This window comes from Numenius arquata, chromosome 14 (genome assembly GCF_964106895.1).
Source record: "Numenius arquata chromosome 14, bNumArq3.hap1.1, whole genome shotgun sequence".
NCBI lineage: Eukaryota > Metazoa > Chordata > Aves > Charadriiformes > Scolopacidae > Numenius > Numenius arquata.
Genome location: NC_133589.1, coordinates 17,488,720 through 17,629,647, shown reverse-complemented (window position 1 = coordinate 17,629,647; position 140,928 = coordinate 17,488,720). Strand labels below are relative to the sequence as shown.

At 49.9% G+C, this 140,928-nt stretch overlaps 5 protein-coding genes across 5 annotated transcripts in view; 2 read left to right on the top strand and 3 right to left on the bottom strand.

Annotated features, from left to right (window-relative positions):
* EEF2KMT (eukaryotic elongation factor 2 lysine methyltransferase) overlaps positions 1-2,889 on the top strand; it is a 7,352-nt gene extending 4,463 nt beyond the window's left edge. The window contains exons 7-8 of the mRNA XM_074158382.1: positions 858-1,007; positions 2,378-2,889. Coding sequence (XP_074014483.1) covers positions 858-1,007; positions 2,378-2,478 — 251 coding nt within the window. The 3' untranslated portion in view covers positions 2,479-2,889. The remainder of the gene's footprint in view (positions 1-857; positions 1,008-2,377) is intronic.
* Positions 2,890-6,383: 3,494 nt separating this feature from the next.
* ALG1 (ALG1 chitobiosyldiphosphodolichol beta-mannosyltransferase) lies at positions 6,384-16,852 on the bottom strand. The gene is made up of 13 exons (XM_074158528.1): positions 16,631-16,852; positions 16,425-16,502; positions 15,840-15,943; positions 15,207-15,355; positions 14,498-14,587; positions 13,019-13,129; positions 11,982-12,103; positions 11,299-11,337; positions 10,651-10,710; positions 9,786-9,896; positions 8,663-8,777; positions 6,926-7,001; positions 6,384-6,609 (listed from the first exon to the last, which is right to left on the bottom strand). The coding sequence occupies exons 1-13, from the start codon at positions 16,839-16,841 to the stop codon at positions 6,475-6,477; spliced, it is 1,401 nt and encodes a 466-aa protein (XP_074014629.1). The 5' UTR covers positions 16,842-16,852; the 3' UTR covers positions 6,384-6,474.
* Positions 16,853-25,480: 8,628 nt separating this feature from the next.
* Positions 25,481-40,263, top strand: NAGPA (N-acetylglucosamine-1-phosphodiester alpha-N-acetylglucosaminidase). Its single transcript, XM_074158763.1, has 12 exons — positions 25,481-25,611; positions 26,701-27,186; positions 31,595-31,734; positions 32,450-32,558; positions 32,899-33,027; positions 34,503-34,711; positions 35,763-35,810; positions 36,119-36,247; positions 37,347-37,478; positions 37,657-37,717; positions 38,778-39,017; positions 39,670-40,263. The coding sequence occupies exons 1-11, from the start codon at positions 25,481-25,483 to the stop codon at positions 39,004-39,006; spliced, it is 1,803 nt and encodes a 600-aa protein (XP_074014864.1). The 3' UTR covers positions 39,007-39,017; positions 39,670-40,263.
* A 4,271-nt stretch (positions 40,264-44,534) lies between these two features.
* On the bottom strand, positions 44,535-82,205 carry SEC14L5 (SEC14 like lipid binding 5). Its single transcript, XM_074158429.1, has 16 exons — positions 82,105-82,205; positions 80,102-80,177; positions 62,824-62,973; positions 62,607-62,738; positions 60,549-60,677; positions 59,652-59,871; positions 57,793-57,905; positions 51,925-52,114; positions 51,502-51,590; positions 50,908-50,978; positions 50,144-50,315; positions 48,967-49,101; positions 48,428-48,565; positions 47,527-47,772; positions 46,934-47,112; positions 44,535-45,599 (listed from the first exon to the last, which is right to left on the bottom strand). Exons 2-16 carry the CDS (start codon positions 80,162-80,164, stop codon positions 45,494-45,496), a joined length of 2,133 nt encoding a protein of 710 aa, XP_074014530.1. The 5' UTR covers positions 80,165-80,177; positions 82,105-82,205; the 3' UTR covers positions 44,535-45,493.
* Positions 82,206-92,808: 10,603 nt separating this feature from the next.
* On the bottom strand, positions 92,809-131,072 carry LOC141471959 (syntaxin-binding protein 4-like). The gene is made up of 22 exons (XM_074158707.1): positions 131,026-131,072; positions 129,314-129,387; positions 123,819-123,914; positions 122,963-123,032; positions 121,439-121,513; positions 114,507-114,592; positions 113,667-113,787; positions 110,857-110,998; positions 110,555-110,661; positions 109,973-110,126; positions 108,180-108,252; positions 104,804-104,901; positions 102,404-102,500; positions 100,588-100,715; positions 99,609-99,701; positions 98,275-98,340; positions 97,990-98,178; positions 97,351-97,467; positions 96,082-96,131; positions 95,090-95,220; positions 93,691-93,748; positions 92,809-92,914 (listed from the first exon to the last, which is right to left on the bottom strand). Exons 1-22 carry the CDS (start codon positions 131,070-131,072, stop codon positions 92,809-92,811), a joined length of 2,178 nt encoding a protein of 725 aa, XP_074014808.1.
* Positions 131,073-140,928: the final 9,856 nt, after the last annotated feature.

Here is a 140,928-nt window from a genome sequence, read left to right as displayed (position 1 = left end):
GTTTTGTTTTTTGCAATAGCAAAATTTCTTAGCTGTAGCTACAGCATTTTACTCCCTGATTTGGGGGGCTTTGCAAAGCAAAAATTACCTAAGGATTCAGGGGGGGGAAAAAAAGACAAAATATACTGCCTTTGTCATCAAAGGTATCACATGATGCATTAAATATGTGAATTCTATAAAATGAAGTCACTGCACGTCACCTAACGCTGATTGTACTGTTCAGAGAACACACAGACCAGCCCAAGCGGGACTCGGGAAGGAAAAGCAATTCAAAACCGAAGGTGATTTATAAATCTCTCTATTATTTGCTGTTCCTCGTTACGGCAGGACACGGCCTTATTGGGTTGCACACCTTGGTGTTTCTGTGGAGTAAACTACCACCTCTTGAGTATCAGTCCTGAACGCAAGCGCTAATTAGTAAGGCTGATTTTGTACCCTTAATGATCAGTTTTACCTTTCATTGCTATTTCTACTCTGCTGCAGTTAAACCAAGTCGTTCGCAAACAGCCCCTAAAATACAGGTTTGGAACAATTTTGTTCTGCCAAGGACAGAGCACCAACGCTCAATATTTTTGCTGCCTCCCTTAGGAGGGGCTTAAACACAATATGTGACTATCTATTTACAAAAAGGAGCGCTGATTTTTAGCGGTTTTGGAGTGATATTAGAGACGAGGGCAACTTCACGTAGCACATCAAATAGAGGCATTTGCTAAGATCTCCTCTTGGGAATTCTTAACCCCAAAATATGAAAATCATGTTCTCCCGCAAGATGAATATTTTATGGTTTTGTTTTGTAGCTTTCATTCTGCTTTTTGCTCAATTCTCAATAAATATTGCATGTTTTCCTTTCTGTGCAGATGTGGTATACGATCCAGAGATCATTTTAGCCCTTATTGGTATGCTACAAAAACTCTCCGCTTGCAGAGCGGACGGAAAACCTCCCGAGGTCTACGTTGCTTCCACCATTCGGAACCCGGACACGTATCACCTCTTCCAGGCTGAACTCGGTATGTGCCTTTTCCATCAACTCTATCAGTAGTTTGGGCCTTTCCCCATGATTTAATCTGTAACAAAGATGAACAGGGTATTTTTGGTGATGGGTATTGTCCAACAGTGAGATTCTTTATCCTAGACCTGGATTTAAGAGTGATCTGCCCGAAAGATTGGCTATCAATCCAGCCTGGGGGATGGGGTATTAGAAAGCAGCCCTGAGGAAAGGGACTTGGGGGTGCTGATGGATGAAAAGCTGGACATGAGCAGGCAATGTGCTCTCGCAGCCCAGAAGGCCAATCCCATCCTGGGCTGCATCAAAAGAAGTGTTGCCAGCAGATCCAGAGAGGTGATTCTGCCACTTTGCTCTGCTCTGGTGAGACCTCACCTGGAGCACTGTGTGCAGGTCTGGAGCCCTCAATATAGAAAGGACATGGACCTGATGGAGCGGGTCCAGAGGAGGGCCACCAAAATGATCAGGGGGCTGGAGCACCTCTGCTACGAGGACAGACTGAGGGAGCTGGGGTTGTTCAGCCTGGAGAAGAGGAGGCTCCGGGGAGACCTCATAGCGGCCTTCCAGTACCTGAGGGGGGCCTACAGGAAGGCTGGGGAGGGTCTGTTTCCAAAGGCCTGCAGTGACAGGGCGAGGGGCAATGGTTTTAAGTTGGAAAAGGGGAGATTTAGATTGGATATTAGGAAAAAATTCTGTACTCTGAGGGTGGTGGAACACTGGAACAGGTTGCCCAGGGAGGTGGTTGAGGCCCCTTCCCTTGAGATATTCAAGGTGAAGCTCGACGAGGCCCTGGGCAACCTGGTCTAGTTGGGGGTGTCCCTGCTGACTGCGGGAAGGTCGGACTAGATGACCTTTGAAGGTCCCTGCCAGCCCAGATGATTCTATGATTCTATAAAAGCAGTACCTTTTCCACATGGATTTGGTCAGGAGACCAATTTAGCCTTTTGCTCCATCAGAGCTCACAACTGTTCGTGCCGAATTGAGATGAATTGACAACACGGTGGCGATGGGAAACTAAAAAAAGGGAGAAGCTTAAAGAAGGAAAACCATCTGTGCAGCGCTGTCACAGCGATAACACCCGAGATGCAGCCTAAAACCTTTATCTTAGCTGTTCTTGGAGGGTTAAAAAAAACAACTAGAGATTAAATAAAACAGGGATTTTGGATTTTTTCTTCATATACTTTTCAGAAGCCTGTCTTGCAGTCTACTAGCTCTACAGCAATTAGTTCATTCACACAATTATGCTGAGTCCATAGCAGAAGCATTACTATTGATTTTTAAAAATACATATGGATAAGCACTTGCCTCTAGCTCCCTTTAACAGCTCTTCCTTTTATTAAGCAGAAACATGATTCCCAGTGTTTCCCTTTACAGAGAAAGCTGGGATCGGATGGCAGATTATTCCAGTCCACAGCAACAGTATTTTTCTCTACGACCTGCAGCCAAACGTAACTATTCTACAGCTATTTATATAGACTTGGGAAACGTGACATAATTAGGATTTTCAGACCAAAAGGAGGCATCTCGTCCTTGCAACAGGATTATCTTGAATCCTAGAAACGTACACGGGAGGCACCGAGGATACACCTATACGCACGGACCGTTGTCAAAGGGAGTTACGTTTCTTCCTGTAACTGTCAGCACATAAAGGAGCTGCTGCCCCCAAAAATATCTGTGAGCCTCAAGCAAGAGGAAAAAAAAAACCCTGATCATACCACACTTGGATTCTGTAGAAGACAACAGAAGTGAAGTGTATTCATTATTTTTTTCAACTGTGTTTTGATTTGTAAATAATGGAGGCACATCCGCAGGATCACAAGGTGAGTATCTCACACTCACAAGGGAGGAAAACAATGTTTCATAGCAATAAATGTTTTTTTAATATTAAAACCAGCTGTAATTGCCTACTCTGTGGGTTTTTTTTTTATACTTGTCTGTATATACTTGCAGTATGGGTTATCTTAAAATTCATAATACCTACAGTGAACGGAGCAGACAGTGTCCCAAGCTTACACGATGCTGTAAGAGGAGGTAATCGCTGTAAATCAGGTTCATCTTTACTCTGCAGCGATGACAAAAATCAGAACCTGATTTCCACTTCTCTCATGCGAGAAGTGTCGCTTTCACAATTAGCTATCAGGAACCCATCCTCTCAGCCTGGCCAGAAAATACAAAAAGAATGGTACTCGGCAGCGACGCTCTACCTGCACTGCAAGGAGGAAGAATTGAGCTCACCTTCTTTGAAACTTCCCGGTAATCATTTTCCTGTTGGACAGTAGCGGGCCTGAAGCAGAAAAATCCAATGTGCTGCTCCTTCTCCTCTTCTGACTTTCCTTTTCTATACCTTGTTTCAAAAGCTCCTTAAAAGAAGGTGAGCAAAGATTTTAGCCCTCTCTTTCTGTAATAATGGAGAGAAAATGGACAATAGGTAACTTGAAATAGAGAATCATCTTATTTGCCAAGCTGAAGGAGGCCGTGACCGCTAGGATTAAGTTGGAAATACAGAAGTAACCCCACCCCAGGTCGTAGCTACCTCACCCCGAGAAGGAGGAACTCAAAGGTTCTATTTATCAAGTGAACGCACGCTAGCAGCCCCGACGGGAGCTCCTTCATCTGCCCTTCACAAAATTCTTCATGTCACTCAGAAGTTCTCCACAGATGACTCATTTTCAATCTAAAAAATTCTATTATAGGAAGATGGAGCCTCTCTACAGCTTTTCGGCATTACTGTTTAATGAGAGAAGTGCCTAATTTAACTCCATGTCACATCAATGGCTAAAGGGGAACGGCCAAACTACCAGACAGGATTTTGCTTCAAAACAGTAGGGAAAAAAAAAAAACAAACAACCCCCAAAACAGCAATTAAATCTTTATGGATCGTTCTTCAGTCAATAAACTAGTGAAATTGCCAAACTCCTGCAGTAAGAAACTTGGACTTTTCTTTTCACTTTCCCACCAGCGGAACCAAATCGCTGTCAACAATCTTTTTTCACAAGAGAGTGTCTCCTGTACGCAGGGCGCAGGAGGGGAGATGACTGTCCACCTTGACAAAAGCGGGCATCAGACAATTCCTCAGTAACTGGGTTTAGAAACGCTGGTGCGGAACCCACTGTCATCATCCACTGCCACTGAAGGAGGAACTCTGAAGAGCAGGAACCACACAATAAAACCAAGCACATATAGTCCTTAAGTGACTGACAGCTATTTTATAATCAAAAAGGTGATGAAAAAAGCATCTTGTAAGCATTAGCTCTGCATACAAATCCTGGTATTAACAATAAAAAGCTGAAGGGTGGACCTGAGTGAGCACTCGGAAAGTGAAGTGCCCTTTTATTAAGTTACACACACTTTAATAATACGTTTTGGTTTTATTTTTCCCTTTTCTATCCAGCTGTTCAAAAAGGGATAAATTTTATGTTCTTTCTCAAGGTAAATGGGCGCATCCGCTTCAGCGTACAAGGATAACGCTCACGGAAAGGCCTGTTTTCCTCTAAGCATTCAATAAAACTGTCACATATCAGCGGCTGCGCCTTCATACAGAATCACAGAATCACAGAATCTTAGTGGTTGGAAGGGACCTTTGAGATCATCGAGTCCAACCACATTAAAAAAAAAAAAAACCAAAAACACACAAACAAACAAACAAACACAACACAAAACCAAACAAACAACAACCCCCCCCCCCAAAAAAAAAAAAAAAAAAAAGCAGCATCCACCAACTAAACCCCACACCCACAACCTCACACACAACACCCCACCACAAACCAACAATCCCGGGCACTAGCGCACGCCCTGAAGAGCCACGTCTACACGTTTCTTAAACACCTCCAGGGATGGTGACTCCACCACCTCCCTGGGCAGGCTGTTCCAGTGCTTGACCACTCTCTCAGTAAAGTAATTCTTCCTGATATCTAATCTAAACCTCCCCTGCCGCAGCTTCATACCATTTCCTCTGGTCCTGTCGTTATTCCCTTGGGAGAAGAGGCCAACCCCCGCCTCTCTACAGTTTCCTTTCAGGGAGTTGTAGAGGGCAATGAGGTCTCCCCTCAGCCTCCTCTTCTCCAAACTAAACATGCCCAGTTCCCTCAGCCTCTCCTCATAGGACTTGTTCTCCAGACCCCTCACCAGCTTGGTGGCTCTCCTCTGGACACGGTCCAGCAGCTCAATGTCTTTCCTGTAGTGAGGGGCCCAGAACTGAACACAGCACTCGAGGTGAGGCCTCACCAGTGCCCAGTACAGAGGCACCATCACTGCCCTACTCCTGCTGGCCACGCTGTTCCTGATACAGGCCAGGATGCCGTTGGCCTTCTTGGCTGCCTGGGCACACTGCTGGCTCATGTTCAGCCGGCTGTCCACTAACACTCCCAGGTCCTTTTCTGCTGGGCAGCTTTCCAGCCACTCTGCCCCAAGCCTGTAGCATTGCTTGGGGTTGTTGTGGCCGAAATGCAGAACCCGGCACTTGGCCTTATTGAACCTCATCCCATCGGTCTTGGCCCATCGATCCAACCTGTCCAGGTCCCTCTGTAGAGCCTTCCGACCCTCAAGCAGATCAACACTCCCACCTAGCTTGGTGTCATCCGCAAACTTACTGAGGGTGCACTCAATCCCCTTATCTAGATCATCAATGAAGATATTGAACAAGACTGGCCCCAAAACTGAGCCCTGAGGGACACCACTGGTGACCGGCCGCCAACCAGATTTTGCTCCATTAATCACAACTCGCTGAGCACGGCCATCCAGCCAGTTTTTTATCCAGCGGAGGGTACACTTGTCTATGCCATGATTCTCCAGTTTCTCCAGGAGAATGCCATGAGGGACGGTGTCGAAGGCCTTACCAAAGTCCAGGTAGACATATTCTCGCACACACCGTAGAAAGGAAAACAACTTTGAAAGCAAATGGTTCTGTCTCACTAAAATCATACAAGAGGGTGTTCAGCGCTCGTTTGGGGAAGACTAGCCAAGAATATTAACTGCTTGAAGAAATAAAAACCCCCACTGTATCCTCAGTTCAAATAAAAGGCATCTCCCACTCACAAGAAAACATACCCAAAGCACCTACTTAAGTACTCAGTGTACAACAGGTAGAGCTGGTAATAGTTTATAGATATATTCAAGTATTTTCACCAAAAAGTGAAGATTTTACTCCTAGGGTGACTAAACCTCCCTCCCACTTTCTGAAGATCCACCCCAAGCGCTAAGGAAGGATGGGCAGCCCAGGCGGCGAGACTCAGGCTCTTCAGCGCAGGACCCACCTCTTCCCTCAGGACTTTCGGTGGCACTCTCAGCACTGTTCTTACTCACACGAGAAGCTCAAATTGTAAAAGAAGAGGTGTGTCCCAACACTCGTTCCAAGAAGGAGTAGTTAAAAACTGCAACTATTGCCAGTAGAAAGTGTTTATTCACTATTTATCAAATCCACGCAGCTCCAGGAATGTATTACATTTTTTGACCCCATCCTTTCCCATAAAAAGTCACTCATTCTGCCCAAGCAAAGGAAGAACGGTCTGGTCCCAACTCTCATCCCAGCGTTGCTGCTTGGACGCATGGAGGTTTTTCCTGAAGCTGTGAAGTTTGCCTTCCAGCGTAGGAAATCCCAGGAAAAGCATCTGTAAGTTGAAAAATGGAAAAACATGGAAAAAATATCATCATATTACATTTTAGGCTCATTCTAGCCTCCCCAATGTTAACCCCCAAGTTCAATGTTGCCGTAAGAGAGCGCTCTGCGGTCTGGCCTTATAACGATGACAATATTTAAAGTGGTCTTGCCAGCTTCAGCTTCACATTCAAACAAAGCGAGGCCAGTAACATTCACCAGGCAAAGCAAAATCTTCTGAGAGTGCAAAACACACAAGATGAAAGGCACACGTGACAGCACCTTTGTGCTTATAGCTATCGGGAAAGAAAAATCAGTCGAGCCTTTACCTTTAGTTGTTCTGCAAGTTCATTCGAGTCCCTGAATATCAGGCCATTTTCATCGTGTTTCACAAGTTCATGTAAACTGTGAACAAGAGTCACAGAAAGTCGTGAGACAAAAAGCAGGGAGTGGGACATACGCATTTAAAAAGTTGCATTGTGACATCCGAAGAGACCATGCTGGGGTCTCTCTAACATTCTGATCCTGGATGTCTTGATATCAGCTTCGTACCTGACGAAATGCAATGAAGGGGATAGTTTTAAAATGTTTGAAGATTGTTTCTCCCTTCTATGTCAGACGATCTAAATCTATCAATACAGTACATATAGGCACTCTGCCTTTGTGCCTGTATTGGGTTTGCATGCCAAGGTTTTGGTAGCCAGGTGGGCTACAGAGGTGGCTTCTGTGAGAAGCTGCAAGAAGCTTCCCCCATGGAGATGGCTGGCGTTGGCTCTGTCAGACAAGTCTGGTCAAGGCTGAGCCCATCAACGACAGTGGTAGTGTCTCTGGGATGACATACTTAAGCGGGAAAACCCCAACTGCACAACAGGAATCGAAGCCAGGGGGAGGAGTAAGAATATAAGAGAGCAACAACCCTGAAGACTCCAATGTCAGTGAAGAAGGGGGAGTGAAGAGATGCTCCAGGTGCCGGAGCGGAGATCCCCCTGTAGCCCGTGGAGGTCCACACCTGAGCGGGGGGATGCCCGAAGGAGACTGTGACCCCACAGAGAGCCTGTGCTGGACCAGGATCCTGGCAGGACCTGTGGCCGCGTGGAGAGAGGAGCCCACACTGGAGCAGTTTTCTGGCAGGACTTGTGACCTTGTGGGGGACCCACACTGGAGCAGTCTGTTCCTGAAGGACTGTGCCCCATGGAAGGGACTCACGTTGGAGAAGTTTGTGGAGAACTGTCTCCCATAGGAGGGACCCCAGGCTGGAGCAGGGGAAGTGTGTGAGGAGTCCTCCCCTTGAGGAGGACAGAGCAGCAGAGACAACATGATGAACTAACCACAGCCCCCATTCCCTGTCCCCCTGCTCCACTTGGTAGGAGGAGGTGGAGAAATTGAGAGTGAAGTTGAGCCCGGGAAGAAGGGAGGGGTGGGGGGAAAGTGTTTTAAGATTTGGTTTTATTTCTCATTATCCTACTCTGATTTGACTGGTAATAGATTAAATTAGTTTTCCCACATCGGGTCTGTTTTGCCCATGACGGTAATTAGTGAATGATCTCTCCCCATCCTTATCTTGACCCACAAGCCTTTTGTTATATTTTCTCTCCCCTGTCCAGCTGAGGGGAGCGATCGAGCGGCTTTGGTGGGCACCTCGTATCCAGCCAGGGTCAACGACTTCAGTGCCAACCACCACAGCACCACACATCTGGACACACTTTAAAAATCAGGGCAATAACCTACTTTAGAACTAACCTTCAAGGAAGATCTGTCCATGATCCAGTTCATGAGATCTTCACAAATAATGTATCTTTATTTATAAAAGCTACTATTTCCCCAAAGGGCTGCAAGTTGTAAGGCTGACTCTGCATTCACTCGCCCCTTCACAGAACACAGACATCTCCATGCGGAAGGAAGCTTTTTTTTTTTTTTACATTAAGTGTATGGAAACAAAGGACTACAGGGTTATGTCATAATACTAGAATCTCAATGGTACATGCAGAAGGTGTTAAACTCTTGCTTTGTAAGAATACAGGTTTATATCACCCACTTAAACCGTATCGGAATAAACGAGCTCTTACCATTCAAAATATATTGCACACACGGGTAAACAACAGCCGAACATATCCACCACCTTCATGGGTAGATCCAAACCACTGGATGATTTATGGAGACACACCCCCAGGTCTGCCGAGCCTGAAAAGCAAACAGAACAGCCAAGAAGCTGAATTCTCTAAAAGCAGCTCTTCTAGTCTTACTGTAAACCTTTCTATTTATGTACTACTTCGGGTAACGCAAGCTAAAAATGAGCCATTTTCAACACCATCCAGACCGACGCAATTTCAAACAGTCAGGGGAAAAAAAAAAAGCAGCACAACGTATTTTGTGACTAAAATTAGTCAGGTTTTAGAAACATATAGTGCATATGAAATTAAAGGGAATTTTAAAGATTCGTGTATCTTAAAACAGCCTTTCTGCCTCTTAATCTGCCAAGAATGCGTTAAGTGCACAGAAAAACTCCACCACAATCCAGGCAGAATGAGCTGCACGGCTCACTAGCGACCTCTTCCAGCTCAAGGGATTTCACAACAGAGAAATTACAGCATGATTTTATAGACATTATATTCATTAGTATAAAAGTACCAAATAAACATGGTGTTTTACATCCATACAAATTGGCAGGCTCTAACCTTGCAGGATGTAGATCAAGTTGAGTACGTATGTCACTACTTTATTAAGCTTACTCACGCTTTATGCTAATATAATGAACGTGCTGAGGGAATGCTATTCCAAGGATGTATTAATTTAGAATTTCAGCAACTCTTGGTCACTCAGCCAAACGCTTCAGGATTTCATTTACTGAAGTGACCCTGAAAGTAAACTGGGACATGCACAGGGGCATTGTACTTCAGAGTAGTTAGAAGAAATGAAACTAAACGAAACAGGCTAAAACAGCAGCGCAGACACTATGCTGACTTCTCTGGGTAACAGTAAAAAAAAACAACCTGTATTTAGGGAAATTTAGCAATTTTGCTGGCACGATCAAAACTATGAAGAGAATACATGTATACCATCATTAACCAGCAACTTCATTCGCTTACTACATTCTACCAGCTCCTCTGCAAAATCTGTATCAGCTCTCTCCAGCTTTAATAAGTTGTTTTTCCACACATTCTCACGCCTATACCATAATCCACTCTTTACCAAGCAAAAGAGGGTAATCCTCAGCTTCAAGCCAGGGTGTACAGATCTGGATATGCTTTAAGTTCAGTTTATTTATCAGGCCATTGTAGTAGTCTTTTAGAGGTCCTTTACCTATTTAAAACAGAAAAAGATATATGTATGATAGTCTTTTTTATCAAGATGACTGAAGATAGTCTGTGCATCCTACTGTACAGCTGACAAACTCCTGTTGCACCAGGAACATCAAAAAGGTTATCACACACAATCCCCAAAAAGACACATCAAAGACAAAGTCCCCTTGAAAGCAGTGTGAACCTAGACTTCTTGTGTACTCAGTATTCAGAAGAAATCGCCATCGATATCCCCTGGTCTTGACCTGTATTTTGTCTACAGCCATAAAATAACCCAATTTCATCAGCACAGCTGGCCCTTCAAAAAAATCACATTAAGTTTTAGTTTGCTCTTAATGAGAGAGTTAGCCAAACCGCACTCGTTCTGTCTACACAACTTTTATGCAAAACCTTCTTTGACAAGTTTTTCCTCTTTTCCAGCACTAAATAAAATCCCTTCCGCTTTAACACTTCAAACATCAGATTTTAAGTTTCCTTTGCTGCAGCATCTCAATGTTGACCTCAAATTCTTTTGAGCGTGGAGTAATGCACAGCTGCGCTAGACGGGCAAGGCGAGAGCTTCTCCTCTTTAAAGATGTGCCATGATTACACGGCTGTAACAGTCCAACTATAAATCACTGCTCTTACAACCAGACATAAAGACAACGGTCCCTCCTCTCTCGTCACCAGCAACAGAAGAGTCACCATAGAACAACAGTGAGAATGAAGTCTTCTTTATCCGCACTGAAAGGATTCCAACGCGAACGAACTCCTACCTGTTATCACACATACTAAAGACGGAAGCCTGGCTCCTTCATTGATAAACCGCTCGTAATCTGGAGAGAGATAAAACACTGTTTAGAGTCGACAAATACACAGACACTTGGTTTAAGAACAGTCACAGTGTATTAATCACTTAGCTTCCTACTTCTTGTAATTTCTTTACAATCATATACCTAGCAATATAGTAGTAAATTTAGCAATGTTAAAATTGACAGACTTCTATAGAAGTAAATTATCATCTGTTAAGAATGCACTATTCGTGCATTTGTTCTACCATATCAGCTGTCTCAATATATCAATGTATCAATTTAGCAGCTGCAAAGTCTACAAAATAAGACAATGCATATTCCCCTCTGCCTTATTATCAGATGTCTATGGAGAGCATATGTAATAGCTCAGAAAACAGAAATGCAGTTTACAAGCTACTTAGAAATATAATTCTTCCTGACAACTACTCTACTTGAATCAAGACGTTGCACTTCTATATTTCAACTACTACACTTAAACAATTGCTAATTAATTGAATACACCTGCACTCTCACTTGAATATGGAAGCACTGTTCTTTAGCAAAACCCTTCATAACTGTCCAGAATACAACCATTCCCCTTTGAATAGGTGAGATTAATTCCTTCATACCTACCTTCTAAAGCTTTTAAAAGGACTGAAAAGTCTTCATCCTCTGAAAGAGAAAGGTTTATTAGGAACAATCCTATTTCTATCACTTATAATGAATTATAGTCTTTCAATAGCAACAATCAAGATCTTCCTCACCTCCACAATTTACGTCTGGACCATGCTTTCCTATTAAAAATCTGCCATAACTATTTTAATAAATAAAAGTCTCTAACCATACACAGTGCTTATTTGCTCCCCTTATTGGGAACACAGCAGACAAACAAGCCACAAATACTGCACATCCCCAAGGCTATCAAGTTAAAAACATCTAGTTTCTCAAGCTACGGAATTAAGTGTCGACATTGCCCTGTTTTACACTGCCCTGTCTGTTTTACACCACCACAGAAGACAGTATGCCTAGAATGAAAGTTAAAAAAAGCAGCAGGGAAGCATTCTTGAAGCTGAGCCTCCAAGACTGTAGCTCTGTAATTAAAATACAATTTTAAAAATCGTTCCTTTTTAATCACCATATCATATACAACTCGTCTTTAAATTCTTCCAGCCAAATGCAGGAAAAAAAAAGTAACTCTACCACTGGTGATGTAAGTCTCTATAGAGCATCAAGCGTGAGGAAGCATAAACAGCCCTTATTTTATCTTTTGTTAAGCAGTGGTTAAATATTAAAAATATAACCATTTGTTTCCAAACCTGTCCAGCTTGTGCTGCTGATTAGAAGAGCCGGCCGTCCTCTGGTTTTTATCACATGTCCAGTTTTTCCATCCATTTCTGTAAAGGCAGAGCTCTCAACGTTCGAACTGAGACACTCTGTACTACGGAAACACAATTTTCTGAGTAGGGACTACACAAACACAGCCAACAACTACAGCAGGAAATACTAGGCTTAACTGGCATGGGTTTCCAAACATTTTGCTTCAGATTTGCTGCTTGACTTCTTTAGACACACAGTCATTACAGTACCGAGCTGCAGAGAAATACCTGATCACAAGAGAGACCATTTTTCATCTTCCTTATTGCTACCAAGAGCCTACTGACGCTACTGCTTTAGGCACGATTCCATCTTCTAACAGTGTTTTCCTGAATAAGTTCAGAAAACAGCCTCTCCTTCCAGCTGTCTCTAACATATAGTAGGAGCAGAGGCCAACAGTACATTTATTCAATTAAACTCAGAACCTATAATTCTACGGTGAACATTTCCAAATAGAAACCGCCATACGCTACTTTTTCAAGCATTACTTGGATAAAGTAACACCCTGTCAAAGCAGTCTCCTGTAGGAGACATCCTGCACACACCCAGAGAGGAACGTTTGACACTCAGACCAATATCCTGACAGCTCTCCACAGTAAGTGAAAGGAAGGGATGCTGTTAATAAAGCTTCCAATCACTGTCATCTAGTTCCAACAGGAACCAGACAACTGCCGAATTCCACCCTGGAGATACTCTATTACAGATCCCCTCACTACTTATGCCAACATTTTTAAAAACAAAACACTTCTACTATTTCACACACCAAGCAATTGTGTTACCCCAGTTCAATGATTTCGCTCATTCTGGCCTCTCCTAGTGACCATGAAACTTTCACAGCACCAGCTGTGGGCTGAGAGCACACAGAGCCCCCCCCCCTGCTGATATTCAGCAGCTTGTGACCACGTGAAAAGGTATTTCTAGTAACTAAGTGCAATAACTTTATGCCATTCAAATAAGTACATGCTTTACCTACACATACCGTGGTTTAAAAGGCTCATAGTCTTTGGCAAGTTTCATGTACAAACAATGTTGAACTTCTAATGGTGTTTCCTTAAAATAAGAAGCTGGCTTGTCATACAGGGTTACTGCCCTGCAATGAAACACATTCACAAGTTAAATAAGAAACAGATGTAACAAAAAGTATATGGTATAGAGTGACAGGCTACAGCAACATCATGCAGAAAGTAATTAAGTAAATCAATATAGCAAAAATTTTTTCCACTCTTAGAATCATAGAATCATCTAGGTTGGAAAAGACCCTTGGGATCATCGAGTCCAACCATCTACCCTACTCTACAAAGTTCTTCCCTACACCGTATCCCCCAACACCACATCTAAGCGACTCTTAAACTCGTCCAAGGATGGTGACTCAACCCCCTCCCTGGGCAGCCCCTTCCAGTGTCTGATCACTCTCACTGTGAAGAATTTCTTCCTGATGTCCAGTCTAAACCCACCCTGTTGCAGCTTGAATCCATTCCCTCTTGTTCTATCACTATTTGCTTGTGAGAAGAGCCCAGCACCAACCTCTCTACAGTGTCCTTTCAAGTAGTTATAGAGTGATGAGGTCTCCCCTCAGCCTCCTCTTCCTCAAACTAAACAGTCACAGCTCCCTCAATCGTTCTTCGTATGATTTATTCTCCAGGCCCTTCACCGGCTTTCGTTGCCCCCCTCTGCACCCGCTCCAGCACCTCGATATCTCTCTTGTATTGAGGTGCCCAAAACTGGACACAATACTCCAGGTGTGGCCCCACCAGTGCTGAGTACAGGGGGACAATCACCTCCCTGCTTCTGCTGGTCACGCTATTTCTAATACAAGCCAGGATGCCACTGGCTTTCTTGGCCACCTGGGCACACTGCCGGCTCATGTTCAGCCGCTTGTCAGTTAGAACCCCCAAGTCCTTTTCCACCAGGCAGCTTTCCAGCCACACTTCCCCAGTCTTACAACTTTCTGTATTCCTAAAGGTTGCTGGAATACCCCGAGGTGGACGTATCAGTCCTGTAACAAAGGACCCCTTTCTCGTGTGCGTATCCAAGGGGTGTAATGCAACTGCAAACACCGCAGACATCATTGTCCTGATTTCTTAGCTTACTTCATAACTGTTCCTGAGCAACTTTGATCTTAAAGCCCTTTGACTGCAAAAGAAAAAACTGCAGGGCAAACTAATTGTTAAAAAACTGCAGCAATGTCTGCCTCATTTCCTTTCCATAGGCAGATTGGCAGCAAACTTTGATAACACCTGGACTGCCACTTTCTAGTCAATGGGGTGTTAATTATGAAGGGTAATGAAGATTCCTGAATGCCCAGGCTCCACTAGCTCATTACAAAACTGAGTTAATGTTTCAGCAGTGATGGATGGGCTCAGGAAAATTGGTTTTCTAAGATTACTCTGAATCCAGAATAATCTCTTTTCATTTTCACACACACTAACATACTAATTGTTAGAAGTATGTGACTTACTTTATGTTGCAATTCACCCATAGATCTTCTTTCATTGCATTAGTGACACACAAGTTATAGTCAGACAGACGCCCAAAAAGCTTTTCATACCTAACAAAAATGAAATCTTAGTTAGAAATCACAGGCAGGCAATCGCATCAGCTAAACAACAACTGCCCACCAGGGCCCATGCTAATTAAAAGCCAAACGAAACCAAATGAAACCCAACTGCCCCCCATAACTGAAATTTAATTATCAATGATTGACTCCTTATGCTGAAGCAATCACTGTATGAGAAGGGACACAGCACGACTCCCTTATCCTCTAAAACCTAAGAACAGCACACTAAAAAGCCTTTAAAAATCTCTACCTACATGTAACCAATTAGATTCAGCAAGAAACAGACCTTTAAAGATGAGCTGGAGTGTAAAGTACGATTAGAGAATAAAAAAAACCCAGCACACAAAAAGTCATTCTAACAACAAGACCAAAAATTGCATATGCACATAAAAGCAACCTGCCTATTTCATCAGTCGCCTTCCTACGTGTTTAACAAAGGCGTTTTACAGAATGTGCTTTCTGAAATAGAAAGGAGTTTAACACTGCAAAATCCAGAAAACCTTCATGGAAACAGCCATTCGCTAATTATATTCTCCGCACTGGTTTCCATTCTTCAGAATTCCGCAAAGGTACATGACTTACAAAGACAAGAAGAAATTACTGTACAAACCATTTTGCAATTTGTACTAGCGGGTGATTTTTGCCATGGTTCAGGCTCATTATAGTGTATCCATAGTTGTGCCAATCGATTATCAGTTTGCTTCTCCAGAAAAGACACGCTACCCAGGCAACAGCTATAGCAGGTAAGCCCGGAGGATTCTGTTTAATAAATAAAACAAATAAAAAATAGCATAAGACTCTGATCAAGTGACAAACACCATCAGCTACCCAAAAAGAAGATCAAACGATTGAAATTACATTGCTTTAAAGGATCTTAATGAACAGAGTCAATTTTGTATCCACCAGCTGCAGAACTGCCAGTTTCTCCTATGAAGACTGGCTGGCACTTCAAATTTTACCACTGGATCAGGATCAAAATTCCCCTCCAATAAACACATAAACATTTCTGTTAAGATTTATTCTTTACTACTGCCCAGGCCAATGACGTTTCAAAGCTCAACAATTAACAGGAAGAACAAAACCCCAAGTTTAGAGCCAAATAAATAGCTTGATATAGGTTTACACCATCGCTTAGGCCAGTTTTAATTCTCAAATAATTAGAACAATGTCTGACACTGCTAAAAATACCCTGTCATGTAGTACTATTTATTTTTATTAATATTAGTCCCAGCACAAAACATACCTGCAGGAGAATATAGGATGGCCGATCTATCGTCAGCATCGTGTACAGTAATTGTACTGCCTGCACAATGACTTTTATGACATACTGGAAAAGCTTCGGACCAACTGGAAAATGACAGAAAAACCTGGTAAGAATGTTACAGCTTCTCCAGCAACGTGCACCTTGTACAGAACAAGCTAGGTCTGCACAGAAAGGTTTAAAATAACGGTACGCTGTAAACACAGAAACCTGGTTTTAGCAAATGTGTCTCAATTCCTACAAATTCCCGTTGTGTGTTTTGCAATAGAAAGAAATGGGGGGAGGTATGGATAAACATACACAGAAGCTAAAAAAAAATAAAATATAAGAATTATATTTTTCAAGGAGTCCCTGTTTCAGCCTGCATCAGAACTATATTTACATGCTCAGATACCACAGAGGGAAGCGTTTAAAACGGGCACCGAGGATGCTGAGCCAGCGCAGCCCCCCGAGCACCCTCCCGCGGCAGGGAGGCCCGAACCCCCTTCGGGTTGTTAATTTTTCCACATAAATCCCGTTTATTTTTCCACATAAATCCCGTTTCCCCTGCCCTCCGCGGGCACCCACCTCGCAGCCCCCGCAGCTCCGCCACGGGCACCAGCCGTATCTCCCCGCTCCGCAGCACGTCGCCGTGCGGCCTGCTCTCTGCCGGAAAGGAGACACCCGTCAGAGGAGCGACCTCCCCGGCCCCGGCCCCAGCCGCCGCCCCGCCGCCGCTCGAACCGGGCCCGCCGTCCCCTGTGAGGGTGGGGAAGGAGCCGCCCCTCACTCACGGAGGTAGCCCAGCAGGTCGACGCCGCGTCCGTGCCGGGCCAGCGAAAGCGCGTGGTACTGCATCCGCGGGCTGCGGCCCAGGTCGCCCAGCACCGCCACGCACACTCGCCCCGCACCGCCCGCCGCCGTGGCCCGCCGCCGCCACAGCACGGCCACCAGGACCGCCGCCAGCGACACCCCCAGCGCCAGGGTCACACCGGCCGCCGCCATCTTGTGGGGCCGGCGGCGGGAAGGGCGCGGGGCCGCCCCCTGGCGGCGCTGTCCTCTGAGGAGACTCGCCGGTGTGGGGGGGCAGCGATGGGCTCCAGGTCAAATATAATTTTAAAAATGGGTTGTGGTGGGGAATAGCGGGCACCGGAGAAGGCTCCGAATCTCTGTATTTTACAATGAGTTTATGGTAGTAGGAAAAATGAACTTTCTTTCTTTCTTTCTGCAGGGTACGTGAAAGAAGCCCGGGAAGAGCAGCCCCTCAGAACACGAGTCGCTTCCTCAGCGTCCCCGAGTTGTCATATCTGACTGACAAAGTGACACATTCTCTAGTGAAGTGACCATCTGTGTTTCCCAAATCTGGGTTTTTTTACCCCTGTGTGCAAAGAGCCGATCCACAACTAATAGATAGAATACCTACCCTCAAAGCTCATGTCTATGCTGTGTGGAAAACTCCGCAAAGCCAGCACACCTTGGCCTATACATCGTAGCTTATATTTACAAAAATTGATTAATTAGCATACTATACTTATCATTGGCAGCTCATGATTTCACAATAAGCTCTTACTGGCTACCTGTGTTCTCGCTTCGAATTAAAGGTGTAGTAGATTTGTAAATTACTACAGATGCTTAGTAAGCAGGGGTCCATCTAGGATGCTATAGCTTAAGATTTGGAGATGTGGTTTTCACATTATAATGAGCTAAGTTCACCTAAAGGACACATACCTTTTATTTTCAACATTTTGTAACAATCATCAAACTTGCAGTTTTAATGGAATGCCCCAAATTTCCTGAGTTAGGTTCCTTGTGTCTTTTTGTTATCTACAGGCTGACAACAGCACATTTGTTTTCCTTGATCGCCCAAGGTCTTTTCTCCCTCAGCAACATCTTATCTGCTTTGCCTTCATCACTAGCACAGAATGACCCCAGATATTTCGAAGGTAGAAAATAACTGGTACCTGTGGTGGTGAAAAACAGTTCTTGTTCATGCTCAAGGTATTTGTATTGCAGTGTTTGGCCTTCGTGTTCTTGACCTATGGAATAAAAAAGGTGCTAAAGTTAACAGAACAGTTTACTTAGAGCGAGGGCAACATAGAATCATAGAATTGTCTGTGTTGGAAGGGACCTTTCAGATCATCGAGTCCAATCATCAACTCAGCACTGACAAAACCCACCACTAACCCGTGTCCCTCAGCACCACGTCTGCCCGGCTTTTAAATACCCCCAGGGATGGTGACTCCACCACTGTCCTGGGCAGCCTCTTCCAATGTTCGATAACCCTTTCTGTGAAGAAATTTTTCCTAATATCCATCCTAAACCTCCCCTGGCACAATTTGAGGCCATTTCCTCTTGTCCCATCACTTGTTACTTGAGAGAATAGACTGACCCCCAGTGTTTTCCTGGCCTTAGTATTTCCTCTTAGTTAAACAAAATCACATGTTCCAGGAATACACAAGTGGCCCTAACGTTTTGAAAGACATGGGGTGAAACAGTGATCGCACTGAAGGCAGTCATTTCACCGACAGAAGCTTCCTTTAAGTTATAAGAAAGCTCATTGCTTTCTGTATGTTATGTTGTGCGGTGTGTCTGGTTTCTCAGATCACTGTGAACTCAGATGGTGGCTGGAGAAGATTGTCACCTGGCAGAAGCCTAAGGAAGGGTGCTTTGGAGCACCCGGTGAGTGAGCCTTACCCCACAGGAGCGAGGTGTTGTGATACCTTGACTAAACATCTAAGATACAGGCTGCAAATCAAAGGGCTATTTTATAGCACTTCAGTCAAGTCTTATCGAAAACTCCAGTTCAAAGGCTGCTCCCGTCTCTCCACTGGAAGAGGAACAATTATTTATGTTTTTCACGTCCAAAATGTTTCACAAACGCTACACAACCTTCAGCACAAAGAATGTGACTGCTCATATAGACTGGCAGAACCTTGGCCCTTTCATAGCAAGTTTCCTCACTCGAAGTCTGTTCCCTCAGCTGTAAGATAAGGCCCTCTCCTCCGCTTCAAGAAAGCAGAAACTTCAGAGAGAGAGGTGTTAACAAGAGTCTTCACTGGGAATGAAACCTCAGCACTGGGGAGCAATCCATTTCCTCGTAATTCTTCTTTTTCTGCTCCTTGTAACGATGTTGAACACAGCTCTGGAGTAGCAGACCAAAAGCAGCTGCTGAGGAGAGCGGAGAGAAGGGAAAAGTTGTTTGCAGATAAAAATAATTGATGCGTTTGAAGGACGGTGTATCTTTTAGAAAACTTTGTTCCAGCTACTGCAGAACAACTGTGCATAAGTCATTCAATAATATAAATCAAGAGAGTTGTTTCCAAGGTAATTCTAACTTCCCTTTCTTACATGTAGGAGCGGCTTTCTTGTCTCCCTAAGAATGTTTACAGAAAAAAGGCATCACAAATGCTTGCATGAATAAGAAAAATGATGCTGATTATCCCAAGATTATTGTCAGGGCGGAATCCTTTTATTAAATGACGGTTTGGGGACAGATCTCACCGCATGAACGCAGAATGAGGACTCCAAGCTGTGCCGGTACCGAATAAGCCACTATAATCAGAAGTCCCGTCGCCAGTGCATTGTTCATCGGACAAAAGCAAGGTAACAAGGCCAAGGCCAAGCCACTAAATCTAAATAATAATTCAGGAAACAGGTACACGTACGACAACAGCTCAGGGAAGAACTGAAGGGCAGGCCTGAGCTTCTAGGTCCGTGGTCAAGGCAGTTAGTTGCAGTGCTGCTGCACTCGGGGCTCTGACGAACCGATACTTCAAAATGCAAAGTCCATTTGCAGACAACCTGTGAGCAACGCTGGTTAAATTTCACATTTGCCACTTCAGCCATATTATCATTTTACCATGTATCAACATAGTTTAAAAAAGAAACAAAAAAAAAAGGTGCTCCTGAAAGACAGGATGGATATGGAATCGCCAAATAAAACACTTGAACAAAGTGCTACATGTTATCTAAGGCAGCCTGTTTAAAGTAGTCCGAGAGCTGACAGTCATTATCATCCATAAAAGGAGTCAAGTATCTCCCTACCTGAACTCTAGAGCAGGATGCCCAGCACTAGAAAATTCAGAAATCTTAATATTCTTACGTTTTCATCTCATGCTCTATCTTGCTGGCCGTGTTTCTGATGTTTGGAACTACCGAAGTCTCTCACATAGAAGTATCAACGGAAGCTATTCATACTCTGATACAAATTCATATCATGAAATAAAATGTTTTTTCTTCAGTGGCTATTGAAGTAAAGCCTCACAATATCCCTGCTAGGTAAAAACCCAGGATTACGCTTATCTCAACAGCTGGGTATGGTAGAGCACAGAGAGTATTTTACCCAAGGTGAAATGCTAAGCCCGGGGTCACACACAAATCACGGGGCAGAGATGGCTGGAGCAGTTCAATTTTACTATTTTACCTCCATGACTAAACCCTGCTGTATCCTTCCAGATGCCTATGGTCTCAAAATCAGTCCAGCGCATCACCCACGCAAGCCGTAATGAGGAGACTTGACCCTTGCAGACTGTCAGCAGGGAATGCCACTCGCACAAAGAGGTCCTTGAGCAATACTAGTGCTCGTTCCAGAGTGAAATAGGATTAGAGCTTTTAACTCACTATCTTGTCTTGCAAAACACGGAGGAGCTCCACCTTGGGAGCTAGTATTTAATTACAGCTCTACTGGACAGTCATCCACAATGTGTGTGCGGGGTTTTATGTATCCCAGGGAGTCAGGGATGATTTCAGTGCAGCCCCATTACCACTGAATGCATACATTTTTCTCTACCTCAAATTCTACTGAATTCTAAAGAGATCTTCAACTTCACTGGATCTGAATTAATAACCTGGATATTTCTGTGATATCTCTTAATTTGCTGTCTCAAGTCCCAATCTTACAGGTACTAGATACCTTCAACATCTGCATTCCACTGCGTTCTATGTATGTAATAAACAATTTTCAGCTGTTTTCTGATGCCTGTTTTCTGGTGGAAATGCAGGTGCCAAGAGCAAACAGAAGCCTCCTGACAGAAACAATTGCCACGTTATCACGCCAAGGCCCTGTGGAAGTAACTGAACCCCACGGTGAGAAATCATTAAGTCCGAGCCTTGTTCAAGAGTTTAAATCTTGGTTCGATGCACTGAGCAGGAGTCAAACGAGATGTGTCACACAGTGCCGACAACACATGGTATTTCTTCATTGCAAATATAGTGTAGAATAAAGACACAAATAAAGGATGCTCTTCTGCAGACCCCAACGGCCACCCAGTCTGAATGGTGTGCTGGTATTCTGGTTACGTTTCTTTTACCCCTATGACAAAACCAGATGTTAGAGATATTACATTTCCACGGTAATTCTCCATATTGCCTACCAGCAAGTATGTGGTAACAATAAAACCATTGTTCCCTCTTAAAGCATATAACTAATTACAAGTGCGGGCAGACTGGTTCAACAAGATAATAAAGCCTGGAATACTTGCTCAAAGATCCTGTTCAGATTGCATCTTTTTCTAACTGGGAAAGAGTCAAAGTCTCTTCAAGGAAAGCCCCTCTGTCGCACACCCGTACCCACTGTCACACATACCGCCCCGGTAGGGGCAGTCACACACTCGCACCAACCTGCAGATCTGTTCTTTCGGGAACCTCTCCTTTCACTCTCACCTGACAGCGACTTGCTGCGTATCCCTTTAATGTGAAATACAAATTGCTTTTCATATTTACTTCCTTGAACAGAGTGCAAATACCACGTCCCGTGGCGGAACGAGCGACTGACTGGTTCCCACAGGGTATCAGGCATAACACCACGAATTCCATATATCCACATTTTCTGGCAGGTTATCAAACTACTTAAAATCACTTACAAGTGCATTAGCTTTATAGATACAGGGACTTGAGTTTATAAAGGTAAAGTCACAATAAATGTGCTTTTGGCCTCTCTAGTCTTCAGAGCGCTTAGTTGGAGAACGATAAATACAGCGCAGTCATCACTTATAAATGAAGTTCTTGAAATAGGAATAGAGGCGAATGCATTTATGAGAAATGTGTTTTGTGAGAAAACTTATTTCTGCTTGTAAAATTTTTCATATTTATTGAATAACAGTTATGTTTTTTCAAAAGGCTTTCCCCCCCCTCTTTTCTTCCTGTGACATTTCAGAAAGTTTAGAAATGCTATTTGTGGTTTATTCTAGAAATGGTCTGCTTAAGCTCAGTGAGTCAAAATTCTAGCCCCGGCACCGGTTTCCTAAGCCTGTTTGGCTGAAATGGCCAATTTGTGTGTATTTGCTCTCAGGAGCAGTGCTGAGTTAGCAGATTTTTTTGTTCCAAGCCACTTTCGTTTTTAATTCCTTTGTCATGGCTGTTAATACCTCTGGGCATTTGCCAAGACAGAATAACCTTAGTCACTGTGTTATTCATTGGGTTACACCGCAGAGCGCTTAAGAACCCCCAGAGTGCTACACGGGGTTTGAGTCAGTCTGTTCCTGTCAGCATCACCAAACGCGTTCTCCCTGACAGATACACACTGTGTACCCGTGTGAGCACTAAGATCCATCCCAAGGCTTCCTCCCCTCAACAGATTGCTGCCAGGGCAATAAATAGAGACACAGAAGCCTCAGTCCTTCCGACGGGTGGAACTTCACTAATCCCAGAAGTCACCAACCCAAATGCCTCACAAAAACCTGCAGCTACCACGGCTACTCTTATTGCCACATAACCCATGTAGGACAAACACTTTTTTTTCCATTTGCACTGGAAAAATACATGTGAAATATCTTAGTAACATGTACTTGCAGCAAACACACCTGCACTGTGGGGGTATGGACTAATGGTAGCCATAAATCCAACGCGACTTCACAGAATCACAGAACGATATGGGGTTGGAAGGGACCTCTGGAGATCATCCAGTCCAACCCCCTGCCAGAGCAGGTCCACCCAGAGCAGGTCCCACAGGAACGTGTCCAGGCGGGGTTTGAATGTCTCCAGAGAAGGAGACTCCACCACCTCTCTGGGCAGCCTCTTCCAGGGCTCTGCCACCCTCACAGGAAAGAAGTTCCTCCTCATGTTGAGATGGAACTTTCTGTGTTCCAGTTTGTGCCCGTTCCCTCTTGTCCTGTCACTGGGCACCACTGAAAAAAGACCAGCCCCATCCTCCTGACACCCACCCTTTAAGTATTTATAGGCGTTGATCAGATCCCCCCTCAGTCTTCTCTTCTCCAGACTAAAAAGACCCAAGTCCCTCAGCCTTTCCTTGTTCAAAGGGTTCAGACCACTGAAGCTGTGCTATATGAGAAATTATTGCCATTTTTAACAGCAAGGTAATTTGCTTCTTGTTTTTGTCTTCCTGTTTGCTCAATTTTTAAAGTGCAGCCCCTGCTACAGTGGCGATGAAAGGAGTCGCTCACAGAATAAGCTCAGTTTGGAAGCAGTTTCTGGGGAGCCTGAAGTGCTACTGCAGGTAGCCCAGCGCTGAGCCCACAGCCACAGCTGCTGCTGCGAATCTCCTCTGCTTTACTCACTGCCCTGAAGATGAAAAGAGTACGGTGTTTCAAAGGTAGGACTCCTTGGCCTCAAGCTAAATGTTCCTCTAAAGACCACCGTGCTCTAAAATACGAAATTAATTTTATTCTGTTTAGTACATACTGTGAACACCCGCCTAACCTCATCTAATGTGAGCCTGCGAACTCCCAGAGTACTCTACTCACTGCTTCACATAGAGCTGGGTTTAGACCATTAAAACCACTCTTAGTCCACCATGGAGTTGAACTGGACGGCCTTGTTTCCAGCTCAAAACACAAGCAGGACAGATGCAGCTCTCCACTGCTGAATGAAAGCGGAGGCATAGTAACCCATTTGCTGAGGTCTTTTAATGCACTGCTTTGTGCTAAGGGAGGTTTTCATTTTATTTCTGACAGAAGAGCACATTTTCCACCTGCAAGGTACCCAAGACAGCAGCACACTTACCTGTACCAGGTGTATTTACCCTGAGAGAGGGGAGGCGTTAGCCCTGTCCTTTGGCACTGGCCATGGAAACACCACCCAGCGCCCCCCATTCACAGGGGGACACCTGCCCTTGTATCACAGCATTTACATCACGCCCGAAAGCAAGGAGCCATATACCTGAGCTCCATCAGCCTCACACAGGCTGCACAGGCACAAACACACATCAGGGACATCTCATGGACTGTTCTAGGGTGAGAACTGGGCTTTCCCAATGCTTCCTCCTGGAATTCCCCTCTCCCCCACTCACGGGGCAGCTCAAGGAAATTGTGTGCAATGCAGCTGAGCAGTAGGCTTGCATTTTTGGCAATAAAAATAGGAAGCTTTTCTATCAAGCTGCATTTGCGCGCAAGGAAAGAAAGGAAAGAGTTTAATTGCATCCCCCATCCTAAGACAGGAGGATCTGCTGCTGGTCCCTCCGCCCTCTGCATTCACAGGTGACAAAGTCTATGCCAGAGCCATGGCTCCAGGGGGAACAGAGACCTGGATTTTAATACTAGCCCCACCAGCCCGGGAGCTGACTGCACGCCTAAAATATGTACTTTTTTCCCAAAATAAACATTTTTAAAATTTCATTTCCAATATGATTTCATACTGGCAGTATTTTCCTCAGTGACAGGTACGGCTCAGAACAGAGCAGGAAAACACTGAAACATCGACCATTTACATCCCCCTTGCAACTACCCTCAAACCCCTGCAAAACCTCTCCAATTAATTTCCTCTGCTATTTAAAGTGCTAGAATTTAGTAGAAAACCGAAGGTTGCCTACTTTTACTGTTGCTCTTTGGGTGGTGTCATGGTTTTGGCTGGACTAATGGCTTTCCAAACTCTCTTTTTCGTCTGGTGGGTGCTAGAGCTGAGACCGAGCTGAGAGCATCCAGAACAAGCTCCGAGGCCAAGAGGGAGGAATGCGGCACCTCACAGCATGGCTTGAGGAGGTGACCGGGCCGAGCACCTGGAAAAGACGAAACACAACCAATAAAGTAGGTGCCCCTTACTCAAAATAGGACTGTGGAGATTAGAAAGAGAAGCATTTCTACTGAAAACGCAGGGTCTGGCATCTGGTTAGAAAAAATAATTACCTTATAGGCAGATAGAGGAATGGAGGGCTCGCCTTTTTTAATCATGTATTTGACTGGGATATTTCTTGAAAGAGAAAATTCCCAGATTTGTAAAGTAAGGCTCTTGGAGCATTTTCACCCTAACTCTTCGCCTGGGCGTACCACAGAACCCAAGCCACTGATGTTACAGCCAGGGAAACCTGGGGCTGACTGAATATATTGTCATCGCTCCCAACTTAGTTATTTTTCCCTTCTGGCAAACGGAGGAAACCCCAACGCCCCGCATGAGGGTTTACCTCGTCGCCTGTGGGAGGTGAGGCGGCCATGGTAGCACGCCAGGCCCTGAAGATGGGACAGCCCATCCTCCCTGAGGCCAGCGCTGACCCAGACACGTCGGCATCGCCCACACAGAGCCGGGCCACAGCTCGTTATCGAAACAACGCGTTTTAAAAGTATTTCTTTCCATCTTTTCTAGTCATAGAGGCCGTCTTGGCTCGCTGCCGCCCTGACAGGAGCCGGCGGGGGCGCTGCGCCGCCGCCGGCCGTCAGGGGGCGCGATGGGCGGCCGCCCGCCGAGCGCCCGCCAAGATGGCGGCCTGCAGGGCGGCGGGGGCCGCGGGCGGGGGCTGCGGGCGGCGGCGGCGGCCGGTGCCGGGGCAGGCGGTGGTGGCCGCAGCGCTGGCGGCGCTGGGCTGGCTGCAGGCGGCGCGGGGCGCCGGGTGAGTGTCCGCGCGGGTGACCGGGGCGGTGACAGCTCTGCCGTCCCCGAACGGGTGGGCCCCGTGGGGGGTCCTTTCCTGGCCGCTCCTCACCGGGGACGGTGGCCGGGTGCCGCCGGGCCGGTGGCCCGAGGTCGGCTGGGTGGTGCGGGGACTGAGCGGGACAGCTCCCCCTTAAGGCGGGGTGGGTTACAGCGGTACCGGGACTCCCCGGGGGCAGGGGGAGACGCGGGGACCCGGGATGCCGGTGAGGCCTCTGCCAGCCCAGGCCCGGTAGGTCTCATCCCACCGCCCAGGTGTCACGGGTGGAGCGATGCACCTCACCTGTAGAGAGAAGCAGTGATACATTTATTGATCTAAACCAGGGATTTAACGAAGTTTGATATGCGACAGTGCTTTAACAAGACTGGGTGGCGGGGGGCACTGGGTTATTTACCGTAGGGAGGACAGGGTCAGACGGAGCTGTCAGGGAGGTGTCCCCAGGAGTCGAGGTTCAGAGAGGACCCCCTGGCTTTCCAAACTCCTTCTCGGAGAGGAGTCTGGTGCAGCTGGATCCAATCCTGGCCCCAGATTTGGTCGATGCTTTATGTCTTATATGCGCAATCAATCCTTCCGATCACTTAGCTCAGATTTCAAAGTTCAGCGTGCTGTTAGTCGCTTACTGAAGGTCTGCTGCAGCAAGGGATCTCTGGATCTCGAGGAGGAACCTTGAGCGGTGTCCCCGCTTAAAGGAAGATCCTGGCGTGCAGCCACTGCCGTGCAGGAGAGCTCCAAGGGCTCTTGGGCTGCTCAGTAATTATGGGGGTGAGATGATTGACCTATAGTCATATTTCATATTTGCATATCGACCACAGTACCAGCATTGCTCAAGTTAGCCCTTGGCTACTGTCTCCCCAAACGCACGTTGAGCTGGATGGAGCCATCATGACCAGATGCACCCATTGTGACCACCACGGGTGGTTATGGCTTGGGCAGGGTTACAGGAGATAAAGGTCAGGTTGGCGCCTGGGGGGGAAGCACAGCGTAACACCGAGCTGCAGACACGCTCTGCCAGGGCAACCTTGGGGCAACCGGATTGTCTCCTTGCAGGAGCCCCTCCAGCGACCCGCTGCTGCAGCCCTATTTCCCCTCCCTGCACGGCCCTCGGCACCACCACAGGCATGTCAGAGACTGTCAGCCCCTCAAGTACGGCAATGTAACACACGAAGCTTGGCCCAGCGACAACAGGACGGGTGGCCCGGTGGCTACCACCAGAACATTTGTTTCTTACATCCCCCCGGATGGCGAGAACCGCAAGGTGGTCTATGGCCACTTCACTTTCGTGAGGAACCCCCTGAGGACCTTCTCTGTGCTAGAGCCAGGGGGCACGGGAGGCTGCCAGGCTCAACGCAGAGCCACCGTGGAAGAGACCGCAAGGCTCAGGAAGTGTCTGGTGGCCCAGAACGGTGGGTACTTCAACATGGAAACTGGAGCGTGCCTTGGGAACGTTGTGAGCGATGGAAAGCTGGTGAGAAACTCTGGAGGCCTGCAAAATGCTCAGTTCGGCATCCGGAAGGATGGCACCATGGTGTTTGGGTAAGAACTGGGAGGTGTTTGGGTAAGAATTGGGGGATGTTTGGAGAGCGCTCTCTTACACAGAATCACAGAATGATATGGGGTTGGAAGGGACCTCTGGAGATCATCCAGTCCAACCCCCTGCCAAAGCAGGTCCACCCAGAGCAGGTTGCCCAGGAATGTGTCCAGGTGGGGTTTGAATGTCTCCAGAGACGGAGATTCCACCACCTCTCTGGGCAGCCTCTTCCAGGGCTTTGCGACCCTTAAAGTAAAAAAGCTCCTCCTCATGTTTAGATGGAATTTTCTATGTTCCAGTTTGTGCCCGTTCCCTCTTGTCCTGTCACTGGGCACCACTGAAAAAGACTGGCCCCATCCTCCTGACACCCTCCCTTTAAGTATTTATAGGCGTTGATCAGATCCCCCCTCAGTCTTTTCTTCTCCAGACTAAAAAGACCCAGCTCCCTCAGCCTCTCCTCAGCAGAGAGATGCTCCAGGCCCCTCATCATCTTTGTAGCCCTCTGCTGTCCCCTCTCCAGCAGTTCCCTGTCCTTCTTGAACTGGGGAACCCAGAACTGGAGACAGTACTCCAGATTCGGTCTCATCAGAGCAGAGGGGCAGGATGACCTCCCTCCACCTGCTGGCCACGGTCTTCTTGATGCATCCCGAAGCTCTCCTCCCCAGAGGAATCTCTGAGGTGGGAAGCACTGCCCAGGCACTGCCTCCTCGGCCTCTCCCGGTTAGGGTAGAACCACTCTTTGAATGCTGAAGTTAGGGATGTCCTGCCTTTACCCCACTGAGCTGTCTCTCTGGGCATTGGCTTTTTTTCCTAGGGTGAAGAGAAGCTGGATAAGTTACTCTGGTCACCTCTGCTTAGGTTCCTGCGTCTCCTCTCCCAACATGCAGCAGGTACACTTGATTATGGTAGAAGGGGGAACAGATCTCTGTCCTCCCCACCGAGGAGAGGCAGAGTGGACTACATAACTGAATGTATAACTACATAACACAGGAACGCTGGGGTTGGAGGGACCTCTGGAGGTGCCTCATCCAAGACCCTGCTCAGCGCAGGGTTAGCCAGAGCAGGATGCTCAGGGACATGTCTAGTTGGGTTTTGAACATCTCTGAGGATGGAGACTCCACAACCTCTCTGGAGAAACCTGTTCCTGTGATTGACAACCCTTTACAGTAAAAAAGTTCGTCTTACGTTCAGTAGAAACCCAGGCATCTCCTGGATTGCCCGTGCTCTGCTGCATTGCCCTTCCAGCAGATGCCAGGATGGTGTCAGTCCCCCGTAAGTGCCAGGGTCTGTGACCATGAGGCTTTTCCCAGTAGCACACACTGTCCTGCCACATCTACCTGATCCCAGTGAGGTTGCAGCCCTGCAGCTGCACAGATCTCCGATTCCCCCCACTTGTGCCTATTCTGCTTGTGCTACTGTACAACTTCCCCTAGGCACCCACTCCCAATTTTCCAGGAGGAGGGCGAGAGCTTCCCCGTAAGTCCTCTCACCACTTCCTTATTTGTGTGCATGTGGCTGAGCTCCCCTTTTGTTTGTATTTTGTTGTTGTTTCAGGTTCTCTTGTCCATGTCACCCTGCAGCCTTCGCTTGCCAGCCTGGCCTGCCACTTCCTCCCTTGCCTGTGGGTGATTATCTCTCTCCTGTGTCATCCCCAGTTTAAAGCTCTCCTCACCAGTTGCCTCTTTGCAGACGTTACTTTTGCCTCACGTGGTTGTGTGGATGCCACCTCTGCCAGTCAGTCCTCAAGGGAGGGTTCTAGCCATATAAAAAACCAATTCTTATTGTCAACATGAGTTGTGCTACTGCGTATTGACCCACAGAATCCATCCACTGCTTCTCAAGCCCTTCCTCCTCACCAGCAGGATGGAGGAGGGGACCACCCAGGCCACCCTTGGCTGTCACCTCCAGGGCTGTGCAGGTGCTCTTGATGCACTTTGGGTTTCCCCTGGCAGTGCTGCTGGTGCCCATGGGGAAGAGCATCAGGGGACAGTAGCCTGGGAGCTGAAGAAGCTTCAGCAGCCTCCCCACAACATCCCAGATCTGAGCCCCCAGACAGGTTAGGAGATGGAGGGCTCTGTCCCCCTGCAGCCGGGAGCTTCCCCCACATCGCTCACCCACCTCCCCTGGGGCTGCTGCAGGGTTCAGGCTCCGCCAGCGCAGAGCTCCTGAACCCAGGTGGAGGAAGATGTCCCTCCTGCTGTCAGAGCTCACAGGCTTCCAGCCTTCATCGCCCCGGTGAGCAGACACCGGGTGCTCCCTCTGGGCGTTGCGGGGCTCAGGGGTTTGTTTCTGCAGGCTGTTAGGGAAGGTCTGTCCACCTCTGTCTCATCCTCCCTGCTGCTGTGTGGCATCCAGACCTGGGGCTCCTTGTCTCGGCAGCATAGCTCCTCAACCAGCACACACTAGGACACCATTTCCGTTGGCTCCAGCTTCAGCAAGAGGCACCAGGGATCCCAGCAGCCCAAATTCTGGAGCTCTGCCTTCTCCCTCCACAGCTCGGGCTGGGTGTAGTTGTAGAAGTAATTGCTGGAGGCTGTCCCCTGTGGTGTGTCACCAGAGTGGACCACAGCCACCACCCTCTGCAGAACTTCTAGCTCCCCACTGCATCTCAGCTGCTGGGATGTGGTCCCAGCCTGGTGGTTATATTGGCCTCTTCCTGGTAGTAGGTGGAGGGGTGTGACACTCCCTAATCAGCTGGAGACAGGAGCTCAAAGCGCCCTTTGATGAGGAATAGCTGAGTGAGGGACCGTTAGGGCTTGCTGGTAGTAAAGGCCCCTGGTAGCTGCCGTTTCCCAGCAGCAGTGGGCAACCTGAAGGTCCTAGAAGGGTTCCCAGAGGTCCTTCTGGTGATCTCAAGATTGAGAAGCCGTTTGGAAGCTGCTTCATGTTGGCTGATGTTCTCCACCCTTCTGTTAGCCTACTCCCATGTGCCTTCAGACCTCAGCAGGGGTCCCCACAAGGCCACACTGACTGTACCAAGCCAGGGCTTTAGTGTGCAGCCCCGATAACCATGGCCTTAATTTCCATGCCGGAGGGGCTGGCGGAGTTGGTGACATCTGCTTTAGTGAGGAGGCCTCCAAGGGGACCAACAGCAACTGCGAGGTCACTGTTGAGTCCTCAATCTCAGCCCTGCCCTGGCAGGACTCCCCGTGTTAAATGCGGGCATGGCACCGTGTGAGTCGATGTCTGCTTGGTGTCTTCGTGGCTTCCAAAACACCACACTAGGAATAGTTTTGCTGTAAATAATTTGGTCTCTGAGGGTGGTGGGAAAGTGGTTCACGATTGTCCCTGTCTCACTGTGTCGTGATCAGCGGGAGGGTGCACCAGGGGCACGTTGTTGCCCCCCACCGAGCAAAGGTGCTGCCTCTGCCACCGAGACCGGGGATGGGTAATTGCAGGCTTTAAAAGTGACAGTTGATTAGTTTATGCGCAAGCTCTTGGCCTATTTGATCCATTTTCAGGAAAGCTGTGTTCCTTTTATCTTTGTGTTCCCTTCCCCTCGGTAAAGGGATTTCTTTTTGTGTGTTTTCAAGTATTTTCTATTGCGCTTCTCTACGAAGCATGAAGCTTCGTTCGGCTGCAGTCGTGGATACCGAAAACCCAAAAGTTGAGCCTCGGGCTCTCACAAGCCCTGACTGGAGCACGTAGAGCAGTGGGTTTTAAACCAGAACCCACAGCTAGAGCTCACAGCGATCGCGCAGCTGCTGAGCCCCGGCCTCTGCTGCTCTCCCCTCCTGGCACCTACAAACATCACTGAGCATCAGGCTCTGGTGTTCCTCTAATTCCCGAGAGAAGAATATCCCTTGGGAAGTACCCCACAGTGGCATTTCCAATCACGGAAATGGTTGTTGAACTGTTCAGTGGAGGGTTTTGCTGTCTGTAAGAGCGGAGGAAGCTCTTGCCCAGCCGGCGGGGAGCAGGTAGCAGCCAGCAGCATCCTCCCCTCCGTGCAGCTGCAGGCAGAGTGGCGGCTGTTGCTGAAGACCCTCTCAAAAGCTGTTTGGTGTCACCGTTTGCAGGATGGAAGTTGACAGACAGCAAGATGTTCCAGCTGCTTCCACAGATCCCTGAGTGTTTGGCCATGGCTCTGCCTTTATGTGCTGCCAGGTGCTTTCTGCCATTGTTTGTCCTGGCTGAGGTGCACTGGCCACACTGTTGGCAGGCGTTGTTTGATGCACAGTGGCCTGGGACCATCGTTAGCAGTGGTTTTGTGCAGATTAGCGGAGAACAGGGCCCACTCTGGCTGCTGAATTGGTGTTTCGCACTGGTTGGCCTCTAGTTTTGGCTGTAGGTAGCCTTCATCCAGCCTCCTCCTCCTCTTCTCCCTGCTTCTGGAGCCTGTTGGCAGCCGGAGAGGCTTTTCCACGCCACTGCTGTGGCTGTGGGTAACCCCTCCTGCTCTCTCTTTCCTAGTTACCTGTCCGAGGAAGATGTCTTGGATCAAGCAAACCCTTTTGTGCAGCTTGTGAGTGGGGTAGTTTGGCTCCTAAGAGACGGAGAAGTGTACGTCAGTCAGAGCCAAGTGGCTGAGTGCGGGGACGTTCAAACCACAGGTAAATATTGCAAAGCCTTGCTGCGGCCTGGGCACAGATCGTCCTTCCGATGGGGCTGTTGGAAGGAGGGGTAGCAGCAGGAACCGGGTTGTCTCATTGCAGATTGCTACTCGCTTAAAAGGTCCAAATTTCTTCTGTGCTGCTTTACCCCGAGTCTGTGGCGAGTGCAGTACAAGAAATAGGCTGCTGTTCAGGACTGTTGGAGACAGAATTTCATAGAATCATAGAATGGTTTGGGTTGGAAGGGACCTTAAAGCCCATCCAGTCCCTCCTCCTGCCCTGGGCAGGGACACCTCCCACCAGACCAGGTTGCTCCAAGCCCCCTCCAACCTGGCCTCGAACCCCTCCAGGGATGGGGCAACCACAGGAAAGAATTTCTTCCCGATATCTAATCTAAATCCTGAAATCTAATCTAATTTGCTGAGGACTTTAAAGTGGTGTTAATCAAACTCAAAGCAGATGCCTCTTACAGGAGTTTAAAACTGAGGGCTTGTGAATCCCCTTCTTTGTCCCTCTGCCAGTCAAAAACTTCCCAAGAATCCTGGAAACGTTATTCCTGGGTGGGTTTGGATGAACAAGAGGAGCCTGGGCTCTTGTTCTCCTTGTGTTTCAGTTCAGATGAGCTCCTCGCTGGGCGCTGTTTTGCGGACAGCTGTGTGTAAATGGCCTTTTCTGTCACCCAGCTGGTGCGTGAATTCTCCCCTCTCCTGCGCAGGAACCTTTGACAAGTTCATCAACGTGATATCGGCCAGGACGGCGGTGGGACACGACAGTCAGGGGCAGCTGGTCCTGGTTCACGTGGACGGACAGACAGAATCCAGAGGGTAAGGCCAGGGCTGCGGGGAGGTCTCGGGGCAGGGACAAGATCGGTCCCTGGAACTGCAGGGACTCTGTGGCTATCGGTGATTTGCTTTAAGGCAGAGACTTGCAGAGCTCAGGAGGTCGGTTGAAGACACTGCTGTTTGGCGTCTTTGTGGCAGAACCAGAAAGGCTAACGCAGCCTCCAGGCAGCGAGTCAGCACAGCTGGGATGGGAGAGGGATGGGAGAGGAAGAGAGGAAGGTCCCTCTCCTCATTCTGCTGAGGAGAGGGACCAAGCTCCCGCTATAGCAGTTTCATTGACATCAAACAGCAGGGATGAGCAATGAACCGTTTGCTTTCGCAGGGTCAACCTCTGGGAAATGGCTGAATTTCTGAAGAAGCAGGGAATCATCAATGCCATCAACCTGGATGGCGGAGGGTCTGCAACGCTGGTCTTAAATGGGACCCTCGCAAGCTACCCATCTGAGCACTGGTAGGTGCTGGTTGCGCCAGTAACCGCGTGACTCCCGTTAGCGCCGGGGCTCCGTCCTACCCCGTGGGGCTCCGTCCTACCCTGCAGGGCTCCGTCCTACCCTGCAGGGCTCTGTCCTACCCCACAGGGCTCCGTTCTACCCCGCAGGGCTCCATCTTACCCCATAGGGCTCCATCCTACCCCACAGGGCTCCGTCCTACCCCACAGGGCTCCGTCCTACCCCACAAGGCTCCGTCCTACCCCACAAGGCTCTGTCCTACCCCACAGGGCTCCGTCCTGCCCCATAGGGCTCCATCCTACCCCACAGGGCTCTGTCCTACCCCACGGGGCTCCGTCCTGCCCTGCAGGGCTCCATCCTACCCCACAGGGCTCCATCCTACCCCACGGGGCTCCGTCCTACCCCACGGGGCTCTGTCCTACCCCACAGGGCTCCGTCCTGCCCCACAGGGCTTCATCCTACCCCACAGGGCTCCGTCCTACCCCACGGGGCTCCGTCCTACCCCGCAGGACGCGGTCCTACCCCGCAGGGCTCCGTCCTGCCCCACAGGGCTTCATCCTACCCCACAGGGCTCCATCCTACCCCACGGGGCTCCGTCCTACCCCGCAGGACTCGGTCCTACCCCGCAGGGCTCCGTCCTACCCCACAGGGCTCCATCCTACCCCACGGGGCTCTGTCCTGCCCCATAGGGCTCCATCCTACCCCTCTGCGCTGCCTCGGAGTCACTCTCCATTGCTGGGAACTCACAGTGTAAAGCCAAGTGACTAGTTTTAAGGGAGAGAGCGACTCTAAAATTTAAAGCGATTTAGTAAACTATGTATTTTTTCCCTTTAGTCATCCGAGATTAAAGTTGAGCTGCTTTCAGACACGCAGCGAAGTGGTTTGACGTGACAGAGGGGCCTGGTGTGGGAATCAGATAAGGAAGCAGCTCTGAGACGGGGAGATTCAGTGCTGCACGTTCCCAGGAATTAGCAGAGATCTGTCAACAGCATATTGGTGTGGAAGTGAAACGCTGACTTGGAGACCCTGCCCTGCCTTACGTAGAATATTTTACTTTAAATTTAACTTTTCAGTCAGAAATGATGAAGGGATTGAACATGAAGAGATTTAAAACGCAGTTTGCAGTCTGACAGCTGAAAGCCAAGCGTTGCTATAACTGCAGTGATGTCACTTACAGCAAAGCAAATAATATTCAAGAAAAGGCGTGTTGAACGCCAAAGTTAGGGAAGCCGGGTCTGCCTAAAGGGGGTAGCTTTCTGTAATTCCGTGTCTGAAGTGACTCCTATCCGATAGGAGTTAACACTTAGTTAAAACATTGACTCCGATCTAGTTTTATAGTTATATTTTGCCATTATTAATGTTCTCCTTTGCCAACGGGAATCAGGATGAAAATTTGTGGGTTGTATCGACCGGTTTCACGTCAGGCTGGAGCAGCACGGTGCTTGCCTGCCTGACGGGGCACGTTTTCTGTCCCCAGCTCCTTTGACAGCATGTGGCGCTGCCCTCGCCGCATCTCGACCGTCCTGTGCGTCCACGAGCCCGCCTGCGAGCCCGCCGACTGCAGCGGCCACGGGGACTGCGTGGCAGGGGCATGCCGCTGCACCGGGGACTTCTGGAGAGGCCCAGCCTGTGACATCTTGGACTGTGGCCCTTCCAACTGCAGCCTGCGCGGGGTCTGCACCGACGGTGAGTCCCTGCGGTGGGCAAAAGGCTTAACACGAGTTGGGTGGGTGCCCATGGGCAGCTGCGGGGCCGTGTATACACGGGGACTGTCACTTACCTGCCTGCAAGGCACCACTGTGCGCAGTCCTGGCCGCTTCACGGGGTCTGTTCCCGCTCTGCTGTGATGAAACGTAGCTCACCTGAACTGGTACCGGCAGCAGCTGCTTCCTTCACTGTGGAAAGGGCTTTGGTGAGGCCTCCCAGCCCTTGGAGCCCCGGTTTTTAGGGCTTTAGCCCTTTAGCCCTCTGGAAGCCAGCTGGTGCTGTGCGCCTCGGCCCTCCTCTTACCTTGTGGCTGCTTATAGGGCTGCTCCCCGCCTTTCCCCAGCAGTGGAGATGGTCAGAACACGCTGACTTTGGGAGGCAGCAGCAGGGCTGGGCTGGGACTCCTGTCTGGAAACGGGACCTGTACTAGGACTTGACTTCATATTCCATGTCTGAGTTTCCCGGGGTTGTGTGCCCAGTTGGTTTGTCAATCCGCTGATGGGAAGGGCTGTGTGACAAAGCAGCTGAGTCCTGTCCCCTCCCCTTATTGCTCCCTGACTCTCCTACTTCACAGTTTTCACAAATGAGCAATTTCTGCTCTTCCGTAAACTCGTTTTGACTCTAGGGACTGCCATAATGTATCCTCTGGTCCGGCTTCTGCTCTTCTCTGCCTGCTCAGTCCCATTTTCCTGTGTCTGTGTCACCTCCCAGATGGGCCCCGCGGCCGAGTTGACACCAGCGGGGTGACTGGGCAGAGCTCAGGGGGTACAGGCGCTGCTAACAGCCAACCCAGAGCTAATCTCGCCAAATCCCGGCGGTGGGACGTTCTGCCGAGTTTGGCAGCTGCAGTGGGTGGGTGTTTGATCCCAACCTGTGCCTGAGTTCAGGATTCCCCTTCTGTGGGTTCCCTGACCGAGGCAGGGACAATTAAAAGGGCACCCCAAGAGGCAGAGGCTCCTCGTTTTCAGTTCCTGCTATTTCTAAGTCTTTCTCCGCTGTTGTTAACGCCCGGTTGTGTGTGTTTGCGCAGCCGGATGCCTCTGTGACGCTGGCTGGACCGGCAGCGACTGCAGCGAAGGTAATGCTGATTCCCGCTCCCCTTCCTTGTAGCCAGAGAAAGGATTGTGCGAGCCGCTGCCTGCGGCGGCGGTGGCTCCCCGAGAGGGAGCCGTGAAGGGCCAGGCTACTCAGCGTGAGTTTAATTGCAGCCTGAGCATCTTAATAGTGGCTGGGGCGAAGCACCGGGAGCCCTTGCTCCAGGCACAGACTCGCCTTCTGTTCTCTGAGCGCTCCCCGTGTCAGTGCCGGCTCCGTGGGTCCGAGGTGGGGTGGGATCTCTGCCTGTGGAAGCAGGGCCCTGAGGAGAGCTCTGCTTGTCTCCCGTAGCTTGTGCCAGCGGTTTCTACGGGGCCGCCTGTGCCCAGAAATGCCTGTGCCGGAACGGTGGCTCCTGTGACCCCGTGCACGGAGCCTGCTCCTGCCCGGCTGGGTACTACGGCACCGGCTGCGAGCAAGGTAAGGGCTGCTCCGAGGAACAGCCTGGGCTGGGGACAGGGGTTTGTGTCACCTTTGAGCCACCCCTTGTAGGCAAAGCGAGCGGGAGTTCTGCCTGAACTTCACAGCTGGAGCGTCACCTCCCAGCTCCCAAGGGCTGGCTGCCCGACCCAAGCTGGCTAAAAAGAGCAGGGAGCAGAGGGGAAAGAGCGTTTTTCTTCATCATTAGGAAACTGTGGAGCCCTGTTTAGTCTCTGCCCCAAAGATCTGCGTTGTTGCTGAAGCTCACGAGCGTAGAACACGTCGACTAGCCCTCGCGTGAGGGGGTTGCACCAGGCCCTGCCCGTAGCCCAGGCTCCGGCTGATCCAAGTCAGCGACTGTGAAATGTCCAAAGAACCATCCGTTCTGGCTGACAGCCTTCCAGCTCCGGCTGTGCCTGTGCCGGTGACAACGGAGCCAACGATGCTGTCGATTGTGTCACCCCTCCAGCTTTTCTGAAGTACTGGAGCCCCCCTGCATCCGACTGAGCAGCCTGCTCTGGTGACAGCACAAGTTAATTACCGTGAGGGTGTAAAACGTCTCATGATGCTTTGTTCTCAGCCGGGGAATGCTCCTCCAGCCCCGTCCCCCTCTGACAACATCTTCTCTGTGAAGTAAACAAAATCACAGCAGTTATCTGCAGTTTGGTGCTTTCGGGCTGGAGGATGGGGGGGGGACGACAGGAAGCTTCGTCAGGCTGCAGGAAACACGGGACCCCGACCTCTCAGCGCAGCCAGAGCCTGGAGCGGGGGGGGGGGAGCTCGTACTCACACACGAGTCCTTGAGTCCGGTTAGGAATGGGCCGCTGATGCCCCCCTCCCTGCTTCCGAGCCAACAGCGGGGCTGTGGCTCAGGTGCGCGGGGAGAGAAACGCACGGGGAGCGAGGCGGGCAGAGATTGTGCAACGGGAACACCCCGTGAGACGTAGGTGAAGGCTGAGCCTCTCCCACAGCTCCGAGGGCGCCCACCCTTCCCGACACTGAGCTGGGGGGGGGCAGGGGAGCTGCGGTGATGGACTGGGTGGTTTCGAAGCAAGTGGAGCTCTAACGGCAACAAACTTCTCTGTGCTGGATTCCCCAGAGTGTCCCATGGGCTGGTACGGGCCGAACTGCCGGGAACAATGTGCGTGTGAACACTCGTGTCCCTGCGACCGGGAGACGGGCAGCTGCAACGTCACCTTCCCGTGGGCAGTGCAGGAGCAGCTGAACAAAGGTACCGCTGGACACGCTGCTCCTGTTTTTAAACAAAAGTGGGAAGAGCAGCTTTGGGGCATAATGTTCCCTTTGCTCAGTTATCACCTCACTTAAACTTGCTCTTTTTCCATGGAATTTTACACCTTCCCCCCCCCACACACACACTGCTTTTCTTCCCTCTTTTCTTTGTTTTCCAGCTGGGCGGTGTTTGGCTTCCCAGAGTAAGGGAAGGAGCCAAGACAAGTTCTCTCTGTCAGAGTAAGTGTGTAATTCTCATCACACGCGTGTGTGCGCACACACCCCGAGCCGCTGCTCTCATTGCTGAGACCGATGAGACGGTCTCACCCCCCTCCTGGCTGCGGGGCAGGGAAGGCTGGGGACCTGCTGCTCCTCCAAAGCATCTGTGGTCTGGTGACCTGGGCTGAGCGACACAGGACTAACTTCCCTTCCAATGCTGGGGAGAATTCCCCTTTTAGAAGACTCTAGTGTCTGAATTCATGAAAATATTCACTTTACAGCCAGCCAGGCTCTGTGGGATTCATAGATTCATAGATTGGTCCAGGCCGGAAGGGACCTCCAAAGGTCATCTAGTCCGACCTTCCCGCAGTCAGCAGGGACACCCCCAACTAGACCAGGTTGCCCAGGGCCTCGTCGAGCTTCACCTTGAATATCTCAAGGGAAGGGGCCTCAACCACCTCCCTGGGCAACCTGTTCCAGTGTTCCACCACCCTCATGGTAAAGAACTTTTTCCTAATATCCAATCTAAATCTCCCCTTCTCCAACTTAAAGCCATTGCCCCTCGTCCTGTCACTGCAGGCCTTTGGAAACAGACCCTCCCCAGCCTTCCTGTAGCCCCCCTCAGGGACTGGAAGGCCGCTATGAGGTCTCCCCGGAGCCTCCTCTTCTCCAGGCTGAACAACCCCAGCTCCCTCAGCCTGTCCTCATAGCAGAGGTGCTCCAGCCCCCTGATCGTTTTGGTGGCCCTCCTCTGGACCTGCTCCATCAGGTCCATGTCCTTTCAAGGTCTCGGTGTTTTCGAGCCTTGCCAGGTGCAGGGATGAGGAGGAGCGAGACCCGGGCACTTGACCCAAGCTGCCGACAGGGTTATTTCATACCATGAACGTCACATTCAGTATAAATTAGGAAGTTTGCTGAGGAGTTCTCTCTCTCTCCCCCTTGATGGCTGCCACCCTGAGAACTCCTTGTCCCGGTGCCGGAGCCCTGAGCCCTCCCCTTCCTCCCAAAGCCACAGCGCTCGCAGGGTCCCACGTTTGCAGGTCGAGAGCTGTTTCTCATGGGGATTTTTCTCATCCGACAGAAAAGCCTGGCTCTCCATGACCTGTGTCTTGGCTCTGCTTCTGGTGATCAGCGCCATGGGAAACGTGGGCCTTCTTCTCAAGGCCAGGTCAGAGAGGCAGCAGGAGAGCGGCGATTATCTCTACCACCCGCTGAGGGAGATGAACGGGGAAGCCGGTCACGCCTCCACCTCCTGCGAGACGGACGATGCTCAGGACCAGAGCCAGGCCCTCCTTCAGAGCCCCGGATGAGGGGAGAGGAGGTATTTCACCCCACACCTCCTGCTGCCCCTCGGGAGTGTGACCCAGGAACAAGATTCCATGGTCCCGGAGACCCCCTGCTTCCGGCCCAGCCCTGCTGAGGACGTGCCCAGCTTCCCTCCCTCCTGCTGCTCCAGCCACGGCAAACAAGGCTGCCTAATTAGTAGCCACGAGAGGACACAGGGCACAAGCCAGAGCGGATGAGGGAATTCCGCAGCAGGAAGGGAAATGGGCTGGTTCCCTCCAGTGGTTGAGAGAAGCAGGTGAGGAACAAAAGCCGTGGGCAGTTGAGAGAGGTCCCCTCTCACCTGAGCAGCCGTAAATATTTTTAAGGGGCAAGACAAATCTCCTGGAGCATAAAGCTGGCTTTAAGGATGGTGTAGTCTTTAACTGTCTGCCCTTCCCTGGTAAGCTCAGACTTTTGGCATAAAACTGAAAAAAAAAAAAGTTGTTTTAAACTGTTGAAGGAGGTGCAGGGCACAGTAAACCACAGCACCCTCCTTCTGGCCCCAGGGTTGGGGCTTCCTTGCACCTGACTTTCCTCACCCGGCCTGTGCCGAGTGGCTTCTACTGAATCCTCAGTCCCAGGAGTGCATTTTTAGTTAAAAAAAAAAAAAAAAGAAATTAATTCTTGCATTCTCTTGTACCCCCCAGGGGCTGGCGTGCCGTGCCCAGCTGCGGGGGCTGCCATAGAGATACCCCCTTCCTGGGCTCCCCCAGGAAAGGGGGATCCGGCAGCAGCCTGGAGAAGGGCAGGGCGAGGAGACCTATGGTGGGACTGGGGTCACTCTGTCCTCAGCCACGGGACGTCCCGTGCAGCCCCCGGAGCTGCCCTTCCTCCTCCTCATCCTCCTCCTCGGGAACCGCTGCCGGCAGCGAGCCGGGCCACCCTCAGTACATCCAACCACCCAACATCCTGAACATCTCGGCTGGCTGGAAATCAGGCATTTTACCGGGATACAGCCTTGGACGTTGCATTTTAAACCCAAACAAAGAGATGTGTTTGAGTTTGCTTCCACGTGAGGGAGAAGGAGCCTTTAATGCTGCAAAGGGACGGGGGGGGGGGGGTTAAAGCCTGTCTGAGCCTCAACATTTTTATGCACTCGGTTTTTAATCTCTCCACATCAAGGATATGTCATTTTTGTGCTGCTGTTGGCATCAAATCAAGCTGTAAATGGAAGATTCTATTTTTCTATTATTTACAGAACGCTATTTGAAACTTGAATAAAGTCTATTGCTAATAACTGCCTCAAACTCCGGTTCTTAACACCCCGTTGCAGAAGGGAGTCCCGGTCCTTTCCCGGTAAATCTCAGCTGGTCCTTCGAACCCTTTCTATTTGAAACAACCGACTACGTTGCAGGATGATGTGTTGCAGCAGCCCACTCTGCGGTATGAAAATTAACGAAAAATGCTGGTTCTACTGGAGAAAAAAATTAACATTTCAGTTAAAAAGTAGAAATAACCGGATCCAAGCCAGACTTACCTCTATTTTTGTGGGCAAAGGGAACACATGCTTAAATTTTCAGTCTACCACAATTTGAACAGTTGCAGGAAACAATCAGACGTGTTCTTTAAAGCTGCTTGTTTTATTTCCAAGACACGGCGACGCACGGCTCCTGCCCATCCCTCCCTGTGTGCCGCCAGGAAGCGCGTCCGCTGTCGAGCGCCAGGGTAGGAAGCCCCCCGCGTCTCCCCAGCGCGCTCTTCAGGAACATCGGGTGGGTTTTTTTTTTTTTTGGCTGAGAAAAATCAAGACTTCGATATCTAAAACTGAAGACGGCTGCAAGGGAGAGAAAGCGAGACCCTGCTTGTTAAAATAAAAATAATGCCCATTTAACTTAACAGGTAACTAAGAGCTTGGAAGTGGACGTTGATGTCATTAAAAGCCAATTAACGCCTGTCACATTCCAATTTAGCCTCCCAAAAGAGAAGTAATTCGATGTAAGAATTGTCACAAACACGTTAGAAGATTATTAAAGCCACCAGCGGGCAGGAATCCTTGACAAATACTTGTCGAGTCCTCGGACCCTAAGAGCTGTGTTTTGGCTCACGGGATAAACACCCCAGGTGTTAAATAATAAAACGTGAGCTGGTAACATCATTTTGAGAGGCAGGACTCTGGCTGGAGCCGCCGCAGGGCTGAGCTGCCGGCAGGGTCACCGCTTCCACCAGGGGCTCCGAGCAGCAGCAGCGAGGGTTACGCGTTTCAGACAACGGCATTATGGCATTTTCACGGAATTCTCAGAGTTGGAAGGGAGCTCTAGAGATCACCCAGTCCAAATCCCCTGGCCAGAGCAGGGCTGCCCAGAGCACGTTACTCAGGGCTGCATCCAGGCGGGGCTTGAAGATCTCCAGAGAAGGGGACTCCACACCCTCCCTGGGCAGCCTGTTCCAGGGCTCTGCCACCCTCACCGGAAAGAAGTTCCTCCTCATATTTGGATGGAACTTCCCATGTTCCAGCTTGTGCCCGTTGCCCCTCGTCCTCTCACTGGGAACCACTGAAAAGAGTCTGGCTCCCTCCTCCTTCAACCCACCCTTCAGATACTTATAAGCATTGATAAGGTCTCCCCTCAGCCTTCTCTTCTCCAGGCTAAAGAGTCCCAGCTCTCTCAGCCTTTCTTCATAAGGGAGATGCTCCAATCCCTGAATCATCCTCGTTGCCCTTCGCTGGACTCTTTCCAGTAGTTCCCTATCCCTCTTGAACTGGGGAGCCCAGAACTGGACGCACTATTCCAGTTGTGGCCTCACCAGTGCAGAGTAGAGGGGGAGAATGACTTCCCTCCACCTACTGGCCACACTCTGTAAGATTTTCAAAATCTTCTGATGAATAAATCAATTGGGATTTAAAATTTGTATTAAAGCTGGGTGCGCGTCCACAGCCCGGCCCCCGGGAGCAGCCAGCGCTGCTGCTCTTGCCCCTTCCTGGGCTACAGCCGCCCCCCGTCCCTCCCCCAGGCCACGCTGTTCCCTCTGCAGCAGAAAAAAAGCCCCTTTCCCAAAAAACAGCAAAATGTTGAGCCAAAACGGGTCCTTGCCGCATCGCAGCTTTGCCCCGAGTCTGGGCTGAGACCCGTCCCCTGGTGATGTGCTGTGTTTGCCTTTCCCAGTGCTACCGGGACAGAAACCAGTGAAGGGGGGTTGGGAGGGTGGGAATGGGGCAAACCCATAGGAACTGCTCAGAATGGAGGTTTCGGGAATGGCCGTATTGAACTAAACAGAGACTTCGTCCCCGCGGCGCTGTGTCCTCTCCCTCCAGGTCCCCTGTCGCGCCCTAAGCGTGGCAGCAGCCGGCCGAGGTAGCGACTGTGCTTTGCATATGGAATATCTGAAATGGGGGGGGGGGGGAAGCCCCAATTTACCAAGGAGATTTTTTTTTTTTTTTCAATTCCCGGCCGGTTTCCTGAGCACCGCCCGAGCTCCAGGACTCTGCCGGGGGGATCCCGGGGGGGAGCAGGGGGAGCCTCACCATCTCAAGCTCAGCCCCAAAACCAGAGTCTCTTTTTTCAACGTTTTTCTGGCTGAGGAGATTTATGAGAGAATCCCAAACTCCCCCCAGTCTCACCTGACAAGAGGCTGCTGTGAAGAAAACAGCATGTTTTATTTTTCTAGAGCAAACTGGGGGCATTTTAGGGGGGGGGGGAGGGGGGGGAGGAGAGGGGGGAAAAGGTGTTTTAGAAGAATTTTCCTTCTCTTTTTTTTCTGCAGTTCACAGAGTCAGGTTTAAGCAGCTCAGCATCAGCCACAACACCCCCGCTGCTGCCCCCTCTCTCTTTAGGGAAAGAAGGGAAAAAAAAAAAAATCCCTATCGGATTATTTAAATTGGTAGCCAAGTAAATTGGCAGGTGGAATAACCTATTTTGTTTAAAATCGACGCAGGAAAGATGGGGAGCTGCTTCCCAAACCGCGGGGGCAGGACTCTCCCGCGGGGCGGAGGAGCAGCCCTTCCTGATCCATTAGAGACCTGCCGGGGGGCCACCACGTTCCAGATGCTCTCACCGACAAGAGTTAAACACCCAAAGCTTCTACAGCAGGAGGAGAACAGCACATTTTAAAATAAAATAATGAAAATAAAAATCCAGTGCAATGGCAGAGATTTCAAACCAAGGGAAACGGAGGAAAGAGGAATTTTAGGGCCGCGGGATGAGACCAACCCACTAAGAATGAAGCCACGAGCAGCTGAAATCCTCAAAATCCCGGCCCAGGCCGGGGACAGGGAACGGGGCTGGGTTCGCTCTCGGTGCCTCGGGAGGCGGTTTGAAACTCTCCTTGTAGCAGCAGAATTAGTTATAGGTAAAGGATCTCACATTAGGGATACACACACGCTCTTTTCATTCCGGAACTCTTGATTTTCCAGAGCAAAGGTAGTACTTTTCCCTCTCTCTCAGATCCCGATTCTGGGAGAACTGATAAATTCCGCAGAACAAGTGAGGAACTCTCTGAAATCGGAGCTTTCTCGGGGTCCCGCGTAACTAAATTACCTGTTCTGCTCTCGCAGCGAGGGGCGCGAGGCGGGAGAGTGATTTCCTTGATCCCAATCCTTTAAAACACCCAAGCAACTTCCACAAACACATCGAGTCCTTCATCTCCCTCTGCTCCAAATATCGGGGCTCTTTTCTCCTTCGTCAAAACCTGGTGCTTCAAACCCACTAATTAGAACAGCAGGGTTAGAAGCAACTACTTCACACATACGTTGTTCTCAGCTGCAGAGATTCCATCAGCCTTAATAAAAATTTGGTGAGGGGGAAAATAAATCCAAGGCTTTGCTGAGAAACACAGATTTTGGGAATAGGGATACGGGGATTGCTGTGCTGGAGGGAGAAACCACCCTCACACCCCCCGCCCTGGGCTCCCCTCGCCCCAGTCCCAGAGCTGTTTGTGCCGCTCCCCAGTTGGGGAACTGGGAACTCATCGTTTCAGAGCACATTGGGCTGGGATCGCCCAAAGGAGGGCAGGGCAGCACCCCCCAGTCCCTCACGCAGCACAGCTGGATCCCAAAGCAAACATCTGTCCCCATCACACCCTGCACATCTGCCAGCGGCAAATACCGCCCTACAGAAGCCAAGGATTTAGTGCCTGGTTTTATTCGGCTGCCACCTGGACAAGAACACGGGTAACTCTGTCCCCGACCTGATCCGTGGGTCACCAACGCCATTGCTGCACGGCTCCTCCCGGGAACAACCACTGGAAATTATACACAAACACGGTATTTTTGGTGCGTGGCAAAGATACATTGTCTTTTTACAACTCCTGAACTCAATCCTCGCTTCTTAAGCCTAAGAGACATCCCTCTGGAGTCCAAACAAATCCATTGGGCGGACCTTTCCTGGCAGGAAGAGACGACACCGAGCCCTTACCCCGAGTGCTACGTCCGATACAGGAACATCCAGCCGTCACAAAGGTTAGAACCAGCAGGAAGGTTTCCTGGAGTTGAAGACAATCAGTTATTCCTTTCTAAAACAAAGTTCATCCCATTAAAAAAGGTGACAGGATTTAATAAATAGGCATTTTTGAAATGATAAGTTAAAAATTAATTTAAAATAAGCTAGTATTTGAATAAATACATCTCAGTAAGTACTTAAATACATACATGCTTTTTTCTTTTTTTTTTTTTTAAAGTTTTCTCTTCAAGTTAGCCCACGTTTTAAAGAAGCGAGTTCTACAATACTGCCAGAAAATGTTGTGCCTTCAGGAAATAAAATATTGCTTTTCTTAGCCCTTTAGAATTTGACTCGGTTCCCACCCACTGTGATGAGACGGGTGGGATCTACTCGTTATTGCTTGTAAACCTGAGGAAAAAGGAGAAATAAATCTATCCTTAAGGAAGATGCTGCTCCCGAGGGACAGGTTCTCTCTGCCCATGCCTTCTAGAAAACCACTTTGGGTTTTTAAAAAAAAAAAAAAAAAATTCCAACACATTTCCTAACAGCATCCTGTCCCATGGGAAGAGGTTTTAGGTTTGACCTGGAACCGGTTTCTGAAACACCGTTATCTGTGTTAAGGTATTTACAGTTTGTTTCAAGTCCCTGCGCCTGAAATGCCCACTTTTTCCCTGGGAACCCGCCAAACGGGATGAGTTTTGCTACACGGGAATAATCTAGTCCTAGAGACCAAGCCGATAAGGCAACATCAGCCCCCCGGAGAAAAAGGACTGATTGGAAAGAGCCCTTTGAATTGAGTAATACACGGAATCATGCAAACCCACATTCATCCAAAATCCACAATCCATGAAAAAAGCTACTGAGAAGTAGGCATCTCATAGAAAATATGTAAATCTGCCATTCAAATTCTAAGGTTTTTTTTTGTTTAAAAGAGTTCCCGGAAGCCTCTCTGTGTCCAAACGGCTGCTCCCTGCGGCCACAGGAACGCGTTGCCTCCAGGCTCAGCCCCTGTTGGCTCTTTGGTTTGGGGCCCAGAGCAGCTCCGGGGTGGCCAGGAAGCCCCGGGCCGTTTTTCCTTGCCAGCGCAGCCCCGGCCCCGCTATCTGGAAAGATGGGAGCTGCTCTGGGACTGGCTGGAAGACGTGGTGGCTCCGCTCAGCTGGGAAAAGCCGCTGTTGCAAGATTCCAGGCTCGACATGGATCCCCTGTGTTGGGACAAAACAGAGATTTTTTTATTTTTTGTTTTTAAGAAGGCATCTCTATCTGGATAACTCCACACATCTGACAGATCAGCTTGTACTTTGTAACGCTTGAAAAAGTATTTTATTATTTTGTCCCATCATTTTTAACTTTGTCTCTGAGGATCTCAGGGTTCCTTTGGGCCACGATAAAAAATTAATTTGTTGTAGACGTCTTTTTTCTTTGCTACAGAAAATATACCCCGTCTCTACAGATATTATACCTACAGATAATACACCTTGTCTCCTGCAGCGGTTCCGGGAGCCCCTGTGGGGCTGCGTTCACTGCCCCTGAGCAACGAGGGAAACTAAAGAGCACTCCAAACGCAGCAGAGCTCAGTGAATGCAACTGCTCACCCAAGACCTCCAGCCCATCCAGCCACGGTCCTCAGCTCCTTCTGCCCAAAGCAGACTGGATTCAGCATAGCTGTGACTGCTAATTTAGTGATTTAGTTCCCCTGAATTTGAAAAGTGATTTGAAAAGTACTTTTAGGCTCAAAGGAGGCCAGACAAATCCTGCCGAGGTTGAGGTAGTCACCTATTCGGAAAACCCTCGCCATGTCACGACTGAGATCCTTCTCGAGCGCCAAACAAAATACGTATCATAGAATCATAGAATAGTTTGGCTTGGAAGGGACCTTAAAGCCCATCCAGTGCCACCCCCTGCCCTGGGCAGGGACACCTCCCACCAGACCAAGTTGCTCCAAGCCCCCTCCAACCTGGCCTTGAACCCCTCCAGGGATGGGGCAGCCACAGCTTCTCTGGGCAACCTGGGCCAGGCTCTCACCACCCTCACAGCAAAGAAGTTCTTCCCCACATCTCATCTCAATCTCCCCTCTTTCAGTGTCAAACCCTTCCCCCTCCTCCTAGGGCTCCCCTCCCTGATCCAGAGTCCCTCCCCAGCTTTCCTGGAGCCCCTTGAGGGACCGGAGGCTATGTATGAAATAGCCCAGCTCTTATTTAAGTTACTCCATACGTAATTTCTCAAAATGTTCCCAATTAAGATAAAAAACTCCTCAGTTGAACACCCTCCCCAACTTCAGGTGGCTGTAAGAAGAACTCAAGCACGAATACCAGCGGTGGACACACAGCCAAGGGGTCCCTTATGACCTATGGCACTACAGGAGATTCTTTGCACAAAATGCCATCAAGATCATGTCCATCTTACTCATTATCAATGAAAACCACACCCTGTGGAGGTCACTGGTAGCCAGATGTTTAATTCACACACAGTTCTCTTATCTTGCTTCTCTATTGCGAGTCGTACAGTAACACCCCCCCCCCCCAAGAAAACCTCCTACCTGAAGTCCTTGGAGGCCAGCACCTCGTAGTAGTAGATAAGCTTGCACTTGTGACTGGAGACTTGCAGAGAGGCGAGAACATCGTCCACCCGGGGGAGGCTGGTGCCGGAGCAGGGCAGGGGGCCATGCATTTTCCACTGCAGAATGTAAAAGCCGGGCCAGCGAGTCACGTGGGAGCCCTGGAGGAGAAAGAAAGTGGCCATCAGGCAACTACCTCCTACGAAACAGATGAATGACTTGGCAAAGTCGAAAGAAACTCTTGAGCCGACTACTCCGGGGAGCAAACATCATTCACTTATTTTACGTGCCTGAGCCACACACCCCTGCAATGCTATTAAAAAAAAAAGTAACAGTTATTTTCAATTAGTTTATCATCATAGATTATGGAATCTCTTTCCAGTGGCTCAGTCTGAATTCGGACAGCAATACCGGCCACTTTCACAGGGAATCCAGAAAACAACAACCACAGCAGCTATTTCCAAGCAATCCATCCTTTCCCACACCAACAACTCCTTCCCCCCGCCCCACCCACCAGACCCCTCTGGAGTTTGCCTGGACTGGAAGATCCACACCAGGACCCAAAGCCCCCTGACCTGGATGCTCTCTCCTTCCCGGCAGACCAGGGGAGATTCCACCCGGCTGTAATCCACCCCCAGGACCCACGTCTTGTCAATCAGCTGCACGTTGTCCCCAGCAGCAGAGGTACTCGGTAACGTGGCTTCTTTATGACTTGTTTCAGGGGCTCGTTTGGAGTGGAAGAGGCTGAAAACCACGTCTCCCTTCAGGATGTCAAAGTCCCAGGTGATGACGGATTCCCCTTCCAAAATCTCCACAACTATCTGAGCAGGGAACAGAACAGGCACATCGTAAAGAGTCAGGTCTTCAGAGGGCAGCCAATGTCTTCCTCCCCGCCCTGAGAACACGCTTTTCTCTGTAATCCTCCAATTAAGCTACTAGTCTTGATTTCTAAGAAGGATATAAATTTTGACATTTAAGTGCTCCTTTTTTGGACATTCTCTTTTCTGATGCCCCCTGTCAGGACATTCCCACCACACGCCTTGTTATGCCCCCACCATTTCCGCCCCAGCTAAGCTGCTGAAAACAGCAGCTGTGCTATCAGAAGGGAAACCGAGGGAGCTTTATTTCCCCAAGAAGGTGGTCCAGAGGATCAGCCCATAGTAGAGACAAGAGACACCGTTTCATGTTCCTGTGGGACCTGCTCTGGGTGGACCTGCTCTGGCAGGGGGTTGGACTGGATGATCTCCAGAGGTCCCTTCCAACCCCATATCATTCTGTGATTCTCAAACTGCAGTTCTTTATTTCCACACTTCTAGCTTGTGTCAGCCTTCCCGAGACAGGCACATTGCCATTGCTGGACCATCTGGTGCTCACACTTCAGGAGCCCTTTGCTGTTCTAGTCAGCCTTAACAAAAGGAACACAGCCCCAGGGCCAGGTCTGCGCTTCCTTCAGCCTCACGCAGTTCTGGTCTGTACCTCGTGTGGAGCTCCTTTGAGGACACTGGCGGAATGATAGATGGTTTCCGTCCACAACCGGATGTGATCCGAGTTCTCCGACTCTTCTTCTGTTTGATAAAGCGACTTGGGAACAAGCCCACCTTCCGGGACAGTGCACTGGAAGAGTCAGAGAAACAAACGTGAGGATTCATGCTCATCCACTGGTAAAGTATCAAGCCACCTGTACCATGAACACTTGCCTGGTGTCAGACAAAGAGCATGACACCCTCAGCTGGCATAAGATTTCACAGTGGGACTAAGTTTACTTTAATTACAACAATTTCTCTAAGCTCCATTTAGAGAGCTGACCTCTAAGCCCTTCTCAGGACACTGTCACCTCTGCAGGGTGAGGTCTCCTGGGCACGAATGAACTGCACCGTGCTCGGAACAGCGTTATCTCAGCCACACCAGGGCTTTAATCGTCTTTCAGAGGGTGTGGGAGGGCAGGGTGGTGAGGAGGGAATCAAGGGAGATGGCACATTGGGGATCCCACCGGTGCAGTGGGCAGGAAAGCTCACCATGCAGTCTCCTCCCAGGAAGTCTGGGATCACGTCCTTGTCCACGTAATCTATCAGCCCCCCCGGGCCCTGGTAGTTATTCCCACTGTAAATGAGGAACTTCTGCCTTGTGTTCTCGTTGATAAAGGGACTGACCTGAAATAAAGAACAGACAGAAGACATCACTGTCACCGAGTGATCTTACATGGACACTTCAGGTGCTAGTCGGGAAGACCCCACCAGCAGGAACACAGAGCTTCACAACTCTGAAGCACTCCCCCAGAGAAAGGGGCAACAAATGGAAAGCGTGCTATATCATCATCCCACAACATTTTGTTTTCGTTTACTCCATTTTAAATAAGTTTGCAGTCACTGCACCACATAGAACCCTCACAAGAACATCTCTCTACTGAGCAAAGGCTGAGGGACTTGGGTCTTCTTAGTCTGGAGAAGAGAAGGCTGAGGGGGGATCTGATCAACACCTATAAATACTTAAAGGGTGGGTGTCAGGAGGATGGGGCCGGTCTTTTTTCAGTGGTGCCCAGTGACAGGACAAGAGGGAACGGGCACAAACTGGAACACAGAAAGTTCCATCTAAACATGGGGAGGAACTTCTTTCCTTTGAGGGTGGCAGAGCCCTGGAAGAGGCTGCCCAGAGAGGTGGTGAAGTCTCTTTCTCTGGAGACATTCAAACCCCACCTGGACACGTTCCTGTGCGACCTGCTCTGGGTGACCCTGCTCTGGCAGGGGGTTGGAGGAGATGATCTCCAGAGGTCCCTTCCAGCCCCATAGCATTCCATGATTCTGTGACTCTTACATTGCCAGAGCAGTCAGTAGTCACCAGGCAGCACCGTATTTATTACTCTTCTATTCAGTGTCCTCCAGCATGAGATTAAAAAAAATAATTTGTCTTTTCCCATCAATATGAAAACCCACCAAGCCTGGGCTGCCCCTGGCTGTGTGAGGGCTTGCAGTTTAGGTCCAACATCCTTGTGGACGACGGCCACTAGAATCAAGCGAGCTTCAGGCATGCTATGGCTCACTCCGCAGCAATTGCTGAAGCCTCTTCAGCTCAGCCACAACTTTTCTGGAAGCTTTTCCCTCCCTAACTCTTCAAATAAACAGAACTCACACTGACCAGATGATTTAGCTATTTGTACATGCACAAGTGCTTATGATCCTGCATGATTTCACCCACCAGAGTCCAGAGGACAGGAAAGACCCTGGGTGCTCGCACTATCAATAGTCTCCCCAGAGTCTCGGGGTAGTTGTCCTCCACCACCTCAATTATCCGAAGCAGGGCCTTAACTCCAGGCCGCCAGAGATGCCGCATATTTAGCCCTTCCAAGTCCACCAGACACGTCCAGGACCTGAAATAAAATAAAAAGACCTGTCAGAACTTCATTGCACGGTGGCTGCTCACTTTATAATCCACAAAATATTTCAGTAACAGCACAGCCTGTAGAAGATCTAGTGAAGGCAAAAAGGGAGACCAGCAGCTCAAAAAGTAGATCAGGCATCAGAGAGCCTGAATCCAGGCTTTCAGGTAAAACAGACACCCAGCCCTGAAGGCAAGAACATACGCTGTCAGTGTGGGAGAAAGTGAAGGCACACAGGCCTATTGCTAAAAATAATTCAAAGATACATTTTAAATGGAAGTGGAAACTGGCAGACAGCTTCCTGTATTAAAAAAGATTATTTCAAGGATCTGGATTAAAATCACCAGGCTGGCAAGATTAAATTCATCTGAAAAAGATGTAAGGAAGGCCCAATACTTGCTTTCATATGAAGCTGTAGAATTTATCTGTATTTAATTCCACTATATGTGGTACCCCAAGCCCAGGAAGAGGACACAGTGCTGTCTGCAGTTTAATCCTAAGGCCATCATCTAAAGCCTTCACCGTTCTCCTCACCGTGTCAGTTCAAACTCTCTCAGGATACAAGGAAAGTAACTCTACTAACGTGATGGGGCGGCCAAGGACGTTGGTGTTTTCCTCACATCTCTTTTGTCCTTCCTCATTAATTGACAGGACCTGAAATCAAAGACAGATTAGGATCAGCCCGAGTATGACTGAGAAACCAGGACAGCCCAGGGATCTTATTTCAAAAATTCCAGAACCAGCCTGAGAACTTGCAGTGTGACAAACAGAGAATAAGAGTCTATCTGGGAAAAAAAAAAAAAGGCTTCTCTACTGAAAAGTTGTGCTGACTGTACAAGGTACAGATGCTGAAAATCTAAGATGAAATATAAGAGTCTCAAGATCCAATGTTATTAGCTGAGCTGCATGAAAGGGCCATGGAAAGCTTACAGCTAAACTGGAAATGAGCAGAAAACATCCTTCTGACCCATTCATACCATTACAAATACTTCATTTCGGTCCCTGCAGGAAGACACAGAAGCTGTGCCAAAGTCACTAAACCAACGTTGAGTCACCAGCCACGAAACACGGGGGTTATTTGTGTCCGGCAGGTGGATTCCTGCTGCGCTATAACACGGCTTCTGGACGCCCCCAGGGAAATAGAGTTCCTCAGGTGAGAAATGAAAGCACGGCTTACGTGTCGCAGCAGTGACTCCTCTCCCAGAGCCTTCACCAAACCCTTTGTGTCCATCTGGCCAAGACGAAGGATGTAGAGCGGTCGCCCATCTTCAAAACAAACATAAGGGTTTAAAGAGGGAAATACTCCAGTCTCCCAGGCTATCACTCTAGTACCTTTTATAAAAGCCGTATTAAATATTGGAAAAGGATAAAAATCATGGCTGAAGGCCATCCCACCAAAGAGATGCTGCTTTGCTCTAGTTTGCCTGATCTGTGCAGAGAAAATAACAAAACTACAGCAAAACAGAGCAACCATTTACAGGCGTTGAACTGCTTTGTTAACTTTTAAAGTGTCAATACACCTTTCTCCAAAAATCCCATACTTATGTGGTCCTACAATGCAAACTGTGGTGTAGTATCAGTGTAAGGGGCAGCTTCTAACCTTTGTCTTGGTAATGCCATCCTCCGGTGTAGTACTCATCCAGGAGGGCTGGGGGCCTCCAGGACTGCAGGATGTAATCCACCTGGTACTGCTTCCGCCACGACAGTGACTGACACAGCATTTCCCGGGCTTTGTCAATGTTGAAGTCGCGAGCGCGCAGAAACCGAAGGATATGTTCATCTTTGGGGATCTGAGAGAATAGAAAGTCAAGGATCAGGACTGGTACCACCTATACCACCACTCCATAGAGCCTGCAGAGCGTGCACCAGTTTTTAATCTCTTAAAATGAAGATAACAAATCATAGAATCATAGAATTGTCTAGGTTGGAAGAGACCTTTAAGATCATTGAGTCCAACCATCTGCCAAACCGCCAAAACCACCACAAAACCATGCTCCTAAGCATCTTTTAAATACCTCTGATTCCACCGCTTCCCTGGGCAGCCTGTTCCAATTACAGAATCTTCGTGGTTGGAAAGGACCTCTGAGATCACCGAGTCCAACCATACACACACAAAAGACCCCCACAATCTCGGGCACTAGCGCACGCCCTGAAGTGCCACATCTACACGCTTCTTAAATACCTCCAGGGATGGCGACTCTACCACCTCCCTGGGCAGGCTGTTCCAGTGCCTGACCACCCTTTCATTAAAGTAGTTCTTCCTAAGATCGAGTCTAAACCTCCCCTGCCACAACTTCAGACCATCTCCTCTGGTCCCGTCATTATTCCCTTGGGAGAAGAGGCCAACACCCACCTCTCTACACCCTCCTTTCAGGTAGTTGTAGAGGGCAATGAGGTCTCCCCTCAGCCTCTTCTTCTCCAAACTAAACATGCCCAGTTCCCTCTTGTTCTCTAGACCCCTCACCAGCTTGGTGGCTCTCCTCTGGACACGCTCCAGCACTTCAGTTCTGGGCCCCTCACTACAAGAAGGACATTGAACACAGCACTCGAGGTGAGGCCTCTCCAGGGCCGAGTACAGAGGCACGATCACTCCCCTACTCCTGCTGGCCACGCTATTCCTGATACAAGCCAGGAAACCTACATCCCTTCTCCAGCCCGTGAGAAGCCTTTCACCAATCCAATAGCCAGAAGCCCCAGCAAACCCTGAGCTGGTTGAAGTTCCCCTCAGCCGCCTGTCAACAAGGACAAACAAAATACTTAATGAAGGTAAGAGAGCTGGAGGCTTCCCCCACATAGGGCTAATTAGCAAAGGATGGAAAGCATCCATAGGTAACACATCAACCAAGTGATTTGGAGGGGGATCATGACTGTACGGTCTTTGAACACACTAGCACCAGTTTCAGCTCAGTGTAGGCCCTTCTGCCTTGCTGTTGACTTCGTTTCCCTGGTGATGTTGGAACAAAAAAGCTTTTGAGTTCTTCTGCTGCCCCGTCACGTCATGCTAGCTCTCACCAAAACAAACAAATCAACCAAAACTAGAATCCCAACACTTGCTATCAGTAATCCTAGCACCACAGGCACAAAAGCCTTCCCAAACCAAGTCTGTAAATGGCTTATTCCAACCTCCTTCCAAATCTCCTATGTTCCCTTTAGCTGAAAATCAAAGAAAAATTGCCACAGCAGGAATCAACAATAACCCTGACAGATTGCACAGATGTGCCAGATTTGACTCAAAGCCTCTGGGTTGCCAAAACAAGTGGATTACAGCTGCATGGGCTGCTGATTTGTCAGTCCCTTCACCCCAGCTCCCCCAAAAGTGTTTGACATCATTTGCTACATTCAATGTCCATTAAAAATTCAAGATCTGTTGAGCAGGAACAGCCTCCCCTAGAGTATCCTGCTGGTCTCTTCGCACAGGTAATTGATGACAGAACAAGAGGGAATGGCTTCAAGCTCCAGCAGGGTAGGTTTAGACTGAACATTAGGAAAGAATTTTTCACAGAAAGAGTGGTCGGGCATTGGAACAGGCTGCCCAGGGAGGGGGTTGAGTCACCATCCCTGGATGTGTTTAAGAGACATTTAGATGTGGTGTTGGGGGATATGATATAGGGGAGAACTTTGTAGAGTAGGGTAGATTGTTGGACTCGATGATCCCAAGGGTCTCTTCCAACCTGGATAATTCTATGATTCTATGATCCGCGCCCTGCTTCACACAATGCAGGCAATCTGAGCCCCACTGTCAGACAAAAAAAAAAAGCACATGTTCAGGAGTCAAAGCTCTTTTGTCTGCTCACTGACACGCTCAGGGAAACAGAGAGCAGGGAAGAACACCAGTCAGGCTGGGAGCAACCTCTCAGTTTCACAAGGTGGTATGAAGCTGCAAGAGATATTAAGAATAGATTCCACGTGAAGAAAGAGTTGAGGCAGCCTAAAGGCAAGCCTAGAAGCACCTGAAGAGGAGATGGGGAATTAATGCTGTTCAGTGTATTCTAACACCGTGCAAATACTGCATTTGTATGTCACAGAAAATCCCAAACAGCATCTCGGATCCATTTAGAAAAATGCCACCAAAATTCTCTGCGTCGTAGCAAGATAAAAATTCTGCTGTCTTTAATTACATTACTTATATTTGCATTTCTGCTGCTCAGAGGAAGCTGTTGTTCAGGAGACAGACAAACCACACGAACACCTACAGCAGCCCCTGGATGATGAGACCCGGGAGAGGGGATGGCTGTTCAATAGTTTTGTTACTTTTCAGGTTTCAAACCCGCACTGCACGGAGCTTCAGGGAAAAGGCAAAGGCAGCGCTTCTGTTCGGACCAAAGGCAGGAAGCTCTGAGGGGACTTATTCCCCAGCGGAATTAATCTCTAATCTTCGTCCAACCAAAGCAGTAACTGCCATATACAAGAAAATGAAATTTTAATTTCAGCCTTTTTTTTTTTTTTTTTCTATTTATTAGTGAAACTACATGCACACTACTACACAGTGCAAAGCTTTAAGTATCTGCAATTTTAACACCATGTGAAGTTTTTTTTAAAGCAATGATAAATCTGAGTAGAAAGAATAATGTCTGGTTTGGAAGGAAGAAGGAACAGAGTGAAATAGTATGAAGAGGACAAATATAAGGCAGGACAGTTTCCAAGAAAGAGGAGATTTACAAATATTTTTTGACAGTGGAATAAGGCCATCCCTGCTCCAAATTAAAAGAACAGGTTGTCACAGCAAGGTAAGAGCCTCTCCAGAGAAAACTTAAGTCATAGAATCACTGAATGGTTTGGCTTGGAAGGGACCTTAAAGGCCACCCAGTGCCACCCCCTGCCCTGGGCAGGGACACCTCCCACCACATCAGGTTGCTCCAAGCCCCCTCCAACCTGGCCTTGAACCCCTCCAGGGATGGGGCAGCCACAGATTCTCGGGGCAACCTGGGCCAGGCTCTCACCACCCTCACAGCAAAGAAGTTCTTCCCCACATCTCATCTCAATCTCCCCTTTTTCAGTGTCAAACCCTTCCCCCTCCTCCTATGGCTCCCCTCCCTGATCCAGAGTCCCTCCCCAGCTTTCCTGGAGCCCCTTGAGGGACTGGAAGGGGCTCTAAGGTCTCCCCGGAGCCTTCTCTTCTCCAGGCTGAACCCCCCCAACTCTGTCAGCCTGTCTTCATAGGAGAGTCAAGTAGAACAAGTTCCTGAATTTGTATTATTCTGGCAGGCAATGAAGAGAAGCAAACAGGTGAGTAGTAAGGGATTTAGCATGAAGTTTCAATAGCCAGCACCTTCCTCCCTGCTTGCTCAAGACTGTGCAGGAGCAGAGCTCACAAAGCCTACCCAGAGGGTCCAGGGCAGCTCCAGCTGACTAGGAAGGAGGAAAAGAAAAACACACCCATGGAACAAACCAGGCAAATGTGCTTCTTCCACCTGAAACCGAGACCCTTGCAGATCACACGGGGATAATTTCACTGCCTTATTCTCAGCTAGGGCTCGTTTTCAGCTGGACACCTAATAGCTGAGATATCTCCTGCCGCACAGGAGTCTACACCATTCTACTGGACACACCACTGTAGACCTGAAAAGCTTCATGTCTTATATTCCAGAGCATAACTACACCTGGGAATTCATTCCTACCCGCTTCGTTCTGTGTCTGCTTCTTGTCAACCCCCTTTTACCTGATGGGAGGTTGAATTGGGGGAAGACATGGACCACAAGGAACATTAAGTAGAGCAAGTTTTATCAGTTTTTCTGTTACTGCTAGCAGGTAACTGCTCTCACAGCTCATTCACACATCCCCACAGTTGCCTGGTTAGTTGAGAGGCCATTCCTGGCTGTTTACTGGGAGGCAGAGCATCGCAGTGACATAACAGCATGCAGGTAGGTGTTCAGATAGTCCTTCAAGAGGCCCTTTGTTCCATTTATATTCCTGTAGTCTCTACCTACATGTAGCAGCCAGCACGCTCTTGGACATGGCCCAAGTTATACAATCTGTTGATGCTACCACATACCAGTGGCCTTGGACAGATTTGGTGCTCTGAATTTATCAGCTCCTGCAGGTTCAAGAGCATTGTCAGTCTCTGGAGCTTCTCAGCTGCTGCTGGACTCTCACAAACTACCTCAAACACAGACTGTTCTTCTCTTCAGTCTGTGGTTTTCTGGTAACTGTTTCTCCATCCACATTTGTAGGTACCACGAGAACCCAACGTGCACACTCACACAGAAGGGGACTTCTTCCTGAGTTCAGTAACAACAGAACCACAGCACTAAGTCTTTGTTACGTTTTATTTCTACATGGGTGATACGTAATAGTTTTTCCAAGAAAAAACACGGTTTTAAAAGTGTTTGAACTCCTTAGATGGGACGTGCTGTCTCTCAGCTCAGAGAGAGACACAGCAAGACATGCCGAAGGTACTGACAAAGCTCCTTGCAAACAGTAGCCTCTTTTGGAAAATCCAGGTAAAAAAAAATAAAAATTAAAATCTTGTAAAGCCCCTGAATGCAGAGTACCTCCTAACCCGTCCTGCATGGCTGACTGTGCAGTCGACTGCTAAGCCAGGAAGCTCTTACTACTGAAACCTCATCTACCCATACCCTGTTCTCACTTGCCCCAACCATCTCTCTCCCGTTTTCCCCCTCTTCATCTACCCAGCCCACCCAATTACTCTGTTGATATCCTTGGTCCTTCCATCCCACCCAAACTCTCTCCATCAGGATAGCTGGAGTTGGATCCCTCTAGAGGCATTCAAGCTGCCCCCGGTCTTTATTTTCTCAGCCACACACCACTTACCCCCTCAGCCTGATGCAGAGACTCCCCTTCAACCAGGAGGAGCCCATGCAGCGGCTGAACTCTACAGCCAAGCAGAGACATCTAGCCCACAGTACCCACGTGGGTTTTCAGATACTAACTGGCCAACTCCAGCTGTACTGCCCCAGTCTAGCACCCTCAGCTCCTCTATTTTGGTGGCTTTCACAATGTATCTCACTCCATAATGCGAGCGTCTCTACTTCCCAAATCCTGTGCGGTTTTGAAAGAGTACATTTTGATAAAGGAGATTAAAACAAGAATTCAGTCAACAGGCTGACACAGCCCGTCCGATGTAAGGCACACAGCAGCTGAGAGCTCAGTGCTACCAACCGCCCCTCCGCCGAGCAGCATCTGCCCAGGGACACGCCACCAGTGCGGCCAACCACTTCTCTCACCCCATCCCACAGCTCCTGGGAGACACAACCCGGCCAGACAGGCCGATCTGGGCCACCAAGCCCCAGGCAACACCTACTCTAAGTACAAAGCCAACACACGATGCTTGGGGACCACTGAGTGGCCTTTTCAGTACTGACGGGACTGAACTGGGCAACGCTGGTGCAGCCTGTGACACTGCTGGATGCTGCTGCGAGGTCACACAGACGATTCTCCGTGCCAAAACAGTCTCGACACACAAATTGTCTGTGACCCCGAGTTTTTTGCTCTTGCCTCACCGACCCACCTTGCCTTTGTGCGTTTCTTGAAGCCACTGGCGAAGGCGGATCAAGCAACTCTCTTGCATGGGGGTCAGCTGGCCCAGGTACCGCTCAATGTAGTCAGCGTCCAATTTGTCAGCTGGAGGGAAAAAAAAAAAAAAGAAAAAAAGAATTCAGAGGAGACTTGGCATAGCCAGAAAGGATGTGCAGTCAGTTCTTTTCGTAAGGTTACTTATGATTCGCTGGAAGAGCGCAGAAGCCCTCATTTTAGCTGCCTGAGCTAAGTGAGTGCTATTCTCACGGTGATCAGGGCACGAGGACACAGACAGCACGTAAGGTATCGCAGCCAGATCATTCCACTTGTCTCTTAGAACACGAGTATTTCATTCAACCCTGAACTGCTCCAGCAGGAGCTTTAAAAAACAAAAAAAAAAAAACCCCAAAAAACCAACCAGGAGCTCTGGCACTCATCTCACTAACCACTCCAAGACCTGGGCACTTAAATGCCCCGGTGTCCTAAGGATCTTACGCACAATTCCACTGACAACAGGTAGCAGACAGCTGAAAACCGAGCTGTTATTCTGCTTGTGGACACCAGAGGGAAAGGGAGAACACCACCGCCATTTCTGACAGCAAGGGAGGTTTTTGGCAGGAGAAGTCCCTGTGCATACCAGCAGCTCAAGGTCCCTCCAGATCAGGACAAGGGGTTGGGGTCTGCCAGCGTTCAGGGACAGCAGCAGATGTGCCACCTGAGGCTCGGATGGGCAGATGCCACCAGGAAGAAGGTGGTACCCAAAGGGGAGCAGCACAGGAGACATGCAGGCACATGAGGAGGAGGACCTCTTAGCTAGCTCTTCATCAGGCAGGAGTTTTTTTTTTTTTTAACCATTAATTACAGAATAAGGGCTGGACACCCACAGGATATGCTGCTACTGACTGATAATGCAGAAATTGTATTTGATAAGCTCTACGCCCCCACCAAATCCCCAGCACTAGCAAGCCGGGGAGCAGCCCCAGGGAAGCTAATCCCTTCCTAAACATGAATATAAGCAGAAAAATAAGAGCTACTCTCCGCTGCTGCTAGATGGGATCTGCCACTCTTGGATTAACCTTAATCTCAAAGCACATGAACATTTCTTAGTCAGCTCCTCTGTGGATTTCAATCCTTTTCCCAGATGGATTCCAATACACAGAAGCTACCAGAGAAGGTCTGGTGAGACCAGGACCATTGATAGGTCCAAATTCCAAGCTTTTTGCCTCGTTACACTCAGCAAAACAAGTGCTGTCTTTCCTTCTAAGGAATCGCAACTCCTATTTCTAATACCACAGCTCTAAATGAAAAGGCCCCTCCTATTTCTGTCACAGAAGAATTTTATTTAGTCTAGAAGACATCATCAGATCAACACACGGGAAGATAAAGGCCAATTCAGGCCGTTTGTGCAAGAAATGCATGAAGCAACATTCTGTGAGTTTGTCTTGGCTTGATACAGGGGCAAAAGACATCCGAACCAATCCCCAAGAATGTTAATTCTTAAACAATCAAAGTATTTAATTCAGTTCAAGCACAGTCAAGATACCTCTAAGTTTCTCCAATTTAAAGTATAAAATACCTTAGAGGTCAGACCAAACCCAAGGTTTTTTTCTAAGCTCAAACAAAACCATACAGCCTGCACAGTTTTTCTTGGCTTTCCAGTTCTTGGGGGGGGAAGTTCCATTGTTTGTGTTTGTGTTTTTCTTGAAGAAAGAAAATAACTTTCCCTCCTCCCCACCCACAATCCAGAAGAAAAACCTCATGCCAAAAAAATAAATAAAAATAAACTCATTAGTCAGTGCTACTGGAGGCATTTAGATGGCCAGCAGCTGCTGCTGCCCCGACATCGCATACCATCAGGAACGGCAGCCTCTGCTGCGGGGCACAAGCTGCCACTTTGCTCTCTGGTACTTCCACGATCCCCAGACTCCGGCGGTTCCTCCTCAGCATCATGTCCAACAGCCGGGGGTCGCTCCTCCTTCTGCCCGCACACCGGAGGAGGCGTCCAGCGGGGGATGAATGTGATCCCTTGGGAGATCAATTCCTTCAGATAGTGTTCAATCACTTCCTTGCCCTGAAGGGGAAAATTCTCATTAGGAAAAAAACCAATCCCATCTGCCCAGAACCAGCAAGGTGCAAAAGAGTTTTCCTCGGGACAGATGACTAATGCTGTTAGAGAAATTATAAAGAAAAAGGGAAATAATTGTCTCCTTCCATCTGCGTGACCCTGTTGGTAAAATTTCAGTATTTCAAAATTTTAGCACCATACAAATGGTGAATTATAACACTGGCCAGGCAAATTCTAATGCTACGGATGCAAGCACCATTATAACACTTTTATCCTGTTCTCCTGCTCCCAAACCATCAATTAGCTGCCCAGTTCCTCTGCAGCCCAGAAGAAAAGGCCACCGAAAGGAAGCGCCTCTGCCCAGGCTACTGCAGAGACAGGCTGCTGGTTTTTACCCAGAACTTTCTCTTCCTGCATGAGAACAGAGTCCCCAGTGTGTGAGGAGCCTGGCACCCACAGCACCCACTGCGATCCCCGCTCCCTCCCCTGCGCACACACGTTCCAGATTGTTTTTTCGCTCACTGCACACTGGCTTTTTCTTCGTTTGCTCTGCTGAGGTATTTCAGAGACATACACAAGGATACAAAACTGTAGCAGGTCTATTTTACAGAAAACAAAATCAAGGCACACCGAGAGCAGGTGTTTGATTTTGCTTTTACAGTACAAAGGGAAGCCCATCTCACCCGCTTGATGTTGGAAGTGTACTGCTTCATGGCAATTTTTTCCACTGTGCTTTCAAAGCCAAAAAATGATTTGATGTCGAGAGACGCAGACTGTTCAAAGCAAGTCCACTCTTCATTCTCAGGGTGAACCTAAGCCCAAAGACACACATGGGGTTGGACAATAGCAGGTAATTCACATTATGGAAGGGCCCTCGCCCCGGCACCAAACTGGCTGTTTCATCTCCAGAGTTACAGAGTGAGGGGGCAGAAGAGGCTTCCTACGAGGCACCCACATTTAAAAGTCAGATGAATTCTCCCAGAGTAATAGAAGCACATCATGAACTGGACATACGGACATTTGCGGTTGACCCAGCATTCTTCACACACACAAGGAAATCAAGGTTAAACCCCATCTCTGTCCCAGCACAACTGAACGGTAATATTCATAGCACAAGTTGCACTAAAATAGTAGTGAGCCTGCCCACTTGAAACCATCATGTTACAGAAAGACAGGGATGGCCTCTCAGAACCTGCAATTAAACCCCTTACATCTGCAGCAAAGGAAGAACAACAGAAAACAGGTTTCTTTTCTAGTTTTGGATAGGAAACTCGGCCACTGAATGTCAATTTTCCCCCCCAAAACACAGGAGATACAGCAGAGCAGGGAGTTTTCCCACTGTGGGTTCAATATCCACCTTTCCTTTCCAGCCATTTCCCCTCAGTTACTTTATATATGGTAAATACCTACAGAATCTTTTCCTCTTTTAAACTTAACACTTTGCTGAGAAGACTCTGCCTTTTATCCGTAGGTGCTGCTCTTCACAAACCACCACAAGAGAAAAAAATTCCAGCCCTCCAAAAAAGATAGGAGCTCTATAAAGGACACAAATTCCCCCGGGGGAGATATTAAGTCACTGCAAGAGCAGGATCATGTTTCTCCAAGTTGCTTCAGAGAGCGCTGCAGAAAAGGAAAGATGAGAATAAACCTGTTTCCGGTGCGCTCTGGCAGGGAAAAGGGAACTGGTAAAAATAGAGCAGGGAAGCATCTTGAGGATGCAGGCAGCCAGCTCCCGCCCTGTTCCAGGAAAAGCGCTCCCCTCCAAGCCCAGCTCCCGACGTTTCCTTCCCAAGGACGTGAGCTGGAGGCAGCCAAAAATCAGCAAGTGCAACAACGGCTGAGCCATTCCAGAGCTGACCCGGCAGCGTTTCAGATCTGTCAGCGCCTTCACAAGGATGGAAGCTTGATTTACTGTAGTTTTTAGGAAGTTCCACGTAGCCACCAAGTGATCTCTGGCTCAGGAAACCCCCTCACCATCCAAAACGTTAATAGCTTTTCAACTCTTTGTCTTGCTTGAAACAGAAGCCATGTCCAGTTTGCTCACTCCCAAGAAGCTGAGCTGTTGTCCAGTTGCCAAAAGGGCAGGTAAGTAACAGGATCCGGGCTTTTGTTCAGGGAACAAAAAGCAATATCTGATTGCTTCCAGAAACAGATGAAGCTATTTAATGGTGACTGAGCCCTAATAGCACAACTACAGCGCAACGGGACACTGTTGCTGAAGATGCAGCCACAAAGGGAGATGTCTGAGGCCACAAATAAGGCTCAAAACCTCTCTTCAAATATTTAGAGGATGAAAATCATGACAACGTGTTAAAACTTTCACTTATTTGTGGGCAAAATTAATCGCCAGACTTTCCTCCGGCCCTCATCATAATCAATACTAAGGTTTTCCTTCTAAATATCCAGATCTAAGTACATGCCCAAGCTCCAGATGCTTTTATGAACTTGAATTTCAACCAAAAAGAAACCTGGGGAACACCAGCAGCTCTGAAGCACCATCTGCTCTCACTCTGGGGCCTAACACCCCAACCAGAGAATCACAATCGACCCAAAAAGGTTTCTCAAGCCCTACAAAAGCACTGGGAAAAGCCCGCACCCTGAGACCCAACAGCTTTTCCAGTCTTAATCATAGATTATTTAATCATGGAATGCTTTGGTCCAGGGTTCAATTTCATTCAGTCTGTATTTAGTGCTTGGCTTTCAAGACTTCCTTCACAGGGAAGAAGGAAGAAGGCACTTACTGAGTAGCTGCACGTCTCGAGGACGACAACGCGGTTGGCAAAAGTCTCGTTGTGGGCTTCGATGCGGAGAGTTCGCTCTTTCCAGTTCACTGTGTTTTTCTGGATGAAGAAAACATACTCTACCCCTGCAATCTGAGGAGGAGGGGAAAGAGGAAACTTTAGGAGACTTCATTAATCTTAGTCAGGCAAAAACCCCATGACTCTGCCTCCCACTTACCTTCTTCAGCAGCCGAGGAGCATCCACGTTCAGTTTGCAGCTCCGCTCGATGATGTGTATGGCTCCGTCGTCACTCCTGGATTCGTGCAGGATTTCACTCCCCAGGAAGACTGGGATCTCTGGACACGTAGGAAAGCGCTTCTCATAGGCCTGGAAGTAAAAAACAAAGCGAGTTCCAGCTTCTGGCTAGGATTAACTTTAACTCCTTCTGAATTAATTAATGCCCTTACAGCGAGAGTCCGACAAAACAGATGCCCTTTACCTCTGGGAAAAGGGGAGCCAACACAGGGGCTGAAGTTAAAACAAAACATTTATGAAGAGAGCTGGCATCCGCTCATGTCAGTCATCAAGTTAAGCATGTCTTCATATAACTCTTCTTTCCACACAAATTAGAAACAAAAGCTTGTTGTTAAAGAGTACCGAGAAGGGACTCCTAATAACTCAGACATCAGGAACCTGATCTTCGGCAAAAGCAAGCACAGCTCTGCTGATTTCTACTGAAGACTTGACCCAGCGATAACACAATACAAGTCAGACATACGGCCTCTATGAAGAAACTATTTAATAATATTTAATATGCCTGTGCCTTAAAAATGTGATGTGTCAAACAGCTGTCTAATTGCCTTAGGCTATCAAGGGTAAACCCACCAATTACTGGCTACTCACTTTGCCTTGATTTATCCATTTCTTAAACAATTCCATCCTGGTTCTGAAGTATTCCTTGTTTTAACTAACCCACATCCCTCTGAAAAGCCTTTTATCAACAACCTTTTTATCAGCTCTAGTGAAAACCCATCTTTCCACGGCACTTGCAGCAAAGTTAACTTGCATAAACGCTACCTACTGTTGCTCCTCTTTCCCAAACTTCTCCATCTCTCATTATGTTGCAAGATCTTTGCAGGATGGAATATTTGCCTCAGATTTCTGAAAAATGCCTCGCATGTTGGAATGCTATCGGAAATATCTAATTGAAGCATCACTGGTGCAAGCTGCACAAGAAGCTCAGGATTCAACCACAGGTGTGACGGGAGGAGAACCCCTGCTCCCTTTTCCACTGCGCTCCGAGACCTTCATCCCTTTGGCCATAAGAATTTTTTGCTGCCATTCCACGGATGAGCCCACCCTCCACAAACTGCTGCCATCTTCTGCAAGACACAACCATTTTATAAAGCACATAAAACCATGAACACTCATGAAAGAATTATCTACCACGAAAGAAAATATTCATGTGATAATGACCAAGATCAGCTCATTGGCAGCACACGCACAGTGCCTCGGGCACGCCGAGGGGTGGCCTCATCCTCTGCTACCCCAGCGGTTCGAAGGCTGGTTGCCCCTGTACGTGTTCGTGAACCCTGGTGCTGTGAATAGTACCTGCTCTTAAAATAGCTCAGGCACTTAAGGACACATTCCATATCTCCTGCTCCTAGACCTCCAAACGGAACAGAAGTTATTTCAGATTATCGTATTGCTCTGGTGTCGGGTGGGAAGCGCAAGCAGACAACCAGCTGGAGTTCTGGCCACAAACAAAACACAGGTCTTCAATTCATCCTCTTCACATCCCTGAGTAATCATCTCCTTGCTTTGTCGTGTTTCTCAGAGAACTTCCTGTATCTGTGAGGCCTCCACCTGAACTCTTTTCTCCTGACCATAAGAAAAGCTAAAACATTTTAGATAAATAAGAAATTTCCCATGGCAAGTGACTGTTTCCAACACCAGCCCGTACAACTCCACACAACAAAAGCAACCTCATTGCTTTAAAAAGCTTTATTTGTTATGATGGGAATCCACAGATGGCCGTCAGGCACCGCCATGGGATGCTCCCAGCTATGCCCTCCTGGAATACCGCCCTCTCCTCAAGGGTCACAGAGCATAAGGGGGTATCCCTTATTACCTGCTCTCTGGTGCCTGCAGTTGCCAGCACATTAATCTTCTCAGGCAAATTTAACACTTTCTACTTGTGCCTCCACCCGTCCTCTCTCAGTCCTCCAGACTCCAACCTACCACCTTGTGTTACCTTAAGGTCAAAGCCTCTACCCTCTTCTCCCTTCCTAGTCCTTTCTATTCTAGCATGGACAGAAAATCATAGAATGGTTTGGGTTGGAAGGGACCTTAAAGGCCATCTAGTTTCACCACCCTGCCATGGGCAGGGACACCTCCCACTAGACCAGGTCTCTCCAGGCCACCCATTCTTGGTTACGAGTCTCAGCGTTCAGGCAGCGAAAGCTGTGGACACCTTTGTAGGCCACTGGAATACCAGAACATTTAAGCAAGTATTTATCAACCGTTTGTCCCATGCCACTCCTTCCGCGTGTCCTTATCACGCTCGCAAGTGTAACCAAAAACCCTGCCCTAGGAGAAGGCTGCCCCAGTTAATCCCATGACTTTGGAAAACAGCAGCTCACACAGAGGCCAGACAACAAAGAATTACAGAATGGTCGGGATTGGAAGGGACCTCTGGAGATCATCCAGTCCAACCCCCTGCCAGAACAGGGTCACCCAGAGCAGGTCCCACAGGAACGTGTCCAGGTGGGGTTTGAATGTCTTCAGAGAAGGAGACTCCACCACCTCTCTGGGCAGCCTGTTCCAGGGCTGTGCCACCCTCCAAGTGAAGAAGTTCCTCCTCATGTTTAGATGGAACTTCCCATGTTCCAGTTTGTGCCCGCTCCCTCTTGTCCTGTCCCTGGGCACCACTGAAAAAAGACCGGCCCCATCCTCCTGACACCCACCCTTTAAGTATTTATAGGCGTTGATCAGATCCCCCCTCAGCCTTCTCTTCTCCAGACTAAAAAGACCCAAGTCCCTCAGCCTTTCCTCATAAGAGATGTTCCAGGTCCCTCATCATCTTTGTAGCCCTCTGCTGTACCCTCTCCAGCAGTTCCCTGTCCTTCTTGAACTGGGGAGCCCAGAACTGGACACAGAGCTCCAGATGGGGCCTCACCAGGGCAGAAGATCAAGTGAGGATGATACCAGGATTTTCCATACGCTTGACAGCAAATCGCAAGTCCACCTAAATACCCCCAAAATCCCACACCTCTGTTCCTCTAAGTGCCAGGCCCTCTTCATCCTCAGCCACACAGCACCGTTCCCTTTGCTGCCTCGACTCAGGCACGTTCTCCATCACTCTGGGCAGGTGGGTAACCCCGTGTGTTCCAGGCCTCCATGTCCAACAAGTAAGGACTAACCATAGGAAGCAAAGGCTGAGCCAATACCATCCATTTCTCTGGGTCAGCATTAGGGCTGACCAAGGATTTCTTGCCCTAAATACTCCTGAGTACCCACAAATTTAAGAAGTGGAAAGCAGCTGGACTGGAAGAGAGTCCTAAGTGTGGTGGTCTCAGCTTCTTGTCCTCCACTCTTTCAGGGGTGCACCTGTGCCAGGAACATTTGAGAGGGAGTTTGCAGAGAACCGTGAGCTGTTATTCCACTGACAGCAAACCAAGCTCAGATACCTTCCAGAGTCCTCACTTCTACAGCTTCACCAGTACCACCAAGCTGGAAGTGCCTCCTCACCACTGAGGGACCACAACAGCCAATCTGGAGACTCACACACCCCCACTGAATCCAGACACCTCTGGCTCCCATTTGAAGATAAAATCACTAGACCTCAGCACACGGCTCTTTCTCCACTACATATGCACTTGACCCACCTGGAGATGGGCTTCTGAATGAACTCTCATTAAATCTAGCAAAACCAAGACCAGAACAACTACTAACAGAGTGCAGTCACTATTTCAGCTCAGGAAGGACACGGAGCTGTTGGAGTGGAGCCAGAGGAGGCCACAGAGATGCTGGGAGGGCTGGAGCCCCTCTGCTGGGAGGACAGGCTGAGAGAGTTGGGGGGGTTCAGCCTGGAGAAGAGAAGGCTCTGGAGAGACCTCGGAGCCCCTTCCAGTCCCTCAAGGGGCTCCAGGAAAGCTGGGGAGGGACTCTGGATGAGGGAGGGAAGCCCTAGGAGGAGGGGGAAGGGTTTGACACTGAAAGAGGGGAGATGGAGATGAGATGTGGGGAAGAACTTCTTTGGTGTGAGGGTGGTGAGAGCCTGGCCCAGGTTGCCCAGAGAAGCTGTGGCTGCCCCATCCCTGGAGGGGTTCAAGGCCAGGTTGGAGGGGGCTTGGAACAACCTGGTGTGGTGGGAGGTGTCCCTGCCCAGGGCAGGGGGTGGCACTGTCTTTAAGGTCCCCTTCCAACCCAAACCATTCTATTATTCAGACAGCTAAACAGCATCTGGAGAATGAAGAAAGGTCAGGGCAGAGAAGCCCATGTCTACACACAGCCCTGGTGACATAATTAAGATGATAGGCCAAACCCATCAGCTACAAAGGTGGAACATTTCCATATTTGAGAAAATATCAGTGTGCGAAAGGGATTCTAAGTCCTTTGCTAATCTTCTTTGCACAATAACTCTAAAAATACAGCAGCCGAAGGTGCCCGGGATCATATGAAGGACAGCTGAAGCACCAGCCACAGTGAAGTTGTGCCGTTAACATGCCTGATCCTTCATCGCTGATGGGATGGAGCTATCAGGAGAGAAATCCAGCTTTTCCACCCAGCGTCCTCTTATCAAAATCAGTATCTATACACAGCAGTACCTTTTGCTCCAATAGAGGAACTGAGGGAAATCAAAGACAGAAATATTTTAATTCTTTTTTTTTTTTCAAGCCATTGCCAGACCTAGTTGTTCTCTTCTTTCCTGTGATTCTGCAGAGTACAAGGTGAACAACAGAACATCCCAGGCAAATGAAAGGCATGGAGTACTTAACATTAGCTTGTTTTAATACTTGAGCTGCTAATCTGCCTGCGTCTGCTCCTCCATCTCCTTGCCGCAGGGACGGCACTGACCGGTATTTAGGAGCCACGTTTTGTCTCTCCTTTCTCTGCCCCTTTGTCCCCAGAAGGAATTGTCCCCACAACTGCATTGTGCCACTGCTTTCTCTGCAGTGCGTACCCACACTATTGTGTTAAGACAATCACCTTGAGGACTGAAGTCTTGAACAGGATCAAATATATATATATAAAAAATAAAATTAATGGCTACATGAAGCCTCTCCCTCCTGTCTTCTAACCCCCACCGGGATTAACATGGACAGACAGAACCAGCAAAGCCTTTGAGCACCTCCTGTGCCCTCCCCTAAGTCAAGCTGGTTTTTTCCAGATTTCTTATAAAAGAATTACTGCAAAAAAACAGTGCAATCACATGGGGTTTTTCGTAGTGGGTTGTACACATGTGACCAACATACAAATGTCAATTAAATCTTTGTAGTTATCTCCCTCAGACTGAAATTACACATTAAATCTCAGAGGAGACCTGGGTGAAGACAGAGGGATTTGGGATCTGTTTGAACTCTGAGATATTTTGCTTGGAAGTATAACCAATTGGTTTTGGGCGCACCTAAAGTCTAAAAAAAAATATATAAATTAATCATTTAGATACAGATGACATCCTGTTGGAATTAAAACTATTCAAAAAAGTAGAAAATATACGAAAAAAATTCCAAGTGAAACATTTTCTAGCTAAAAGAATTTAAAATATGCAGTGAAGTCATAACAGATAAGATTTAAGCAGGGTCAGATCTTCCTTTCACACTGAGGGGGAGACAAGGGAAATTTGTGCAAGGCTGCAGTGCATGTGTTCAGGTGAATGTCCCACCGGCACAGCCTGCCCCACGATCCCAAAGCACCTCAGCACATCCTGGGGTGACACTGGTGTCCAGGTAGCCACAGGGACTGCCACGGAGGGGGGTCCCCAGCCGTACCGCACAAACCATAGCAGAGACAAGGCTCTGCATCCCAGCCCAAGACCCCTCAGTGCCACAGGAGCTGATAAATGACTAATTACACCCAGCAACAATTAATCAGCAGCGATCCAGCTGACTCTGAAATCAATAAAAAGCACTTTGACCAAGGCTTTGCCCTGCAATCTCCTGGGAGATACGTCTGAATGGTTTCACCTACACTGGCCAACCAGTTTATGGGGCCAACAGTGGGACAGATGAAAACACCTGGTGAGAAGAGAGTCTTTGAGGACAATGCAAGGAAACCACATTAAGTGTCCTAAATTGTTGGTCAAATACACAATAACCGAAGAAACACATCTGTGAGAAGAGATTGCCCCGAAGGTCAGCCAGATGTCAAACAAGAAGTTATACAAGAACACAAGCGTCAAAACCAAAAAGTGACATTCTAAAACTCACAACCACAGAAAAGGAGAAATTACTCTCCTCTATGTCACCTGCTTAACCCTTTCCCCTCCAGAGCACAGAGGTGCTCTCCAAGTCCTTCACCTTGCTGGTACCAAGGTGTTACAGGTATTGAGAGCGCAAGTGTGGTCCTGCTCCCCGCTCCAGTTTAATCTCCTGCAGACTGGCAATAGCTGTTCCGCTGCTGTTTCCTGCGCCATCCAGGGAACACGGCCGGAGGGCAGGATCTTCTGTAACAGCTACTCCTGTTCCTCCTCTGCAGGTTTCAACAGCCTTTTCTAGCCAGTGACCTTGAAATCAATTACACAACAGAGGCCTCAGGAATCCAAAACAACAGGGACATCCGAGCACTGAATCACCGCATGAAAGAAAACACCTCAAAACCCACACTCTCCTGCACACATCCAGGCTCTGGGCAGTTTCCTCCAGCCCAGCGTCTGCTGGGTCCTGAGTGGTTCCAACGTGCTCCAACGAGAGGCAGCTTTTTTTGCGTGATCTAGTTTCATACCTTAATACCCTAGAGGGGATGTTAGCCTTCCAGTCTTGGGGCTGCAAACCAACTCCCAGTTCTGGCTTTCCCCCCACACCAGTCACCTCTCTAAGCCAGATGACTTTAAGCTTCTCACTAACACACAGCAAACAGGCAAACTGGTTTGGATTCTCCCTGTCAGCACGCAGATGGTTCGCAGAGTAAACATCCAGAGCTCGCGTGCTAAATGCTGCTGTCCATGAAATCATGCAGAAACACACGGAGCTATTTTGGAATAGCGGTTGGCAGGAAAACATCCATCTTCTACCTGATAAGTGATGCTCTGAAGTGGCTGCCCAGCCATCACGTCTTTAGGGTTTGGTTGTTTGGGCTTTTTTTTTTTTTTTTTTATACTGGTAGAGCTGCCTTAGTGACGGCATCACGGAGATCTGCTGCTTCAGATTCAAGCAGGAGCACAGGAACAGAAAAACTATGGACTGACTCCTGTATGATGCCGAGATGAACTTGAGAGGGATCTTCAAGAGTGTAAAAGCTCAGCTATTGGGGAAAATTTTATAGTGTAAAACACATGAAGGAACTAAACTGTTATTCACCTGATGTAGATAAACTGTTGTAGTCAATATTATATGAATGTTACAAGGATAAGACTTCATCCTTGTGCTAAGAGCTCAAACACTTCAAGCTTCCATGATCAAACACAGAGTTTAAATCTGTATTAATTAGCAAGATTCCTTGAGGTCATTTTACAGCCATATGCAGTTTGCCAGGATAAAGGAAGAAAAGGTACATCTATGTTCAGATGAGTTGGAAACAAGCAGGAGATACGATATCAAGTTTCCAGCAAAGATATCCAGATCATCATTTGAAAAGAGACGAGGAGAGCAAGATAAACCCCTCATGACTTAAGCAGGAAGTGGATGTGTTTGGACTAGCTTTTGAGCAGCTCTAATGATACATAAATATCTCTCTCCAGATTAAAGTGTTTTCATATTATGTCCTTTTAGGAAAAAGTAATAATTTCATCTTGCAGTCCCTCCTCCTGCTTAGTCTAACTGTTGAAGCGAACCGCAGGGTCCACATACGTATTCAACAGACACAATAATCCACTTCCTTTGCAATCACTAGAACAGGTACCTTGCTCCTCGCTAGCCGTGGCAGTGCAAAATAAAATACCTGTGGAATAACTGGGAGCAGGGAGGGATCAAATGGATATTTGGGGTGCAGAAATGCTCCAAAGGCAGGGAAAAGGGAACGGCATTTTGAGGAGGTGCAGAGCACCTGCAGAGTAGCAGAAAAAGTCTTTAGGGCCTGAGAAAAAAACACTTTTGCTGGAAAAAACAAGAAGATTTGCCAGTGAGGAGTCCACTGGACCACAGTACCCAGGCTGGAAACATTGACCCAGTGTTATCTCTGCCTGGCCCACAGCCAATAATTTGCCTCATTTCTTCAGCTTTTGGTGAAAGAAACAATTGAGGGAGCAGCAGCTGTCTATTACAATACAGCCACAACCGAGTGACACTGCAGACCTCCTAAACCGGGCCATGCGCTGCAGCTGCACAAAGCTAACTCAGGAAACTACCAACGTGCCCGACCTCCTGTCTGAGAAGAAGCGATACCCCATTCGAGCTCTTCTGATACAGCTTTCTCCTCGCCTTACCAGGGAGAAGAACTTGGTGGTGGAGCAGTTCAAGTCACAACAAGAACGTTTGTACCTTTGCCTTTACAAATACCCATGAAGTGACGCCTTCTCCAGGAGCCATGGCCAATTGGTTGGACACATTTTTCATAGCCCGTAGCAGAAAGAGACACCAAAACATGAAGGCAAGGAAGCAGATCTCTCAGGTGACTAACACCTTGAAGAGAAAAACACAGCAATCAAGTGTCACATCACACACTCGCTGCTCAGTGAATCACCCCCAAATCAAAAAGGCTGGCTTACAGAGTAACGCCTAGTTGGAAGGACAAGTTGTCCTCACCAGAAGCTGCTGTGAGAATTTATACAAATTGACCATAACTCAGGGTGAAAAAAGTGCAGGTCACTGTGCTTCGCAGTTTAAAAAAAAAAAAAACCATGCTGGCTGAGATGTAACAATTGATGATGGTTCATCAAACCCAGGGTGGGTGGAGAATGGACTGAGAGCAGCCCTGAGGAGAAGGACTTGGGGGTCTTGGTGGATGAGAAGCTCAACATTCACCAACAACATGCGCTGGCAGCCCAGAAACCCCCCACACCCTGGGCTGCATCCCCAGCAGCGTGGCCAGCAGGGCGAGGGGGGGGATTCTGCCCCTCTGCTCTGGGGAGACACCCCCCAGTGCTGCCTCCAGCTCTGGGGCCACCAACAGCACAAGGACATGGAGCTGTTGGAGCGGGGCCAGAGGAGGCCACGGAGATGCTGGGAGGGCTGGAGCCCCTCTGCTGGGAGGACAGGCTGAGAGAATTGGGGGGGTTCAGCCTGGAGAAGAGAAGGCTCCGGGGAGACCTTCGAGCCCCTTCCAGTCCCTCAAGGGGCTCCAGGAAAGCTGGGGAGGGACTCTGGATGAGGGAGGGGAGCCCTAGGAGGAGGGGGAAGGGTTTGACACTGAAAGAGGGGAGATGGAGATGAGATGTGGGGAAGAACTTCTTTGGTGTGAGGGTGGTGAGAGCCTGGCCCAGGTTGCCCAGAGAAGCTGTGGCTGCCCCATCCCTGGAGGGGTTCAAGGCCAGGTTGGAGGGGGCTTGGAGCAACCTGGTGTGGTGGGAGGTGTCCCTGCCCAGGGCAGGGGGTGGCACTGGATGGGCTTTAAGGTCCCTTCCAGCCCAAACCATTCTACAATTCTAAATTTTCCCACCTCTTTCAGTCCTTCCTCAAGAGCTTATTATTTTTCTTCTGTACTTAGACATTCAGTAGAAGATAGAGAGTTCTTTGATTTACTACTGGAATATTAGGTAATGGTGATACAACAAAGCTGGAGGTATCTCCTTGTGCTACACTGCAGTGCCATTGAACTACAGCTTACTTTAGAGCTCATCCTTTCCAGTTCCAGCCTGCACTGATCAGATTAAGCTGAAGACACGACTCATCCTTCAAAGAAATAAGCCTCCATGTTGCAGCTGGAGAAGAAGAATGAATAAAACAAAGACTATCCTGTTCAGACTCTTTGAATTACCATAAGTCTTCTCTCCAACCCACATATGGTGCCAGCACCATCCGCTCCTAAACCATTCTTGCCCAACAAATGGGCAACGCAAAGCTGTCAGAGACTCATAGGATCCCCACAAGACACATTTCCAGGGCAGATGTGCAGATGTTGCCAGCAGTTCTCCAGAACTCTGACTGAATAAGCAGTTCTTCCATCCACTTCCAGCAGCTGTGGTCATCAAACATTTTCTACTCACGGGAAAACGTCCCACAACATGATCTCAAGAGAAATGTCAGCTTTTTGCTCAGCCCGATTATTGCTCACTCTCAACCTGCTCAATACCAGGAGGTGGTGGCAGGGCACAGGGATGAACAAATGAATACAGCTGTGAAGAGTCATCCCAGCTGACACAGAGATCATTACTTTCAGACTTCTGCTGCCAAATGCTTCTCAGCAGTAAGATGATGGGATATTTATAGCGTATCTTGACAGCACAGTTTCAAACCATCAAGTAACACTGAAGCATCATGTCTTGAGTCAACACTAGATCCTCTGTAAGTGCATAAAATGTTAACCCAGTCGATTCTGAGAGTCACAACAAATTTGCCTACAGAGTGCGGCAAGAAGGGACATGGGATGTTGCCTTCTTTAAAATACCTGGCACAGACCACCCACACCCAAGTATTATTTGTCTGCACTCAAGTTCTATATACAAACAATCCTGCCAGAGAGAGTAGATTACATTTTGTAGGTGAGTATCCACTTCCTAACTACCACTCAGATTACTATCGGGGCATTTCATGTCACATGTGCAATGGATTGAAGGGCGAAGAAGAACTTCTAAAACATTTCCCCCCTTGCTCATGGATTCTCTCTCTATCTCTGGGATACTGCCAACTACAAATACCATTTCAGACAGTGTCTGAGAACTGGGCATGCAGGATGCACCCTGCAAAGCTCTGCCCCGTGTTATCTGTGGATGTCCAAGGACACAGCGGGCAGCAACCACTGCAGGAACCTCTTCTCTGGCACTCCTGCAGATGCTGCACTTCGAGCTCCACTCCAACCTCTTTGGCTGCACTGCACATCCCTCTGATCAGCTGCACCATCACTGGTGCTTCAGAGGGAGTCCGGCTGCCAGAAACCACTCTGCTCTCCCTGCAGTAAGTGCTCTTCGGCTTCCAGAGTTCAGGCTTCAAAGCAGAGCCTATGAACTGGCATCAAATATTTTACTTAAGATTCTACTTTTCTTTATTTAAAACCAGACCGCGATGTTACCAGAATAACGACAACCAGTTAGAGTTCCAGATGGGGATATTCCAGTCTGTAGTTACAGTTAATTATATATAGGAACCTCCAAAAATGTATTCCGGGGTGTATCTGTGCTGTAGGCATTGTAAGATACTGTGCTGTAGCTGACCTAGAGCAGCCCCTCTGCACATCCCGCGTAGCAAGACAGCGGCAGAGCTTTCGGGGACCCGGATGGGCTGTGAACACACACACTGAACTTGTCACTCCCAACAAACCCACAGAACTAACGCAATCCTTGCTAGACATCAGTCTGCTTGTGCGTTATACTGCTTTCACACCCCATTTTATCTGTTACCGACGTGTACTGCAAGCTGTTTGGGCCACACTATGGTGCCTACCCAGCAAAAGAGAGCTCAGAGGTTCTGTAGAGCGTCACCGCATCAGTCAGTGACATACTGAATCCTTTAAGACACCGCAGCGTTAGAGAGGAGAGAATGCATGATACGAGGATTTAAGCAGTCTCTTTACACACTCAAATGTGCTAAATGCAACAGGAAGAAGTCATTAAATAAAGCTACTTAAAAATCTAACATCTTTAACACAATCCATGCTGATGCTGAAAAGGCACAAATAATTTTGAAGAGGTGTATGGGAAGCAATCCTAGCTGTCAGGAACTGAACCTCAGTATTCAGTTTCTTCTCCTGCAGCTAACCCTGACAGCTAAAATAGCAAGGAGCCGCTTCCAATTAGCCTGCACATACAAGCTTCCAACACAGCTGGCACAAAAGGGCATCGGGATGGTTGTGAAATAGGTGATGCATTTTGATTGTAGTTGTACTGGATGTTTGACTCTTGCACGTAACTGGGCCGCGTCCTCAACTGCTGTAAATGAGCAATACTTCAGTGAGCGCACAAGAGCTTGGCCAGCATACAAATTGCCAGGGTAGTCAAGGCTGATCTGCTGGTGGATTATTCAAGAGCAAGAGTGAGGACCTCTACCAAATCCAGTGACTTTCAGCAAGACGGCTTCAGTAGCGTCAGGCACACGAGAAACATCTCACACAGGGACCACAGATGATGGCTTTTGATGGGCTATGAATCTGGTGCTACAGGATGAGAGTAAAGATGATGGAGAAGGAATACTTTCTGCCGCTTACTTCATGGGAAGTAATTTCTGACTCTAAATAAACCTGCAACATTTGTACCCTGAACTAAAAGTGCAACCCAGCTTTGCAGCCACACTGAGAAGAAACAGAACTACACACCACCCCGGTTCCATTAACTTCCTACTTTATCTTACCTGAAAAATAAAGAACTCCAGACCAACTAAATACAAAGAACACTGAATTGCCAGTAGAACCAGAAAAGAGCTGCTTGGAAGTACAGGTGGCAGGCCAGGACCTCAGATGGCCAAGCCTTCACTTGCAGACAAGGGTGCACACAGGCAGGGGAATCATAAGATGCCACCCAAGAGATCTATTAGAGAGTCTGAGTGATGCTCGAGATCAGAAATGCCTCTATACCACACGTGCACCCCCAGAACAACTGCCCCCATCCCAAACTGATGTTGTACGTAGCAGAAGCATCCTAGAGCGAAGAGTACGACCCAACCAGGGCAGGGTGAAACACACACCGCGGCTGTCCATGTGTGCATTTTCAAGGAATCAGGCTCTCAGCTGCTCATATATGTGTCAACACACGCCGTGGGCAGCACCAAGAAACGAGGTCAAGCAGAAAGAAGCACTGACTCACATCAGGCACGTGTGGGGCTCAAGAGCAGTTTCATCTCAAGCAGGGAGTACAACACACAATGAGAACTGGTGCTGCTGCAAACTTCCAAATGCCTCATCTTTGTTCTGTCTTTTGAAAGCCATGACATGTTTTTAGGTAACAGCAGTAAACCTCTCAAAGGCTGCAAACATAAAGCTGATACTGCACACAGGGTAAGCTTAAATGTCAGGTTACCTATACGTTTTTTTTTCAGATATCCTTTTAGCTTTTAACTAAACCCAGCCTTTAACCTACTAGGGTTGTGCTTTGCAGAGCTTTCGCTTCATAGAAGAGAGAAAATCTCATATAATAAAGGGATAAAGGTTTGATTTGGTTCAAGGAGTAAAACCTGCCAGCAGAACATTCCCCTTTTCAGGATCTGCATCCTTCACCCTTCCCTTGGCACCAGGCTGTACAGAAAGACCCCTCGCTCACAGCAGAAACCAGAGATTGTTATCAGGAGCAATAAGAGCTGGACGTGAAGCACACTGTAAATGTGGCAAGAGAACCAAACGACTGACAGAAGCGCTGTCATGAAGTTGCTCATTTACACCACTATTGCAGCAACTCAAACTATACATCGAGTAGGGAAGACCACGTAAGAGGCCCTGGGGGGGATTATTTCAGATCTGTAGCTTTAGGAACCATCCTAAGGAAATTTAGTGTATGCTATGAAATCTGTGAAAATGGCAGATGCCAATTCCAAGCGTGAAGGGCTGAGTGCATGACTAAAACTAATGGGAACAAAATTCCCTACTACTTTCAAAGCTAAAACTAACCAGCTAAAACTGTCTCATCTAACCTAATAATTCATTGACAACAAATAATATTAAACATTCAGTCTCTCTTAGCTCTGCTTCCTGTACAACTATGCATTTTGGACTTGCTCACCCAAATCAAATTCTCATCTCCGTACACCAGAGAAGGCTCACGACAATTTACAGAGTAATTTACCACTCATAAGCCATGCGGCAGAATTACCTCTCCTGGATTTTTTCCTCATTATAACATTGTAGTAAAAACAAAACAAAAACCAAAACCAACCCAACCTTTTAGCTTTAAAACTACAATTACTACACAAAGAAAAACAAAGTATCTTTATAGTTTGTGATTTTCTTGGCTGTAAAATAAAATCAGGGGACACGTGCAATCTCAAAGCTGCTGGTCTAATTGAAGAGAAGACAGGATCAGGCCCAGAGAGGCACAGACAACCCATCCGAGGGAACAGCTCCCTTTAAAAGGAGACACCAAGAAAAGGGGTAAAATGGAAAGGAAAAACATGCCAAGATAACAAAGCATAACAAATGTCAAGGTTCTTTTCAAGTAGAAGGGATAAAGACATCAGGCACCGGTTATAATTTGAAGAGCATAACAGTTTTGATCCTTTAATGCGAGTGCAGATTAGGAACAAAGCAGATGACTCGTGTGAATTTGGATAGGTGTGGAAAGATCACCCTTTGTTTAAATCTTTTTAGAAGGGAGGACCCTTCTAACAAGAAAAAGAAAAAAATTCAGAACTCCTGAATGACCAGAAAGGACTTGTTGTTAAGCTCATTCCTTTTTATTTCCTCAGATGCACAGAACTGGCAAAGAGAGCGAGAAGGGGAATGCGATCCTCTTTCTGAGGACTTGGAAGATCTGTCAAATTCCACTGCCTGCAATGCCAGAACGCAAGCTGCAGAAGTATTAGTAAGCAGCAGAGTGTAAATCCATAGACAATTATCCAGAGACACACAATAACAAAGGTATTAAGAGTAAAAGCACCGGTTCATCTGTCAAGCAGAGCCCCGTGCTGTCAAGAGGATGAGCTGTACACACATGCATGCTGTATGAGCCCAGGGAAGGCAAATCGTGTTCCCGATGGCAGGGCTTAACAAAAGGCACGGGAAACACTCCGTGGTTGAACAATGCTGGGAAGAAATGCCTCGTTTGCCTCACTTGGCTACGACAACCCTATTTCTCAGACCCTCATACCTGAACAAAGCACATGCAGTTTTCTATAGTGGGGTCCAAACATTGGAGGTTTCCTAACAAACACTGCTTGCCTCATGATGTGGCCTGAACAGACCACAGAAGTCTGACCCTCTCCATCGCACAGAGGAGGAATCAAGCACAAGTGTATCATGCTGAAGGGTTCTCAAACACCCATAAAATAAGGAGGTGCCTTGAGGTCACCCACACGACCTCTGCTTTCCTCCCATTAACCCCAGGGTGAGACCTCAGCACTCCAAAGGCTCACACAAAGCATTTGAGGGGAAAAAGATGAAAGCAGCTGAATATCGGGTTCCCAGCGCTGAGGAAGCTGCTGTCAGGTTTCTGCTGAAGCAGATTAACAGCAAGGCCACGTGCTGAGGAGCAAAACAGCTTCGCTGTACGCCCACTCTCCCTGCAAAAACTTCCAGCAACTGACAGCTCCCACCCGCCAGCTCTGTGAAATCCACACTGCCTCCACGCAAACGGGAGCTCCATCTGAACATGAACACATCAAATGCCATGACGGAACCTGCACCCAGCTCAGCCTGCACGGGCTGCCACTAGATCGAAACTCTGCATAATAAAGCACATCCCACTGTGAACAACGTGATTTTCACGGGACGTTACAGTGGGACTATGGGGTCTATATTCAGCTCCCCGCTCCACTACGCAGTCCTTTGGGTGACCCCGGACAAGTAACTCGATCTTCATAAGAAAGAGGACTAATAACTTTGCGAAGGTAATGGGAATTTGAGTTTGCTGAACACCTAAAGGATGACATTTACAATCCCAGCCCTGAAATCCCAGGGAGTTTTAAGTCCTGTCATGTTGAAAAACTGAAAGCAAATAAAACTAAACCACTTGAAAAATAAACCCATCAAACCCTGGCCTTTAGGCATTCCGCTAACGAGCTTACAAAGGATTTGTCTAGAGGCAGCCCTCCTATATTAGCAGCCAATCTAGTGTCGGGGCAGCTGGTGTTAGGTTTATCCTGCTAATATAGACAACAGGAATGAGGAGAGGTATGCACAGAGCAAAGACTACCAGTATCCCCGTAACAAGTACTGGTGTCTTATTCTGATACAGGATGCACTGAGAGAGCAAAGAATGTGGCCAGAAAAGTTTCATTAACCCAAACATCAGCCCCAGACTAGTTGGGGCACTTCTAACAGCTTAGCTGTTAACAGACACGGCAAACTTGGGTAAGACTGGAAAGAGAAAAAGAGGGGGTGGGAAATTGGCAGGGGGGAGAGCCCAGCTGTCAAGAAGAAAGTGTTTGTTTTGATAATTAGAGAGCATCAAAGTGAATGGCACCTGCTCTCAACTGAGGAACTGCTGCTACTTTCCAGGTCCATCATTCTCATTTAGGACCAAAGAATCTCTCCCACAGTTTTAACTATGGAAATAGAAGACTGGAGACTGCTTTGGATAAAACAAATCTTCTGGATTCCTGGGAAATAAGTGCCAAGAGAGGCAACGTTGTCAAGATGAACACAATGTACTACATCAGGCTCTCCCTTCCAGTCGTGGGAATGGTTTCAGCTCCTGAAATGGCCATAGCTTTCCATTTTCATTCTCAATCCCTAATAAACCCAAAAATACTGGTGTCCTGGTTCAGCAGGGAACACAGACGGTGAAGAAACCAGCAAACTAAGAGTGGCAAATGCTAAGTCTCGTGGATCCCTAGTGTACACTGAAATGCCCAACAGATTACAAAACAAAGCCTTGCAAGAGTCTATAAGCGTCTCAGCTAAATACCCAAATGCTCAGTGCTGACCTTGGAATGCAAACAGCAAACCTTTCCGAAGGATATTTGACTGACATCTTGAAGAGCAAAGTCCAGAATATCACAAATGTCTTTAAACTCTACCTAGGGAAGCATCACCAGCAAAAGAACTTCAATTACAGCCCTCAAGCTCCTTGTGGAAATCACAAAATTTAGAGAGAGATCTCCAAACATTTCAATCACAGGGTGAACAGGGAAGAACAACATACAGAAGAACTTTTCCAAAGACTTCTAGCTTTTAACCAAATCAAACAGCACGGTATAATTTAGAATCTAATTCTAGATACAAACATCTCACAAAACTGATTGGGATCAGATCTAGAGAGAATCTAAACTGACTGGCATTTGGTGATAAGGCAGAGACAGTGTCTGGCCACAAACTAACCCTGCCTACCTGAATATCAGAGTTTTTTCCTTCCTTGTGAAAGGCCAATTACAGAAGGTTGGGTCTTGGTGGTTTTTTTTCCCCCTCCAATCACTAAACTACCTCTCTTAAAATATCTAGATGTTGATTCTTATTTTTCATGGAAAAGTGAAGAAAGGACAAAGAGATAACGACAGCTAAACCTCTGTTCCCACAGTGTTGCCAAAGACACGGTAGCCAAAACCGCAGTCCCCCACCTCCCGCTGGCCCGAGGTCACAGCCCTTTGCCGCTGGAGAAGTAAAAGTGCTGAGTGTTACTCACTGCCATGACGAGCTCAAAAGGATATTTGTAGACTCGAACTGGGGACTGGTATTTCTGCACCATTTTTACTACACACCTGCAATAGAAAGAAATTGCAAAACTTTAGATCCCTTATACCAAACACTACAAGATATTCTAGCAATTTTCGCAAACAGACCTTACTAGAAGCCTTAACTCTCTTTCTCACAAATAGAAAGGAGACATATTATATAAAATATCTTGCCCAGCATCAATCAGTGAGCCAGCGGCAGCACAAAAGGCAGGTCCCTGCAGTCCCAGCCCAGCGCCGTGTCCAACGCACGACAGCGTCCTTTGCTGCTTCTCAACACCACTGCAGTAAATTCAACTTAGAGCTCCAACAAAACTCACAATAATTAAAGCACAAAACAGAGAAGTAAAGCCAGAATCAATTGTACTCTGGAGAAGGAGCCTGTCTTAGGAGCTTTGCAAAGCTTAAATGGTGATTCTCCCCCCCCACCCTCCTTTTCTGCATTACATTTGTAATCATTACAAAGAATCCCTCTTGTTGAAAGCTTCCATGGCTTCCCATGTCTTAGCGTTTAAGATGCTTTTGTGCACAAAGTGGAATTCAGTTGTTTTAACCCACTAAAAGAAAAAGGAACCAGCACGCTTAGAGAACACGCCTGACGCTAAGCCAGCAATCACAGCCCACTGAGTGGATGCCCACTGCTTCCAGCTGAACTAAGGAAATAACGGCATGCGATGGAAACAATTGGGTTCTCAGCATTTCATTTCTCCCAGCCACCTCTCACTCTTCTCATCAGGATTCCTCCCCCAGACTCTCTCGCTGGGGTTTTAACCCTCAAATACGCATCAATAACCGGCATCTCAAGGAAGTACCATAAACCATTAAAAAAAGGTTATTAGGCTGCTTTCTACAATTCCTTTAGGTTCCTTTATATCGCTCCCATTAATACCATCTATGAGCATCAGAAACACAAAAGACTGGATGGCTGGTTTGAGACACTGTGCTGATTCCACCCCACTCAAATTCCACTGCTGAGCAGACACAGCCCTTGGCAGCATGACGCAGTGTAGCACTGAACTTCACACTCAGAGCATTAAGTCAACTTATCCCTGACATTTTAAGCCCAAAACCCGAGGTGAAACATGAATTGAAAGGCAAACAGCAATAGATTCTCCCTCAGAAAGACTGCTGCAAAATGCCATTACACAGTAAAATCTAAGCAAGAGAGAGGGGGGGGGAAAAAAGGACTGTGAAAAATTGGAGTACCCGAGAACGGGGAATGTTTGCAGAAGGGTCTCACAATGGGACAGTTACCCTGCAGAGGGTCACGTTACCCAAGGAGCAACGTTCAGGACTTGCTGGGTCAATGGGAGTCTTACTGGTACGAAAAGCCAGTCCAGGCAGAACAGGCAAACACCGAGAGAATGCACCAGTAGAGCATCCGACTCAAACTGAAGCGAGCGGAGCAGGGGCAAGCAAACAGCCGGGAAGGCCGGGCGGCTATCACGTATCGGATACCCGAGCCAGAGGCACAGGGCACCTTGTAACGCAAGGCTGTAATATGATTATGTGGGTGCGATACCTAGGCTGTGCGGGAACCTTCCAAGTAAGTGCAAATATAGCAAGAGAAGCCTCGTCAAACATATTTAGCCGTAATCTCGCTCCCAGTTCTGACCTTACCTGCTAAACCAGGAATTCCTGCACCTCTGTAGGAGGGGGTCAGGGACCTCCACAGGGGAAGTCTCAGTCCAGAATCACCCACAGCCCAGAAATGAAGTAACCAGCAAGAGAACAAGGGGGTGGCACAAGCTGTAGTTCAACAGCCTTAACCATGCTGCTCAGACAGATCTGTTGCTCCCCAGCCACTGCAATACCCAATCGCCACGGGTTTACTGCTCTGAGCTTCTCTAGATGAGGGAACTCTGAGGAAAAGAGGCAGCGACTATTATACCCATGGGAAGCTGTGGCAGACAGACAGCTGATAACTCACACCTGCCCTAGAAACCCTTCATACCTCAGGGAAGGTGCAGTGGCAGACCTTCTATGCCTTCTCAGAACAGAGCTGCAAGACAGTCATTCTGCTTCTCCAAGCAAGAGGGACTCCAGCTTTAACTCCTGGGAGAAAAAGTTAAAGAATGAGAAAAGGCAGTGAAAGGAAGCTACTCAGTGCACACAGGTACAGACCAATGATTAGCACCAATAATGATTCTCAGGTGTTACCGCCGGGCAGCTGGGCCATATTAGCTAAAAACATGCATCCTCATAGGGCTTTAGAACCAAAATGATAGACATGTTTTTAAAGTCATCTCATATATTCCACTCAAATTATGAAGATATTATGTTCAACCGCCTTGTAAAGAAAAACAGAGAGAAACTCCACAACTACAGGATATGCTCGCTCCTTAAACATCCAACACACCACTTTGGCCTCTCCAGTGGCCCAGGCTACCTGCTCAACTTTGTATTTGCATCTGGCTAAAAGCACATATTAGGAACCACAGCCCAGCTGAGGAGCAATGACTCACTCAGCTGCAGCTCCATCACTTAAAAACCCCGATCAGCAGCTAGAAGCAGATCTGTAGCCATTCACTGGGTGACACCAGGGAAGAGCACAATTTCAGTTGGCCAAGGCCAGTGCAGGTTGTAAAAATTTGGAGAGGCTGGAGCTCTCAACACATTGAAGCAACATAGAATGGTTTGGGTTGGAAGGGACCTTAAAGACCATCCACTCCCTGCCCTGGGCAGGGACACCTCCCACCACACCAGGTTGCTCCAAGCCCCCTCCAACCTGGCCTTGAACCCCTCCAGGGATGGGGCAGCCACAGCTTCTCTGGGCAACCTGGGCCAGGCTCTCACCACCCTCACAGCAAAGAAGTTCTTCCCCACATCTCATCTCAGTGTCTCCTTTTTCGGTGTCAAACCCTCCCCCATCCTCCTAGGGCTCCCCTCCCTCATCCAGAGTCCCTCCCCAGCTTTCCTGGAGCCCCTTGAGGGACTGGAAGGGGCTCCAAGGTCTCCCCAGAGCCTTCTCTTCTCCAGGCTGAACCCCCCCCACTCTCTCAGCCTGTCCTCACAGCAGAGGGGCTCCAGCCCTCCCAGCATCTCCGTGGCCTCCTCCGGCCCCAGCTCCAACAGCTCCGTGTCCTTCCTGTGCTGAGCTAATAATCACTTTAACCATCCCAATTAGATATTAGACATATTTCAATTATTGCACACCTGAACACAGCAAACAGCAGCAGCTACCACACTGCACAGAGCATCCCGTGACACACCGACAGCAGTGCCGACAGCACGGAGGCTCAGCAGCCCACAGCTCCCTGCAGAGTCCAGCTGGCCCACGCACCCCCTTTTGCTACAGCCCATACAGCAAGTCACAGATGAACCAAACCCTAGAAGGCAGAGAGTTAATTATAAGCTTGAGCTACACCAGCTGGCACCGTACCAGGGGAAGGGGGGCACGGAAGGGGACATGGAATTGAACGATATGAACCCCTGATGGCATACGCATTTCCCCACTGTAACTTTGGTAGCATTTGAGAGAAAAGGTGAGTTCTTATCAAGGAGTGGTGTACGCACAGCATGCAAAGGTACCCTTACATACTAGCGAGCCTGAAGACTGCGAGGGCTCCCTTGAGGAATACACATCACTACACGCACAGCAAAGGGAAGAGAGGCAGGGATATTAACTCCACATTTCCATTTTATTTAGAATCATCCACTATGTACCTAAGGGATTTTCCATATGCTTAACTTTTGTTCTGTTATTTCTCTGTAGGAGAAGCTTATTGAACAGAATACAGCCAGATGGCTGGAAATCAGAAATCAAGTTTCTATATTAAATATACATAAAGGCCCCAACCCCTGCTCCTCATCCAGGCTGGTATGAACTCATTCAGCTCCTTCCCCATTAGAGCTGCCCATTGGATGGTGAAACTCAGCAGCAAGCGACTTTATTAACTTCTCCCACCTGTGGTGGCTTCTCATCAGCTGGAAGAGAACAACCGAGCAATTTGTTTTGTTTTGTTTTTGACAAAGAACTGCTGAAAATAGCAGATTTCCAGACTTCCTCAAATACTATTACAACATGTGAAAGGCAGCTGCGGCACCCAGCTAAGCTGATACTTCCAGATAGAAAAAAAAAAAAAATGGGGACTCTGCAGGGCTGCAGTCTGTCCTCCTCCCTTCCAGAGTAAGGTGGGGAGAAAAGCATGTGACATTTCCTCTGCCTGAAATGCCTTTCACTTGGGTAGATGTTGACACATTAGCTGATGCTTTACACACATAATAAGGTGGTATCAGCCATAGGATCTTTATTAGAGCTCTTTCACATAAGAACTTGAGAACAAGTCTTTTGTAGCCTGATATAAGGAAGCCTCAAAGTGGAAGGGTGCCAGCATAAGCCTTCGCTATCTCTTCGAAGGAGACATCTTCTCAGGCAGGACTTTGTCTTGCCCCCTGAGGAACACCTTTGGTGCAGGGTTGAAGCAGCACGAGGGCTGCTGTGGAGCCTGGCCACCGCTCCGTACGCCTTCCAGAGGTGCCTGGAGTCCTGTTGCAAATTCCAATCAAAGACAAGCAACACAAATATTCAAACAGTAACATTCACACGTTCTTTACAACACAATAAGGAACAGCCTCTATGGCTGAGAGAGGAAAAAGAAAAAGGAACAGCGTGCAGCATTCTGCTCTCAAAGCCCTGTAAAGCTAGCAGTGTCTTCCTCGTGGGTATCAAAATAAGCTTCATGCCTAATACTTCTACGCCTTCATCTCATAAGTTAATTCTCTCGAAGAAACAACCACCTTTTACTCACAGCCACATACTAAATCCCTGGTATTTGCCAACCTGCAGCAGCAGATAAGCTTTCTTGAAGGAAAACCCTTCATTCCTCACCTTCCTACTCCATAGGAAGTCATGCTACACACACCATTTTATCCATCAACGTTATCATCAATAGTTAAATGCTCAAGTTCGATTTAGAATGGAGACACACTTCAGCTTAACACATAAAACAAGAGTAGGTCCAGTCACCGGGTCCAGCACAAAACCGTTTCAGCTTGCCCTGAGTGAAGCTCGAAGTGATGCTCTCCCTGAGTACAGGTATGCTGTACGGGCGTGCTCATTAGCCCAATTAGACAAGCAGTGCCACCAGCACACACCCCTCCTCGCTGCCCACAAGCTGATTGTACCACTCGGAGGAGTTAAACCGAGTGACCCAGAGAACAGCACGTGCTGGGTTTAACCCTGCCCTAAAGCCAGTGGGGTTTTATATAGAGGCTGACCCAAATACATCAATACATTGAGTACCAACTTACCAGGGTCAGCCTTAGAGTTTACAAATACTTCAGGGCCAGTTTTTTGGGGTGGGTTTTTTTAACTTTCAGACCCCAAGCAAGCTCAGGAGACGGTGGGGAGCGACACCAGCCACAAGGCCGATGCCCACACACAGAAGGAGCCGGGGTCCCACCGGCAGCTCCCTCCCCAGCCAGCCCGCCCTGAAGCAGCCCACCTCGGCGAGAGGAGATCCAACTTCTTCTAAGTAGAGCACAAACCTGCCAACTTTAAAACCGCTGGTTTTTAAGCCAACCTGAACGGATCCTCAGCCAAGCAGCCAGCTCCCGCCTGCCGCTCACCGCCCCTCGCCTCCTCACCTGCTCCCTCCCTAATCCCCGCAGGATTATGACTAAAATTCCCCTTTCCGCTTCCCCTGGCTGCACGGATAACGGCTGCCGGCACCCCCACACACCGGCCCCGCCACACGCCGGCACCCCCCCATACCGGCACTCCCACACAGCCAGGCGCGGCGGCCGCCCCTCAGCCCCCCTCCCTCCCTCCCGCGGCCGCCCCGAGGGACCCCCGGCGAAAGAAGGGGAGGGGTATCCCAGGGCGGCCGCCTCCCTCCTGCCCTGCCCTGCCCCGTCCCGTCCCGCCCCGTCTCCTCACCGCGAGCACGGCGGAGCCCGGCCGGGCCCATACCCAGAGCAGCAACCCCGACTCCGCCGCCGGCTCCACGCGCCGCTTCAACCGCCGCGCGCGCCGGCCCCGCCCCGCCGCCGGCCCCGCCCTGCCCCTGGCCCCGCCCTGCCGCGCGCGGCGCCGCAGAGCGCTGTCCATTGTGCTGCGGGGGCGGAGGGGGGAGGGGGGGCAGGCACGGGGCGGTGGCCCCGCCCCCGCGCACGTGCGCCAGCCGCCGCCATGGCGGCGCGCGGGGCTGAGGCGGGGCAGGGGGGTCGGTGGCCGCGGGAACGCGGGACGGGGGACCGGGGGGCGCGGCGGGGGCTTTTACCCCAGGGTTTACCAGAGGATTTACCACAGGGTTTACCACAAAATTCACCACAGAATTTACCACAGGGTTTACCAGAGGATTTGCCACAGGGTTTACCACAAAATTCACCACAGAATTTACCACAGGGTTTACCAGAGGATTTGCCACAGGGTTTACCACAAAATTCACCACAGAATTTACCACAGGGTTTACCACAGGGTTTACCACAAGGTTTACCACAAAATTCACCACAGAATTCACCACAGCGTTTACCACAGGGTTTACCAGAGGATTTGCCACAGGGTTTACCACGAAATTCACCACAGAATTTACCCCAGTTTTTACCACAGTGATGTTGAAACCCCTGTGGTTCTAACCCATAAAATAACGCCCTTAACGTCAGGGAGTTTACGGAGCTAGGAGAGGCTTAGTTGCAAAGTAAAATTACTGAAGAGAAAATTGGTTCTGTTTCACCTCAAACCAGCCACAGCTCCCACACAAGACCCGGCCCCTCTGGTCATGGGGCGGATCAGGCCTTCACGAACCGAAACACCTCCTCCCCTCAGTCCTTAAACTCCTACCATTGTGCTGCAGGGAGGTTTGATTTATTGTGCGACGTGTTACACAGCTCAAGCTTGGAGCAAACATCCCCGTAACTGAATTCTCCTCACGAGGCAAAAGGCGATCATCCAGCTCAGAGGTGTTGAGGAGGACGCCGGGGAACGTCCTCGTCTCTCATGAGGTCCTCCTACCGTCTCTCTTTCTCCTATCAGCTTTGAAACTCTGTCAGTTGTTTCACGAACCCTGGGGAGATTGCGCTTGCCTTGTGCTTTGGGGCGCATGGGGAGAGTAGACCCCGTCGGTCAAACCATGAGGCTGTAGCAGATGTGTCACCATCATGTCCTTGAGGACATGGCTCTGCTGGAGGAGAAGACGCCCCAGCCCCCGTGGGGTGGCAGAGAGAGCTGCTGAGCGGGTCCTAGGGCAGGAGGAGCATGTGGCACCAAGGAGTGATGGAGGAGAAGGATGTGGGAGACCAGTCGGGGAACGTTTCACACCTTCAAAGCCTCCTTTCAAGGTCTCCCTCAGGCCCAGCTGCCACTTTGCATGACGGTACTGAAAAACATCGCACTCACATTAACTGCTTTTTTCTTTTTCTGCCTCCTTATCGCTTTTAGCTGTAGAGCGTCCCCTTATCTGGGCAGGCATTTCAGGAAGCTGTGGTCCTATTTCTGATCAGCAATATTTCCTGAAATGTTCTGCTACCTCGAACCAAGGAGACCAGCCTGTCGCTGCTCTGCAAACAGCGAACCCACAGAGCCATCAGACGTCACAGCCCTCAAGGCTGCAGCCTGTGGAGTCAGAGCAGAGCCCCATCCTGTCCTCTGCTGGGCAGCCCTGAATATATGTTTTCCAACATATATTTTCTCCTGCTGCCAAAAGGTCACCTTGGCATTTTCCAATGTTGTAGAATCATAGATTTGCCTGGGTTGGAAGGGACCTTTCAGATCATCGAGTCCAACCATCAACACAACACTGACAAAAGCCACCACTAACCCATATCTCTAAGCACTCTATCTGTCTTTTAAATACCTCCAGGGATGGTGACTCCACCACTTCCCTGGGCAGCCCATTCCAATGCTTAATAACCCTTTTGGTGAAGAAATTTTTCCTAATATCCGTTCTAAACCTCCCCTGGTGCAACCTGAGGCCATTTCCTCTTGTCCCATCGCCTGTTCCCTGGGAGAAGAGACCGACCCCCCCTGGCTACACCCTCCTTTCAGGGAGTTGTAGAGAGCGAGAAGGTCTCCCCTCAGCCTCCTTTTCTCCAGGCTGAACACCCCCAGCTCCCTCAGCTGCTCCTCACAAGACTTGTTCTCCAGACCCCTCACCAGCTCCGTTGCCCTTCTCTGGACATGCTCCAGCACCTCAATGTCTTTCTTGGAAGTGTGGGTGGGCTACCTTTTCCCCTGACACAGAGCCAACTCTCTCCCGGCGTTCCCAAGGGCCATGAAGTCTCTTGCTCTCCTTCCACCTCCAAGGCCTGAGCGCTTGCCTCAAGGGCTGGCATTACGCCCTCAGTGTTTCTCGTGGGAGCTGCTCAGAAAGAAGTTCTCACCCCAGGAGCTCCTGCCAGTCTCTGCAGTTAGGGAGGAGAACGTCTGCCAGGAAGGACGTCTGGTCTGGAGATACCATTCAGCCACCACTTCCCCCATTACCGAGGGCTTTTCACAGCAAACTCTCTCTTCCTCTCAACTTTCGTGCCTCATCTGTGGGTGTAAAATTGAAAAACTCATCAGAAATTCAAGTGAGCTGGTGCATCATGTGCAGAAAAAAAACTTGTAGGGGTTGTCCGTGGTGTTGGTTTTGCTGTTTCCCTTATTCTGAAAGCAGCTGACCTCTGAAGAAGCTGAAAAGGAGGTTTGTGGAAACACTGTGGTCACCAAAAATCCTGTGGTCTGTCTTGGTGGTGCTGGGGTGGACTGAGCCCCGTGCAGGAGGGAGATCACGGTGCGGCAGAAAGGAACCATCCCGCAGCCAGCCAGGTCCTCTCTGCACCCTCACGCTGAGGTGCTCCCCAGCCCTCTCTCACACGTGTTCAACAACCCTCAGAAAATCAGCATCGTTTAAACATTAAAGAGCCTCTTTAAAAATTCAGCAGCAAAGTTCACCCGCTTTCTTTTTTTTTTTTTTTTTTTTTTTTTTTTTTTTACGAGCTGTATTTAAAGCGGGGTGGAAGCGTATTTCCACTCTCTAGAACTGGGCTCTGGTCCAGCCCGTGTCGCTGAGCGGAGCCGGGGGAAGGAGGAGGTCTCTCTCTGTGGTAGAGACAGACCAGTCTGCTCCCCAGCACCGCTCAGGGCTCTGCTCTACCTCTACATCACTGAGGAGAAAACCTTTTAGCACTTAACCTAGCTCCCTTTCATGAAAGCTAAGCAACAGTTGGGTCTGTTTGGTTTGAAAGCCAAGCAAAAGTTAAAATATTGAGGCTTTTTTTCACGGAAAATGCAGACCAGCCGTACATCATACCCCACCCTTCGGCAGATCCTTTGTGCCCGAAGGCTACACCCCACATCTGGTGGGTCCCAAGGGCTTTGTCATCCCCATCCTGCTCAGAGAAGCCGATACTGTCATTTCTTTCTCTTCATACCCCATTTTCTTTCTGGTGCAGAACTGAGATGAAACGTGCTGCCCAAGGTCACGCAGTGAGATGGCAGAGATCACCGGCGGAGACGAAACTGGAGACCTAATGAGCTCCAGTCCGGCACATTTACAGCAGATTCCGTTACCGGACCCATCAGACTGCAGATAAACACCCTGCTAATGGCTCTCTGCGACATTCACCTTGCGAGATAATGCCGAGGTGGCCACCTGCCCAACCTTCCCGTACCCTGCTGCTGTTAGAATAGTCATATCTTGGTTTGGTTTATTTCCTTGGGGAAAGAGCTCTCCCAGCCTCTGACCCACGAACTGGATTTCTGCTTTGCGTAAGAAAAACACAGAATGAAACCATCGCATCAATAATATTTTAGCCCCCAAACCTCCCAGGACCACACAGAGGCATCTTTATGAGTTTATACACACGCAATGTGTTGAACGTAGTCAATTATGTCTTTATAAGGGGACTGTTTGCATTTTCCCCAGTGGCTCATGAAATACTTGCCGTTGTCCATCTTATCCACTCGGAATGGTCCGATACCAGGCAGGACTCATTTTTATCGGAAATACTCCACTTTCTCCTCATTATTTCTGACACAGGCCGTTGCGACAGCAGCACATCTCCACAACCTTACAAGCAAGCTGTAATATTGCAAATTAAGACAGAATTCAGCTTTCTGCACGAGCGCTAGGCAGACCCCGCATAAATAAAACGCGCCCTGTTTAAATGATATATTCTGTGACTTCTCTTTCCGTGCTGTTTGTTCCTTTATTTGTTTCCCTTTTCACCTCTTGGTAGCTCTGTGAGGAGACGTCACCCCCGTGACTCGCCGAGTTCTGCCGAATTCCGCTTGCCCGGGAGTGAAGCGTGACACAGGTTGGTTATTCCGGGTCACCGAAACCCACATCACCTCCAGGAGCACAACTCTCAACCCCTGTGAGCTTTCAACATTGCTCTGAAAAGGTAGCACTTAGTAACGATGCTATTTATATAGAGAACGGAAAGTTTTGCAGTGCTTGAAACAAAGGCGAAAGGACCACGATAAATTCAAAGAAAATAATGGAAGCCGGTTAAATTAAACATGACCGCTCTGGAACGTGCACATTGCCTGATCCTTGCTCAATGCAAGGATCTCCAGTGGCTGGTAGGAACCTGGAGGGTTTCTTTTCCAAAGAGGTCACCAGTAAACCGAGAGCACAGAACTGCCTGGGCTTTTTAAAAAACCCCTCTTCACGGCGCTTTTGCTGGCATACAGCTCCAGATACACAAAATACAGCAGCCCTGGGCCAGGACCTCGCCGTTTCCACCCTTTGCCATGTCTTAGCTTCGACAGTTTGTGCTTGTCTCACCCAAGCCCTCACCCACTGCGATACTTTTATACAAAATCTCCTTTCCTGGGACATTAAAATAAAAATCACTTGACTATGGAGCAGCATCGAGTATATTCTCTTTCAGACCACGTATCCCATCCCTGCTGGGACAGGACTGGGCTGTGCCCTTCCAGCGCTCAGGGAGGGGGAGGTCAATACTCCTACTCTGAGAAGATGCTGTGATTCTCGGTGTCGGTAGCAAAACTCCTTGTTGACTTCCACAGGTTTAAAGTTTGGCCTAAATAGTTCTGTTTCCCCCATACCTTGTCCCTTTGCAGGTGCCGTTGGGTGTATGTGAGGACACAGTAGAGCTGAAGACCTGCTACTTCCCCAAATCTTGTTTGAACTGCTCTCTGGCGAGCGTGGCGAGCAGTGGCTGGAGACATCTCCTGAGGGTGCAACCTCCGGCCAAATGCTCTGGAAGACACCCTGCTGGGAGCAGACCGGTATCTGCCACACCAGCCCCAGGGGAACCGAAGAGGTTTTTCCAGAGACAGGGTAGACCAAACTGGTGAGACTGGATTTAGCTCCAGGTGCCTCTTACCTGTATTCTGGCAGCTTTGCCCTGTCTATAGAAGCCATGAGATGAGGACAAAGCCATAGGGCTAAACCCACAAGTAACACCAGTATTTACTATCGTTCCATCAAAACACAGAGCACTGGGGAACCTATTAACCATAGCGTATCCCAATATTAATATTTTTTGAAAGTATCTCTTTCCTGGGAATATTCCTTGTGAGTGGTCCAAAGAATTATTTTTTCTTTTAAAAGAAGTCCTTTCATTTATTTTCTGAGGCATGCACTGATACCCTGAGCTATGAAATTAAGTTTAACCAAAATTTCAGACAGGTTATTTATGTGCAGTTCTGTCCCGCAGTTCCTGTTTTAACAGTGCGGTGATGTCTCCGAGTGCGGCAGATATTGGGGAGGGTCGTGATTTTTCCTAAGCCTTTATTTTGGGCTTATAAAGGATCCACATGCCTTGAACCCCCCAACAAAGGAGATTTGAAGTAATCGTAACAATTCTGTGTAAAAGCCAGAACGCACCCCATTTTCTTGCAACTTCTCAGTGCATCTTGCTACCAGCTGCCAAAATAATAGGGAGGAAAAACCAGACCCAGTGTTTTTTTGACAGACGCTGAGCCCAGCAACCGCGACCAGAACCCAGAAAGAAAATGCCTTGTGAGCAGCATCTCCACTTTATTTTCCGGACCTTGTGTTCATCTCGGATCCCTGCCCCCTTCCCTGCTAACCACACATGCTCTTGCATAACCCGTATCTAATTTCCCAGTGACACCGCGGGCCTTTATTGAAATATGGTCACTATGTCCCCTCTGGCGTTCCAGGGAGCGCTCGGTGTCCAGTAGTACATCCTCACCCGTAGCGTATGGCTGGCTCCTTCTCCAAGAGCCAGTGCTTTCCATTCCAAGCATTGCAGCTGGGATAAGCTATACAAAAAGAATAAAAAGAGCAGAACCTATCCCAAGACAGCTAGGATGCTACGGATTAAGCTGCTTTGGTTAGTCACTAAATACACTTTGGTTTTTCAATACCGAAAGGAATCTGTTGGAGACCCCTGAGTCCCTTGGGGGAGTTCACGCTCCTCTTACTACCCGGAATACAGGCTCTAAAAGGCTGCCGGTGAAATCCAGGCCCTTGTAGCCTCGTGAGAATATTTTTCCTATAAAGCTGCAGAACCGTGAGCAAATAGCCGTGTATGATAACTCAGAGGTAGACGCGCAGGGGAGGTCGCTGAAAAAGTCTTGGGTAGTTTGGAAGAACGAGTCTGGTGGTAGAAAGCTTGTTTCTCAATCTGGTTTGCCTGGAAGCTAAAGGTCCCGTGGTGCGTCCTTCCCGTCTCCCAGCACAGCAGCAGCTGCGTGATGGACAGTCCCAGTTTGGAGCATGAGGAAGCCACGGGAGATTTATGTTGGCTTCTTTGGCAGTTCGTTGGTGGGACTTGGTGGCTGCGGTTGATCGCTCTTGCTCGGGCTTGAAGGAGGGGGCCACGTGGTCTTCTGATGAAGATGGCTGGAAACAAGAGATACGTTTTACGGAGCTTGGGAGAAGGACACAGGGCGTAACATGAAGACAACAGTGGTTATTTAGGAAAGCAAAGAGGAGGCCACGGATCTTGCATGGCTAGTGGATTGCATGGGCCATCTGCTTTGTCTGAAAATGCTTTTCATAACCTTTAAGTCATGGTTTGCAAATCTCAACTACAAAACTGTGCTGGCAGATCTACAGGTTGAGTCAAGGTGACCAGCTAAGATGATGGTAGTAGACAGTTAGGTCTCAAAGTGCCCTTTCAGCAGATATCTTTAGGACATGGCTTTGTCAAATATAATCCATTTAAGAGATTTTAGGGAAATTCTTAAGATATGAAGGTCCAAAGCCATGTTGTCCTGCTCTCCTTGGCTGGGACTTCACACCATCTTGATACCAAAACATAAAAGATGAACACATTTAGTGATGTTTTTGCCCTTCCTGAGAACTCACTGTGGTCTATACAAGTGCCAGCTAGAACCAGCCATAGAACTGTAAATTCCCATCTGGCCTGAAGGAAAATGAACGTTTTAGAAAACAAAAGAGAGATCCAGGAATTCACACCATGCGGGGCAGGAAATCTCTTGCTCTCTAGGAAGGGACGTATTTCTCTGACATGGCCATCTGGAGGCCTCTACTAGATTATCTGGTTTAAAGTTGTCAAGCAAAAATTGTGATTAAAAACCCCCCCAACAAAACAAACAGGATTTTTCAGTATGCGTATTGTCAAAATTACAGACCGCGGCGGTTTTGACACCTACTCCTTGTAATTTGGGATTCCTTCAGCAGGCAGGCACTGGTCCCTGTCGGGTGGCAAAGCTGCAAATGTAAGCACACAGCCAAGAGTAAGTGAAGGGTTAGAAGACATGCCCGGCGCAAGCGGTGCTGCTACGTTATGCTAATGCGCATTTAAATGATGCAGGAACTCTGAAAATGCTGACGCGCTCATATATATCAGAGGCGCTCCGTAAAGGCTACAGTTATTGCCCCTGTGTCTTGGGCTGTGAAACAAAGACAATGCTGGACCGTGGCCATGTCTGGTTGGTGAAGAGCATCAAAGAGTACCCTCTTTGGGCACCCTCTTTGGTGCCGTAGGCTGATCTGATTGTGACATGGAGGAGATCGGAAGCTCTCCTTTTGCATGGAAAGAGACAAGCGGGGTCAAATAACTGCTGCCAAGAAACGCTTGTGGCCCATTATTAAGCTCACAGAGTCCCAGACTGGAACAGTTAATTCGGACTCCCATGGAGCTTGATGCCTCTTTGATTTTCTCCTGGCCACAGACGTGTGAGTGGAAGGAAGTCCAGGCAGGTTTGTACCCCAAGGAAACGAGGAGATGACTGTTGGCCTCTGCTCAGCATGGCTGTCGTCATACCCAGATGGCGTAAGGAAGGTTTGGATCCCTGGTTCAAAGCTGTTGAGAAACTGGATGGGGTCCGGCAAAGGGAGCCCTAGGGCTCACAGCCCACAGGGAGAGGCTGGGGGGAGCTGAAGGAGCTGGGGCTTGTTTAGCCTGGAAAAGAGGAGGCCGAGAGGCAACCTCGCAGCACCCGCTCCTTCAAGGGCGATTACACAGACGTTGAAGCTAAGCTGGCAGTGGCAGCCGGTATAACTGGGGGCAGTGGCCGCAGATGGCACCTGGGGGAGTTCAGACTAGATGCTGGGAAAATCTTTTTTCACGGAGCATAAGGCATCTCAGGAGCACGTTACCCAGAGAGGCTGTGGATCTCCATCTTTGGAGGCTGAAAGCAGAGCTGGCTAAACCCACTGCAGGCCTCATCTAGCCCGATGGTCCTACCTGGACCAGAAGATTTGACTCCTGATCTCCAGCAGTCCCTTCCCACCAGATTCTGTGAAACCATCCTCCTGCCTATTGGGTTTTTTTTCCCCCCTGGATAAATGCCTTTCCCCTGGCCCTGGGCACGAGTCACACCCTCCAACTCCTTACACTGCGAGTCTGCATTTCAGATTCAGAGATGAGTCACATGGATACACGGAGGGCGATTACATCCCAGTTAGCATGAGGGAATCGGGTACACGTATGGGAGGCTTAACTGGTATGGCAAAAAATACGTAAGGTGTTAGAAACTGTAACTAACACTAACAGACACCCTCCAGGCTTGCTTGGATTCAGGTTTCTCCAGTTAATTTAGTTCTTACCGTCCTTGTTGGAGAGGATTGGCGCTAACAGTTCTTTAGCTTCTGATAGCAAAAGGTCAACCAGATCTGAAGATGGAAGAGATGTATCTGAGACTGCGTCTGTTTTATCCTCTTCTGTTTCACTGTTGACTCTTATAAATATGGAAAGTGCCATCAATACTTCTATCATGGAATGGTCATTGAAAATCCTGGCCAGCCTCTCATGAAGGATATTTTAGGTAAATTCTGGGTGTTCAGGGGGAATTGAGTCTCGATCTCTCAGCAGCCCAGGAGACTCTCTTTTAGACAGACTTGCATCGTTGTGTTACAGACATATATCAATGCGTTCCTTAGAATTTCTCAAAAATAGTTTTCCTTCATTATATTAGAAGTTACCATCTTGGAAAGTTAAAAATTGTTTTCAATCATTCTTAAAAACTGGCATTTTTAAAGGAGGTGATCATTATCAATGGGACAGTGCCCTGTCCATGATTCAATCAATTAAAACCACGCATAAACTTGTGATATATTTTTTCCCCCAAGTGCTCGGAGACAGATTCTGGTTGAAGTGGAGTCCAGCACCCTGAACTCCATTTCTGCAACCGAGAGCCCCACTAGCTCTTTGCTTACGCTTTACCAGTTTCTGTAACTGCTAATAAAAACGGACATGGTCCTACAGCCAAAAACTGAAATATGTTGGGAAAAGCAGGTGGGTCAAAACTCTGCTTCTTTGAAACAACCTGCTTATGCTCTCTGCTAACGAGCAACTTAACCAGAGGAGTGTTTTATCTGCTCCCTCCCCAAAAAAGCCTGGACGGAGGCCAACCCCCCCCACCCCCGGGTCCCAATCCACCAGCAGCCTCCAGATCATCTTTCCCCAAGGGTTTCAATTCCAAAGCGACAGGATGTTTAGAAGGTCTGGGTAAGTTATGTGTGAATCACCTTCCCCAGAGAAAGGTCAGAAAAGGACATTTCATGTTCCTGTTCAAGATTCCCCAGAAGCCATCTCCTACCTTTTCTCATCTGGGAAATGTCTGGGTGAGCTCAGGACCTTGTGGACGTTCTGCCGTGCAACAGCAAAAAAAAAAAAAAAAAAAAAAGGTTTAAACTTGTAGCAATGAATAATTCCTGAGAACAAACCCCATGGGTTTTTCCTGGTGATCAGATTTAATATGACAGTAATCAGCTTCTGCTTATTCATTGCCCTTGAAGCGAATATCTCAAGGCCTTTTGCAACTCAAGCAACGTTCGCAGCCTATGCAAATGTACAGACACATCTAAATTATGCCTTTTAATACCAACACTAAAATATATGAAATGCAACATAAAAATACTCTTCCAAAGAGCAATTTTGCAGGCTGTGTTTCAGCGAGCCTCGATCGTCGCTACCAGCGATCCCTGGTCTCTGGATTGTACCCGCACGTGGAAGCTCTCGTTACCGTGCACGGTTAGTGAATTCTCAAACGCCGCTGAGGGAGGTACCAAAAAAAAAAGGAAGATATTTTGCTCCGGCGGTCAAAATCCTGTGATGTTTGACCATGGGGCCAAGTCAAATCCATTCCCGAAGCCCAGCCCCGAGCCGCAGAGGCAGCAGCACGTCGTGCTGCAGGTGGAGAGGCATTTGAATTCTTCCTTCTCTGAAGCAGACACACGGCATCGGCGCTTCCTTTCGCTCCACTGTTTCCTATTGATTTCAAGAGCTCTTGGGACGGGCTACTAGTAGCTGTGGCAGATACACTGGATACTAGTGATCCCAGCTGACCCGTTTACTAATTACACAAGCTTGTAGCCCTGATACAGGTAGTGAAGTGGAAGAACAGTCAATTAAAAGACTAAAGCAATTATGTGTGCGATTTTGCAGGAAATCTAGGGGGGGGGGCGGGGAAAGCACTGGAAGAGCAAAACTGCTCTCCGAGTTCACATTTTTCTGTGCAGAGAAGCAGCAGCCAGTTATCCAAAGGGAAGGTTAAAAGACAGGATTTCGAGAGCAGAGTTCTTGGAGCAGCCTCAGCCAGCGGGGACCGGTGAGCTGGGGACAGCAGAGCCACCAGGCACAGCCCGCACCACGGTGTTTACATGGCCCACAGGTATATGAGTATATCTGAGTTCCTTCCCTAGTTTCCCAACCAACAGACAGTGCCTTTTTAGGATGAGATAGAATAGAATAAAATAAAATAAATCTCTTGCTTATGGAGCAGGAAGTTATTTGGACTTGCAAAATCACCCTTAAGGAAAGAGGCCACAGTGGTGCCACCGGCGCTGGGGGTGGTTCAGCATTTCACCTGCACAAACAGGAGCAGCTTCCTATTGCAGATCTCCAGGCGCTTCCGTGAGACTTCTGATTTTCGTAGCTGGCCATCAGCCAGGGACAACTGTCTTTTCAGTTCCAGGATGTCCTCCTGAGATGGGGCCGGGGGAAGAACAGAAAGGTGATGGTGACACTCCAGCCTTGGTTTTTGGAAACACCAATTCATGACATTGGCCACAAACAGAAAACCACTGTCATAGAATGGCTCAGGTTGGAAGGGACCTTAAAGCCCATCCAGTGCCACCCCCTGCCCTGGGCAGGGACACCTCCCACCAGACCAGGTTGCTCCAAGCCCCGTCCAACCTGGCCTTGAACCCCTCCAGGGATGGGGCAGCCACAGCTTCTCTGGGCAACCTGGGCCAGGCTCTCACCACCCTCAGAGTGAAAAATTTATTCCTTATGTCTGATCTAAATTTCCCCTCTTTCAGTTTAAACCATGACAGTGGAAAAAAGATTATGACATGGAACCAGAGACCATGCTGGCCTTGTGGTCACACACAACAAATGATGCGTGTGCTACGTTCGTGTTCTCCTTTATTAACAAGGAGGGGAACCAACAGAAGAAAGCTCAGGAGGGTTGTGGGTTTTCTCCCAGGCTGAGGGGTTGCATTACCTCTATTTCAGAGACGTGTTTTGCTTTCTTCCCCGCCAGCTGCATCTTCAGTTCTGCAATTTCAGCTTCCAGCAAGTGGATCACTTCCTCGTAGTCCTGCTCCGCGCTGTGAGCCTGTCTCTGCACCACCTCTGCCATCTGCAGCTTGCTGTGCAGCGTCCGGTTCTCGGAGAGGAAGCCCAGGGCTTTCTGGAAGCAGCAAGAAGTTCTGGTCAATGCACCACATCCCCCTCAGCCACCAACCACCAAAACCCCCCCAAAGCTCCCAGCAATCTCTTCCCTAACCTGGTTCAGCCTCTGAAGCTCCTCTTCCATCGACTTCTTGCTGTTCTCCACCTCTTTTAGGAGAGACTGGGGAAAATATTGTCACTGGATTAGAAGCAACAAGCGATAGGACATTCCCTAGAAGATACCCTGGTCTTGTAGCCCCTAAAAACTGGAATAATATTTTAGAGAAGCAGTTGTGTCTGCTCTCCCCCAGCACAGTGCTTTTTGGGCTGCTAGCCACAGGGCTGCAGGACTCCAGCTGGACACCGCCATGGTGCTAACAGCCATGCCGCAACCTGCAGCATGGCCAGGAGGGGAGGAGAGGCCATGCTTCTGTTATTTGTAGACTTGACTTATTCGTGAGATGCGCTTTTGCGTTTTGAAATATATTTAGGCACTGCTAAAAAGGGTCTGCATAGCTTCAGTATAAATAAGTTTTCATTTGAGGTTGAGAGCGAAAGAGGCATTTATGGAGAGTGGAGGGTGAGAGTCTGCTTTGTAACAAGGAATCATAAAATCACAGAATGGTTTGAGTTGGAAGGGACCTTAAAGCCCACCCAGTGCCACCCCCTGCCCTGGGCAGGGACACCTCCCACCACACCAGGTTGCTCCAAGCCCCCTCCAACCTGGCCTTGAACCCCTCCAGGGATGGGGCAGCCACAGCTTCTCTGGGCAACCTGGGCCAGGCTCTCACCACCCTCACAGCAAAGAAGTTCTTCCCCACATCTCATCTCCATCTCCCCTCTTTCAGTGTCAAACCCTTCCCCCTCCTCCTAGGGCTCCCCTCCCTCATCCAGAGTCCCTCCCCAGCTTTCCTGGAGCCCCTTGAGGGACTGGAAGGGGCTCCAAGGTCTCCCCGGAGCCTTCTCTTCTCCAGGCTGAACCCCCCCAACTCTCTCAGCCTGTCCTCCCAGCAGAGGGGCTCCAGCCCTCCCAGCATCTCCGTGGCCTCCTCTGGCCCCGCTCCAACAGCTCCATGTCCTTCTGCTGTTGGTGGCCCCAGAGCTGGAGGCAGCACTGGGGGGGGTCTCCCCAGAGCGGAGCAGAGGGGCAGAATCCCCCCCCTCGCCCTGCTGGCCACGCTGCTGGGGATGCAGCCCAGGGTGTGGGGGGTTTCTGGGCTGCCAGCGCACGTTGCCGGTGCATGTTGAGCTTCTCACCCACCAACACCCCCAAGTCCTTCTCCTCAGGGCTGCTCTCAGTCCATTAACTGGAACACGCAGAATGCAAACTGGTGATTTCTTAAGAGGGACCAGCTGCACCATAACACCCCCCTCCCCGCCCCCATATGAGTACAGTGAGATACAGCAGAAGGCACCAGCCAAGAAATCTGCTCAGAGGAGATGCTCCACCTTTAGCCGTCGGACTTCTTGCCGCAGATCCATCATTTCCAGCTGCAGCTGCTCCAGCTCCTCGTTGCCATTACAGCTGAGCGAGTCGAAGGTCTGCAAGGCAGAGGGACAGACAGCATCACGCACCCCTCATGCTTTACCGACAGCATGGGGCTATACGACAGGGATATCGTTTTCTGTACCCAGAATAACGATGAATCAAAAGCACTTTGAAAAGGAGTCCGCGTTTTTATGCAACAGATTAAAAGACACATTAAATAATTCAGCTGCAGGGCTTTTTTTTTTTTCACCCCACAGGATTTCACTCTCTGCTCCCTGACGTAGCTGGAGTAAGCTGTGCTACAGTGAGTTTTCATTTTGTGAATCATGGAATATTCAGAGTTGGAAGGGACCTCTAGAGATCATCCAGTCCAACCCCCCTGGCCAAAGCAGGGTTGCCCAGAGCACATCACTCAGGGCTGCATCCAGGCGGGTCTTGAAGATCTCCAGAGAAGGGGACTCCACACCCTCCCTGGGCAGCCTGTTCCAGGGCTCTGGCACCCCCACTGTGAAGAAGTTTCACCTCATATTTAAATGGAACTTCCCACGTTCCAGCTTGTGCCCGTTGCCCCTCGTCCTGTCACTGGGAACCACTGAAAAGAGTCCACCTCCGTCATCCTTCAACCCACCCTTTAGGTAATTGTAAACACAGATAAGGTGAAATTAGTTGGAATTGATTAATTATGGCTAATTTTCCTTCTGCATCACTCTCAGGCTGCTTCCTTCTTGTCATCACATAGATATTATTTCCTTAAAAAAAATGAGAAGTCCGAGGTCTTTTATAGAGTTTCCTCTAATTGAAATTAATGGATAGTTCTGCCTTTTCTTTTTAACTCTAGAACAACCAGAAAGTGGTAATTTAGCTTTTCCCATCTCAAAATTTGATGGGATTTCATGTAGAAAAATTCATGGATTTAATGTAAAAGAGGGTTGGACTGACCGGAGAATGAAAAGCCGAGGTATCCAGCAAACTGGCCACTTCGTGCTGCGTGAAGAGCATGGAGCTGGAATCCAGACCAGCCTCGTCCAGCTCCTCCTGCAGCAGATCCCTGAGTGCTTGGAGAAGATCTGCGAGAAAGAAGGAGTTTTTACCGGGCTAAAAGAGGAAAGTGCCCTGTGTTAGGAGAAAATGCCACCGACGTTGGGGACACCCACCGACTGCCTGGCAGAGAGGGTTTAGAAATGCCACACAGTCTCCTCTAACACTCCTGGGTTCTTTGACAATCTCGTCAAGCTTAAATAAGTCGTTGGCAATCTTTATCAGACTCTTGTTTCTCATCCAATTGAAAAAAAATTGAACTTTTAACAATCAAAAACCCCCGAGAGATTTTTCAAAGGGGGGGGGGGGGGGGGCAGTTTTCACAGTTGTGGTTCTCACAGTTTTAAAATTTTAAGCCAAAAACCACTTTTCTCTGACAAAAGGCACCCTCCTGCCTGCTGGCATTTCTCGTGTTGCTGATTTAAACAAAGAGCAACCCGATGACTTCAGCACTTCGAAAAAGTGTTAAATTAACAAATCTGAAAAATCCCGCTTTGTTTTGCTTTTGGATTTTTGGGGAAAGCACGGTGCGAGGGGCCTCCTGGGACAGACGGGAGCCTGCGCAGCAGAGGGGAGGTGGCACCGGGGTCCCAGACTCCCGGTCCTGAGTCCTGGTGTTCCGGTGGGAACCAGAGCCTTTACCACAAAAGCAGCATCTTCGCTGCCGGCACATTTGCCAAATACCCCCAATCATCCTTATTGCTGTTGCCGCAAACTACGAAGCCGGTCACCCTGAGGAGAGGCGCACGGTTCTGTATCCCATTGCTCGCTCTGCACAAAAACATCCCTCCGAGGGGTGTCGAGCTTTGCAAGCCTGTTCTGTCTGGTGGGGACATTGCTGATGGCTTTGGATCTTTGGGGAAAAAAACCTCTGGAGAAACAGACCCTGCGGGCCAGATACGCTCTGGCAGGTCACAGACAGCAGAGCAGGCTTTTATTTTCTGCGTGTCCTCTGGCCAGCTCTTGCTTGGCAAGTTGGGGGCTAAAGTGAGCCCTCACAGAATCCCAGAATGATATGGGGTTGGAAGGGACCTCTGGAGATCATCCAGTCCAACCCCCTGCCAGAGCAGGGTCACCCAGAGCAGGTCCCACAGGAACGTGTCCAGGTGGGGTTTGAATGTCTCCAGAGACGGAGACTCCACCACCTCCCTGGGCAGCCTCTTCCAGGGCTGTGCCACCCTCAAAGTGAAGAAGTTCCTCCTCATGTTTAGGTGGAGCTTCCCATGGTCCAGTTTGTGCCCGTTCCCTCTTGTCCTGTCACTGGGCACCACTGAAAAAAGACCGGCCCCATCCTCCTGACACCCATCTTTCAGGTATTTATAGGCGTTGATCAGATCCCCCCTCAGTCTGCTCTTCTCCAGACTAAAAAGACCCAAGTCCCTCAGCCTCTCCTCAGCAGAGAGATGCTCCAGGCCCCTCATCATCTTTGTAGCCCTCTGCTGTATCCTCTCCAGCAGTTCCCTGTCCTTCTTGAACTGGGGAGCCCAGAACCCTCTTGAACCCTTGTGGCAACTTTCTTGTATTTTCATTTTATATATGTTCCTACCAAACACCACCTTTTGTATTTGTGACTTTTCTCAGCTGTTTTGAGGCTACATCAACACCCAGGCAGGTGTCTTATCTGCCACCTCTCAGCAGATGCCTCTCTCCTTTCTCAGCCTCCAGCAAAACTACACAGAAACGAAAAAGCCCGTCCCGCGTGGAGCTGCCCCCTCACCTCCGTAGGCCACTGTCCCCTGCGAGTCTGTGGTCAAGCTTTGCCGTAGCTGCCTCTTCTTCTCCTCGGTCACATCCAGCCCAAGATACTGCAAAACCTTGAGCAGAAACAATGAGCCCTTAAAAAGCAAAATACTGGAAAAGCAACTCTTTGAAGTAGGTGCTGGGAAGACACTTGGGTTTCTCCTGGAAGGGGCTCTCCAGGCAGCATCTCCCACAGGAGCAGGATGGGGCTGGATTTCTAGTCTCTCCTTACAAAAATGCCTGCTCCTAAAGACAGGGACACGTTCACATCCCGCCAAGAACATTTTATACCGACTGCAAGCAGATTTGCAGCTATGAGAAACTGTCAGGAGCTTTATGAAAAGCTGGTGGAGCTGAAGAAGGGCCCAGCTGCCAAAACTCAGCCTCCCCTCTTCCTCTTACTGCCCAGGAGTTGTGCTTGGAACCGAGAAGATAAAAGTTATTCACAGAGTATTTCCTGTGGCAACAGGAGACATTCAAACGTTTTGCTTCTTCGTTGCACCTTTTGCTCTCTCATTACGCCTGGTGCCCTGTCTTCTACTGATATTTATCAATTCCACCCCGGGGCACCACACAGAAGCAGATAAACCTGTGCAAACCCCACTCCGCTGCTGGCGGCAGCGAGTGAGAGCTTTTAAAAGCTAAAGTCAAGCTCAGCAGACTCTGGGAAAGAGCCCGAGTTAAACGCTCGCCTGTCCCAGGCTGCACCCGCGGCTCCTGCTCGTTCATCTACATCACCTCCCGCATGGTCTCCTGGAAAAAGGGCTGGAGACGAGTCCTTGCTCACATTTCCATCACCGGGAAGCGCTCGTGGGACCCATCCGCTCTCAGGTCCTGCCTGCGAGGCCCCTTTGAGTCCCACCTGCTCCTCCTCTGCCCACCACCCCCATGCAAGGTGGTGCTGCAGGCTCCTGGGATTTGGGGTGCTGATGGTGGCACCTGGCGTGGGCCACCTCAAAACCATCTCAGGTCGGTCTGCGTGTCCTGCCCCTGGCACCGCTGCAGCCTCCCGCTCGTAACCCTGGCTTTTAAATGGGGAAACCGAGCGTCCCCGCTCCCCCCACCGGAAAAGCCATCCTAAATCCTGCTTTGGGGGAATTATACAGGCTTAGAAGAAAAGTTCCCGCTTGCGTCCTGCCCTCCCGGGAGCAGCCAAAGGGCGAGCGCTGGATCGGCCGTCGGGTGGCAGCAGATGCTCGTCGCATCGGGTTCTCCTCGGAGTCCCCCGGCCCTGCGAAGGGGCTGCCTTCCCACGCTCCTCCCCCAAAATTCAGCAGTACTCGGGGGGGGGGGTGTGTGTAAAATAGACCCCAAAACCATGTATGGCCCCCCAAGGGCACTCTGTCCTTCACCGGGGTCCTGGGGAGCGAACGGGCAACTCCACTCCCTGCCCTTTGATGATGCCCGTGGAATATATTTTCCATACCATGGTGAAAGGAGCAGCGGTTCTGGCTGGATCCTGGGGGAGATAACTCGTTTTTCAGCACACCCCCCCCCGCGCCCACACCAGTCTGCCCCATGTCACCCCAGCAGTGACAGCAGCACCGGGAGGTTTGGAGGTCAGCTGCCTGCTCCTACAGCCCTGAGTCAAAGGAATACGTTCGAGGGAGATGCAGCTGCCAGGAGGAGACTCCTGGAGCTCCCCGGAGCATTGAGAAATAGCCAAGATGAGCCAAGGTGTGTTTAAATGCCCCTTCGGACACAATCAGGATGTTTCACTACATCCTCTTCTCCATTTTTACCTTCAGAGGCCAGACCCGACCTCCAGCAAACTTGACCAAAGAGTTGAGACCCATTGTTTTTCCCAGACTCCTGGTAGTAAATACATTTTGGTGGCTGACTCTTATGCCTCTGTCTCAAAAATCAGATTAATTAACTGTAGCAGGTGAGGGATGTGAGGCCAATCAGGGAAGTGATGTTCTGAGCCCCGTGTCTGGCTCTGCTCTCCCACCCCCTGTGCTATTGCTGTTCCCAGCACAGCCCAGTCAGCCTCCTGGAGGGGCCAAGGGGAATTAGGCTGGAGCAGGATGTTCGGATGAGGACGGTGTCCATGTAGACTAGAGCAGTGATCTATTCAGGCTTGCATTTTTTTAATCCCTCCAAAAAACAAGCGACATAGTGACCCCCATGCTACTACCTGGCCTGGTCTCCTCCATGCCCAAGTGCAACATCAGTGCAAGAACCAGAGCTGAAAGGTCTCAACCAGTCCTTTCACAGAAAAGCAATACAAGGAGACCATTCCCACAAGCTTATTGCCAATAAAGTGGCAGCTGAAAGCAAGGAGGTATCAACGCCAGTGGACTCTCTTCTGCATAGTGCACCTTGGGAGAGGATCGAGAGGAAACCTGGCTCTGGGGAGAGGGACCGTTCCACTTACCAGTTCCAGTTTCCCATCCTTGAGCCGGATATGGGGATCCAGCGCTACTTTTGGTTTGGTGCCTGAAGCTGCTTTGTGATTAGATGCCGAAGCAGGTGCTGAAAGGCCAAAAATAAATGTTAAAAGCACTTGGGTTGGGGAAAGAGGTGCCCGCAAAGAAAAATTCACAACTCTCCTTGCATGAAATATAACGTGTGTGCAGCAGACTAACAATCAAGGACCAGGATTTACTAAATCTGAACCACGCCACCACTGAAAAGATTGGATAGTGGGGCAAACCCTTACTGAAACTGGGCCTCTGCATGGTTTAAAACGGGATGTTTCATCCAAGGCGCTAGGGCTACAAAAATAGCACTTTGGAAATTTCCAATCACAATTTTTTGTGGAGTCTTGGAGTCTGTAGTTATGGTGATCTGCGAAAAAAAAATAAAGATCTGCCTGGGTCTTGTCTTCTCTAATTAAGCAAAACAATGCAGCCTTTGCTTTCACAACACCGCTGGAAATAGGAGTCAATGGATTAAAAGTGATGTGGAAAAACACCACTGCGAGACTTTTTCCCCTCCCCAAGGCTGCAAAAAGCCTTGAACCCTTTTTCCTCAGTTGGGCAGGTGGGGTTTTTTTTGGGGTAGAAGGAGCCACGTGTTGTGAGGCAGACACAGAGGGAGAAAGAGGCAGAAACGGCAGTTGCTTTGCTGGTGAAAAGCTGTCGTGGGATCAGAAGAACCAGCTGCTGACATCTGGCTCGTCATTATGGGCACTGCCATCACAGCTGAATCGGTACGGAGTGGAGAGCGAGCCCTGCTGCCATGTCCTGACACTGGTGCTCCTCTAGACCTGGAGGGAACGCCACTTTTTCCAGTACGATTAACCCTCGTCCATAAGAATCATCAAATGGTTTGGCTTGGAAGGGACCTTAAAGCCCATCCAGTGCCACCCCCTGCCCTGGGCAGGGACACCTCCCACCAGACCAGGTCGCTCCAAGCCCCCTCCAACCTGGCCTTGAACCCCTCCAGGGATGGGGCAGCCACAGCTTCTCTGGGCAACCTGGGCCAGGCTCTCACCACCCTCACAGCAAAGAAGTTCTTCCCCACATCTCAGCTCCATCTCCCCTCTTTCAGTGTCAAACCCTTCCTCCTCCTCCTAGGGCTCCCCTCCCTGATCCAGAGTCCCTCCCCAGCTTTCCTGGAGCCCCTTGAGGGACTGGAAGGGGCTCTAAGGTCTCCCCGGAGCCTTCTCTTCTCCAGGCTGACACCCCCCAACTCTCTCAGCCTGTCATGAAGTCGTGACATTCCCTGGACAAAGGGCTGCAGAAGGTGTTACCCGCTCGGGAGCTGCCCTGCCAGACTCCAGCGAGGTGCGGGGCTCTGCCTGTCCCTGCTTGCTCTCAGGCCATCAGCCTGGGTCAGGGACAACTCTCTCGTGCCAGTGGCACAGGGTTTGCCCAGGTGAATTTCTTTCACCTGCCCAGGATCTGAGTAACATCACGGGAAGCCCCGTCTTGCCGAGTTACCACCACTTCTCCTGAACCTCTCGAGCACTTCTCACCGCATCCTCCTCACCCATTGGGGCAGAGACCAGGTGAGGAGAAGGCAGGGAGAAGCAGTGGAGGTGCTGCACAAGCATAATCCTCCTAATCCAGTCATTCATGCGCTCTGCTAACGCCAGCAGCTGGGAAGCAGCGAGATGTAATAAATGGGTTTGCTGGATCGGCCACCAACACTTTACTCTCCAAGTTCAAGGGCAGAGCCGTTACCCTTCGACGCATGGCTAATCAGGATTAGCTCCACGTGGCTTTGCTCTCAGCTCCAGACATGGAGATATCTAGGGCATCCATCAGGCAACCGCAGAGAGCCAGTTGCTGGCCCCGGCTCCAAGCCTGGCCGCTGCTCTTTCAAAGCCAGTTGTCTGCTTCCATGGATGACAACACGGACACAAAGCCTCGTCAGCATTTCACATAAAAAAAACCCCACGTGTCATGAAATCCCCTGGTTAAATCAGGAAGTGATTAGGTCATTGCTTTTTGCTGCATTGATGACATGACCCAAGGCTCTGCTCCCCGTCACCAGAACCTCTGGTGGTTGCTGGTGGCCACCCAAGAGCCTACCTGAAATCAAGACCAAGGGTTGTCCCTGTCCCAGGGTCTCTGCGGAGCACGGGAGGCAAAGGCTGAAGCCTGCTGAGCTTGCTCAAGGTGAGACAGAGCATCCTGATCTAGTGGGAGGTGTCCCTGCCCATGGCAGAGGGTGGAACTGGATGATCTTTAAGGTCCCTTCCAACCCAAACTATTCTGTGATTCTATCCCTGGGAGCAGAGTGCTGACGCACACCCGGCCCCGCACCGTCTGCTCCCTGTCTCTGCCACTAATCTCAGGTGTAGACTAAACACAATTTAACCTGCAATGCTCTCTTTTAGCCTTCCAGGTGGAAACTACAACCCAGGAAGTGGGGCCAGCGCCTCGGCAGCGCATGGGGAAGGAAGGGATGTCTGACTTGTGGCCATGAGAATGACGGGCTTGCTTGGGACTTACTAGAAAAGCCCAGCTTTTCCTCTAGGCAGAAGTAACCTTTATATCATAGGTATCTTGCTGGAGGTCATCTCCCTGGGCATTGGATCATGGGGGTTATTGAGGATTCCCGTGATTCCTAAGGCATCTGTGAAGCTTCAGGGTGATTTGAGTTCACCTCCCGATGCTGCCATCCTATCGGGTGAAGAGAGTAGGTCTCTCCCCAAAAAGTTATGAGCTCAGGATGGGACTCAGAGCATGGAGAGAAAACACAGCACGGACAAGCAAGCCAAAAGTGAAGCCTGGATGTAGAGAGAAATGTGACTTAAGGTCCCTTCCAACCTAAACCATTCTATGAGTCTGACATCTATAAGCAATTTCCCAACTTGACCAACTGGGGGCATCCTTAATGCCTGTACGATGCCCAGGGTTGCCATGTACATTTCAGCTATCATTAATTGACTTTTTTGTACTGTGTCTCCAAGGTCCACCCATCCCCATCAGGAGGGCACGTTGCCTGCAATGGGACCTGCTGGATGCAGGTCTGACGTGGTCTTTGCATGTGACAAAGGCACTGCTGCAAGTGAAACACAGGCTGGGAGTGGAAGAAGTTGTCTCCTGTGAATACCTTAGTCCTGCTCTTAGTAAAGAATTTTGCTACGATGGACAAACATGGACATAATCACTACCAGTTGAGTCAGCCAAGCTGCCACCTCCTCTCTCTCCTAGTGTGCTGAGTCTCGTTATCACACCATTAAATTCCACTACAGCAATGTAAACACTGATCAAGATTAATTTCATCCTCCTCAGCACCGAGGAGCCAAGGCTGTGTTTGTCACCCAAACAAAGAAAGCAATTTAGCAGGTCCCTTACCTGAGATGGTGAGCTCTGGTGGGCAAATGTCCGGTGACAAAGAAGGCACAGGAAAATGATTTTCACGCCTATTCTAGAAAAAGAAGACAAAACAGCACAGATAATCGCTAAGCTCTGGGTGTAAATAAAGAGCAGAAGGTAAAGGAGTTCAAAAGAGCAACCCATCTGGCCCATAAAGAGCAAAGGCACCACAAGGACCTCCTCTGCAGATGGGCCAGAAGAGACTCCAGGGGTTTGTCTGGGAGCTCTTGGCACAGACACATTCCGGAGCCATCTCAAAACCTCTGGTCACACACAGAAAAATGAGTTTGTCATTACTACAATTGAAAGCTGAGGATGAGTTTGGCCTTGTATAGTTTCTCTGCGGAGGTTCTCCCTAAAGCTCTGCATCTAACCCACCAGTGAGGTCCTGAGCCTGACCGCAGCCAGTTGTGCTATTTACCCAAAACACATGATTATCACAGTGAGCGTGACAGGGAGCCGAGACCAGAGCCCAGATCTTTCTTAAGAGCCCAGTCACTGCTGAAAGCACAAGTAGGAGCAAAAACTAGTCACAGGGTAGATAGGCTGAGCACCACCAAGACAGTGCTTCCACAGCTTAGAGTTAGAGAGGGGCTTAGCATTGGTGCTGAGGACATAGACAGGTAGCACGGGTGCCTGAGCACGCTTTCCCTAACGTGGAAGCCCAGACCTCCTTAAAAGTTCCATCTTCTAGCAACAAAGTGAGGAAAGGAGCAATTTAATTCCAGCCGGCTGTGTAATTTCACATAGGTGCACAACATTACACAAGCACACCTTCTGCTGGATGGTGAAGGATCTACCTGTACTACTCAGGTACTTGTATATGGGCTAAGGTTGACTTTCGTAAGCCTGTCTCCAGCCCGGTACATCAAAAGGCAACATGCGTGTGGGCTTTGAGCAACCTGGTCTGGTGGGAGGTGTCCCTGCCCAGAGCAGGGGGTTGGAACTCGATGATCTTTAAGGTCCCTTCCAACCCAAACCCTTCAATGATTCTGTGATTCCTACAAGTCCATGTCTCCACAGGGTCTGGAAAGAAAGATCTTTTGTGAACGATGCTTGTATGAAAGGAACCTCCAGCTGGTTTTCTAAAGGAATTTTACATGGAAGAGGGCGGAAGATACCCCCGGCATTGCACCAGTCCAGGAGAGGAGTGGAAAATGCAAGGAATCCAGCCATGGGCCGAAATTATCGTGAGGGTGGAGTGGTTAAATCCGGTCTCACCACGCGCAGCTCGAACGCTTGTCTCTGCGAACACAACGTGGAGTTGGCTTCACAGGAGGAATGAGCCTGGCTTATCATTAGGCTAGTGAAGAGCAGAAACGGACTGCTTAGGAACGCTGTGGATTCATCCTCATCAGAGGTCTTTAAGAACAAAGAGCTGTTCCTGCCTTTGGGTAGGAGACTAGATCAAACTGACTCCTGAGATCCCTTCCAGCCCTATGACTGGTACTGTATGAGATGCAGGTTGCCATCCACAGAAGGGTTTTGGTTTTTTTAGAACCTGAGACTTCTGAAACAAGTCTGAATGCAGGCCCCGGAGATGAAACTCCTCTCATTACGTCCACAGATCCTTCGCTGTCTCAAACCCAAGAGAGAAGAAACAATATTTCAGATTTAAAACACCTGGCTGTAAAACAGGGCTACATACATCAGCATTACAGACTTCCCACCTTCCAGAAGGACTGCCATGGAGTCCCTGAAGAAGAGTTTTCTGGTCAAAGAAAGATCATAGGAGTGATGTCTGTGGTTCTTAGATATGAACTTCAACCTACCTCTGGGGACCTGACATGGACCTTCAGCCTGCAGGAACTCAGACCGTTTCCCACAGCCTTCGGAGGTGGCGACGGGATGTTGTTATGAACTGACATTCCAGGGTGTAACCGTCCCCTTCCAGGAATAAAGGCCACTTCTGTGTTTCCCTCATGTCTTCAACAAACAGCAAATACAGAACATTTTATCAACAATAACAAAAAAGAAGCACAGCTTGAATTTGTAGAACTTCCATGCCCGTGGTTCTTTCTCCGGGATAATCTCCCTTAAGGCCATGTAGCCTACACCAGTGTAGTGGGATCTCCACCAGCTGGAATACTTGTTGGACCTTCAGTTCTGTTACAGAACTCTGCTGGGCAGTGATAGAGGATTTTCTTGAGGACCAGAACATTGGGTAGGTCTGGATTACACTTCAGGATGATCCATGCATCCTTATATGGCCACCTCTCAGGACCATCTTGAACTACCATTAAAGACTAAGAATCCTAATGCTTCTTGAAGCCAAACATTGGTATGACATGAAGGGTTTCTGCCTAAGACACAACAGCACCATGATTATGAAGGGAAATATGTTACATTCCTACCTGAATTTGGCTTTTGCAATTATTTTTCTGGCCTCTTCATGTGTGCTGCCCACCAAAGAATCTTTATTGATAGCGATTAATTGGTCACCGGGTCGGAGCCGACCATCCTAAACAAAGAAGGAGAAAGTCAGAGCATTGGGAAGGAATGTCCCTCTGCCCAAAGCCTTCTCCTGCAACACAAATCCTCATTAGTCCGTGCAATGCATTATTCATCTATTCTTAGAAAAGCTGCTTCAGAACAGCTACAGCTTCTAGGAGAGGTCCCCATTGCAAAGTCACTGAGGGTCTCCACGCTGACTTACCTTGTAACAGTCACCATCTGGCAAAAGCTCTTGAACATAAATCATGGGGCCATCAGGCCTGTTAGATCCACCACTGATTGTCAGCCCTAAGCCGGAGGATTTTGCTATAGAAATGCTCTGGATTCCTGATTCAATGGAGTAGCTGCAAGGGAGAGATGTTAGCAGGTGACTCAAAATGATCTGGTTTATTTTCCCCTGTTGCTGAACAAACTCTGCCTGGCTTTCCTTCCATGCGTGACCCTTCTAACTTCTCCCAACCTCTTCTGCCTCTGCGTCTTTTCTTCCACCCAACCTTGGAAAGAAGAGGTGAGGACTCCGGTTTCTCAGCAGGCATTGTTCAGCATTACGAAGATGACTGGTTTCCATAATCCCAAATGCTGGGGCATACTCATTTGCATTTAGAAAATAAAAGGAGAAGAAACTAAAGGTTTAACCAGAACATATTTGGCATTCTTGGTTTTTATAGCCAAAAGCATACGAAGGATCGATGTGGTTATTGCTCAAATCCAGCAACTCTGGCCTAAATCACCAGACAGCAATTTACAGATTGGTCAACTATTAAGTAGCCCTTAGCAAACATCCAAGTGAAGCTGAGGATACACAGCTGACTGCGTCTTAGCCAAGGTTTGGACTCCAAACCTTGCAAGATGCCCTAAGAAATGAACCCTTGAGTGCCTTTATCACAATACCCACCACACCGTGATTTACTTCTGTGGCGGTGGTAGAGGTGACTTGCCCAGTCAAGGACGTACTGCAAATGGAGCAGTAACAAGGTTGGACCTTGTTAGAGGTCAACCCTTAATGAGCTGCCCTCTAGGCAGGACCCAAGAGGCCACCAAGACCAGGCCACGGCCGGTGGCTTTGTGCAGAGAGGGAGAGACAGCAATTGCAGTAAGTGCTTGTGGGGGCAGAGATTTCACTGGCCACCGACGGGCCAGTGGGCAGCATGGCAACAGGGAGTTTTTGGGGGAAGAATTTGGTGGGATCAAAGGGTCAATAAGCCTTCTCCTCCTAATGGAAGGAGCCGGCTTTTCCCCTTTCCAGTTTATTTCCACTACAGCCACTCATCAAATGGTCTGCAGTTTCTGGTCCTCCTTGTGCTATCTGATAACTTAAGACGCAATGACAGCTCAGCATCCCGGGCCTCACAGTGACACTAGCGCGTACCCGATGCCATCCCCAGTGCTCAGACACCCCAGTGACAGAGCAGTGTGTGGCCAGCACCCTTCCAAACCAGCAGCAAAAGACCCCCAGGAGAACCAGCTGGCCATCCAGGAGACAGGGGCTGCATTCACGCAGCATCTGTCTTAGTCTCACAAAAAAACCCATTGCTCTAAGAAATATTTTTAGGAAAATGATGTCACAAAATGTAGCATTAAAAACTTCTGAATCAAAAGAACAGACACTATCCATGGTGAGACTGAATCGTATCTGGGTCCCGTTGCTCAGTGGGGTGCCAGGACCTCAGATGACACTGCATCCAGAGGTCACAGCCTGGGGACAACCTGCAGTGAGAGGAAAGGATGGGTCAGGGATGGCAGCTGCATGCATGAGAAGACCCTGCTGCACATGGTCTGAGTTACATCTCTGCACCTCTACATCTCAGAGACCTCAAGGCTCTGCACAGTCCGGGATTTCAGATGGACTCTTCTCTTCCAGGAGGAGACTACTGGGGCCTGGCACTGGCATGGAGACAAGCAGAAGATGGCACAGCATGGCAGCACTGAGCAAGGAGGCCACAAAGCCAGGTCCCCTCTAGCCTGTGTCGCAGCCTGGAGCGGGTTAACAGCAGAGCAAGGAGGTCTAGTTTGCCCAGACCAGCTGCCAAGCAGAAGAGCTGGCCTCTCCTCTGTGAGGGTCTCTCACTCTGTGCAAACAGCTTAAACCTCTGGTGCCAAATATTTGTCCTCTGCAAATCCCTAATGAAGAGCTGGTATTTAGCGAGAGGATTTACTGGTTCTGCAGCGAGGTCTGATTCTCTTTACCAGCGACTTGGCTTGTTTACACTGGCAAAGACAGGGAAGCTGCAGGCCCTGGGGACGAATGGTCCCAATGCCATGACTGCTGACACCCTTCCAGCTGTCCCTCTTGAGAAGGGCAACCCCGAACACCCTGGAGATGAGACTCCGCAGAAAAACAAGCTCAGCTTGTCCAAACCTCTGACCCTGTGAAATATGAAAGGGACAGATGACCACATGAAAACACTCGCTCCAGGAGATGCTCCGGAGACAAAAGGATGCGGTGTCTGTAGGCTGCCACTGTTGACACCAAAGCAAAGGGCGTCGGGAGTGTTTGCGTTGAGAGGGCAGTGCTTGTGCTCTCCTTGCATGAGGTCAACGTGCCAGAAGCAGGGCAATGGAAAACATGCTCCTGAAACACCTTCCGAAAGCACCACTGGCCTCGCAGAAACCCTCCTCTCACGACATGGTTTATAAAGGTGATGCTCAGGGTCCTCTCAGCCAGCTGTAAGCCACGGCTTCTCCCCGAGCTTCAGAGGGGAGGAAGAGGAGCAGTTGCATGGCTAACCATTGACTGCCTCAATGGGGAAGCTTTGCAGCTCTTGGGAAGCCTGCCCAAGAACGGCCAAGCTGTCACCACAACAAGGACTTCTAGAAGACACCATGGTCTCCTAACCAATGTGGTGATACAATGGTATAGAAGATAAAAGGATGAACAAAGCAGTTTTTCACACACTGGAAGTATTTGCTGGATCTACCATTCCCTCAGACAGTGTTAGACATTTGGTGGTATCTTCACGACTGACCAAGGGACAGGCTCCGTGGGGCCCTCCCCGCGTGACCCGTACGTACTGTGTGTGAGGGGGGTGCGCCGGGTTCCCGATGAAGGGGCTGTGGGAATTGGCAGGGCTCAGCAGCAGCGGGCTCTGAGAGCGCGAGGAGGAGCCCGAGGACGTGCTTTCCAGGTATCGACCTGCACAGCAAAGCCAGAGTCAGTCCAGGGAATGCAAATACTCTGGCATCACCCTCTTCCCCTGCTCTGCCACTGAGAGCTGACACTGTTTTCCCAAATTTTGGGGGAAAACCACATGGGAGTTAAAGACATGGAGAGGAAATGTTCAGCCTGCTCAGCACAATCCCAGTGTGGGACAGTCACCCCTCTGCCAGCCCTACCTACCTCGGCCATAGGGGAAGGTTTGACAGCCTTCTGGTGGGATGCCAAGCCAGAGAGACACCTTCTTTCATAGAATACCAGGTTGGAAGGGACCTCAAGGATCATCTGGTCCAACCTTTCTTTCCCCCTCACACCTGATTTGGTGTGCTGGCACCTGGCTTGGGTTCACCTTGTTGCATCTCACTAAACATTTCCCACTTGCAAATGAAAAACACTGATTGTTGAACGAACAATTGCTGAAATGCTTTGGAATCCACAGATTTCAAAAGATCTCTTGCTGCCTCGCTTCGGGTGTGCTCTGTGCAGGCAGGACTAGCCGTGGCCACTGCTCTGCACCTGGGGAGATATTAAATGCTTGCAACAAGGACGAGCAAGACTTCTCTTCCTCCAAACCTCCACCCAAACACCTACAACAAATCAAATCACAACTCCTTCAAAGTAACGCTGGGACAAAGGCAACTTTCTCAGCAGAGAGAGGGGCTTTTGGTTTCCCCCCAAAGGCACACCGAGCTACTCACTGCCGCCGTGCAGGACGGGCGAGCTCCGCGCTGAGCCCGTGTTGCTCTGGGAGCCGAACTTCTCCAGCAGCTCGGAGAACTCTCTCCTGGAAAGAAAAACATGGGGTAGTCAGCTGCTGCTCAAAACTATTCCCCACCTGATTATATGATGACGGTGCCTCCGATGGCAGTGACTTACTGCCAAGTCTATAGGGATGATTCCCTCCAGCAATCAGAGAGAGATTTCTCATGCACAAGGGTATAACCCCCATGGTTTAAAGAGCTTGTGCAAGGATTAAGGTCAATAATCAATGTCATGGCAGCGCAGCTTTCCTGCGATGGGCTGGGGCTTCGGTGTGCTCCCTCCCTGCCCTGGAAAGTGTTTGGGGTGAACATGGGCAAGAGGGGCTGGGAGGGGATGTATGGACAGGTATTGTCCTTCCCGAGAGATGGTGAATGAACACAGGAGCCCTGCCCTGCACCCCTGCCCTGACCCCACCGCTTGGGCCCTCCCAAGAATCGTCTGGAATAATTTCACCCCCAACTATAAGGCTCAGAAGTCTAGCTAACGCACCACAGAAATTAAACAGACTGTCAGAAGGAGCTGCAACTATGCAAACATAAATCAAAAACACTTGGCCTATTTGTGACTCCTTCCAGACCAGTTAAATGGAGATTATTCTCTGTTTTTTCTCTTCCTTTCCTAGACAGAAAGCAGATCCTGCTTGCTCTTGCTGGGGTAAAGATGGGAGATGGCTTCTGGAGCACATGCAAAAGCAGCAGCCCGCTCTCTGAATCCATCCGTGGTGATGTCCTCCATGATCATCACAGGCTAAACTCTTGGAGAACAAGACCTTAACAAAGACCTGCACTCATAAAGCGTGCTGGGGCAGTGCAGGCTTCTGTCCTCTTCCCAGCAGCTCATGGCCGAAGATGCTGAACCAGCAGCCACATGCTAAATTTACAGGTATCAAGATCAGAAGGGCTTATCAGTGAATTCAAGAACAAGGAGGAATGGCAGCCCACAAACATTTAGTGTGATCCCTCTGTTTTGAGGTAAACCCCCTGCTTCCTTTATTACCTCTCTGCAAAGCAATCTCATCCACAACATCCCCTGGAAAGCTGGGTAGCCACCCAAGTGTCTTCATTAATGCTTTCCTTCCAGGCTGAGTTTGACCACCATCTAACTACCCAAGTGTGTGTAGTCCTCCTTGATGAGCCCTAACTAACCTGTACACAACAGCTGAATTGCTTCATGACCTTCCTTTTCCCAAGTGTTAAGCTCTTGAACCATTAAGAACCACAATTAACCATGTTTACCAGCTCCTGCATCGTTTCCGTAACCCTGCTTTGGGCTGCCAGGAGCCTCTCGCATCGTTTTGGCTGAGGAGGAGGCACGTTCAAACATCAGCCTCCTGTGCCCGTTCCTGCCACATTGTCTCTTTGGGCAACGTGTCTCCCAGGAGCGTGCTGTCCCTCTGCAACCAGTCTTCTCGCTTCATAACCCAACGCTTCTGCCTCAATCCAACCTTTTGGCAGAGAGAAGATCCTCAAGGATGACTAATTCTTTCCAGGTGTCATTAAAGAAGCAGCCAAGCGATGGGGAGAGACCCTGAAAGCGTTGTTTCTGTGGCCACAGTAACAACATTAGGTGTCCACTTTGAAGGCATGAAGGAATCCCCGTGGGAAGGTGCCTTCTTGATGCTGTAGCCACAGGAGAAGCCTGGCGATGAGTGGCTGACTCTCACACTTGACAGTCAGACAAGCTCAAGTCATAAATCTGTAGGAAAGCAGCCACAGCAAAGTTTCCTCAGCGAGGAGACTCCTCTTACACACAAGCAGACGTTGTGTCATCTGCCTACTTTACTGGGACAGATGTTATATATTATTGGCTAGATTAGAGTCAACAATATTAAATGATGAATGAATCATCAGCTCCTTGGGTTCCTGCTGGAAACGCTCTCAGTAATTTACATCTTCCCATTAACAACCAGCTCATTAACTAACTTCAAAGACCCGTGCCTGCCTTATCTAATATTGTCATCAAATGTATGCCTTATTCATTCCATTTAATGCTAATTTTAAATCCAAGTGTCACACAATACTTAGTGGAATGCCTTGGTGAATCCCAACACTTGGCATCCGCACTATTGTCTTTATTAACTAAACCCCTGACCTTAAAGAAGACAACCCCACCTTCCACAAAACTGTTCTAAGAAGCAGTTTCATGGCGCTACACGCTGAAATAGACGTAAAAGCACCGAGGACACGGAAGGACAATTTAGACTCCGTAGCGGTGGGACAGCGGTTTGCTGTTCTGTGGTTCCCTGGGTTGAACCTTGGGTGGACCTCACCTTAGCAGAATTTTCCCAACTTTCCAGTAAAGCCTCTGTATTTCTCTGGGTGATTCAGCCTCCCATTTCGCTGGGTGATGGCCTTACCGCTCCCTGACCTATTGCAATGGCAGGACTAACCTGCTGGAAGCTAACGTGCCATTTCCAGTGGTTACCAAGCCATCAGCAGCTGGGTTTTTGTTTGGGGCTGGGTGTTTCTGTGGTCATCTATTGTTACGTTTCCCTCAGATAATAACCCATCAGAGCACAGGACAGGTTATGAACTTAAAACAATGGCTAAAAAAACTCTTAGTCAATGCAAATGCAACTAGTCTGGCAGCTCTTGTGCTCCTCAAACCCTGCCCAACAACGGAAACCCCATCACCAGCCCATGCTGTCAAACTCTCACGAGCAAGGGCACCTATGACGGGTGCGTTCTTTGTTGTTGTTCATTTCAGTGTCGTTAAGCTCCCCCACAAAGGAGCATTTATCATGATTTGCTCAGGAGCCCGAGCAGCCAGCTCCGAGCCCGGGGCCAGCCCGGCCGTTTGCCGTAGGGACGACGTGACTCAACGCTACGTCACGGGCGACTGTCCCAGCCCCTGCTTTCTCGGTCAAGGCTGCAAGCCCCAGTTCCACCAAAGGTCACAAACACATGACTAACTGGAAGCACACGTTTAGCCCAGCAGCAAGCACTACACTCTCTGGTGTCAGTCTCCCGAGAATTAATTTCGTGCTCAGCGCTGTATTTGAGGGAATTCGCAAGCGGGCAGACGGTGCCCAAACATTACTGATGAATGAACAAGTGCGCCGAAGGAATGCCAGCAAGTCTTGCTTTGCGCTTTCAGACACCGAGAGGCTTCAGAAGGTGTCTTTAATATTTAAAATTTGACCCTTACTAAACCATTTTGAACTGCCGGCTGCCTGAAGGACTAAAATGCTCAGCTTTATTTAAAAAAAAAATAAATCAAAATTAAATCGTGGGGTTGTATTAGGTGGAAAGTTCATTTCAACAATCCCTTCTCCAGCTCTTTTTCATTAAGATACAGACATTTGAGCTCTGGAGGATCCCTGTGACAGAGCTTGGACCCGCACAGCCTTCAGCCAGCCCCATGGCACGGAGTGGGATAATGGGGTTTGCCGGCAGCAGCCAGCTGTGAACTGACTTTGCTGCAAATTAAGCAGCGGGGGGTCAATCTTCCTGCAGAATATTGTTGTTTTATCTTTTTGTCCTTTGTCCTGCCCTTTTGTTCTTGGGAGAACAAAGGGTGAATCCTACATCAAAGGTTATGTGAGAGCACAGCGTCTGGAAACCTCTGCTCTGCACCGCAGCTGGGGGAGAAAGAGGAGCCAGTGACACCAGATAAATTCATAGAATCATAGAATGATTTGGGTTGGAAGGGACCTTAAAGATCATCGAGTTCCACCTGCCTGTCCTGGGCAGGGACACCTCCCACCAGACCAGGTTGCTCAAAGCCCCATCCAGCCTGGCCTTAAATCAATACCTTATGCCAAAAAAAAAAGACCCCCAAAACCTGCAGGTCAGGGGGAACTGTGAACCCGAAGCACTGGAAAAACACCACAAAATCAGATTTTTCTCGTGCCCGGCTCGCAGCAGCGTCCCCACCGGCCATGCTGGGCCAGCACATCGCGCCGCTGCTGGGCTTGGCTTTTCCATAAATGATGGGAAAGCGGTACAAGCGCAGGTGCATCGGCTTCTCCGCAAAAGGATGCGTGTTTTTTCCCCCCAGATGACCCTGGGACAGGAGCCAACCCCACCACTGCCTTCCAGCTTAGCACCAAGTGCTCACACCAAGCCCTGGCCTGAACCACCGCTGTCAGGGCTCGCAGGAAAAAAGGGATTACCTCGTATTCCCACCAGGCTGGGCATTATTAATTAGGCCTTATTAGTACCCATTTTCACCGAGATGACTGTGCAAATCATGCAGGGCTGCAATGTGTTTAGCATTTTATCATGCGAGGACCAGGAGGTGCAGCGCAAACAGGCTTTCTCACGGGGCCAAACCTGAAAGACCAGGATGATATCTCTGCAACGCACAGAAACGAGGAACTATTGTAACTTTCAGGCGGAGAATGAATAAACAGTAATTATGCGTATGCAATAAAATTATCCTCATTAGCTAAAGATGAGCACAGATGAAAATCAGACCCAACCGTCATCCAAACCCAGCGTGTCCAGCCCTAAATCTGAATTTTCTGCTTTAAGCTCTGGCGTTACTGCCGCTCTCTGCAGCATGTCTGATGCGACAGGCTGAAAACATGCATCTTATACACGCCAGGGCTGAGTTCCATTAAGAGCACGGGTAATTGGGGCCTATAATTAACTCCGGGGACAAATAATAACGTTTATGAGTCAAATTCACCCCAGGGCAACCACAACAAAATGCTGCTCGGCTGAGTCATTTGGGAAAATTGGCAGGCAGGTTGGATCGCCTTCCAATCCCCCAGCCATGGCGCTTCCTCCTCCGGGCTGCCCTGTGCGCTCCGGGCTTACGAAGGCGACCTGTGCGAGAGTATCTGCAAAATATGCTGAATTCAAGCTTTCGTGTCTCGTGAGCCACTTTGCTGGGCAGCGGGGAGGTGCGAAGCTGCCCTCAGCTCCTAGGAGTTCTCCTACGGGAGAGGCATCTCCGTGGGGATCATCACCTCCAGAGCTGACAGTCCTGGGGAAGCCAGGGAGAGCCCAGTCCAACCCAGACAGAGGGCTGTCTGCTCGCCCACGCTCAGGGACAGGCTTAAAAGATAATAGGGCATCAATAAAATAAAGACAAAGCTAAGGAAAAAAAAAAAAGAAAAAGAAAAAAGGAGAAAGCAGAAAAATCCTTCCCCCGTTTCCCCAGCTCTTAATCCTGGAGATATGTATTCGCGTATTAAACAGTTTGGGAGACGATTACGTAAGCGAAATCTCTGCAAATCTTTTAAAAAATAAAAATAAATAAACTGATTACTCCCCCGCTCTCCTGCCGGCTAACCTTTTGCAGATTTAACAGATCACCAGCAGCAAACGGAGGCCACAGAAATAAGTTCCGTGGCCCTCCCGGTCTCCCCCGGCCGGTTCTCCAGCGGCTCCTTCACAGGGCCACCGGGGGCTGGATGCCGACAGATGCACGAAGGAGCTGGAGCCGCCGACAAAGCCGTGCGTGCGTATGTTTTAAGAAACATCTGCTGCAATTTAAGATATTAGGAGATGCCTGAACAGCTTGGAACAGATCATCAGGGGTGAAGGCAGAAAACCTGCTTTGGCTGAGAAATAAAGTGTTTCCCGGAGCAAACCTGGGCACAGGGAGCTGCTCAGCTGCGGGAACCCACTCCTCCTGATGGGGACCAGCAACAGCCACCCGGGGAGGGGACATCACGAGATGCCCACTGGCATTTCCACCCCTAATGCAAGCGCAGGGACCGCTGCAGCACAGAAGTACATCCTGCCCATCCTTACTTGGACCAAAAGAGGGTCAGACTCCCGAGTCCAGCTCTGGTGACCTGCTTGCATCACCCAGGGCTTCCTCAGCAATTAATATAATAATTTGAGATGTTATTTTCCCTGGAAGAGCGTGGGTAAAAAGCCATCCATCATTAATAGCAAATAATTCCTCCACCAGAATATTACTGGGTCGAAGTGAGTCTCATCCCTGTCATTACAGCACTCTCACTATTCTGCGACGGCCGTCACGCTCCGTGGCTGCTGATGGATAAGGAATGAAACCATCATCTCCGACGCTAACGGGATGCGGGCACGTGGAGCAAACGGCTCTGTCATCTTCAGCCGCCCACGCGCAGTGCAAAGCCACCAGCCTCCTGCCCACGGCCACGCTCTGCCTAAACCCACTCACACTTCGGTGGTTCCCGGTGCACCTCAAGTTTCCAGACCCATCTTTCTACTCGACAGGGAGAAGATGCTCTGGCACATTGTGCCAGGTCTGCTGGGGGATGCCGCTAAAGACCCTACTGATCCCATATAACTTGGTTTCCACAACCCTGCCCTCTCTCATGACACCGTCATCGTCCCACGCAGCTTACATCCATCCAAGACAAACCAGAACTCTTTCTTTCTCATTTTGAATCCTCCAAGCACCTCTAGAGAAAGCAAGATTTTCCAGGGAGAAACTGCTCGTCCTCCCAGGGAAGGAGGAATCCTCTGGGGAAGAAAGACCGTAACTCAACGTGTCTTAATTAGAAAGGAAAGGGAAGACCCTGCTGTCCCTCTATGGCTTCATCCAAAGCTTTGTGCAGGACACGATGAGCCACAGGCAGCTCAGCACGACGCAGCAGAGCTGAAGGAGCCCATGCCACCCCACAGCTGCGGCTGGAGCTGCCCTGGTCCTTACTGGGAAAACGCCTGTAGAAATCTGCTGGATGCTGGGACGCCCCACAGACCCAGCGCAGGCTGGGCTGGAGCCAGGTCTGCAGCTAGGAGACACCAGCTTTGTTTCCATTCCCGTCACAGCTCCAGAGTGTTCCAACCAGTGTAGAATTATCAAAGACCCTTGGCCACCTCCATCTTCACCATGGTCTTTGAGCCCTCTTAGCTCAAAGGCAGCCCAGGTCTAGTGCTGATGAGCGCCACCACCCCCTTCCCGGCATGAGATGGACACCCCTTACCTGGCGTCGTCATCGCGGGCTATAAGAAGGCGCATGTGGCTGGTGGCCGATGCTGTCCTCAGGATGTCCACAGCCCTGTGAGACAAGGACCATAAAATGTCAACACAGGCTCACAGTGGTGCTCCACCGAGCTCACCCAGCCCCATATCAAAGCCCATGGCACACCGGCAGAGACCCACGGCCTGGGCAAACCCTCTCAGCAGCCAAGCAACCTTGTTTGTCTGGACGCCTGTGGAGCATCCCCATTCCCTGCCTTGGCAGCAGGGCTGTAGGGGAGCCAAGTCGCATCCTGATTTTCCCACTTCTGCAACAAATTAGAAGCCGACCCAGAAGATGCATGTGGCCATGAGCAAATGCCTCCCAGCACATCTCCCTTGGGAAGTTTCCATCTCAGGGATGGCCACTTTCTGGTTCAAAATACATGTGTCCATGTGGGAATCAGGGCAGTGTGCGGGGGGACAGACACAGCCTCCCTGCAGCTGCAGAGATGTCCTTGGGGACCTCCTTCATCAAACCCAGCTGCTCTGGAGGTTTGGGAACAGGAGAAGATCCTTGTGCTGCTTCCCAAGAACCCATCCAGCCTAAGCACACCATAGAATCATAGAATGGTTTGGGTTGGAAGGGACCTTAAAGCCCATCCAGTGCCACCCCCTGCCCTGGGCAGGGACACCTCCCACCACACCAGGTTGCTCCAAGCCCCCTCCAACCTGGCCTTGAACCCCTCCAGGGATGGGGCAGCCACAGCTTCTCTGGGCAACCTGGGCCAGGCTCTCACCACCCTCACAGCAAAGAAGTTCTTCCCCACATCTCATCTCCATCTCCCCTCTTTCAGTGTCAAACCCTTCCCCCTCCTCCTAGGGCTCCCCTCCCTGATCCAGAGTCCCTCCCCAGCTTTCCTGGAGCCCCTTGAGGGACTGGAAGGGGCTCTAAGGTCTCCCCGGAGCCTTCTCTTCTCCAGGCTGAACCCCCCCAACTCTCTCAGCCTGTCCTCCCAGCAGAGGGGCTCCAGCCCTCCCAGCATCTCCGTGGCAGTAGTGCAAGGCAGCAGTGGGCTGCGACCACATTTAATGTGAAAGAGGTGCCCCAAAAGCGCTGTACTCCTCTGGATCCGCCAATTATTTTCTTGGCAGGGATCCGGGGGGGTGGATTTCACCTCTGGAGGGAATTCCCTGCACAGAGCAGCACTGGTGGGTTCAGGCACTGGCCAATCTTGAGTGCCAGGAGCTGCAGGACTTGGTGGGAAGCTGCAGCAGGTGGAGTGGGAACACCAGGAACTGTTAAAAAACCAGCATTTTGGGGTAATGTCTGAATATCTCACAAATACAGTTTGGGTTCGCTGGTCTATTTTTATAGGGAAACTTTTCCTTTGATAATTCCCAAGTTGGCTCTTGGGAACGGTGCTGGCTGCATCGGAGCACAGACAAAGCGATGCCCTGGCGTCCTCCGTGCCACCTGCAGCCTAAACCACTTCACTGAATTATACAAAAGCAACAGGAATGCAAAATTTCCATTTGGATATGGTACCTCTCGCTTGTAACCCCAATTAAGGAATCTCCGTTGACCTCCAGGATCTGGTCTCCTGGCTGCAGGCGCCCTAGAAAAGAAAACTAATGGATAGAAACTGCAGAAAATACAGCTTGAAGGGACTGGGAGAGGTTGGGCAGTTCCTCCCTTTGCCCAGAGACAGGATGAAATATGCATAGGTGGTTCCGGAGATGCTCATCCAACCTGTTTTTCAAGATGTCCAGAGATGAAGTTTCTGCAACCTCCCTGAACAGCCTGTGCCAGCGTTGCAGCACTTCCTCTGCTGTAGGAAGTTACGAAAGTAAAATACCAAAAAACGCAATAAAGCTTTTACTTAATTCAGCTTGAGGTCAGGTAGAAAACCACGAGTGGCACCTCTACCTGCTCTGGGTTTATTTTTCTTTATTAGATGGAAAAATGATGTTGTAACATTTGGAAAAAAAAAAAATATATATCTCTGGCTTAAGTTATGAAAGGTGAACTCTGCAGAGCCCCATACCTCCGTGTTTGAAGGTGCTCAGAATGAAATCAGTGGCGTAGAGGAAAGGGATCTCCAGTCATTCTGGGGCTATGGGCAGCCAGTGGCACGTGGGGAAGGATGGGCAGCAAAGTGAAGTTCTTTGTGTGGCAGGGATGGACCCTGCCTTAATGACACGAAGCAACGGTACCTCTGCTGAAAGCCAAGGCAAGGCTGCCATCGGATGTTACAGTGATTGCCACAGTAAAAAAATACCCCCACTGCTGGAAAATCTGGGAGGAAGTACCTCAGATGTCTGATAGGGCAACACATAAAATAAATGCACCTTTTTTTAACTTGTCCCAGACTTTGCGGTACTCAGCACTGTGTTTAACTCACCGTCAGCATAAGCAACACCCCCTGGAAGGATCCTCTTGACATAAACTCCATATTCTTCTCCCGTGAGTTCCTTGATGCCACCAATTACCTTAATACCTGGAGGAAGAGAAGTGCCCGTCACACACAGAAGCGCAGTTTTCATGGGCCATCTCAGAGGGATGCAGCCCCCAGCACAGCTCCCAGGCACCCCACCACCACCTGGCACCCACAAACCACTTCTGGAAAGCCTTAGATATCCACCACACTACACAAGCAGCAGGAGCAGATGCTGCTGTGGACACAAGACAGATAACAGAATGGTTCGGGCTGGAAGGGACCTTAAAGCCCATCCAGTGCCACCCCCTGCCCTGGGCAGGGACACCTCCCACCACACCAGGTTGCTCCAAGCCCCCTCCAACCTGGCCTTGAACCCCTCCAGGGATGGGGCAGCCACAGCTTCTCTGGGCAACCTGGGCCAGGCTCTCACCACCCTCACAGCAAAGAAGTTCTTCCCCACATCTCATCTCCATCTCCCCTCTTTCAGTGTCAAACCCTTCCCCCTCCTCCTAGGGCTCCCCTCCCTCATCCAGAGTCCCTCCCCAGCTTTCCTGGAGCCCCTTGAGGGGCTGGAAGGGGCTCTAAGGTCTCCCCGGAGCCTTCTCTTCTCCAGGCTGAACCCCCCCCAACTCTCTCAGCCTGTCCTCACAGCAGAGGGGCTCCAGCCCTCCCAGCATCTCCGTGGCCTCCTCTGGCCCCGCTCCAACAGCTCCGTGTCCTTCTGATGCTGAAGACCTTAAATCTGGATACAGAGCTCCAGGTGGAGTCAAAGGCTAAAGGCATCTGGTCGCACCTGCTTGGAGCAACAGTAGTGGGCACAAAGCCTCTGGGAAAGGCACAGGCAAGGTGTGACCACCTTCCCCAAGCCCAAGTTCATCGCTTGCAGCTGAATCAATCACTGATGGGCCACTGTGCTTGTGTCTCTGATAAGACTTGTCACAGGAAATGTTACTGGTGACAAACGTTTCCCCCCAGGAGACCTCCTTTGAGGTGCAACATCTAGACAAGCCCCAGGTTCAATACAGTGGTGAGAACATCCCTGGTGCAGGCTCGCTTGCCTGCCAGGCTCCAGCAGCATCTCCACCACCACCTTTGAAGCTGCCAGCAATGGCAGAGCAACTACTTTTTATCAGTGTCTGAACTCGGGAGGAGCAGCCCAGAGGCTGGAGCCGGGGAGCAGAGATGACCTCTGGTGTGGCTCTGAAACCCCCTGTAGCAGCACCTCGGCAAAGGTCTCTCAGGCTTCGCGTCCACCTCTCCAGCCACGGGACACGTCCCTCCCTGCTTCCATGGCTAAGCTGGCTGGCAGGGAAAGGCCCAAGAGACTTATTTGTCCGGGGCTCATTAAGTCCTTCTTCGAAGATCCAGGCTGTGGACAGAAGGATTAAAAAGCCTGGCTTTAATTAACAAATCTCCCCCGAGAGCCGCCGGTCAGACATTTTGCTGCTCTGGACGGGAGGGCACGCTGAGGACAGGCGGCACCGCAGGGAGGGACACGGCCAGCGTGAAGCCAGCTTCATCCCTGGCTGCTGTCCTGGGGTGACAAGCTGCTCTGAGCCTTGGTGGCATCCTGGGAGGCACAAAGTGGCTCCCTCCAGGGAGCAGAGCACAGCTTCTTCCCCAAAACTCGAGATCCCCTTCTGAAACGAGCAGGAGGGAAGAGACTCCTGCTCCTGGAGACTGGGATTACTTGGGCAAATGGCACTTGTTCCATCCCCAGTTCCTTTCCCTTTATAACCCAAGAAAGACCCTCGCAGTTTTCAGCTACCTCAAGGGAAAGACCTTGTCTCTCAAGTCACCTTACATTAAAATTGTGATTAAAAACAGATTTATCACAGCTTTTCATTTCATTCCCACATGCACCGATTGCTGCTTCTCCCGAGTACAAAACCTCAGCCCCATCTGGAGTTTATTCCCTGGGCTTGATGCATTAAACCGTATCCCCCCTGGGTGTCCAGGAGGAGCTGTTTTCCCCAGGGCAGTGGGAACTCATGGCAAAACACCTCAGGAAAAGGCACCAGTGTTGTTCGCCATTGCATTTTTTAAGAAATCCACTAAAATTGGAAATATTGCCCAAAAGAGGTATCTCTGAGCGGCATGAGCTTCACCAAGGCGTGGGGACACGTCAGGCGCCTGTGGACCACAGCAAGGAAGAGATGTTGCAGCCCCAAAGCCCAAGAGAAGGTAAGACCTGCTCATCACCGAGGATGCTCAGCTGGAAAGCTCTCGGCGGGGGTGGCTGCTGGTGGGCTTACACTTGGGGTGGGTTTGGGAAACCCCTGGCGTGGGATGGGTCCTGCAGAAAGAAAGCCCCATCAGTTCCCCCGGAACCAGGAGGACACTGGAAGTCCGGCTCGAGCCAAGGTGCTGACTCAAGAAGTCATCCTACGTCTTTCTTCACAGCGGTACACGGAGTAATTAGGAGTGATAAAACAAAGCATTAGACAAATCACGGACAAATCTGCATCCCCGCAGAGGCGCAGCTGCAGCGTCACCCCGCAGCCCCACGGGACCGGCCCGTGACAGGCTCCTCTGCCGAGGTATCAAATCAATAATGACTCATTTCCCTTTTGTGTCTGCAAATCAATTGTAATAATGGCTTAATATAGCTGAAGTATCTACAAATCCTCCTTTATCCCCAACGATGTCAGGAGAAAATCCGATCTTGTTATTAAAACCAGCGATTACTCACAGTATTGCTCCCAGACATGCTCAAACTTTGGCGGGGGGCAGGGAGGGGGAAAAACACCCCTCACTTCTAACTCCCTTGTTGGCAAACCAGCCGGGTGCTGCCAGGCTCTGCCCTCCCCCCCATCCCCTCACCGTGGAGGCAACACGGGTGCCGGTCCTGCCCCCCGAGAGATGCACCAGGACCGAGAGATGCACCAGGACCAAGAGATGCACTGGGGAGCCCCCACCCAGGCAGGGAGGAGGAGGAGGAGGAGGAGGAGGAGGAGGAGGAGGAAGGGCTCGGACCGAGCCGTGGGACAGCCCGGGACCGGCTGCAACAAACCCAAGTCATCACAGCTTGTGGGGGGAGCATTCCTGGGAGCCTTCGCATTTTATAAACACTTTAATCAAATTTATATTTGGGACCCAGTGCAGGTAAATAACGGATCTTTAATTATCACAGCATCAAAGTCCCGGTATAATGCTTATTAAGTCATACTTAGGGCCAGATAATCTAGCCTATTTTGGATCCCTCTATTTAATCTTTCCTCTCTGGCAAAGATCCTGGACCTGATGCCCATGTTCCCAGTATTTTCTGTCTTGCAAAATAGACGTTTTGGGGGAAAATCCAGGTGGGCTCACAGGTTAGACTGACCCAGACGGCATTTTCTGTAGATTCTTAGCCATTCTATAAATTTCTTCAAGCCCCTCCAGCTTCTCTGGTGCACCTAATCCCGCTCCCACTAATGCCAGTGTTGCAGTTCTCAACTTCTCAGGCTATAATCTCACCTGCTGCCTATAACACGGGTCAAGGGGTGTCCTGGCTAATCTGGTTGTTTAGCCCAACTTTAATCATCTCCGGCGCATCCCAACCCCACCGGCCACCGTGCCCTGCTCCCGGCGGTCCGGCAGGGAGAGAGGTCGCCCGCTGTGCGCCTAAGCTAGCAATGTTCAATTACATTTCCCTTAATCCCTCTGTTGATCTCGCAGCCCCGGCCAGCTTTTTCTGTCTGGAGGAAGGGACAGATTGGAGGTGAATCACTCTCTGCCCTGTCCTAAGAAGATGAAGGTCAAGATAATGGGATCTCAGTGTTTCTGAGAAACGCTTCTTAATCAGCACTTCCCTTTGATGGCTATTCTTTAATTCAAAGTTCAGGTTTTGGGAGCCGCCAGGTAACCCCTTTGAACTTCTGCTGAGGTTCACATGTTGGTTTTCCACCTAAAGCCACAGAGCAACAGACCCGGGGCCAAACGCTGACCTGCCACGCCGGCACCGAGCGGGCTGGTGCTGCTCGGAGGAAACTCTGCTGGAATAACACCCGCTTCTCAACATAACAAACTCAGGGAGGCACCTTTTTTTTTCCCCCTAAAAAAACATATTCTGAGCATCTACACCTACGGCAGACCCAGCGAGCGCTGCTTGGTCCTCGGCAGAGAGAGCTGATTTCTGAAGGACGAGAGCTTGTCTTGGGTGTTCTGAGCTTCACAGGGGAGGATGAAGGAAGCTTATGATGGCATTAGGAAAACCACGTCGTTATCCCTTCCTGCAGCGCATCGCAAGACCCCGTAGGGTCTGGCCGCAGGCTGCGGGGGGAGGAGGAGTACTGGCACCCGGCAAAGTGGCTCGCAGTGGGCTACGACATCCCTGCACCTCTCCCAGAGGCCAGCAGCAGCCCCGCCAGGCTTTTCCACCTCCTTGAACGAGCTAATCTAACCCGACAAGCTAAAATCCCATCAACTCAACCAAATCCACCTCTGGAGATTAAAATATCATAGTCACCGAGCAAAGACATTTCTCTGGGCTCCCATGAACCTCATGAAGAGAAGACCAAGAGAAGAGCCAGTGAAGCTGTTCCTCGCCAACAGAAAACCCATTACCCAAGAGCTGGAAACACCCAATAATGAAGCTATAATTAATCTCAGATCTCAGGAAACACAAACTTGTTTCCCCGGTGGGTTTGACTTCTCAGTAGGGGTCCCCAAATGGTCACCCAGGCTCTTCCCATCTGCAGGATGATGTGCTGCACTCGCAATTAAAGATCATGGAGGAGACTGCGTGGTGGACCCTGATAAATCCTCATGCAGGATTGCAATATTTTATGAAGTCCATGAAAGAGCACCAATATTTACGCTGCTGGATACACAGAGGTCAAATGAGACGCTCTGCTGGATCCTTTTGGGCTGAGTTTTATGAGCCTGTGGCTATTTCTCACGTTCTGATGGATATGACCATCTTTTTTCCCTTTTCTCCTGAGCTTTGATGTTCAGAGCGCCATGGATGGACGTCTGACTCGCTGGGTGCTCATACTCTTACCCGTGGGACAAACTTTCCAGAAACAGCTCACAAAGCCCGGTCCCCAGGAGAGCTGCAACGCCCTGCGTCGCCCGTCGGGGTGGCTTCCCGGGAAGTGCTTGGGATTTGATTTATTTATTATTATTATTAATTATTTTTTAAATTTTAATTAATTCAGAAAATTCTGAAAAGCCTTTTTTCTTCCCCCCATCCTGCTCAGGGGAGGGGCTCTGGCCCCGCGCTCCCACACAGCTCTCAGCACTGTGGCTGCTCTCCCTCAACAGGGAATTAGTCGGGATTTTGACCTTATTTTAACCTCCTAGCTGCGAGAGGTGCCGTCAGATGCTCGACACAGGCAGGCACGAGAACCAGTGTTTCTGTGAGATATCACACTTCACACAGGGAGGCAGATAATGACAGGGGTGCTGGGGACCGGGGGGGATGTTCGAGCTGCCCCAGCCCACCCCGATGTCCCTTGCAGAGGTTCAGCACTCACCCAGCCCATTTGCACAGTCGTAGAAATCAAAGCAATGCACGGTCCGATCCATCCCGTATGGTCCCATGAGTGTCCTGGGGGAGAGAAGAGAAGCATCTTTCTTTCACGGGCTAAAATAAAGAGATGCACAGGTGCCCAACCAACGTGCACACACGGACATCCTTCCCACCGCCCCACGAAACGATGTGGACACGCAGGCTGGAGGGACACGGCCCCGTGTGTGAAGCCCGCTCCGGCAAAAATCACCCCCCCTCCCATTCCCCCCGAGGTTTATACGGATAAATGAGAGAATATGTGCAGGGCTGGACATCATCCTCCCCACCCAGCAAATCTGATGGACCTGTCTGTGATTCATTACCCCAGATTAACGGGGCCGGACAGCTGTCCAGCTCCCGGGAAATGAGATCAGAGCTCGGACCGATGTTCCGGGAATAAACCAGTTTCACAAATACAGCCTGTAATGAAGGCAGCCGGGCACGATCCGCTCCCGAGGTTTTGTAATGCAGGCAGCCTCCATCCCTCTGGCAGGGGGTCTGGAAAAGGGGGAGGCAAGATCTGCCAGGGCTCTTCAAGTCCCTGCCTCGCCAGACTGAGGGTGGGAGCTTCCCATCACAAGCCAAAGCGGGTGGAAGAGCATCGTACACCTGAGCTTCCCCAGTGCCGAGTAACTCCCGCCCCACATTCTCCCCCCAGACACCCTCTGGCAAGGTGGGTGTCCCAAATAAATGACACCGAAAGTTCCCGGCTCTGCTCTGCCCTAGCTGGGGACCAAAACTGGTGCTTCTCCTCCTTGGGTGGCCTGTGGTGGTCACCTCCGTGAGGATGGGTGGACGTGAGGGTGGGTGAACCCTGATCTGAGAAGCCCAGAGCCAGGGGGGCGAGGTGGGAAACCAGGGGTGAGGGGGTCCCGAAACACCCCACTTCCCAGGATTTAAGTCATGAGAGAAAAGGAGTTTCTGAATCAGTATCGTGTCCCAAATCTGGACGCAGCTGAGGAGGGACAACGCCGTGGGGCACAACAAGCTCCTCTGAGTCCAGCAGGATGCAGGAGAGGAATAAACCTCAAGGACTTCTCTTTCCAGGCATCCAAAACGCCTCTCAAAATATCAAACTGTTCTGCAAAGCCAGTAACACCCACCTCTAACGTTCAGACCGGAAGCTTTTTCTCCTCGTTAAAAATACTCCCCCTTGATATTCTTGCAACGTTTCACGCATTCAAGAGACAGGACAAACAACTGGCCACATCTGGCCATCAGAAAAAAGAGCTTGAAGGTGTCCCAGGGAGCCAGAGCAGCCCTGGGCCCAGCCGCCTTCAATTTACCAGCCAGGATTTTCAGAGAATTTGAGTAAATTGCCGAGGCAACTCCAACCACCAGTAAACAAAAATAGCTCGAACTGGGCTGAAACGCGACATAAGGAGAGAGGTTTTGGTAAAGAAGATGCCTACTTGATACGATCAACTTTTATCCCCGATAGGAAGCGGGAATGGCGGAGCAGAAGCTAATGCCGGAGACGCAGGAAACCCAACAACGGGCGCTGGTTATGATGCCCCTCGGCTCTTTCTGCTGCACGCGAGCCATCCCGGCCACCGAGCCCTGGTCCTGGAGAAGCCACAGCAGATCACCCTTGGCTCTGTAGGCAGAGGTGACCAGCAGGACCCCCCCCCTAGGGCTGCCCCGTGCCCCCTCCCCGATTCCTGCCCCAGGCATTACCTGCTGATGATGATGGCTCCTTTGTAAAGGATAGAGACGGCGGGCATCTTGCTGGAGGCAGCAGCCCAGCCCTGCCGGGCGCCTGCCACTCCGATTTGGCAGGAATCCGTTAAAACAGGGGGAGAAAAAAAAAAAAAAGAGAAAAAAAAAAAAAAGAAAAAAAAGGGGAGGTCGGAGGGGGGTCACGTGGTCTCCCCGTATGCATGTTAATTCCACCCAACATTAACACAGATCAGCTAAAAACATCTCCAACTTTAGATTAAAGCTTACACAAGCTGAAGCCAACACGGCCCATCGCGAGCCCCTTCCTGAACGAGCCGGGAGGGAGCAGCCAAGCAGGGCTCTCCCGCTCATCATTAACACAACAGGGTAATTATTTGGATGCATCCTATTGTGGGCCTTTGGGAATTTACTCTCCAGGGGTGGAGGGCAGCGTTCAGCACGGGACATGTGTGCTCACCATCCCTAAAGGCTTAAAATCCGTAGCAAAGCTTTGGAAATAATAAGACTGTAGCACTTACGGGTTTGGGGGGGGGGGGTGGTGGTTGCTTTTTTTCCTTTTTTTTTTTTCCTTTTTTTTCTTTTAGCATCTTTTCCAGCCCACAGCATTTCCTCCTTAATACAAAGCAAGATTAACTGTTCCACTCTTTGTTGGGAGTCAGAAGTATGATTTGCCTTTAAACAGCTTCTTCCACCCCCGTCTTGATGCACATGACCCACCTGCAGAAGCAGCGTGACCCCTGTTTTGTGGGATGTGGGGATGGAGGGATGAAACGGGACTATCCAAAGTCAGCCAGTGAGCAGGGATGCAGCTAGAGCAAGCCATCTGAGGGCTTGGCAGGAGCAGGGCTGTGATCGTGGGGGTCATGGGGATCACGGTGTGAAATGAAGAGAAATTCCCAGGAAACGTGCTCCCCTGGAGCTACGGGTGGCAGGAGGACACAGGTCCTGCAACCCCACCAGCTCTGGGGGACAGCTGAGGTCACAGGTGAGCTCTTGACCCTGGCTTCATCAACAATGTCTTTCTCGTGCTGTTCCTGCAGCGTCTTTCCTGGCCAGACCCCATTAGTGGTACCAAACCTCATTAGCTGAGCATCAGCGTACATCAGTCCAGCTCAGCTGGGGAGCAGATACGGATGTGTGTCCCTGGGATGGCAAACTCTTTGCCAAATATTTGCTTCAACCTGGTGCTGTTGGATATTACTTTTCCCACGTGTGAACAACTAATTTTATCAGCAAGAGCTTCCCCAATGCCCGTGTGGAGTCTTGCCGGGCAAGTTTGAGGGGCTTTAAAATAATGCCAGCATGAAAAGTTTTCCTGCATTTTAATTGCTTTTTTTAAAGTGGCTTCCATTTGGGGACATTCAGATGAGATCTTAAAAACCCAAGCAGGCTAGAACTTTAAGTGGCCAAAATTCTCTTAAAAATGTAGCTGCAAGGTCAAAATTTGGATAAATAATGCCAACTAGACATCAAGCAGATGCATCTGGTGACACATCACGTGCACCCCACCAACGCAAGATATGCCTAGCACCTAGTCCATGTCTCGTAAAGGCGTTGGACAAATGGGGCTAAGCATGAGAGGTTGTACTTGGGACCATTTCCCAATCTTCTGGATGGCCACAGCCTTCTCTGCTCCGAGACCTTCCCAAAGCTACTCATCCTCACAGCGACCCAATGGCGGGGAGATGCTCTTTCCCCTGCCAGCCCACAGATGATGTCCAGGGCATGGAGAACTGAACATCACCCTCCATTAAGGCAGGAGGATCCAAGTGCCCGGTGACCCCCAGCTCTGGAACTAAGGGACTCGGTCAAGGCCAGCCAGGGAGTTTTGTGGCAGAGCAGACACATGGATTCAACTCCCCCGGGCTGCAATAATCCTCCATCCATGCCTGTTGTCCTGCAATGGAGAGCTGGTCCACCCCAGGGTGCAGCTCCTCAAGGAGTAGGAGCATATCAGCACCATGGCCACCTCGGGATGGCCTTTTTAGGCAGCTCACCTGCAAATGGATTCCCAAGCAGCCCTCACCCACCAGCCTCCTGCTGGTTACACTAATGATCACGCTCCAAGCATGGTCTAGTAAGCATGTCTCTCACCATAAGAAACAATTTCCATCCTACCACCAAAATTCAATGTACAACCTTCTGAGGTCCTTTGAGACTCTGCAAATAAGTAAATTCACAGAATTACCCCTTTGACTCATGGCCCAGAGCCTTGGTTGGAATAAATCAACGGTGCTGAAGGAAAGGGATAGCACAAGCGCTGGAGGAAATGTCAATGGGACAAGGAGACCTCTCTGACCAGCATCAAAGGGGCTGTAAGAGAGCACTGGAGCCAGGCCAGCCCAACCCAAAATATGCTGACAAACAGGAGAATTTCCCTGCCTGGAAATCCAGCAACTCATCCACCCCGGTTCTGCATCTCAGGGAATAATTTCATAGAATCATGGAATGGTTTGGCTTGGAAGGGACCTTAAAGCCCACCCAGTGCCACCCCCAGTGCCATCCAGGCGGGTCTTGAAAATCTCCAGAGAAGGGGACTCCACACCCTCCCTGGGCAGCCTGTTCCAGGGCTCTGGCACCCTCACCGTGAAGAAGTTTCTTCTCATATTTGAGTGGAACCTCCTGTGTTCCAGCTTGTGCCCGTTGCCCCTCGTCCTCTCACTGGCAACCACTGAAAAGAGTCTGGCTCCCTCCTCCTTCAACCCACCCTTTAGATGCTTATAAGCATTAATAAGGTCTCCCCTCAGCCTTCTCTTCTCCAGGCTAAAGAGTCCCAGCTCTCTCAGCCTTTCTTCATAAGGGAGATGCTCCAATCCTTGAATCATCCTCGTGTCAAGACTCATTGAGACTCATGAGACTCATTGAGAAAGTCAAGGGAAAGAGCCAGGTACAAGGACACGGTTGTCTCAGCCTTGCCAGTGAGCTGGGAGGGCTCTGCCCCACACCAGCCCCACAGTGGGGGTAGCCAAACCTGGTGTGGGGAACAGCCAAGCCTGGACACAGACAAGACCCCACGGGGATGCCCAGCCTGGCCAGGTCTCATAGCGAGCATCCCTGACCGAATCAAGGGATTCCATCAGAATCAAACCACCCCACACAGGTGGTAGCTCCTGGCAGGATCCTGAGCTCAGCAAAGCAGCAGCGTGAGGATGCCAGAACTGGGGATGGTGGGATGTCCCTACAGCAGCATCATCCAGCCCGCAGGGAGCCTCTGTGCAGGGCTTAACAAGAGGAATGGGGTCTGAGCAGATTTGCGTGGGTGGGAATTAGAGGTGGAAAGACATCCTGCAGCAGCAGTGAGCTCTGTCTGAGGGCTTCTGGCTCCGGAAAGCGGCAGTAAGAAGTTTGGAGGTGGGAGGATGCAGCCCTGAGCAGGGCAGTGTTGTGGTCTCTTGCCCAAATCCCATCGACGCCGGGAGCAAAGGGCTGCCCAGGCGGCACCAGGCACTTGCTCAATAAATGACCCAACGTTTGTTTCATGACAAAACCAAATTAGCGTAGGCTGGAGAGGCGTTTACATCTGATTAGAAAACAGAAAATACAATTGTGCTGCTTTCAGAATCAGCTACAAAGCGCTGATAATAAATCAGACAAAATAAATGGGCTGCTACGGAGCTGGGAAGCAACTGCAGGCTGGTGCAGCCTACACCATCTTCATAAGTATTACCCGTGGAGTCGCTTCAGATGAGCTCATAAGATCAGGGACGTTCACAGACAAGTCTAAACAGAAGAGGAAACCAAACCACGCTGCAGAAATCACCGACAAGATGACAGGCAGGTACTACGGGGAGCACCCAGGGACCCGCAGCTCCGTGCACCCACCACGGTGTTCTCTGCCCCATCCCTGGGCAGCAGCATCTCCTCGGTCACCCGCCTGCAGGCACAGGGGTGGTAGTAGATGAAGCCAAGCCTGGAGTCTTGCCTCTTCCCAGTGACACCACTCATGGAGGAAGCCCATCCCCACAAGACCCACTGCCAGGAGCCACACATTGACATCTCTGTGCTCTACAGGGACCTTCCTCCTCCCGATGGCCATGCAGACCTCGGTGCCCCATCATCCCCTTCCCCTGGGGCAAAAAGGGGGATCCCAGGGATGCAGAAGGGTTGTCCATGGGCAGCTGCTGCTTCCCACCACCGCCTGTGTGGTTGCACACCCACGCTCTCCTCCCCAAGGCAGATGGCCACCTCTGCTCATTGTCACATAATCTCCCCAGCATCCCCAGTCCTCCAGGCCAAGAGGGAAAGGCATCTTCCCTTCCTCCGAGGAAACCAGAGGCTGTAGCCCCCCTACCTCATCCTAACAACCCCATACCCGAGCCAGCTCCGCTCCCTGCAACTAAGCATGGGTCTCCTCCAGCTGCAGAGGTCAAGAGAGTGGCTCCTGTGGACACTTCATCCTTCCCACTCCTGTGGTGGGTCACTTTTCACTTCTCCCTGAACCAGAGCCTGCTCTCAGTCTAAAGATGAAGAGGTGCAGAGTTTTTAAAGGCAAGGCAGTTTTTCAATGCTTACTCCCTCCTGTTGTTGAAGGAAGGTATCTCCACCCTGGGCTGGATGCATCTCCTCACCCTTTCGGCCCCTTCTCAGAGGGCATCTGCCCCACGAACCAGCACTACCACGACCATGGGCAGGTGGAGATGCCCCCTCTCACAGCTGGCCAAGCTTTTCCAGTCTTTAACCCCTTTTATCACCCTCCTCTAAACTTCCAGGTTGGATGGGGTTTTGAGCAACCTGGTCTAGTGGGAGGTGTCCCTGCACAGGGCAGGAGGGTTGGAACTAGATGATCTTTAAGGTCCCTTCCAACTCTAACCATTCTATGATTCATCCTCATTTTCCAATATCCTTCTCAGCCAGTGGATTTCTTCAGCACGAAGGATTCATCCAAATGAACGTTTGCTGTCTAAAGTCAGGTCTCTGCTGCCTGTCACCTACACCCCAGCGGGGACAGGGGTTTCCAGGAGGGACCTGAGCCCACCTGAGGTGTATGCATCAAGTCAACTGAGGTGAAGCAATTTCTGGAGGTGCTTCTTGCCCAGTGAGAAGAAGCTCAGCCTGTGGGCACCTGCCCGGCAGAGCTGGTCTCAGAGACCACTGGGGCTTGGAAAGGGGGTACGCGTGTTTTCCCACGGGCAGACCCCTTCATCAACCTGCAGCTCTTCCTGGGCTGCTCTGAAAGGCTCTTCTTGAGGAAAAACCAAAAGGGCCTCTTTAATTAGCCGGTCCTGCAGTATTTAGGAAGAGAGGCTGTTTCAGGTGGAAGTGAGGTGGGGCTTGATCTGCCAGAGGTTTTTGGGAAAGGTGTTTACGCCAGAGCCCCGTACCCAGCAGACATAAGCGTCCCCCAACATCTGCTCCAGCCTGGAGCTCAGATATACCCACTTGAGATGGGGATTAATGCAATTTAAGTACTATCACATGGGAAAGCTCTGCCCCAGAGGGATTGGGACATGGTGGCATCTCACATGCAGGGAAGCCTTCCTCCCTCCTCCTCACCCTCCCACAGGGTGGGGGATCTGCTGCTCTGCTTGGGGACTTGCACTATGGCCCCTGTTTGGCCATCAGCTCCTGTGAAGGGTTAACAGGATTAAAAACCTCCCTGCCTTTCTAAATCCCCTGGGCCATGGGATTGGACTGGTTATAAACTTATTAACAGGGGACAGTCGCTGGTGGGGGCTGCAGACCCTCCTCTGCTGGCCAGGCCACTGGTCTGTCCCCCCCAGATTAATAGGGGAAAATGCGAGAACGATGGTAGGAAACTCACCCAAGTGAATCCACAAGAAAGAAGAGGGGAAAAAAAGGAGGGAGGGAAATGGCTGCGTACAGGAAGATGGAAAAACAACGTACTTTTGGGGAAGATTTCAGAATACACCACCGAGCTGGGAGCACAGCAGAGGCTGGGGAAGAGCTTTGACCCCTCCTCGAGTTGCAAACGCTCCCGTGCTCAGACCCACAGCCCAGCATGAGCTGTAATCATGGCAGCAATTATAATAATAATAATAATAATAATAATAATAATAATAATAATAATGCCAAGAGGACTGGAGGAAGAGCCCCACCAGGGTCACGCCAGCATCGCCAGGAGAAACCGATGCTGGCGGTCCAACCGTGCACCCTGTCAACCACCACCCCCCCCGACGATGCCAGGCAAGGTCCCGCGGGCGGCTCATGTTTATTTATTAAATTCCTATTTCAAACTCTAAAATTAATCTTTTAATCAGCGGCAGAGCGGGGCCATGCTTATGGGCGCACCAGGGAGGTGTTATCTCCCCACCATCTGCTCGCCACCCTCCGCCGCGTCCCGGAGGAGCCACCAGACAGCCCAACGCCGGCCGGCACATCTGGCACCCCTCGCATGCGGGGGCCGGTCCCCCGGCACAAAGCCACCCACCCCTCGGCCGGGGCTCTCCATCCGCACAAAGCGCATCCCAGGGGGATAAGCTGGAGGAGGTTTTGACCCAAAACTCCAGCATATGAGCAGATTTTTGAGCTAGAAAATGGCTTTTGAGCATTTTTGCCTTGCAAGAGCAGGGAAGGAGGGCTTAGCAGCTCCAGGGATGCCCAGGGGACCCTGGTGAGGCTGCTGATGCTGCTGGGCAGGGTATGGCGCTGCCTCGGCTTCCCCTGCCCCCATACACACGCCACAGCCCCATAACATCAGCGCCAATCAGTGGCACCAGCCTGGCAGCCCTCCCCAAAATCCACCCAGCGAGGTCCAGCCTGTCCTGCGCTACCTCCTTCCGACCGGCAACGGATTCTGCCTTTTCTGCACCCAAAAAGCAGCAGGGAAGCATCAGCGTGGCGCCCCAAATCAGCCTCACAAGCAAAGGTTGCTGTCGCCCCAGGGTGCTGCCCCCACCTGCCTTGCCTGCACCCCCATGGGGTGCTGCCGCCCCACAGCCCCCCCAGCCCTCGCTCCAATGACCTACTTCAGCAGGAGGAGGGATGGCTCCCCAGCAGCATCCATGGTCCCCGGTGGCCGCAGGGTGCCCCGGGCTCTCAGTCCCCAGGGGGGGATGCCCAGGCTCAGCCAGCCCAAGCAAAACCTCTGCCAAACCTCAGGGTGGCCCCGAGAGCCCGCCGGGGCCCCTGCCGGCTCTGGATCCGGCCCACTGACCCCCAGTTAATCGGCTAAAGCCGCACGTTCTGAACCCTGGCCCCGGCCACCGCCGGCTCTCCTTGCCCTACATAGACATCTGCAGCCGCCCAGCGCCACCGTCACCTCCCGTCCCCCCTGCCGTGCCCGTCGCCTTCCCCGCACCCACGTGGGGGTCCCACCTCTGCACCCACCTGCCCCCCCGGGGCAGCAGGTGGACACCATCCCTTTGGGGAGGCTGGTTTTCCGGATGGGAGAGCCCAGCACTGAGGCTGCAACAGCAGCAAGATGCTTGCAAAGGCGGTGGGTGCTTCCCCAGCTGCTGCCAGGAAAATAAATCCCCTTTCCCACCCTCGGCCGATACCGGCCTCACCTGTGTGCTGCCCCTCCCGGGGGAGCTCGGATGCTGTGGGACCCCTGCGAGTCCCTGCCCTCCAGAGAGGGGCCAGCAAAATGAATTGAATTAACCCCTGCAGAAAGCCATGGGGCAACTGAACGCATCCTCCCCAACGCCGCTCCCGAAGACGGGACCCGAGACGCCGAGCGATGCCGCGTTCCCTGCCCTGCTTACCAGTAAATGAGGGAAAGCCCATCGAAGCGCTCCAGGTCCCGGCCAGGGGGCTGGAGGTAGGACATCATCCAGGGCCACTGGTCCCCAACAAGCCCTTAGGGCCACCGCCGCTGGCTCCCGCTGCCCGGGGCCATGGGCTGAGGGTGCCAGTGGCCGGCACAGCTCCCCGCAGCAGCCAGCCACATCTAATCCTGGGCGGGCGAGCATGTGATCCCCCCTCTCCCGGCTTCCCCCGGCTAAACCCCGCCGATGTCTCCAGTTCTGCGGCGCCGGCCAGGCACGAAGGATGCTGTGGAATGGCTAATCCCAGCCGGCGGGTCCGAGCCCCCCCTGGAGCCACTCGGGCCACGGCACAGCAAGCACTTGGGTGGCAAAGGCATCCCATCATTGCTGTGCGGCCATCAGTGGCCCCCACTTCAGTAAACTGAGCATTTATTTTAGCCAAATAACCCCTTCACTCTCCTACCAGATGTAGGTGTAGATGTGGTGTTGGGGCATATGGTGTAGGGGAGAACTTTGTAGAGTAGGGTTGATGGACTCGATGATCCCAAGGGTCGTTTCCAACCTGAATGATTCTATGATTCTACCAGTGAGGTTCCCGCTCGCCTTGCTCTTGCAGTGGCTGTTAACGATGGTTATAATCCTTAATGGAGCTTATAATCGATGGTTAACCTGCCACAACAACCTATTTAGCGCCAATTGCTGGCGTCGCCGACCTGCGCTAAGCCCGGGCAACACGCACTGCTCCCTCCTCCCCGGCCGCTGCCAAGGGCCTTCAGCATTTCTAATTATTGATACAATTTGGGGCAGAACTCTCGCACGGGTTCTCTCTCCCCTCTTTAGGGTCATCTGGTCATGCTCCAGCGTCTGAACGGTCCCTCAGACTATTAGGAAAACCCTGGGAGTGATCACCAGCAGGCAGATGGAAACTGTTTGAAGCAGGGGTTGCTCATCTGTGTTAATTATCCCAGAGTAGCGAGGCCACAGCTGGTCCCATCCTGCTTCCCCGTATCCAGCTGTGGGCGGGACAGACAGACAGACAGCAGGATGGGCGGACAGGTCCCTGATTCGGGGTGATGGAAAAGACACAAATGAGCATCCACCTCCTGCACAGTGTGTATTTGATTTCTCCCTCTCCCCGTCAGGCACAGTCCCACGGGACCAGCCTGGGGATTAGGTGAGTCCTGGGGATGATGAAACGTGTCCGTCTGTCCCTGTTCCGCATGGTCCAAGAAAGCCCCCAGCCCCCCCCAGGGGCCAGGTCCTGTGCCCACCACTCCCCCGGCTCCTCCTAATGCTGGGACACTTGGGCACCAACTGGGGGAAACACCAAAAGGTGGGGATGGTGACAATCCATCTATCCGGCCACTGCTGGCCGAGCCGAGGTGTCCCACAGGCACTGGGCACGGTGGGTCCCTGGGGACTCGGTGGTGGCCAGCGGCATCTCCATCCAGGGCACAAGCACCCATGGGAGACAAATTGGGAGACCTCAGTCCTTGGGGTAAATGCAGCTGCCCCAGCCCCTAGTGTGATGAAGAGGAGCGACGAGGAAAGTGGGGGGACACAGGACAGGCGGGCATGGGGCACCTGGCAGCCACCCAGGAGGATGCGCCCGTGCCCGGGGTGACAGCCCACAGTCACTGCTCGCCGGGCATTAACGAACCTGCCTGGGAGAAGGGGGTGAATTAAGGCTGATCCCACTCAGCATCCCTTCCCAGTGACTGTGCAGGCTGGTGACAAAATTCCTTATCACCTGCCGCCTCCCAGCCCGGTGACAGGTCCCCTGAGCAGACACAGCCGTCCGCCCAGGACAACTGCCACCACCGGGGCATTGTCCCTCTGCACCTTTGGGGGTGCAGCTCTGCTTTCGCCCCTGCCAGCCCTCGGCAGCGCATCCCTCGCCAGGACACCCGTCCATGGGGGCACCCTACAGTGCATTTGGGGTGCACGACCTCCCCCAGCCCGGCGAACCCCCCCCGGCTGAGGGGTGTTGGTGCCCCACACCGGTGCGGGGAGAGCCGCCCGCTCCCAGGGCTGTGGCAGCCGGGGCGGTGCTGGGCGTGAGCCCCGGGACTGGTTCCTGCTGCCGGGAGAGGACGGGCGGCAGGGTTTGCCGAAACCGCTGGGAGCGGTGGGGCGCAGGGGTGCCGGGGTGCCGCGGCCGGCTCACCCTCTCCCAGTCTCACCAGTTGGGATTGTCAAAGGCGGTGTCACCCCGCTCCGGGGCAGGACAGTC

What these genes read in the sequence shown, in the direction of transcription:
- SEC14L5 (XM_074158429.1), bottom strand. Translation starts at nt 80,164, where the DNA reads ATGGTGCAGAAATACCAGTCCCCAGTTCGAGTCTACAAATATCCTTTT. An exon ending in CTTTTGAGCTCGTCATGGCA is followed by an intron (nt 62,974 to 80,101) that starts GTGAGTAACACT and finishes TTTTACTTCCAG; the next exon opens with GCCTATGAGAAGCGCTTTCC. An exon ending in CTCCTCGGCTGCTGAAGAAG is followed by an intron (nt 62,739 to 62,823) that starts GTAAGTGGGAGG and finishes CCTCCTCCTCAG; the next exon opens with ATTGCAGGGGTAGAGTATGT.
- NAGPA (XM_074158763.1), top strand. Translation starts at nt 25,481, where the DNA reads ATGGCGGCCTGCAGGGCGGCGGGGGCCGCGGGCGGGGGCTGCGGGCGG. An exon ending in CAGGCGGCGCGGGGCGCCGG is followed by an intron (nt 25,612 to 26,700) that starts GTGAGTGTCCGC and finishes GTCTCCTTGCAG; the next exon opens with GAGCCCCTCCAGCGACCCGC. An exon ending in CGGCACCGGCTGCGAGCAAG is followed by an intron (nt 36,248 to 37,346) that starts GTAAGGGCTGCT and finishes TGGATTCCCCAG; the next exon opens with AGTGTCCCATGGGCTGGTAC.
- ALG1 (XM_074158528.1), bottom strand. Translation starts at nt 16,841, where the DNA reads ATGGCGGCGGCCGGTGTGACCCTGGCGCTGGGGGTGTCGCTGGCGGCG. An exon ending in TTTAGTATGTGTGATAACAG is followed by an intron (nt 9,897 to 10,650) that starts GTAGGAGTTCGT and finishes TGTTTTAAATAG; the next exon opens with GTAAAGGACCTCTAAAAGAC. An exon ending in TGTGCAATATATTTTGAATG is followed by an intron (nt 7,002 to 8,662) that starts GTAAGAGCTCGT and finishes TCTTGTTCACAG; the next exon opens with TTTACATGAACTTGTGAAAC.
- LOC141471959 (XM_074158707.1), bottom strand. Translation starts at nt 131,072, where the DNA reads ATGCCCGCCGTCTCTATCCTTTACAAAGGAGCCATCATCATCAGCAG. An exon ending in ATTGGGGTTACAAGCGAGAG is followed by an intron (nt 121,514 to 122,962) that starts GTACCATATCCA and finishes CTTGTCTCACAG; the next exon opens with GGCTGTGGACATCCTGAGGA. An exon ending in CCTCGGCTTTTCATTCTCCG is followed by an intron (nt 99,702 to 100,587) that starts GTCAGTCCAACC and finishes TCTGCCTTGCAG; the next exon opens with ACCTTCGACTCGCTCAGCTG.